This window comes from Acipenser ruthenus, chromosome 31, assembly GCF_902713425.1.
Source record: "Acipenser ruthenus chromosome 31, fAciRut3.2 maternal haplotype, whole genome shotgun sequence".
NCBI classification, from domain to species: Eukaryota; Metazoa; Chordata; class Actinopteri; order Acipenseriformes; family Acipenseridae; genus Acipenser; species Acipenser ruthenus.
The window spans coordinates 11,273,089-11,393,347 of NC_081219.1; the positions used below are offsets into that span (position 1 = coordinate 11,273,089).

The following is a 120,259-nucleotide window of genomic DNA, read 5'->3' on the forward strand; positions in this document are numbered from 1 at the left end:
AGTGGTTCACATTGGATAACAGGACAAAATGTTGGGGTGTGTAGGAATAAGTATAACACTGTTAGGATACAGAAAAATATTTTTAAAAAGTCACTTAACACCTTCAATCATTTTCCATGGTTGGTAGTGATGACGCCTGCTTTTTACATACAAGGGTTACACAGATTTTCGTGAACATATGCCAAGCTCATTAGTAACCCCTTGTTTGATTTTATGGGGAGTGAGAACAATGGGTTTGCTACACAAGTTGACAATATTGCATTACAGAATGATTTATGTAAGAACGTGTTTATTAACAAGAGAACCATTATGTGGAAGAAGAATGTAGTTTTGAACACAATAGTAGCGAGTAATATTTCAAAATAAACAACACTTCTAAAAAAATAAGACATTTCTAACAAGCCAATAAACTTCAATGTTAAGTTTACCCTGCCAAAACAGTACCAGAACTTCTTTCTTGAGACTGGGATCTGAACTTAGCCCAGTTTGATTAGATTTGTGAAGTTCCTGGATCGTTAGTAGGAATTTAATTGAAGCTTGAACATGGTCACTTGAGAGCAACATTGTGAAGATTATCTGCCATCCATACAGCTGTACTCTGTAGGCTGGGCCTCAGTTCCACAGCACTGGGCATGGTAAAACAAAGCTGTGGCCACGTAGTCATTGCAAAAACACTATACAATAAGAGTAGTATAATTTCAGCATATTACATACAGTACGTGTAGCAAATCACAGGTATTAGTATTTATTCCAAAACAGAAAAGGATGGACGGACTCTCTTTTTTCCCAGTGCATTTGCATTTCCGCTGCCCATCTAGTTTACCCAATACATTTTCCCTTTTACACCCTAGCTTTTAGCAGTAGCGCACACACGGCAGCTTTTTACAGGTTTCTGTTGAATGTAAAACAAACAAAATGGAAAAAAATAAAAGTATAGGGGAAGGGAAAAAAAAAAAAAAAAAAGAGGAATACAGGAACAGAGCAAGAACCACAGCTACATATGAAAACGCAGTGTCAAAAAAAAAAAAAAAAAAAAAATCCAAAACAAACAATATATACATGCATGGAGAATACAATCTTCAATAATACAAAAAGTACAGGTGACAATTACTCTTGCTTACATACAACCCTTGACACATAATACTTAAATGTGTTTTATGGAGAGGAAAAGGGAGCTCTCGGGTTTTTAATCCAATTTGATCAAATTACTGTATATTTGTTATCAACAAATTACTTGTCATCCCACGTAGTTCCATCTTACTTTGTTTTTTTAGTCGTCAATGCCGCCTAAATCAGGATTGCTGCTTAAATTGGATACAACTTTGGGTGACGTTTCTTCCAAATTCTATTCATGTTGTTTAATTGGGATATAGTATTTTCAAATGATGAACTGATTGCTTTTCAGAGCAACACAGGTCGCGTAGCACAGTGCAGCAAGTACGTGATTACGCTCCGACTTGTGTAAACCACGTTGAACTTTTGAAGGAGGAGCCTCCTGTGGTTTCTCAGGCTGCTGTTGCAAAGAAAGTTTGTGTGTCAACATCGCAGGTGCGATTAATTTTATTTAGGAATAAAAAAAAAAAAAAAAAAAACACATGGACTCTTTTTAAATGATGTACTTAACATTGAATCATGATCTGATGTGAATTCACTCTTTGCATTACGAATTAAAAAAAGGACGTGTGACTACAGGTCGGCTCAACTGCTTCATTTAATTGGGACATCTGGTTATTTTCAGGATATTTTCCCTTCTCCCGAGGCGTGCCGAGAAAGCAGCACCCACTGTACATCTTTATCTAAATGGCCAGAAAACACATGTAAAATATTAGTTAGGCTCCAGTTTATTAAAAGTTAGTCAAGTCGAGCAATGGGGTGTGACAAAGCTATGTACAAGAAAAGTCGACACAGGATGTGCTCAATACAAAGTTAGCTTTCAGAAATGCTGTCAGTGCACGGAAGAGGTAGTACCATTTTAAAAAAAGTGCTTATTTTTTAAAAACAAAAGAAATTCAGTAGCAGCCTCTTCCAGGCCCAATTATAGTTAAAGTTCTATTTAAATAATAATAAAAAAAAAAAGTAACAGCATGTGCAGGAAGCCGTCAAGGTACAGATATCTACAGGATACGATAAGGAATTAGAATGGCACGTCCAAGTCTATTTTTTATTACTAAAATCAAGACTTCCAAAGTGTTTGTTAATCCTTGCCCCCCCACTGAAATTGGCAGATCAACACACAACACGGACTTGAAAAAAAATAAAAATAAAAAAATAAATTGTCACCGACTTTTGCGCTTTGCCAACGGATGTGTACAACTTGCATTTGATGGTCTTTTCTGAGGGAGTCGGTTATGTTGGCCACTGCTACTCTGTGTGTCTTTCCGATGGTCATCGGGTCCTGACCTGCTTCCCTCTCCATTCCTGGAGGGGTGTCTGTAGTCCTGGTCATTTTTATAAGCAGAGGGAGGAGGGGGCCTTGCAGAGGGAGTGTTTCCAGCTGTGTAGCTGATGGTACTGTTATTAGCACCACTAACTCTGGAGTTGGGGTGACTAGTTGTTGACACAGAGGGCTGGGGGCCTTTGGCAGTTGCCTTGTTATTTGAAGGCTGGTTTTTCTCCTTCGAGGCTTCTTCCTTTGCCCGGCTGGACAATCGAGGGTCTCTGGGCCTTTCTGAAGTAGAAGGCTTTGCTGGAACAGGGGGTTGGGCCAGCAAAGAGCCCTGAGTGTCTGAAGCTCGCCGCCTTGTTACTTGTGTAGGATTGTTTGCAGCTGGCAAGGTTGGTGCCAGGACCCTAGAAACAGGCTTGTCATTACTGGCAGTAGCCATTGTCTGCACTACTACAGGTTTAGAAGGCAATCTGGATTCCACTGGTGGATAGGAGAAGCTTCGTAGCAGCCCAGGCTCGGGTTTGAAAATCTGCACTGCGTCAGTTTTATAGTCTTTCTCCCGAGTCTTTATAATAGTACCTCTTTTGTGAGCATCCTGGATCAGAGCACCCCAGTCCCTGTGATCCTAGAAACAGGTCAAAAAACATTAGAGCAGTCAGGTATTGCAGCAGGTTCTGAAGAATTAATCATTTACATGCTAAAAAAAAAAATATATTATTCATACCATCAGCGTCTTCAAATGCCCCAGAATGAACAAACTACACTTTGCTCGCGTAATTGTGACATTTAATCGCTGACGATTACCTAGAAACCTAAAATAAAAAATAAACAGGGTGGTTGTAAAGGGTGGAACACTCAGGAACAGCAGCTGGTTAATAAGTTGTTCTTTATTTGGCACAGAAGAGAAAACAGCAGAACAGGGATACAATCTCCCTGAATTTAGCGAGACAGACATTCTAAGCAAATAGCTTGTGTGAGACAGCAGGGAGGGGGTTAATTCCTCCCTCTAGGAAAACATGTGCAGAAGGCACATTTTTGGTTTGTTAACTGTTTTGTTTAATTGTTTTTGTTTAATTGTGTTATTGATTGATCATTACCTGCACCTGGCTATTATTGAAAATTAGAGCCAGGTGCAGGGTTTTAAAAGGAGAGCAGTCAGTCTGCTCTAGGTGGCTGCTGAAGAGGGCAGAAGCCCGACTGTGCTAGTGTGTGGGTACAGCCGTAAAATTAAAAAAAAGGTAGAGTGAAGCCTTTGTTTTGTGTGTGCTGTTTTGTTTCTTTTGTTTTGTACAGGTAAACAGCTTAGCTGTCCTGTTTTAGTTCAGGTTCCTGTTCTGTTTTAGTTAGTGCTCAAAGAGAGCTAGGTGTTTGTTTTGTTTATTTTGTTTTTGTGTTTTCATTAAAAATTGCGCAACTGCGCTTTAAAAAATCCATTTCCGTGTGTTGGGTCAGTGTTTTTAAAGGGGCAACGAACCGCGGTGAGGGCGATTCTTTCACACTTGCTATTTATATAGTATCACTCCCTCTCTACAAAGCTGATAAAACTTCCTTGCCAATATTAGGAGTTTCTTTGTTCAAGCTCTGTTCGGCTGCGTCCCCTTCTGCACCCCATTATTAATAACCAACTCAGCAACTTCCTCTGGTCACCTTCAAGACCCACTGCTCCTGGCAATCGGCTCAGAGCACCTGCAGTCTTATCTTGTTGCTTTGACTACACAAATTCACTCTGTAGTTTTCCACAAAGCAGACAAAATGCTAATAATGAAGTTATTAACTCAGTTCCTAACACTGAGCGTGAATACGCAACTTGTAAAAAGATACATTTTATATAACATTTTTTGAGAAACACTTTCAGTACTCACCCAATTGAACCCTGAGTATTGCTGGCTCTGACACAAGACACAATAATGCAATCTTTTTCACGACCCTGAAAACCATCCACAGTGTCCACTTCCACAAATCTTAAGAAAAAAAAACCAAAACACCCCACCACCGTTAAAATGCTGTATGTAAATGTTTTTAAAATCAATTTAAAAGTTACAAACGTCTGGAATTAAAAGCATTAGATTGGACATTTTAAAAACATCGGTGCTTAGCAAACAAATTCTAAACAGTTTGTGTTCCCTCTGAGGTTTTTAGGAGCACTGTTTAGCAGCAAAATGCACTGAAGCTCTGATTCTTACAGTGGTATTAATATGTGTTCTTACTGGAACAGTTTACTGCCTTCTCTGTTGATACAGTCCTTGATCCTTTGCTTCTGCGCACTGTAGTGGGTGATGACTCCAACACGGCCCTTCTGCTTTTCTACAATGAGTTTAATCAGCTGCATCACAAGCTTCACCTCCTGATCATTGTGAAAGGATCTGCAAAGTGATAAAAGAGTGCTTATCCTTTAAGAAATGTATATAGCAATGTGACAAAGAGCGAATGAATCTGAATTTGGAGCGACAGTTAAGTGTTGTTTGTTTGTTTTGCAACCGTGTGTCTTTTCTCATTGCCAGAATAATTAAGCACGGATCTGGGAGCTGCAGCCTGGGGCCAGCGATTCACCCAGACTTCACCGCACCTGCACTTAACCAAACATCACTGTTTCCAGCACCGCACCTGCACCAAGAGCACACACTGTCCAGAGACGTGTCTGTGTGTTAGGTTTGTGGTTTTTGGGATTATTAGTTTGGGACTGCAACCCCTTGTTTTGACGCTGGCAATACCCATTGCTGGGTAGAGCCAGCTGTATTATTTGAGCCCGGTTTTGTGCTGGCAATACCCATTGCTGGGTAGAGCCAGATGTATTATTTGAGCCCGGTTTTGTGCTGGCAATACCCATTGCTGGGTAAAGCCAGCTTTATTATTTAATCATTGGTCAAGAAATAAAAGGAACTTGAACCGTGAACTTTGTTTGTCCTTGTCTGGAGCACCTGCATCACCCTTTCACTACGCACTGCAACCCACACGTTCACAAGCAAATGCTATTCTTGACACCCTATAACTAATACCAGACATACTGTAGCAAAATACTATAATATTAAAGATACACCAATGTATGAAAAGCTGAGCAAGTTAACAGGCATACAGACAGCATAGCATGGGTGTTATAACACAGTATTTTTTTTATTTTTTTTAAATCATACTCCAAACTATTTTAATGTACAGGGCGATTAGAAAGTATGTTTACCACATCAATGATATGGTGTGTTGATGTGGTAAGCTTTTCTTTCTAATCGCCCTGTATATTACTCATTAGAAGCCATACATACTAAAAAGAACTCTATCCCACTTACTCTCCTGCTTTGGTCTCATAGCCATCCGTAACATCGAAGAGCCTGTATGGCTGGAAAGGCCAGCTTGTCCCACATCTTTTTTCTGCAGTATCGCTGCAACAGCACAGAAGTAGTGAAAGACATGTTACTGTAAAAGTTCAACATTTTACCCTCTCTGTTGAAGGAAGCACTACAGAATCTCAGAACATCATTGTTGCACATTTTATTAAAAGAAAAAACAAAAAGGTAAAAACCTGAAAATGTAAAGTTCCAGGGGACATCCTTACCCATCGGTTTTCAGTGCCCTCTTGTAGATGTATTTGGATGGGAACTCACAGATATCAGGGTGCATCCTGTACTGCGTGCTGAGGAAATTGATGGGAGTCTGAATCCCTGGGTTCTGTTTGGTTTCTCTGTGCAGGCACTTCCACAGACGAGCCATCAGCGACTGGTCATACCTTTTCTCTCTGGCTTTCTAAACAGAGTACATCTGTTTTATTGAAACAACTACATTGCGTCCTACAGCGCTTCCTTTTAAAAAAGGAAAGTTTGGCTAAAGAATAGCACTGCAAACATTTAAACTGTTAAGCTAAAAATGTGCTGTTTTTCAAGATAGTATAGGATTGTTACATTTAAAAGTGTTATGATTTACAGTATATTGGACACTTTGGTTGCAGATTTTCAGCCTTACAAAAAGCAGCAGCAGCTAATAAAATAGACCCTATCATAGTCTGTACATCACACCCAGGTCTAGCATACACTATGCAGTTTGAGACTACTTACCTGCGAGATGACGGTGGGCGGCAGCTGTTCTGGGTCCCCGACCAGGACCAACGCCGGACAACGATAGGTCAGTGGAATCAGAGTCTCCATCTCTGTGGCCTGCCCTGCCTTTACACACAAAAACAAAAGCACGATTTAAATTATGTGGAGCCCACTGACAGCAGTATATTAAATACAATTTATTTAAAAAAGCAGCTATAAAAACAAATAAATGCTTACCTCATCCACTATGACACAACTGAATGGATCATGCCCCAGTCTCCTGAAGGCAGACTCCAACAGAATGCTTCCACTGGTACTCAGCGTGCAGCAGATAACATGGGCATCCTGCAAGACTCTGGCTTGGACTTCTTGTTTTCTGCTTCGAGTCTGTCAAGGCAGAAGTGTGGTTAGGCACTTTGCAAATATGACGGCTCAAGACCCCTTAAGATCTAGGTTTTATTAATATGCAAGGGTTTAGCATCTAGTTTTCAGATTTTCAATCACACAATATATAAAAAGAAATTAATTAAATTAAAAAAACTGCCTGGTTGTGACAACTGCTTGAAGATACAGGGTTGGAAACTGCTAGCGAGTTGAATTGGTTGTTTGTCCCATTATATTAAATGGTCAGAGTTAACTGCCACAAAATCTCTACTGCAATCTTCTGTGCCAAAGTAGATTTACTAGCATTTAATTACAACGTAGGATGCAAGTTTGATGCTCCATAGAATCGATCTTAAATTTTTTATTGCTCCCAACAGTTCAACAGAAACCCACATGTGAAAATCAACAGGAGGCAGGCAGTTTACCCAAGCAGTACCAAATACTTCATGCCTTACATTAAGACTGAAACGGAACAAAAAAAAAAAAAAAAAAAAAAAAAAAAAAATTAATGAATTTCTATGGTGGAGATATTTAGCGGTTGAAGATGGTTTTCAACATGGTACATTGCAGCCAAAACTTGGCTTTACTTGTTTTATTCACCTTGAACAACGGAAACGTTGTTAAGGAATGCCACCATCAACTCTTTCAGAAACCAAATACAGAATGATAACCCATTGGTAACTAATGACATCATTTGGAGAGAAGTTATACAGATTGGTTGACTTGCATACAGTTTAGAGAACAGTTATCTTTCCTAGACCTGTATGCAGGTATATGTTACCTCTTTCAGCTGTCGTCCAAGTTGCTCTCTCTCTCTAAGCAATCTGCACTTTTCATCTGTCAGTTGTTGAAACTGCACAACAAAACAAAACAGACTAATTTACTACAGAGAACATCTGTGCTTTGTTTTTACACAGAAAAAATAAATAAATAGGGGATTTAAGAGTGCAATGTGAATTTGAACAATTTACCTTTTCTCTGACTTTCTGATGCATGGCACACTGGCGTGACAGATTGTCAATCTGCTGATCCAGATCTTCCTTGCGTCTGTAAATATTTGTGTCTTGTACAGTTTGCCCCCTCTCTGTACAATCAAGACAGACATGTTAAAAGATAGAAACCGCATATTTAGTTTTCGTCACGTAATGGAACGATGCATCAGGCTGCTCAGTCATGCATGTTCTACTTTGAAAATGATGGTAAGCTCAGCACAACACACAGGTCTAAAGCTGTATTTTACTCTGCTAGCTGACAGTTAACTTACGTGTTCGGATTTTAGTCTGGTTATCCAGGCTGAACCCCAGCAGGTCTTTTGAAATGGCCTTTTCCATTCCGAGGCGTACCAAATTAATATCCCCACAGTTACCTGAAATTGTATTCATTGACATATTTTAGATCTCACATGGTCCTTAAGTAATTACTCTTTGGTGGGAAAAAAAAATACATGAAAACAGGACTGAGAGAAAATAGGATGATATTTAAAAAAAATATCAAAATAAAAAGATGGCCCGGTTATTCTTGAGAGTTTATAAAACACTTCCCAGGCTTCCAACAAGAACTATGCCTAGAGTATGTCGTCTCATACACCAGGCACAGAGGAAAAGGAGATCGATAAAAATGCAACCTTGCACAGAAAACAAACTTGCCTACGTATACCATGTGTACAGTGTAGTTTATATCACAAAATACAAAGAGTTACCTAATGGGTTCTTATGGTCCCTGCTTTTCTCCTTAAAATCCAAAATAATCTTCTTCATAAGATGGTCAACTGCAGCGTTGGATGGTGCACAAAGAAGAACCCTGGGCTTCCTGCCCTTTAAACGCCTGTTCTCCACCGGGATTGAATTCTCCTGATCCTAGAGAAATAGAACGCATAGCTTTAACGAGAAACTGCAGTTAAAATGCATCCAATACACAACTGTGCCATTCCACGATATGCGTTTGCCTGCGAGAAATGTACTGCTGTAGTATCTCTCAGAACATAGCACACAGTAAAAAGGACAGCTAGACTGTTCAAGCTTCTACTACACTTTCAATTCAACTGAGTCAGTAGTACACTGTTAAGGTTAGGCCGTACATTTTGCGGGATGACGCGATTATACATTTCACATTCTTAAAGTTAAAATACTGACATTTTAAAATGCATACGGATCTACAAAAACAATTGCCACTTTACCTCGGAGAAGATGCTTTCAAGAAGTCCTACAATTGTCTTTGTTTTGCCCGTTCCCGGTGGTCCGTGGATTAGGCATATTTTGGGAGTCCTTTGAGGCTGCTTGACCATGGCTATTGCAGAGTTTATGGCCTTTTGTTGTTCATCATTGTATTCCTTTAACAAAAGAGTTTAAAATAACATTAAGTATAACTGGTTATTCAAATTAATATAAAAAGTGGTTTGTTGCATGCCATACAAGTAAAATATTATTAAATATGGAGCAGGTTTGATAAATTCATAGAATAAAACAAAACTTGCAAAACAAATTTCAAGTTACGAAAAAAAAAAAAAACCACACCACACCACACACACAAATAATCTTACCAGAATGCTCAAATTAACAACTTTATTTTCCTGTCCTGGCCTGAAAAAAGAGACATGGGGTCCAAGGATTGCTCTGGCCATCATATTGTTTCTCAGGGAGTAGAGGGCTTTAAACGCTCGCAAGGTGCTGATCAGAGATCCAATCACCACGCACTTCACTGGCTGGTCGTGCACAGCAGAAACATTCCCACGAGTTTTAATGGTGATGTAGAGAATTGCTTTGGAGTCATTTTGGCCTGCTGTATTGCAAGGAAAAAAATAAAAAAACAAAACAGAAACAATCATTTACTCTTTCTGCAATTAATAACTTTACAGAAAAATTAACATAGGAAAACAAATTAAAATAGTACCAATGCCTTACCTGCAGAAACATTACTTCTAGAGACACAGCCAAAGTGTGCGACTGGTTCCATCACTTCTCTCTCCTCGGACGTGTAGGCATGGACATGCTGCGGTAGCCACAGAAAGACCAAGTCGTCCTCCTTGGGGTACTGCTGCCTGTCCACCTCAGATTTATGTAGGGGGACTAAAAAAAAATAAAAGGAGAGTCCAAAGAAGTGCAATGGAGATGAAGCTCAGCCGATCTGGATGTGTGCAGTGCCTCAGCTCTCACCTGAAAAACTTGCACAGCTGACTCTATTCTGATATTCAATGCCATTCAGGTTCAACATCTTCTCAATCCCCTTTCGAGATTTCATATTCTTCTGCCACTCCTGTACCAACTTGTGCATGAAATATACAAAAAAAAAAAAAAAATTGTTTTAAAAGGCTTCTCGGAATGTGCAGATAATCTGTGTTCCCCCAAACCAGAATTAGCAATAAAACACATTACACAAGTCAACTTAAAATGTTTTTAGCTGTTGTGGCATTACATAGGAGTAAGGCTACGATTTTGGCACAGTAATTTAGTACATTTCACAGATGAATTGCGGCAAAAAAAAAAAAAAATTCATTCATGGAAAGTTCACCAAATAATGTAGTTTTAGCTACATCGACACACAAGAGCTTTTAAATAGTACACCAAAACCAATAATATAAAAGACTATCGTTTTTGACTACTGACCAGTTTAAATGCTACTTGAGCACAAAACTTACAGTACATACTTCAGACTCCGACAATTTCTGGTGTGAAACGAGGGTCTTTGACCCTGTGCGAAAAATCAGAATGAAGTAATCTTTTTTTTAAAAGGCGTACAGCTTTAACCCTTTGCAGTCCATTTATTAAGTGCGTGTCAGGCACGTCAGGTCCAATTTATTTTCACACGCGCAGTTAATTTTAGACGTGCTGTTTAAAAGTATTTTTTTCCCCCCAGTCAAACGGGTTTAAAAGGCCCTGCATATCAACAAAGCACTCACTAGGCATCTCCAGCCCCGCCCCACACTTTCGTTCGCTATCGCATATGCCAAGTAATAAATAATAATAATAGTCGTACATACCAATCAATCATCTCCTGATCACTTGTTTTATCACCAAACTCCTCAATAATGCGATCCAAGTCATTATTTTATTACTGTAACATCTCAAAAAAGCTCTGCAAATGTCCGCGATATTCTCTGTGCGCTGATTCAGTAACAGCCAGCTTGTTTCCTTATGACCGCCCCTATGTGATGCCAGGGGCAAGTATGACTAATCATGAGATGCGCCCCTTTTTATTTATTTTTTTTTTTTTTCGGCTTGTCTCGGTTCCTGTCACTCCCACTCCGCCATTGAATGGTTTTCTCGGCTTTTCTGGAGAAAAAACGACTAGAAACCCGTTTTTTGCGTTTTTTTGATGACGTCGGGTCCGACATTGGACCGGATAGGAATAATTGCAGTGTCGGACCAGGTCCGACATAGGACCGCAAAGGGTTAACAGATCGTCAAACCTTTCATCTGTCATTCCAAAATACCTCATACCTCACTGTCACATACCCACATCTCTGAATAATGTTTGAAATTCTAACTTTTAGGTTCTCTGTTGGTTGAGAGGACGGATAGATCAAAGATGTTGGTTTTGATTTTTTTTTAATTCTTGTGTAGGAGTGTGACAGAAAAATGAGTTCTGGTTGTAAATCTCCCTCTCGACCTGTGAGGGCACCAAGTAGCGAAAGGGAAAGGCTTTGGACCGGTTGGCCTGACAGTTCATTCCCTGGGTCGGGAGGTCAGTCAGCCTGGAAAAAGACAAGACTCGGTTGCAGGAACGTATTCCTTCTCTTTTGGTTTCGAAACAGACCCGGAAGGACCCGTGCACTGTGTATTACAAGTGTCGTGAGTGTTTGTTTTGTTTGTCTTGTCTATAATTGTTACTTGTGTGTTTATAGACGGCTAACACGTTCTGGAGCTGTCACCAAGAGCCAGCACTGAACCCGGAACACCACTGCACTATTTGTCACTCTTTAAACTGTATCACCCACCACGAGCACTACAGCACGCACTCAGGACTGGTGACCGTGGTTGTATATTGTGGGAGAGATACTGTGTTTATTGTTTAGGGCTGCAATCCCTGTTACTGTTCTCCGTGTTTTACACATCGCTGTGTATAACCAGAGTATTATTTGGTCATCAGACCTGGATTATAACGAAACTAAAAAGTCTATTTCATACCGGATTACAAATCAAGTCTGTTTATTCCTGCACTGCATCACCTCTGCACCTGTACATAATCAGCAACCACTTTGCCACAAGGAGGCACAAACTCAGCACATCTACTTTAAAGTATCCAATTTCATCTGTATTTAAAAGTATGAACAGCTGCGACCACTTTATACAGTCAAAAGGGCTGCGACACAATGTGTCCCGTACAGCAAATAGTGAAGCTGCACAACTTTTAACTGGTCTGCGCCCGACATATCGCATTCCTCTACAACAGAAGTACTGTATGAACCAGGCTTAGAGTTTTCCACGATTCTAACACAAACAAAACAAAACTTCTGTTCTCCGATGCATTTGTTCTTCTGTCTTTAGAAAACAGCTCACAATTTTTTTGTATTTTAGCTGTCACTTACCTCCTCAAAAGTATTCACCATCAGCAACGGATAAAACGTGGCAAAGTACTCGTCAAAGGAACTGAATTTCTCTGGGACCTCTTTCAAGGGAAATGTACACAGATTATCTGGGGTTCCAAACTGGGAGAAGTTTTCAAACATTTCATGGTTCCATTCCAGAATTTGCTGGATCAAGAAAGACAGGTCATACTGTTGGCTTGAAGAAATGTTCTTGGGAGGTTGCTGAACTACAGAAGACATTGGCCTAACATCTACAGGCGCCCGCTTCACCTGACTAACATCCCTGCTCGGATGTTTATATGAACTGATGGGGGCAGGCTGCTTTGGAAGAGCAGGCTGTCTACATTCAGGTGGGGGTACACTTGGCTTTCTTGGAGGCAACATTGGGCAAAGCTTATTTCTTAAACCAGCTTTTGGAGTTTTTGTTGGGTTATCCAGCTCTTGTGCCAAGGTAGCACTTCTTGAGCTGGGTGTATATATTTTAGTTGTGGAAGGTTTTGCGATTTTTATTAAAGACAGGGGCATTCCTGGCTTAAGGAATAGGTGATCATCTTTGGGTTTAGATGATGTGGATTTCAGAATTTCTGCTGCCGCAGAACAAACTGCTGCAATGTTATCTACTTGTCCAGTCTTGAAGCTTTCCACACTTGGAGAGTCAATTGCATGCATTTCATTTCCTGGCTCATCAATTTCCATGTCCACGGGATCTCTTTGGGTCCCTGCAAAATAGTCGTTTGCATATTCCAACTGTGAGCATAGATCCATGTCAATCGGATCCATCTGTGTCAAACACATCTGATCATCATCATCATCATCATGTTTGCTATCTTCATTCACATCATTTGGTTTAATTTCTTCCTTACTTTCCATTACCACTATCTTTTGGCACTCCATCTGTGGAAAGCCATGACCCCTTTGGTGGAAGGTTTTTGATAGATAGACTGTATGACTTCCTGCAGCAGCACCTGGTTTTTCAGATGACTGCACCTCTGGATCATTGATTTCTGCACTAGCTGGGTCAGGCCGAGTCAAATGGAAAAAATCATCGCCATCTCTGTCGGCCCCTTCTCTTTCAGGTGGCCGAGTCACCTCAGATGCATTGCTTTTTGAAGGCTCTCTGACCTGTTCTGATTTTTTAGGTCTACTCTGTCTGAAGAACTGAAGGTCCTGAGAAGCAAGTAACTTTTTATTCCCTTTAACCACCAGCTTCTGAGGGGAAATCAGCATTGTGTTCTGACATTTTTTGCTCTTCCTTCTCCTCTTCTGCTTCTCAACCTGCAAATGTTGACCGTAGTTCCGCAGCTCAGCCACGCAGTCTAATGATCTCTGCGACAGATCAAATGCTTTGCGCTCTTTCTTCTTCAGACCAAGCTTCTCAGCAGTAGACTTGGGCTCTTCTCGCTGACGTACTTTTTTGGGGGGAACTATAGCAGGAGAAGTAGTCTTGCAGGACACAGCAGTTGACCTTGATGATGCGGCAGTTGTTGCTTTTCTTTCATTTTGTGCGGCTTTCGGAGATGTAACAAAATTACTTATTTTTGATGTTACTTTGTTTCCACAAGATTCCCTTTTATTGGCCAGTTTTTGAGCTAATGTTAAGCAGGGAGTGGATGAGGTGGATGGCATGGCATTTTTATCAGGTTGCCTCCCACTCTTACTGCCCATGTCTGGTGAAATATCCGTTGAAGACTTGCGTTTAACCCCATAGAACACCGGCGTGCTAACCTCACTTGTGTTCTCCACATGGACAGCTTCCTGCTCCCTCATTAGCTGTTTTTCAGCTTGCTCTGCTGCTTTTTCTATCACGTCATCTGGGACATAATCTGTGTCATACCCCCAATCGTTGTACATACCATTCAGATCTGGACTCTTCTCAAGGGATGAATTCCTTTTTTTAGAGCTTTCAAGACTTTCTTGCTCAGTTTCTGGAGATGCCAGTGCATTGTCCATTTGAGAGTCATCCCAGGCAGAAAACACTTCGTCTTCAGTTTCAAACTCAAACAACTGGGAATCGTACTCATTGTAAAGAGGTGGAGAACTTCCTCTGTCCAAATCTTTCTCTGCAATTTTGACATCAGAAGGCTCAGGCTTTGCACTTTGCTGTACTTTATTTTTGCCAACATGTAGGTCATTTTCTTCCTTTGCAGAGTCTGAATCAGAAATTATAATTACTGGATTTTCCAATATAATTAGATCATCCTCTTCCTGTGCTTTCTGGATATTTCTCACATTACTCCTCACTTTCCTTTCTATCCTGTCTGGCAGCTGCCGCACTGAAGACTCCTGACTTGAATCAAGAGGGAAACTGAAACTTTTTGAAAGGGCAGTTAAAGAAAGCAAACCCAGATCTCTATCAACCTGCGAATCGGTCAAGGGGTTTTGGTTGACCTCCTTGGAGAACATTCTCTTTTTCTCCAGATTGGACTTTATAACCATGAGCGGGACATCATCTTCGTTATCACTACCACTTTCTGTGTCAAAACATTGAACAATGGACAGCTGCTTGTTAGTTTCTGTATTTTCTTGCTTTATTTTCACAGGAAAGCTTTTTAAGCATTCTGGAGCATCCATTTCTTTTTTTTCTGTTGGCTCTAGTGAAAAGCCCATTCGCTTTTCTTTGGAGATATTGTGACCGAGCATTTGTTTTTTGGACCCAGGAGACCCATCGTTTTTTTCCTTCTTAATAAGGGACGGATCTATAAACACCTTTGCGAGTCTGGATTTCAGATCCTGCATCCGACCCAGGTCAGGTTTAAGCTTACTTGAAATATTTTGTTCCATCTTTGATTCTAAACCCTTTATGTCCGAGGCCCTTTTCACAGAGCAGGTATCCGAATTACTATCCATTCCACACACATCAGTACACAAGTCCTTTTCTTTTTTTATTTGCAGCATTTGTGCTATTTTAGGTTCTCTGTTGGAATCTTCAACTCGATCCTGAACTTCAATGGTACCAGAAGGCTTCGCAAAATATGCATCATCCCAAGGCCTTTCCTCCTTCACATTAAGGTTACTCTGAAAGCACAAAGGCCCACCATCTTTCTCCCCTGTAGACAATGCTGGACGAGATAGTCCGCTCTTGCATTCAAAAGGACTTCTGCTCTCTTTTCCTTCTTCTATTCCCACTAGTCTACTAGTTTCTTCACCCATTACAACCTTTTCTCCTCTGATGCCTGTACCGGTCTCCAAAGCCGGTTTCTTATCTTTCATGAATTTAACAAGCTGTCTCAGACAAACTTGTAGATCTTGTATCGCCAGGTGACTGAGATCCCATCCTGGCATGACACCCTTGCGTAACTGCAAGTTCAGCTTGTCCAAAAACTGCTTGCAGGTGCTCTGTGGATTCAGCTGGCATCCTTCCCTAAGGAGGCTACGTATCAACTGAATACAGGCTTGAGGAACCACATTGGTAACTTGAGGATGCATGGACGAGGAAGTTGTTGAAGACACTCTTGTTGAACAGCTATGACTAGAAGTCCAACTAGAAAGTGTGGCACATTTCACCAACACCTCAACCCATTTCTGTGAACTGAACCACAAGAGATTCATGCAGTTTTTATTACGGTGGAGTTCAATGACAAAAACCAGAATGAGGATGAAAAATTCTGTTACTTTATCACACTGTTGCACCCGTCCGTTTATAAGATCCTTGATTTCAGCACACAGGTGGTGAATGATTTCTCCAGTATAGACAATGCTAAGGTCTTTGAGGTCCATCACAGACTGTACAAATGGGATAAACCATAAGAAAGTGCTGTTGTGCACGCGCATTTCCTGCCCCATATCAGACTGAAGTACATTCACTAGAGATTGCATTTCTTCATACATGATTGAGCAATGTTCAGTACTTAAGGCACTTCTGCTACCAGTGTCCTACAAGAAATAAATCCAAATATTAAAATTACAAGAATTCATCTTGGCATAAAGACAACAAAAAGGGAATTTGACAAGAGCTTTTTTTTAAATTTATTTTTATATTTACTACAAGCAGTAGCCTGTGTTTTATTTTTGAATTGTATACCAAATATTTCAATGCTGGAACTACATGAAGCCCAGCACATATGTTATCATGATAAATCACTGTACCTTGTTTTGTTTCTTGGTGTTACAGTCATAGACAATTTGACTACATGTCACCATGTTTTCATCTTGGTCTGGTTCAACCTTGATTTTGGGTCTTGAGTGAGGAAAAAAAATATATATTACACACACACACACAAACAAACAAAAACAAAGTTAAGAAAAAGATCTCATACCAAAAAATCTTTATAACCCTAAGCCAAACCAAATGGATCCTAACACATACAGAAGAATCCCTTCAATCCAAACTGGAATAAGTTGGTATAAAACAGGTGGTTTGATAATGGGGCGTTTACATCCATTAGAGAGGACACAGTTGGAAAATATCAGAACAAAGTCTGTAGGAGGGCAGTTCGGATAAGGGGTTCAAGCATACATGAAGAAACGTAGTCTGGAAGAATACATGTGGATTGGTTATTTTTGTCCTTAAAACAAGTTTGGGTTATTGGTCAAAATATGACAGCAAACAGGGAACAGAAATTCAAATCACTGGAAAATTAATGAAAAAAAGGTTTGTACCCAGTTGTGTTTCTGCGCATATTTTCAATCTCTTGGTTGTAACTGCGGCTTCCAATAATTGTCTGAAATGCCTGAGTTGGGTCAATCAGTTGGCCCCAAACTTTAGAGCCGAGCCGATCCAAAATCACCATAAAACACTGCAATGCCGGCCAAAAAGGATCTAAACCCTCATCTGAAAACAAAGGAAACAGGGACTAAAGCACCAATTATGGCAATGGTAGAAAAAGCCAACATTTTGTAAAAAAAAAAAAAACACAATTACAAACGCAGTGGGTCCATAGAGTCTGCTTCTTTACAATTAGAATGTATCTGAATATGTAATGTGATAATAAAGAGTATACAAATACACAGTGGATTTAAATAAAGTTATACCTGGAGCACTCTTCTCCATGGTGTTGAGAATTGAATGCATGAGATCATTCTGTTTGTCAGGACCAAGCAGCAAAGAGTCCATAGCCTGAGAATCCAATACTGTTAAAAGCATGCAGATACCTGAAAGAATATAGAAATCAGCACAAATATAAATAGAAATCCACAAACCACAACCGTTTCCAAAACATCTTGAATAAAACCTCACAAATCCAGCAATCAAATACTGTACAAACGGCCTCTTCTCATTGTATTTATATATGTTTAATTTACAAATACATTGTTCACTAGTAACCTCAGTTGTTTTAACAGAGTCATGATATCAAAAGGTCTAGAATTATATTAGTAATATCTTAGTCATACCCACACCCTCGAGTTCCAAAATGAGCACATTTTGTAATACCGTATAAATATAAAAGACATTCAGGACAGAACTAGTATACAGAAAAACTTCACCTAGCCAGTAATCCTTGTAGTTAGTGGAGTCATAGAGGTGAGGTGGAAGCAGGATCAGCTTGCCTTCTTCCATGACGCTGGAGCTGTATATATCGGAGTTGAGAAAAAGGTCCAGCTCAATAACCTTAAACATGCAGGAAAACACGTCCTGAAGGTCGTAAAAATCATCCCGGTCCACCTTACCCAGGGACCTGGCAGTGCGGATCGCCCATTTGCGCACCTAGAACGCATAACAAGTCATAAAAGTCAGAAATTGGCGACGCAAACAAATAACTAACTTTATATGCTGCATGGTCACGCATGTGCGTTAAATCATTTAACAAGTTACACTTACAGTTTCATCAGGGTGTACTAGAAGGAGGTAAATCCCAGAATGTTTATCAAAGACCTGGAAGGAACTGGACTTTTCCATCCTACAAAGAGCCTCTACACATAACTCACCTAAAAAGGAGAAAAAGAAGAAAAAAAAAAAAGTCATTTTACCAAACAAATTACACAGCAAGAAAAGTTTATCTTCCCAGAAAATGAATAGTGTGTCATATTTCCACATTAATAGCCATTGCAGAACATTAATGTACTTTTACAAAGAAGACTAGCATATTCTGAAAGGACTAGATAGGTTATGGAATGTTTGTGTTCATGCCTCTATCTGAACAGTATTACTTACTGATTTTGGGGTGTACCAACAAATAGGGGTACTTCAATATCTCCAGCAGTGGAACCCGTAGATTATTCTCGAATTCAGGCCCTGTGATTCCATGGATTTGGATCTCTTGGTCATCTTCCACTATAAACAAATCATCCTCCTCCCCCACCTCTTCTTTCAATGACTTTTCAAAGTGATCAAGCAGTCGGGAAGTCTCCAACTTCCACAGGCACTGAAGGAGAAAGAGAGAGAGAGGAGAGAGAGAGAGAGCGAGAGAGAGAGATGTGTTTTAAATAGTTTTGGAATCAAATGTAACTTTATAGTCTTCAAAATAACTGTTACCTTGTGCAGGGATGGTAGCTCCTCTCTGGCTCTGTGATACTCCACCACACACTCCAGGCAGAAGCAGAGGTCTTCATTGGCAGCTTTTTCCTCCTTTGACAAAAGGGACCCAGAAGCGTACTGTCGCAGAAAGTCAGTGGCATCAGAGCCACCAGGGGTGCACCAGCGACATGTGCTCATCTTTCACCTCCTTTAATAAAAAAAAAATGAAAATACCCAACAGAAGTACAAATTAAAAAAAAAAAAAAAAAAACACTCCTGCTTTTCTTTCCAGTTTTCTAGGATTAGCATTTTGAAATATCCTGAGAGTTTTGCATAACAGTTTCAGATCCAGTGCCTCTGTTGTGGCTTGTGCCAAGTCTAGTGCACTTACTGATTTCTAGTTTCACTTTCTATTTCTCAAAGCACACATCACAAAAGCAAATGTCAGTTTCCAGTTCTGACTTGGGGGGGGGCAGAATTTACGGTAGGTAGGGGCACAATTAAAACATCAACATAAAAGTATATATAGCAGTGCTTTAAAGTAGTAGCATATATATATATTTTTTTTTTTTTACTTATTAAACAAACCAATATGCTTTTTAAAACCTCCGATAGTCAAGTCTCAGGTTATTATGGCATGTCATGAATGCACCTCTCTTTTGGAACGCTTCAAACCATTTTGATACAAAAAAAAAATAAAATAATGTAGATTACACACACATACCGAGCATCAAAAGAAACTAATCACTTATATCTGGATAAAATTCTCTAGATGCGATAAAAAAAAAAAAAAATAATTGACAAACTGTTTTAGAGCAGGTGCGGTGACTTTTTATTGTGCTGATTAACAATTGACATCTCTAAGATGCTGCAGAATGATCTGTTTATCTCGGGCAGGTGTTGCGACTCTTGGTCTCCCAGTTCGTGGCCTGTCATTGACAGAGTGTGTTTGGTTATACCGTCCCGCCAGGTTTGAAATTGTTGGCTGTGAGCACCCAAGATGGCGAGCCCTAGTCCAGCCTCCAACATGCCGATTGCACGAAGGCGCTGCTCTCTTGACAGACGTGGCATATTGGTTTTTATTCTGCGATTTTCTTTATTGCTTTTATTCAAGCTTGCAATTCAACAGCTGAAATCACTCCATATCCAGTGCCCAATCAATTGTCTCACTAATTAGGTGATGAAGTGCATATGCTTCAGTCATAATCACTCAAGCGTGTCATGGTCAAGGAAGAATGATCGAGTGATTAAAAAGAAACCAAAAACATTTCGTCAATGTCCATCATTTATATACCTTATTTTTTTAAATAAATGTTATAGCGAAACGTTTCTTTTGATGTTTCTTATATATATATATATATATATATATATATATATATATATATGGCTCAATTTTCCCTGGGTTTTCATTCAGGTTACCTACAGAAGAAATCAACTCCGTCGACCACCGTGCGTTTAACTGAGATCAAAGCTGATAAATACGCCGAAACCGATGACGACCCAAGTGTGTAATCGGAGTCAGGTTTTGGTTAATTGTGCAAGGAATGTGGATTACTTTAGGGATTTTAGATCCTATGTAAAAGTACAGGAGCAAGGCGTGTAAGCAGGGCTTCCATTGTTAGCAGAACAGCATTCGTCGTCTTCATGGCACCTCTTGTTTGTAGTTTTGTGTTCAGTGTTTTATTTAGCTTTTGTACATTTGTTGTAGCGTCACATGGGATTTTGTGCATTTGCTGTAAATAAATCCTGTACGCCCCAGCGCCGCTGTCAACTGCAACCACGCGTGTCTCCCACCTGTCAGCAGATAAACCACACGCCCTATGACCACATGGTGGTAGCGGTGGGATCCGAGTCAAGGCAGGATTTCCTAGGAGACCGGGAAAGGCTCAGGAGCCACTACACATGATGCGGGAGCGTAGCAGAAGCCAGTCATGCCCCCTGCAGCAGCACCATGGCCGGACTGTGCAGCACTGCTGCCAGGGTAATCACTCTCTGTCTCCCTCTCCTGCACACGCACCCCTCCTCCTCTCTCTATCCTGCACAAGCGCTCCCCCCTCCTCCTTCACATGCACCCAATCTTGTCTCTATCCAGCACAAGTGCTCCTCCTCCACCACCACCACCACCCTCCCTCCCTCCCTCATCTCCCCCTCTTCCTCATATGCACACTCCTCTATGCTGCACAAGCACTCCCCCTCCTCTCCTTCACACTCACCCTTGTCTCTATCCTGCACATGTGCTTACTCCTCCTCCTCCTCTTCACATGCACCCACCCTCTATCCTGCACAAGCGTTCCCCCTTCTCTTCACACTCACCCTTGTCTATCCTGCACAACAGCTTACTCCCCCTCCTCTCTATCCTACAGAAGCACTCCCCCTCCTCCATACGCACCCCCTTCTCTCTCTATCATGCACAAGAGATCCCCCTCATACACACACACGCTCTCTATCCTGCACAAGCCCTCCTCCCCCTCCTGGACAAGTAACCCCCCCCCCTCCATGTACCCCTCCTACCTCTCCTCCTTCACACACCCACCCTCCTCTCTATCCATCTCCCTGTTCCCCTCCTGCACAAGCACTCCCCCTCCTCTACACCTGCTCCTCCTTCACACACCCACCCTCCTCTCTATCCATCTCCTTGTTCCCCTCCTGCACAAGCACTCCCCCTCCTCTACACCTGCTCCTCCTTCACACACCCACCCTCCTCTCTATCCATCTCCCTGTTCCCCTCCTGCACAAGCACTCCCCCTCCTCTACACCTGCTCCTCCTTCACACACCCACCCTCCTCTCTATCCATCTCCTCCTCTACACCTGCCCCTCCTTCATACACCCACCCTCCTCTCTATCCATCTCCGTTCTCCTCCTGCACAAGCACTCCCCCTCCTCTACACCTGCTCCTCCTTCATACACCCACCCTCCTCTCTATCCATCTCCCTGTTCCCCTCCTGCACAAGCACGCCCCCTCCTCTACACCTGCTCCTCCTTCACACACCCACCCTCCTCTCTATCCATCTCCCTGTTCCCCTCCTGCACAAGCACTCCCCCTCCTCTACACCTGCTCCTCCTTCACACACCCACCCTCCTCTCTATCCATCTCCCTGTTCCCCTCCTGCACAAGCACTCCCCCTCCTCTACACCTGCTCCTCCTTCACACACCCACCCTCCTCTCTATCCATCTCCCTGTTCCCCTCCTGCACAAGCACTCCCCCTCCTCTACACCTGCTCCTCCTTCACACACCCACCCTCCTCTCTATCCATTTCCCCTCCTGCACAAGCACTCCCCCTCCTCTACACCTGCTCCTCCTGCATACACCCACCCTCCTCTCTATCCATCTCCCTGTTCCCCTCCTGCACAAGCACTCCCCTACACCTGCTCCTCCTTCACACACCCACCCTCCTCTCTCTCTGAGGAGGAGGCTGTGTGGTCCAGTGGTTAAAGAAAAGGGCTTGTAACCAGAAGGTCCCCAGTTCAAATCCTGACTCAGCCACTGACTCATTGTGTGACCCTGAGCAAGTCACTTAATAATAATAATAATAATAATAATAATAATAATAATTATTATTATTATTATTATTATTATTTATTTCTTAGCTGACGCCCTTATCCAGGGCGACTTACAATTGTTACAAGATATCACATTATTTACATACAATTACCCATTTGTACAGTTGGGTTTTTACTGGAGCAATCTAGGTAAAGTACCTTGCTCAAGGGTACAGCAGCAGTGTCCCCACCGGGGATTGAACCCACGACCTTCCGGTCAAGAGTCCAGCGCCCTAACCACTACTCCACACTCCTGCCCCACACTTAACCTCCTTGTGCTCCGTCTTTCGGGCGAGACGTAATTGTAAGTGACTCTGCAGCTGATGCATAGTTCACATACCCGAGTCTTTGTAAGTCGCCTTGGATAAAGGCGTCTGCTAAATAAACAAATAATAATAATAATAATAATAATAATAATAATAATAATAATAATAATAATGATCTGCTCCTCCCCACAACCCCTCCCTCTCCTAAACACACCCTCCCTCTCCTGCACACTTCATCCTCTCACACACATTTCTATCCTCACACAGACACCCCTCTCTTACACTAGCCTCTTTTAATCCTGCAGATGCTCCCCTCTTCCCTCCCGTTAAGTCTTCTTCCTCACCTTATCTTTCTTGCACACACTCCTCCAGTCTCTTGCACACATTCACACTCTCCCCTAGACTTTCCCTCTCTTGCACACATCTCTTTTTTGTGTTATTAATGAGGCCTCTAAACTGAAAGCATACTGATCAGAAATCTATATTTTGAAAACGCCAAGCAGGTTATGTTTAACAAGGAAGGCCTAACATCCTTCCCAAGCCAATAAAATCAGTAAAGAAAACATGTCACGTGAAGAATTTCCGGCGGCGGGTAGGAGCTTGGAAACAACTGAGCCGTTTGTGTGTACTGTCTACGTATTTTTAAATAAACACATGTCTGTCACTACAGACAAGATTCCAAACTTTTTTTTTTAAACCGCTCACATTGTTGTTGTTTTCTTTTTTTTTTTTTTTTTTTTTACCTAACTAGTATAACTGCTCTCCACACTTCAACTCAGTTTACAAAACTGCCGCCCCCCCCCAAACTTACTGCAATACAACTCAAATTAGGCCATGACATGCTAATTTATTTTGCTGCTGAACTATCACACTTATTCTAATTAGTGAGCGTACACAATATTTTCGCCTATTTCAAACGTCTCTTGGGTACAACGGTCATTTAGCTTACCTCAAGTATCTGTCCTGTTCCCGTTAAATCCGATTGAATTGACTACATGCTTTAATAAACAAAAGCCGACCTATAGTTTAGATACAAGTAGAGCAACGCTACTCCTGCAGTCCTCTCATCCGCTCAAATTGCAGTACTCGTCTCTGTCCCAGGAAGTGACGTTGGAGATCGAGTAGCTTACTTTTGCAGTACTTACACTAGGTAACTTAAAATACAGTTTCTGGTTGCATTGCTGTGAGGCTGGTGTCCGAAACACCACACAATCATTTCTGTGTCCTGTAGCCTTTCTCTTGCAGAATGTGTTTGTGTTGAAGCCGTGTGTTGGTCAAAATTTCCAGAGAGTCGTATTTCAGTCCCCACGGAAACGCGTTGTTTACATCCTCCCCCGAGAATTCAATTGGAGTGTCTGGCACACGGTTATCAAGAAAACACCCCCAGCTGCTTCTCAAGGACAAAAAACAATAATAGATGATAAACTGGATATAGAGCAGCGGTGTGTGTGTTTTTTTTTGTTTGGTTTTTTTTTTCAAATTGTTGATTGAACCAGATGACCCCCACCCAGACCCTGAAGTAGTTATAAAGTTTACCTGTTAAACCTGGAGTGGAAAGCCCTCCAGGATCGTGATTCAACACCACTGCTGTGCAGTAATAAAGCGTAGTCACACAGAACTTCAATGTGAAAACCAGAAAACACCCATTGAATTTCCTAAGCCTGTTTCTTAAATTAGTCTGATACACAAGATCAGTAAATACCTTAACATTTCGTTTCGTTTCGTTGTTCCCACACCGCCTTTTTAAATGATTCATTAACTTCAAAGCACAGTGCTGGTTGTATTTTCTTATTTAAAGTAAATTCATACCTGATGTTTTCTAAGCCTTCTGCTCCGGGTATCCATGATGCATACAAACACTCTTTTATAGCAGTACGCCTAGTACTGTTCCAGACAGCAACCTGGTCCCAGCCAGGCCCCTAATTATTCAATTAGAGGTCATTTAGCAACGAGCGCCTGAAAATCTGTTTGATAATGGTTTGTTTAATATTTTTTAAATTCTACATTTCTTTTAAAGTTTCACAACCAGAATGACATTAAACGAAACGCCCGTCCTCTCTCGTTTAATCTAGAAATTTGCAATACACCAAACATTTGGGCAATTATAGATTTTCAGGCATCTTCAAAGTGTGAAATTAATATGCATTGCAAAGCAAGTCACACTCATATAGTGCTTCCACACTTGATGTCAAACACCCAGAAACAATCTGGTATAATTTGTCAAGAATTTTTCCAAACTTACTCTTTTTATTTATGCTCTGAGCCCACTTAAACTCAGGGGAGACGTTCAGGAGGACATTAAGATGTTTTGGACTCCTGTAAGTGGATTGTTCGTGCACTGGGCTTGCAACGTATCCAGATGACTTTTTAATAATAAAGAAAATCACACAGACTCATTTAATTTGAAGTTTTAACGAATCAGAGCAGTAGTAGTGCTCTTTTCAGTTTATTAAATGCTTATGTTAAAAATTGGAGTGCTTTACAGGTTCAACAGCATTAATACTTCAATATAGTAATACAGATATGGTTAATTATATGCTTAGTCCATACATGCATAAAGCTAAATTCTAGAACATTCAATTATATATATATATATATATATATATATATATATATATATATATATATATATATATATATATATATATATATCACTCTCTTAAGACTAAAACATAATTTCTATACCTTATAGCAATGCATCAATATAAGAGATATTCAATTCAAATATATGCTTACCTTCCAGTATATGGAAGTGTAGTGTAGGATATATTGAAAAATAAGAACTGTCTTCAAAAGGCAGAGACTTGTGAATCTGACTAAACAGCAATCAGTTTTTCAGAGATCTTCAGAGCATGGATCACACACTTGTAGTTAGCAAGTCCTGCGATCCTTGACTGAGGTTTTACCTAGGTTTTTATAGGATTTTCCCTCCATTGAATACATCAGGTCCCAAGTAAATCTAATCATCACTCGGCCTTGACCTTTCTTAGCTTTTTGGCAAATAGTAATCTCTAAAAAATCCGGCTAACTTTTCAGACTTAATTGGAGTCATATGCCAACAATTCAAAGGTATAACACCTGTCCAAAACACTGGGCCATGATCTCATCCACTCATTTCTCGACCCCCTCCTTCATCTGAAAAGTTAGGTGAAGCAGAGTTCACAAGATCCTTGCTACCTTGTCTCACTACTTTTTATATGTACATTACAAAGAAATGAGTGTTGTTTGAATATATACAAACCCAACGGTTCTGATTATATGAACCTGGCTTCTAAAAATATATTCCCTCATATCATATCATCTTTTCAAATTAGTTTCCTTTTTCCTTTTACAGGTGTGTGTTTAACAGGTATTACAGGGAGTTCCCATCCTATGGTTTGTATAGGGTTACTACCAGTGGAAAGTCTGACTGTTTTCATTTGAGTTAAAAGGCTATACTATTTCTTTCACATTAGACCGTAACAGCCTTACCTCAATTTGAACTGAACTTGCCCTCTTATTTTTTAATTGTACACAATCCAGCTGAAACCAGCTCGCTTGAGACACCTCTTCCTTTGTCAATTTCAGTGTTGATTAATGTTTTTAGTAACATTCCCTATCTCTACACCTTTACTTTGCATGCTTCTTTCTGCCAGGCAACTAATCATTTTTTAATATATATTGGAAAAGGTCCATTTCTATCCTAACCTCCCTTCTTCTAAGACGAGAAGGTATTTCTCCTCATTAATTCTGGCCTTGACGCCATAAGTTTATTGATAAGAGGATCCCCGCTTTTCGTGCCAAGAATACCTCTCTGTACCAAGCAATGATCTTTCCAAAGACAGGTTTATAAAAAGTTCAGGAAGACAGGTTACATAGAGTTTACCTTTCTAAAACCTCTTTTTTTCTAAAACCTCTAAAAAATCTTTTGCTTTCAAAGTTACTTTTCATTATTATTTCAAATATAACATCTTATTTTCTGCATTATTTTCAGCTCAGGGCTAGATTAAGTATTCTTTTTTCTTTATCAACTAAGACTTCCTAACCATATTCTTTTCATCATTTAAAAGGCAGTGCACTGAGTCTTTCAGGTCCTTATAGTTTCAAATGTCGTTCTGTCTAAAAAGGGTTACCCTTTTGTTTGTACTAAATTGTAATATCTAGCCTTCTTTCAGGGTTAGACTTCCACGAGTGTATGTGCACTAATAACAAAGACACATAGACAATATGTTTTTCTAACATTACCACTTGTTCAGTTTCCTTAGTTGAAATCATTGTAATCTGTTCATAATTTGCTGCAATATTATTTATGCTGGTTTTATATTCTTTAAAACACAGTATAATTATTACAATATTCTGACAGTGTCAGTTAGTACTGAACTTCTTTCATTTTTAACTGTAATATGTTCTTTCAACAATAATACTGTTATTTGTATAACAGTATAACTTTAAATGATTTTATAACATACTTCTAATTAAGTTATTTCAGTGTAACAGTTACTCCTAGAAATTGTAATATTATTTTACTCTATTGATAAATCTTTCAAGATTTTAAGGGAAGGTCGTTATTTATATCTAAATACAGGCTAGAATTAACATATTAAAATGTAATAGTGTTATAGTGACTGAACTGTGTCTGACCTTCTTCACTGTTCATACAAAATCCAGTCAAAACGGGTTTTAAGACAACCTTTGCTTTTTCTTACTATAATCAAACCTAGTTCGATTGCTTCTAGCATATTTTAACTGTGTTCGATAGATTCTACCATTCTGCTCTCGCTGGATCAGAATGTTTTGAGACTCCGAGTCTAATTAAAAAAGATGCTTTTTCAGCCTGACCTTCAATGTAATTAACTCCTTCTCACAGGCCTTACACAGATCTGCTAATAATATTTTCTAATGTTTTTATATTCTTTAAAATACATTACAGTCATTACAATATTTGTTGCAGTTTCACAAATGTTCAATTTGTATCCCAAAGATCAGCCTGCTTCCAGTAGCTGTGACAGTCTTGGGTCAGCTCACAGGTGTGGGTGACAGTCTTTAAAAGCCTGATACCTGCAAAACTTAAATCTTGTTAGCTGGGCTCCCATCTCTACATTCTCCTTTATATCGTCAGTGGGCAAACACATTTTAACTGAATCTGGGTCCATCAAAGAACCGCACAGCCTTGCAACCAAGGCCTTCCATGCAAAAGGATCTAATAACTTATAGCACAAAAGGGACATGCTAGAACCATCTGTGACAAATTCCAATTATGGCTGCTGTAGCAGACCATGGTTAGCACTGATTTTTGACTATGTACAGTAACAGCACATTAGAAAAAGGAAGTCCAAGGTTAATGCTAAACAGGGTCTATGAACTGAAACGTTATTGGCTGGTTTCACAGACCCTGATTAGCACTAATCTTGGACTACTGTGAAACCAGACATATACTTCTGTGTGTACAGACTGTGAATGCAACCACTATTTAGGAAGAATAAAACACTCACAGCATGTGATAAGTGTGGCAATGCAATCTCCCTTCTGTTACTGCAAGTATGATTTTACCATTACGTTTATATATAAATATATATATATATGTTTTTTTTCAAAGTTTTGGCAGGACAGCGTCTCCTATTTGGTAAAGTTCGCATAAACCAAACAATTTAACATTTAAATATTGAAACTGAATGGGGATATGATGAAGCTGCGATGTTGTTTTATACCCAAGCCCTGGTTTTTGGAGTCTTGTTGGTAAAAGAAAGCAGTAAAGGGTCCACCCTTTAAATGTTAAAAGCAGGATTTGCTGACATGTCATCAAAACCAGTTTGATAATGCTTGAAGAAACATTCTGTGTATGCCTTGCAAACATACCTGTATTAGCATTGGAGCGCTTTGTAGGATTAACCTTTGAAGAGTAACTTTTAATGAACCATGCTAAGTAACTGAAAGTTAGGTTTCCTCGTGTTATTTACATGAAGAGCCTTCAAGTAAACTTGCTATCTGTAGGCAAGTATATTTAGAAAAAGCTAGATTGAAGGTTTGATGCTATTTATGATCTTTGATGGATATATATTTATTTTCTAACTTTTGTGATTTCTTTCATATTTCTGTATTCAATAAACTGCTGCTACTAATTGAACTTTCCTTGCATATAGTGCGGGTGTTCACAGTAAGTCATTGATCTTTCCGAACTTAAATAATATTTCAGATTGGAAATTACTAAATTATTCCTACCGCCCTAATTAACAGGAGCCCCTTATCTGCTAATGACTGGTCTGGTGCTTAACCTGGGAAAAAAAAGAAAAAAAAAAATCCACTTCACAACTCTCAATTTCACAACCATGCAAACACTTAACAGGTTTCTATTTATTTAAAAACACGTTCAACATAATAAAAAATGATAGGTCAAGCCATAATCTTTCTAACATAACTTTTTGATCAAACTCACCACCAACTGTACTATAAAGTGCCCTATTTTCTAGGAGCGATTTTCAATGGAAATACAATTGAGAATTTAGGGAAGGGAAAGCTTAAGATGAGATTGACCGATGAAGGGCTCCTGGTGTGGTATACAAAATATAACCAGCATGCAAAACCTGGGACCAGTTATAGGCATCATTTCAGGACTCATTATTTATATAATTATTTCATTATTTTATTTTAAAAGATGATTTCCCTTGCCTGTTTGGTAAAGCTACCAGATGTCACACTTTCAGGTTCACTTGAAAGTTGTCAAAAAGTCATTTTTATTAATTAGTTGCTGCCTGATAATATCAAAAGCTGAAAATAGGATTAAAAGGTGGTAGGAAAATAGTCTAATGTCCTATTTTAAAAGCTTTAAATTCAACCTCATTAGCAATAGCATTACTGGTCTCCTTTTTCAACTGTCTTCGCTTTCACGTTTTACTTCAGTTTAGGAATATGCACATATTTCCAAGACAACACTATGGATGAAATCCTGCTGCTGCTTTCAGTGAATTTAGTTCAAAGTCATTTGCTGTAATTAGAACATTTGACCAACAGCATAGGTACCACGATGCAGCAGTTTATCTACCACTGTATATTTGAAATGTTTTCGCTATTTGCACCAGGACTACTGTAGAAAATATTTAGCAACTGTTGCTCTTCATAGTTGCTTAGTTTGCTCTGGTCTTAATGCCAACACTTGAAAGGATGCATAACAATTACTTAAACAAAAAAAACAGTTGCACTTAGACGCACAGGTAAAGTAGCAGGGATAACATTTTAGTTCCTCCCTGCCCACACACACACACACACACACACACACACACACACGCCACTAGTGTTAATAAAAGTAAATTCTTTTTTTTCCCTTTTTTTTAATCTTTACAAAGTGCAAATTTAATTTATATTAAACTTTCGACTGGTTGTTTTTTTCCTTTTTGTTTGTGTAAAAAAAAAAAAAAAGCTGAAACACTTTTTTCTGAAATGCATGATCAAAAAGGAAAATCAAAACAAAGTTCCACCCCACTAAAAAAAGAAGAAAAAAATTTGCAACTCTGCTTTATATTTAAAAAAAAAAAAAAAAAACTAATTTCATGCCAATGATAGTAATGAAATCAACCCCACAGTTCCATTTTTCTTTTGCTCCCAATTCTGATACACACTGCAAAGTACTTTTCTTTTACTATGTTTTACTGCCAACGTGCGTTTGTGATTAAAATAGATTTAATAAAAAAAAAAAAAAAATTAAAAAAAATTGTCAGACTCCTGCACGGTCACACATGCATCAGGGAGCAATTAGCAAGCTGCGCAAGCACCAGATGCAAGCCCATTGGCTCCTTCAGGCTGCAGGTCAGTCCCAGCATTTCCTTTGGTCCGTCTGTGAAATGGTACCCCCTCTCTCATTGGTCAGTCCAGGTTTTCCAGTGTGTGTGGTCCTTTCCAAGTTAAAACAATGAACTTCGGGAAAAATCACTGCAGTTTTGTTCCCAGCTTTCGTTGTCTGTTTCTGAGGGGAAATAAATACAATTGTAATGATTAGGAGTTATACAGAATGTGTTTACATTTATGAAAAAATAAACTTGCATGCAAAACAAACAAATTGGTTTTGTACTACATGGAAACACAGTAGCAAAATGCATGTAGGAAAACTACTACATTAAAATAAAAACTGGTGAAAATATAATTTGTACTTTCTCTATAATATCAAACTCTCAATCTAAAAAATAACACAGTAATACTAAAAGAAACTCCAGTCCAGTTAAACAAACAAGAGTGTGTTAAATGACAAAAGCAATGTATTTTTTTTCTTTTACCTAGCTTCTGCTCGTGTTACTGTGTACTCAAACCACAGAATGTTCGGAATGAGGCTTGTGTCCCGGATTAGGAAAAACTCAGAAATTGGCCTGTTGGGAGATAAGGGGGGGGAGCAGCAGATAGAATGCATATTAATCCACTGTCACAGCAAAAAAAAATTAAATGACCTGCAACTGCAGCTCACAGCACATAACTCTTTTGTAGACTTTGCCATTAAAGGAATACCCTGCAGGCTAGATGGACATGTTGGATTGCTGCACTAATGTCACAATATGATGCCCCTTATTCTTCATTCAAGAACCGCTTGGTGAACTACAGTACAATGAGCTAGGTTGTGCTTTTGGTCTTGTATCACAATACAAAATGATAGATCTATTACAGTAAAATACATCATGCAAAGAAAGCAGCACGATTCATCGATACACGATGAATCATTATGCCCCAAATAGTGACTGCATTGAGGGACGAGCTGCTTGCACAGACACCCTTTGTGAAGCTTCAGCTCCTTCTGCTTTCTCGTCATTGTTGCTGAATAGTTGCACACAACTCTTAAGAGTAGTTTTAGCTAGACGTATCTTCCAAGTGATAGCTAAGTGTGCCTTTTCAAAAATGTCCTTTTAATCTGCTGATTGTAGAGAGTGCTTTAGGCACTGCAACTTACAGTTGACCAATATCAAAACAGGTCCATCCCTTGAAAATGCACAAGATGCAACTCTTCTTTAAATCAATGTATTTCTCTGTGTGGCTTTATAGAACACTGGTACTTACCACGCTGCTATCTTGGGAAAGAGTGGAGTAAGCAACTCCTGTGTGAAGATAAACCAGGCTACTGCCATGACACTCCCTGCTACCCCTCCATGTATAACTTGACTCCAGGAGTGGTACAGCAAATACACTCTTAAAAAACAAAAACCATGATATTAAAAGAGGAACCGATGCACTGGAAAAAAGAACACAATGTTCTATTCAGGGTCATAGTTAAGTATACTATCTTATTCCTGGGTGTTGTGTTTCTATGCAAAAAAGATGGGATGTTAATCTTTTGCTGAAAACTGTTAGTAGCTTATACTTAGATGATAGCAATTGCATATACTGAATGTGGCTTACTCTAGTGCCGAGAGTCCCAATAGGGGTTGCTGTGGAGCACAGTATTCATGTGCAGGGGTCATGGCTTTAAACTCGCACTACCACCCAGTCCTGGATTTCAGAACTACCTTAGAAGGATATTATTTAAAATCATCAGGAGCCAGGAGTTTGATGTTAAATAAAACATTTAACTTTATAGCTGCATGAACAGCAACTATTCGTAAACCTACAGTCTCAGGTACAATTTATTCATGCTGTGATAAATGCAATCAGCTCAGAGCAGATTTACCAAGGGCCAGATCGTTTCAATAATAAACTTAAACATGGGAAGTGCTGAAACCCAAAAGTTCACAGCCCTTCTGCTACAAGAAAATACAGCAATCATGAAGTACGAAATAATGCAAATGTTTGTACCTGCTGTATGAAACGAAGGCTGACACACTTAGCAAACAGGTAGACAGAATGTGTCTCCACAGCAGCTCAAGACACCTGGCATTGTTAGTTTGATGCATTCTGAAAAGGAAAGAAAAAACGGGTTTGCACTGGCTGTTCGTAACATGTACTTACTCTGATGGCTTCAATTACTAGATTGTAAGGACATAAATCACGATTCATTCAAAACACCTTATTTCATTAAGCCAGTCACATCACACAGTATCTTAAAACACTCACATTCTAGAACAATCATATAGTACTTCTGTACCATCCACAACTTCAAAACACTAAATCAGAATTCTAGTGCCTTCTTCAGTATACTTTCAAACCAGAATGTTACCGTGAACAAGTGTTTGTATTATCTTGACTTATATTGGCTGGTTTATAAGTGCAGGAGACAACCTGCTCTTGTCACAGGTCATGCCTACAAAAACTCGCTCTAAAAACCACAAGAGGTTTTCCTACCAGGTTTTCCTTATGTATAAACATAAGACAGCTGGCTTACGTAGGTCATTCAGAATAATGCAAAGGTCCTATGGGGTGGAGTTTGTATCATGTTTATTTCTGAGCTTTGTGGAGAAGGAAAAATCTTTAATGATATGCAGTGCATTATGCAATCTTACGTATTAAATATTCAAGAGCCACTTAACAAAACACAAGTAGTTGCATAATGCCTCAATTTCCACTTCAATTGAGGTGATCGATTTGGTACGAGCAAAAAGAATATATGACGAGTCCTTTTGCATGCAATTCTTCCTCTGTAACTTTACTCAAGACAAACAGGGAGGCACGTTAAACTGTTAAAACAATTCAATACTTTAAGATAAATATGTGTTCTGGCATTACAGAAGTCATTTCTTACCATTGTTAAATGCTGCTTTGTCCCCCATTTCCCTTTCTAGGCATTTGTAACCCCCAACTAAATAGAACTAATGAAAAGCCGTGTCACAACACTCAGCTTGTCACTTTGCAGGGCAAATTTTGTAAAAACCACTATTCTGGGAATCTTTGCTTTTATTATGGCGATTCCAAAGGCTGATTTTGACTCCAACTTAACCGAGAATACAGGTGGCTTGTGAAGCCAAACTGCAAGGCAACAGAGCTGCTATAGAAAAACAAACTGATGTGCAAATATCCAGACCTGATTAAAACACTGCCACAGCAAACGTGTGCCCAGATTCAGTGCCAAAAAAAAATAGAAAATTCAAATTTAGCAGTTCTTACCTAAAATAAAGAAAGAGGAAAGAGTACATAAAGAAAAACCAGATGAACTGGGAGTGACTGGAGGGCATCCCGTACTCTGTAGTGAGTGTGGCATGAGCACCTGGAAGGAGAAGCACAAGGAGTTTAATTCAGAGTTCACTTTTAAAAAAAAAAAATTCCAATTCCAATTCCAATTCCCATGCTCTTTGAATTCTAACATATCTTTTAAAGTGCCATTTGCGGTATTCTGTTAAAATGAGCTTCTCACAGTGGCAACCCATTATTTAAATTAAAGTCACCGACAGTCAATTAAATTGGCTTCAAATGAAAGCAGCTGAACAATCACAACAATTTTGTCTCTAAACGATAAATTCCGAATTGCTTCAAAAGGAACTGATTTTAAAAAGGAAATGGAATTGGAATAGGCTGAGATTTTAATGTACATTTTAATGTAGTTTGCATTACAGAAGCCATAAACTGCTCCATACCTCGACATGGTCTGGGCTCCCGAAATATGTTCTTCAACAACCAGTTTACTCCCTCATTGAGCACCAGCCCTCCAAAGAATGATATCTGAAGAAATAATACACACAATATCAGAATGTTGCGGTCAGTCACAGTAACTGATAACTCCATTAATACAGTATGCCAAAAACACACATGCAGGATCCTTGTTTATAAACCAGGTCATCATGCCATTTGTTTGGGCATTTATTACAATGTTTGCAATGGAATTCTTGAACTACCCTGAAAAACAACAGCTTTACACGTGACTGCAATTATCCACCTGTAATAAGTATATAGATTTTCATTTTAGGTTTCAAGTATAAAAAGGAACTTCTGTAAATGTTTTTTCATTCTTGTTTAGCAACCTCAAAATATTGACTATTTTACATGGCAGCTGGGTCAGTTAGTTGTTCCCAGGAGGGTAAAGCTCAGGTGACTTACAGTGTGCAATTCTCTCTTAAAAACAATGAGTGTTACAAAGCCCACGAGAATGAAGACTGGCAAGAGACTTGAATATGCGAGGAGCTGGCCTGTGAAGTCACCTTAAAAAAAGAAAGACAAAGGTTAATTACTCTCGACAGAAAGACAGACCTCAACACAACCAGGCTTGGGGTTCATTTCCATTTATTTCACAGTTTCAATTCCCTTTTAACCAATTCCAGTGCATCGTTGATCAAAATTGCAATTAGCAGTATTCTGTCAAAATGAGCTTCTCACAGTGGAAACAAATTACTTAAATTGATGTCATTGTTAAGTCAGTTAAATTAGCTTCAAATGAAAGCAGCTGAATAATCTAAGGAATTGGAATTGATTTTAATTGGAATTGAAAAACAGGAATTGACCGCGACTCTAAAAACAACTGACAAACAATAAATTAATCTCATCCAACCATTTGGTTGATTTTTTTTTTTTAACCAGAGTGAATATGTTTAGCCTATATCCACCATATTTATTTGGAATCTGTCTTGCATTCATTCAAATCCAGCGACAGAACGACCGAGCAAATTGCACTGTTCCAAAAGATGCCACATTGCTAATCGGATACAGGGCTTCATCTTCAGCTCCAAATTCAGCCGTTTAATTTCCATATATTTCCCTGCATTGCAATGGTTATACAAACAGAATACTCCATTGTATGTTACTGCAGTGCTGTGGTTATTTCGCTCATGAGGATCACTGGAAAACACCCACTTGCTCTCTCTGGGGGCACGTCTGTTATTCAGCCAGCCTGCTCTGTGTAATAATTACAGTACAGGGATGGAATAAGACTCCCATTGCATAGCAGTGTAGGAACTACACCCTGTATAGGGTTCATTAAAACAACGGTTTAAAATAGACATTTAAAACTTAAGACACCAGTGACAGGCTGCACGGACTGGCAACAGGACCAAGCGTGGCAGAGACCAACTGGTTAAACCTTGTTCAGCCAAACAAGTTCCAATCTATCGGAGCACAAACTGTGTTAGATCCCATTGGGATTGAAGATTATACGGACCAAGCACATCAACTGTGTTATTGGATTCCTTCGGGAATCAAAGATTTAATCGTGGAAGAATAGAACGAGAGGAAACTTAAAAAGGGACCATTCTCAACAAGCAGCCTGTTTGCCCAGGCATTAAGGATGGTTAAATATAGCCATTGATCTGCACTTTTACACATGCAACCTAATTGCTTTCAATTTAACTATGTTCAAACTAACTATTTAACATGGTTTCTGACTTTAGATGATCAGGTTGAATACTTTTATTTCTGTATTCAATAAACTGCTGCTATTCATTAGACCAGCTTGTTGTTTGAGTGTATTGTCATTATAATTCCTCGATCTAAACAAACAATTTTGGAACTGACCACATGCAAAGTTGCACATAAGTATAATTAAGTTAATGCTCCTACAGCAGTCTGCTCCAATCCTGGTTTTACTGCAAGTTCAATAAGACACACCTGAGCTTGTTACCTATACACTGGGCCTAATTAAGTGCATACTAAAACCTGAAACGGGTCTTATTCCTCTATATATCTCTGCACATGGGCTGTTTTGTCACAAAAAACCCGCTAACAGCTTAGGTGTGATTATACATGAGATTTGCATACATCTTGTGTTAAGCAAAAGTCGGTCTAAAAATAAATAAATAAATAAATAAATAAATCTCGTTTCAAACGAAAACGACAATTTGCGTATGAATTGAGCATGCAAACTCACACAGACGCAATTTTCCTTTTTTAAAAAAAAAAAAAAAAAAACCCTTATCTGTTTGGATGTAACGCTTGTCCGGGTGTTTGCAATTCATCAAGTTATCAGAGTAGCCAAAATGTAAAATATACATTTTAACTGTATCCACTATCGTCACAAAATGAACCAGAAATCATTATTTGAATTGCAAATAAAGTAGAGTTTCACAAGTTGAAGTATATATGTGGTGAAATCGCAATGATGCCGTTATTGTGCATAGGTTATATTAACACGGTCGGGGCGAGTTGAGTGAAAAGATAGTCTCCATAGATCTAAATTTATACAATGTAAAATCCTCAAGCCATTTAGTGTAGGTAGTGGTCAAAAGCGCATGCGCACCACTGCTCACTATTTGGCATCTTTTATTTGGCTCTATTGCGCATGCGAACTGGATCTCCCAATCTTTAAAAAACATAGCTCACTATATGGCAGCTGCCGCTCGGCTGAGTCCATTCAGCAGCCGGAATTCCAAAACCGAAACAACCCGACTCCAATTCAGAACACTGCGATAACTGAACTGTCTGAAAACAAATCCAAGTTTCAAATCTACAATTACCTGTGGGATACTCGACGTGTGTTAGGGAAACCGACCGCCATGGAGCACTGGCCGTACACTCATCTACCGTCGCCATCTTACCCGGATACCGGGAGCAAGCAACTGACCAATCAGAATGCAACGCCCAAGTAGACTAATCCAATCAGAAAACGCTGTTTCAAACCGGCAAGCGGACCATTCACGGTAAAGCACACTAAACCTGTCTCGGATATAATCAACCAAGTACAGTTTTTAAAGGCGAAAGAGTTTGTCCAATTAAAATAAACCCCTCACGCCGCATAAAGACATTACCCAACCAGAAAAGAAAACCAAACGAGAGAGTAACAGCCAGGAACCAAACAAAAACAAGTTTGTGTAGGTGTGTGTAAAAAACCAAACCGTTAAAAACCCACATGTACAATACACAACAATATGAAACACCTGATAATATTAAAAAAGCGAATCCCAATGTATTAAATCATAAAGAGGTCTACTGTCTGAAAGGCGACGCCAGAAGATAGGCAAGAACAAGGCTGTTAAATACGGTATTTTGAATTTGAAGTACTACCATGCAATTGTTCTTTAATTAATACTAGTTTTACAAATTGGTTGAAAGCCTTCTTAAAAAAAAAAAAAACATGACACATGACACAACTCATGCAGTAATACCGCATTGTTTTTAAAAAATGTGCTGGTCTAAAATACTACATTGTAGTGCTGTTTGCTGCAGTAACAGGCTGCTGACATAAGTATACAGATATGTATCAACACAGAGATTCCATTCTGGTAGTATTTCAAATCCAATAGAGAAATGTAAATTGGAGTTTTTACCACAAGATTTCCAGATTGGGATCTTTATTGCCAGGGTAAATCAGTCATATCTATTGAAATCCCAATTAGAACTTCATGGATGGTTATTATAAATACTTGTAGTTTTACAATGAAACGTTACATGTTCGTTGTAATAATAGGTTATCAAATTGCGATCATACTGGCAGAATTTCACACCATTGAAAATGATCAGTTTCTCAAGCCAGGCAGGCCTATGTTTGTATAAAAGCTCTGATTATGTAATACAATCTGCCTGTATTGGACATTGTTATTATCTTAGCTGTTACATGTCCTAGTTTGTGTGTTGTGTATTATTTTCTATAGTTTCTGGTTAGATCATTATCCCTTTTCAAACACTTGGAGCCTGCCTCTTCAGTTTACACTGCTGGTACAGTATGATTAGCCGGTCCCAAAGCAATCACTCCGTGATTTGATTTTGTATTGGTATAAGTCCCATTGGAGACTCCAATTGGTTAGGCACCCAGGTTAATTTTTACCCTCTACTGTAGTTCTTAATCCACACAGGTAACACAAAACTCCTTGACACCATTTGATGGTTCCTACATTTTATTGGAATTTGTATGCATTCATTGAAGATACTCCAACAAAAACCGAGACCGTATCAAATTAGGGCACCACAACGAAAAGAAGAAAATGCACAATATTTGCAGAACAAAAATGTAAAACGTAAAAAAAGGAAAGCAGGCACACAATTACATTCAGGGAAGGAATTTTGTGTTATGATTTATGAAGCTGAATTAGACTAAAAATGGTTCTAAGAATCATGGTCAAAGCAAGCTGCCTAGGGTGTAAGAGGGGAGTCAGAATTCACTTGGAACAGAAGGAACTGTTTTCTTGTAAATATGGATCGGAACAGTTAAAATGCACTGAAACGGGCTCTAGTACAAATTGAAATATACAAAACTGAATATAAACCTGGTTTAAAACCCCACATCAAGTTTTGTAACATTAAAAATAGGAGCAAGATTTTTCACATTTTCAACTTTAAATACCACTGTATCCTTGCACAGCATCTGAAGTCAGTTGACGGGTCCACACATATATACTGGCTTAAATAAATAACAGGGGAAGGGGGATGTAAATGTGTTTTTTCCCCCAGAGAAAGTATACAGAGTTTTTAAGTAGGAAAGTGCCATGTTTAGATCCCCCCTGGCCTGGTGTCAGAACGCTTTGCATAGGCTTTTACAAGATAAGATTAAAAAATGCCAGCACTCCAGGATTATATTTAGCCTGTACAGCATTGCCAGTGTAAAACTGAACTGTTATGACGTTCCTGTTCTTGTCCTGTGCACTTACACAGAAGAAAATACATCAAATGTCCTGCTGTTCCAAAAGCCATCCATCACAGCAATGCCATCAACTACAGATATACATTTTCCTCTGTTTTGGAGCATTAACCTGCCATAGGAATACTTCATTAGATAGTAGGAGGTAATATATTGTAATAGGAACTTTCCTGTCTATATTAATGTACACAATGCCAGCAATCAAGCTGAGGCCTTTCTGCGAGAAAGACAAATGGACCAGATTGTAAAATTTGAAAGCTGCTTAAGTTTTCAAAACATGTTCTGTGTTAAATGAGCCTTTTAGATTCAACAGCACCAAAAGGGATTTTAACAAAATGGAGTCGAATCAAGACTTCTGTGCAAGGAACATTTGAATTTATGAGCACACGTGCAGCTCCTGGGTATTGTCAGAAAGACAAATAGCATTTTTACAATATACAATCGTTTTTCATGTTACATTCGGGAAATAAAACATGCAGTTGTGATAAACAGTAGTATTTCAAAACTTTTTCCATTGCCCAGCAGTGTGTTAATCATGATTAGCTGCAGGAAACACGAGAGCTTCCACATGCTTTTCAGTTCTGGGTCAAGCACAGGAAATCGTTCCAGTAGTGCTGAAACTCGTTTCATTACTGAAAGAGAAGTGGATTATCCTTGCCATTTGGAATACAGGACATATTACTTTATATTTTGCTTGTTCCGCAGGGCACCTTGAGGATCGGTAACTATTTGGCTTATTATTACTGTCTGCTGCACCTTATTTTACAGATCACTGCAGAACTATCCCTTTAGTTCCCAGAGTACTCCAGACCCTGTCCACAGGATAAAAAACAAGGGCCTATCAGACAAAACCCTGATTTACTGTTTGACAAGCGTTCTGATTAGTTTGTCATACGGGATCACATCCTTTTTTTTGTAAAACACTAAAAAAAAAAAAAAAAGGAACATAGAATTCCATCTGTCATTCCCTGGCAGCAGACTAGAAACATAGAAAGACTTAGTCAGCTTTACAGATTATTTAGACTGACATGGAAAAGTAGGATACATTTATTATTAAATTAAATAATTCGTTAATTTTTAAAACATACATTCAAAGGCTTATTAAAACAGTGAATCAGTTTTGAAACATAATACCTGACACCACTCATTTTCTTAACATGGATGTTTGGCTTTAGGTCATCAAAAATTATATACAATATCTACTAGGAGAAGCAGTGATTTTCTTTCGCTATCAAGACTATAAAATAACATTTGATGTGTTCAAATACAATGAGAGTCTGTGCAGAAAAACAATTTGACAATGTAAATGTTTATTTTAACCCGTTAGTGCCTTCCATACACAATTGTGTATTTATATTGTCATAAAGGGTTAAGATAAAACAGACTAATAATAGGAGGCATCGTTGCCTTCTGGTTATAATGCCAGTCACAATCTCTTGGCTGCCAGTCTCAGTTCAGTCTATGGCAAAATGGTGTGCTGGTAAATTAAATCAAATACACTCTTCCCTATTGTAAACTATCATAACTCTTACACATACATCAGAAACAAAAATAAGAAGAAGCATGGTTGTCTTTTAGTTTTTACCGTTATATGAAGCCAAGTCAAATACCCAGGGCTATAACAACCATTTGTACTGCAGCTAGGAGCTACTACCAACATAAGGGGAGTCAAGAATGAAGATGGGAATAAAGATTGATATAAAGATTCCTAGATTGTCCTCTAACATATACACTATGTAGAGTAAAGTACATACAGTACGGGCACAAATTATGGGAACAACAAATGATTTCAAGCAATACTAGGGGTGGGAATGACCTTTTCAGGGACAACAAGATATTTAGTGAGCAAGTAGACTGAGTGAAGTTATCAGGCAACAAACTCCCCATCCCCAGTTGTACTGCTTTCCTAGAAAAATTTTAACATTTCGGGTTCCATTCTACTGTGCGATGCCTTGCTCATTAAAACATTTAGCATATTTTTTTTAAGAGGAGACAATTATCTATTCAGGGATACCAAGATATTCAGTAAGTAAAGGGTCTGAGTCAGAAAAAATGGGCAATACAATCCCAACCTCTAGTCTTGCTGTAATCATTTGTTGTTTCCGTAATTTGTACTGGTACTGTATCCGAGAGGAGGGAGGGGTGCATAGACAATATAATCCAACTCTTATCAACACTTTTGGTGATGACCTCTCTTGTAGCCCTAAAGGACCGCGAGTCTCCATTTACTGCGAAAGATCTTTCCAGATCTCTTCACCTCAAATTGCCTGGGCTTATGGAAATCATTAACTTTACTGTAACGTCTGGCAAAGCCAAACTGTAGTGCTCATCAATGCTGCACTTAAACAAAAGTATTTAAAACATCTAATGATGGTAAAGACCAGGGATGGCCAGATGTGGTCCTGGACAGCCACAGGATCTTATAGTTTTTGTTCCACCAGCGTTTTCAATTACTTAATTGAACCAATTAATTTCTTAATTGGTCAACACTAACCGTTTTTCCAGGTCTTTAACCATTGATGATTTAAAGATACCCAGAAAACCTGCAGGATTGTGGCTCTCCAGGACCAGGGATGGCCTTGTGCAACAACCACAGATTTCACATTTCAAAGAATCTCAAATTGAACGGACCATCTGATGCAATGACGCAAACCCAGGTGTAAGCAATGCTTGGGACTTCACATGTGGGAGTTATTACAATGAAAAAAACCCCATCTATCAGTGCTTTCAAACTTAGTGGCTTGAGACTGCATACTGGCCATTCAACTGAGAAGAAACTCAGCAAGTGGTGTTGTTATTTTTGATGAAAGCTAGGAACAAACAGAGAATTCTCTGGGTTTAGTATGCATCGGTCTGTATGGCTCCAATAGGATCCTCAGTCAGGTTTCCTCCATTGATTTTGTATTTGAAGAACCGCTGGGAATCTTCTTAGACTCCTCAGACACAATATCATGTCCACAGGTACATACCTGCATGGTTCAAGCAAACAGATCCTGGTTTAAACCCCAGCTTTTATTACTCAATGCAGAATTCCTCATAAGAAAAATATGCTGTGAGCATCTGTCTTGTTAGGATGAGAGAAGCTGGATCTTCTATTGGAAACCAGATGTGGCATCTCAGTTAAATCTTCCTAAATAAACATTCTCAGCTGGGCCAGTGAAAAAGGGTACATCCCTACAATTCCCTCTAACCCTCTAAGAAGCTCAAAACCTTTTGGCTGATGTCTTCGTCAGTAATGAAGGCTCTGGCCGAGACATTTAGCTGCTTGACATGAGTATCTTCCAGTTTAAATCAAGAGTACTGAAAGACTGAAACAATAGCATTAATAATATTAATAAAAAGAATAATAATTTAAAAAGTAATGTCTCAATTGGTTACCCTAGCACCGTAGAGTACATTTGACTTCATTGTTCAGCATCAGTGCAATGTAACACCACAACTCTGTGTCATAATTCAGTTGACCAACAAATGTTACAACAGCAAATAGTTATTAATCTCTCCCTGGTTTCTCAAATAAATGCTTGATTTTCACGGTGGACATGCAGACGAAGCAAAATTGCTGAATCTTCAACGGATAGCTGTTAAATCATTGGAACGTTCATGGCTAGTTCCCAGAGTACTCCAGACCCTGTCCACTGGATAAAAATACAGTCAGATTAGAAACAAGCCTTCTAGTTGTGCGGTGAAGGCCCGTTGCCAAGGGGCAAGGTTCCGTTGGGCTCTGATAGGCTGTCAATGCCCAGGTAACCGAGGAGAATTTCACTGCGTCGCCGTGACAACCGCAAGATATCGTCAGCCAGAGACTGACATGATGTGTAGCGGACTTTATCGTGGTCAAACATGTCCTTCAGGTAATGAACGATCTGTTGCTGTGAACGGAACACAGAAAAATACATTTATTTCACATACTTTTATTCTTGAGGCATTCGTTTTAGCAACCTCTATTTATGATCTAAATTGATTATTGTATATAAAAGGCTGCAGGGGTTATGGTCTTTTTTAAGGATATTACTTTATTATTTACAACATTTGTAAAAACCGGCACCAATACCAACCAAGACTATAATACATGTATGGCTTCATAAAACAAATTCATTGAATTGCCAGCAGGACCCAATGGGTAAAGGTACAGTCTTTATGGGTTGTTAATGGTCATGTTTGAAGCACGGCAATCTGCTTGCTCCTGGACAGACTAAGAAACTGTTAACCCCCTTTACACAACAGGGTTTTCACAGCATCAAAAAGTGGGACTTATCAAGTTATCAAGCAGCTTTGTGTTTTGGGCATTTTTCATCATTTTTAACATAGCATGATTGCATTGATCTTTATCACAGCTTTAGTTGTTTGGAAGCCACGATAAGGACTGTGTTGTTATTACAATACACCATCTCACCGAGTCTTACCTTAAAGATATTGCAGACCTCACAGAGCTGCTGCTTGGGGCCCAGGAATCCGAAGGCTAGAACAGGGCTTACATGTTCCGAAATTGAGTAGAAATGGGAGATAAAGCCGTCTGGTACCTAAAAATAAGGGTTAAAAAAAATGAAAACATAAAATCAATAAACTTCCTGAATATTCAAGTCATTATTCACACTTCTTTTTTCACTCTGAAACAACTAAAGAAATTGTTAAGAAATGCTTGTTCTGTTTTACTGAAGATGATCTCTATGTTTGAGTGTTTCGCATTATGGTGTCATTTAAATGAACATGCCATAAATTAATCAGAACTACGCAAGACGTAAGTTTAAACCATCAAGTAGCTGAGCTTTCATTTTGCGCTTAGTGAATGTAATGATGCAATAATACAACCATAGAAAAAAATACCAGCACATGTATGAAGAGAAAGTCGCTCAGCTTTTAGAGCCCAGGAAGCTGCTGATGCAAGATTTGATAGCAGCCATGCACGGACATTAGAAACACGAGTAATCTGGTATCTGATTCGAAGAATATTTTTTATAGATAACAAGATCTACCATGTTATAGTAAGGCAGGTAGAGCTTTTCTGGGCGGACTTACCATGAGGAGACGTCTTTTTGCCTTTAATACTGACCAGCAGGCTGTCACCAGTGCCTGAAAAACAAGCAACACACAACTTCACGCATGCTCATGTCATATTTGACCAGGTAAAGGTATAACGTGGGACGTAACTTACCGTCTCCTTGAAGCTGTCAGAGAGCCAGCGGTTACGCAGGACAGCCACGACGGAAGAGGGAGGGCTCTCCAAGTCCTCAAAGGCGTCCATCAGGATGAAATCCAGCACAATGTCGAAGAAGTTCATGCACACAACCTGGGGAGAAGGGACAGGAATTCAATGTCATTCAATTCAATTGCTTTCAATCACAGGGACTGCTGAGTTTACATATGCTGTGGTAATTACTCAACAGGGTGCATTAAATAAAGCACAAAATTGAAAACCTGTCAACAGGTTCTTTGCTGTGATGAGGTAACTGCTCCTAGGACAAGTTTGATGCAATCTGAAATGTCCTCTTAAAAGTCACACTAATCTCATTTGCACAGATACCCTACATATTTATATATAGTCCTGGAACAAGTGTTTGATCAAACTTAGTAGAGTCACTTAGACCACATGTTTACTAAATATTTGTCTGCTATTGTAATTTATGCAAATGTTTTCAATGAGCTGGCTGCCTTAATAAACACATCTCATCCTCGCTTGTCCTGGTATCTAATGACAAGCTGAGAGCAAAGTCAGCTCATCAATAATAAGTGTAAGAACCCTCACATGCATTTTTAATTTGCTGACGTTCCATTCTTGCTGGTTAAGTGAAAGCAGGAGGTGGGAGTGCACAGCTCAGTCTTATACAGGACTGCTCCTTCTACATTAACCCACCGATTAATGCCTCTAGGATTACAGTGCCATCTACTGCAATTAAACCAATTAATAAGGATGGTGTATCTTTTAGAACTGTAATAATGATAGCAGAACTGCACTTGAAAAATCTGTACACATCGAATTTGTAATAAATCTAAAACTACAGTTTTCATCCCAGGACTCCCTTTCTCTCCCTGAAGTGTCCCGGGTCTTACCCCTCGCCCCTCCAGCTCCATCTGGGTGGTTGCCCAGGTTTCCCCTCTCTGGGTATAGCGCAGCATCTCTTCATAGCTTTCCAGGAACCCCTTTGGGCTCTGCGGGACAAACACATTGTAGCACATTAACCACTACTATACATTCATTTTCCTTGTGCTTTTTGCCCGTATGTTTCCTGGTTACTAAAGTCATGGTAGAATCACTGGGTCGCATGATTATGTAATTGGTAGGGGATTCCATTGAGCTTTAGTTATTGTGAAGACTGCTGTCCGCATGTCTCTTACTGCATGTGATTGTCCTACGGTGAACATTGCCTTTAAAATGAATGTATTTTCTATTGTTGTACTGAATTGATGTTTCGGTGTTGGGTTGGATGTGCTGCACTGTCCTGTGCTTCTGCTCACCTTGCCTGCCTTGATCATGAGTCCAGAGATCATCTGCTTTCCAATCTCCGTGAAAAACAGCCGATGACTCTCGTCCTGCAGCAATAACTGCAAAAGCCAGCAGAGAGACACTGCTTACAGAGCTGTCCCCTAATACAATCTCCCTTAGATACCACTGGCTTGGAGATCGACAAAAACACATGCGGCACATACTTTGTTCCGTTTTCTTTTTTTTATTTCCAAGAATGTCTCACTTGTGGAATACCTTCCCTTTCATCGATAGATGCCAACAAGGGTCTGTGATAGCGACCATGACTGGACCAATGCCAATGCAGAATGACTGGGCAAGCTATGTGTTCTTCCTTTCATCCCTCCAGAAATAGGTTTCTGCAATAGCCAATGTGATGCTGGCAATTCCCTGTTATACCTTATCCCTGCCTATTAGATCTAACCACAGTCCTGTCCTTCATTCCCACGAGGGTTCATTCAGGAGAGCAGCGTACCTGGAATGCCTGCCGCACACACTGCAGCTTTGACAGGAAGTCCTGGTCACTGTAACATTCCAGCAGCTCTGTCCTACAAGTCACAAAGTACAGTGGTCACATGTTGTTTACATATAGACCTCCCCCTAGCATTGCAGTGCATCTACCTCAACAATATCTCAACTATATCTCCCTCAGCCACACCAGACACATCATTCATAAACTACCTAAAAGTTCCAGTCACACTCCGCTGCATTCGTTTAGTACATGGTATTGAGCAGAAAGTGAAGTTAGCATTGCTAGTAATGTTGTAGGTGCTTCTATTTTACTTTTACTCATTGTAGGTTTCAAGCAGAACTATAGAGGTCCTGTACAAATTGACTGTAAACTAGTGTACAGATATATCAACTCAGTGATTACTGATTGACAAGTGGGCAAGCTGAAAATGATTTTATTTTTTTTATTACATTTTTACTTGATTACTCTTTACAGTGACTCTCAGAGTTGCTTACTGGTGTCTGTTGCACACCCCCTGTGTTTTGTTGATATTTTTAAAGATATGTACATATAAAAAAACAATCCCTTCATTGTAAATCTAAAGAAACGTCAAGACACAATCCCAGTTGAAATCTGACACTCAAAAGTACAAGCAATCAAGGCAGTGGTGCTCATTCATACCTGAGGGTCCTGCAGCAGACCTGCCCCTCCCTCACCTGCATCAGGGCTTCTTCATACAGACCCGCTGGCTTCGAGGGAGGGAATGCTTCACCATCAAACGAAAGAGCATCAAAAAGCTGAATAAAGGAGGGGTAGGGGTTGCAGAGTTAATGCACATCTGTGGGGGCCATAGGAAACACAAGCAAGATCTCAAGCTCCAGTCCATCCAGCTCTGCTTAGGACTGGGAGAGACTTCACGTAACACAGACCATAAACATCAGATAGAAACTGAATAAGAGTTGGACAGAATACTAAGGTATAATCATAGTACACCAAAATTAGCAACAAAAAAAGCACTGAAGCAGCGTCTTAGAATAATGTGGTCAAATCATCAAGTACTGTACTTGTCCGAGACGTTAACACTATTTGTGTTATTATGGCTGTTTAAAAGCTCACTGGTTGTCAGTACGGCTCTGCTTTAATATGCTGGTTAACATAGATTTAACGTGACATGGACCACGCAAGCTTTACAGCCAGTGCCAGTGTGTGCGTCATCGATCAGGCAAGACCATATTATACGTTTGAAAAAAAGGATCAGATGTTAAGATGCTTACTTAGGAACCATAAGAATCTATGGTAAAGCCCTGCCGAGGGACACACACTCACCTCAGCTGCAGAGAAGAAGGAATCTTCAGAGGTGCCACTGGCCCCATCCATCTGCATCCGATCGGAGCCCTCCGCATTGGGCAGGATTAATGTCCCCTCACTCTCTGCAAACCGGAGAAAGTGCGCATCTTAGGAAGGCCACATAAAGATGCATACATTAAAAAAACATTCAAGCTTGAGGCCACGCAGATCTAGATTTCAGAATGCATAAACTCTTGTTTGTTAATTTATCGTGCAACGATCAAAAATACTTTATGATGCTGCTTAAAACTCAAACTCTCAAGGCACGACGTTGACCAGGAAATCTATAATAATGAAGAAAAAAGAAATGTCCCATAATGCCTCCTCTTGGTGTTTACCAAAGTCTGGCAGCAGGCTGTCTGGCGGGATGGTGCTCCCAAACTCTTCCTGGAGGTTGTACGCCCGATGGAGGAGAGTCTCCAGCTTCTCTGCAAACCCCTTGTTCCGAGCCTGAAAACCAACCGCACAGTGACTCAGGGAGAAAGCAGGATGAACACGGACGAAAGACTCATCATTTAAAAGGGCTATTTTGTCACAGTGTTCCACTGCTGTCTAATTTTAATTTCACTAGAAACAAAACCAGTCACAGTAAAAACAGTAAAGTGTGGCACAGTGTAACTGGGATTGCTCAAGGACAGAGAGAGAGGACGGAGGGGTTCTGGTACCTCGGGTTGCTCCTCCACAGCTGGTTTCTGGGGGACCAGGCTGTTCCTGCTGGTCATGTTGGATCCACTTTGCTGGCGGATGTTCAGAGCTTGCTCCCACTTCTGCAGGGCTTCCTCAAACAGCTCCATTCCTGCATGGATCAGGATCAAAAGGGTTAGCATGGTTTCCGCCCGGTTTCATTGAACTGATGGCCGTAGTTGGCAGAACATTAAGCTCCAGCCCAGCTCAGGTCACAAGTGAAATAAGATGGGGGAGGACTGTAAAGGAAAGTTCTTCACTGTAGCCGGTGCCCTTTTAATGAGCTCGAAAACAAAACAGAAAGCAAATTATATCATTACTAAAGGATCTCCTCCCAGCTGCAGTGGGTTACAAAGTCTGCACCCTACCCAGGACATAGAGATTATCTGCGTTGTCCTCCGCATTCCCAGGCTCCTCCTCTTCCACCACCTCGGCCTCCCAGGGTGCTCCGGGACTGGCTGCCTGGCTTGATGAGAGCGGCACTCGCATCTTAATGAGAAGATTCAGAAGAGAGACAAATGGCATCAGGAACTGGATTGACTGAAAGGTTAGTACTAAATATGAACATCTACTTCCAGAATAACAAAGTGCTCCTTTGATGGCGGCTCTGGATCCTGACTCACTGATGCCAGGCTGTGGGAGGAGCTGGAGTGCTTGCTGGGGGCGATGGAGGAGATCCCACTCAGGGTGTCATTGCTGTGGCTGCTGGGGCTCGTCACCCTCCGGCCCGGGTACGGAGCTGCAACGGACAAGCAACCCACACGTATCATTACACTACTTGTCCTGAACTTTTATATTCTTAATCCTATTGCTTTTAAATAATACAGTTTTCTCATGCATCTATTTTTTTTTTCTCAATACATTTTTGATTATTAAGTGTCCGATACTCTCTGGGGGCTCTTTACCTCTCTTCAGAGATGAGGGTCTCCCTGTCCTCAGTAGGGACCCCGGGACAGGCTGCTGTTTCTGGGCCTCCTTGCCTGGGGTGATCTGCTTCCTCTTGTGCCGTCGTCTCTTTAGCTGGTGTGCGGTGAGGGCCAGGGCGACACTGCCCAGCGCCGTGGCAAAGAGCACCTTCTTCAGGTTCGGGGACAGCCTCAGCTGGGAGAAAACAGACTACAGAGGGGTCAAAGGTAAGGACCGCACTTTCTCTCTGTTTAATAGATGATCACCGTCGGAATTAACATCTAAAGTATTTACCGTTTCCGCTATGTCCGCTGTCAAATTTGTTTTTGTTGTACGTGATGTAAAACAAGCAACATTTAAAACGCTTTGCTAAATTAAATGGACAGCCGGTACTGTATCCCTGGTCTTATAGTCTATATGGGCTCTTGTAAAGTCAGCTTGTAAATGTCGAAAGAGACTGGACAAACTGGAAAGCATCCATCAGTCTGCTCAAATGACCCTGGCTGTTCTGTTGTTAGCCTTGATTACATACAGTATACAGCGATTGCTGCAACACTTCTTACAAAGTAAAAACACTTTCTTTAAATGCAACATTTTCAGTCATTGCTTTCATTGCAATGGTTATTGTCCAGTACTAAACAATCAGACAGAATTCAAAATTAAGATGATGACCACTGGCATGTACACTACATTTTAAGTACTCCGGGGTTACTGGGGGGGGGGTACGGTTCAGGTAAAGGGGGGTGTCTGGAGAAGACGTGAACAGAAAATAACCTTAATACAGCAGCTGTTACAGAATGCAAATTTTGTTTGGTACTGAACGTTAACTAGTTTTTGTCACTGGAAAATAATGCAATTTACATCTTCTGATAAAGACAGCAATTGTATTGAAAACACACTGCATCCGAATTTTCTTTGTTTCAACGAGCTATTGAGTCTCACCTGCCCGAAGGTGGAGTAGAGAAACATGGGGATCTCAGCCACGGTCATGGCCAGAGCCTGAACGATGGAGACGCCGTCGTTCCTCCTTCGAGACATTTCAACACCCGAATCCTCAGCGGTGCAGAAGGGTTTAACTCCAAGCCAGAGGCCACTTCTGACAGCTGCCTTCCTTTATCTGCCTTTCCCTTCCATTCCCTTCCAAGTCCTGAACTGAGAGTGACGGAAACATGTGAAGAGCTGGAACACAAATCTGCTTAACATTTTTGTAGGGCAGATAATCTCCAGGTGCTTAATGAGGATTAGTCAAAGCAATTCCTTTTTTGTGTGTGTTTTCTTTACTTTTTCTTCTTCCTCTGTATGTTTTGATAATTCAGTTTAGTTGGTCTGCGTAGAATTCATATACCCTCTGTTCAATTGAAAGCCTAACAGAAAGCTTCCACGTCATGGGTGAGCTCGCAAATTGCTCCCCCCGCTACTGCAATAACCTGTGCTACTTGGTTCTGTTTGTCCCTGCACTTTCTATGATGCCACATTAATGTTTGTAACAGTGGGGAAGCATTTTTCAGCAGCACCATACCTGTGAAACTTTACATTTCAGAGAGAGAGAAAGAGGATATTTGAACAGTTTGATATATTTTTTAAAACTGTATAATCACAAATAATGACAAGAAGCTCTTCTTTTTCAACAGATGTACAGTAGTTAGGAACTAAAAAATTAATACAGTAATTTCAATGGTAATATCCAGATTATGCAGAAGATTACAGCGCGTTATTCCAATATTTTACCACCAGGTGGCACCAAATGCTAATTAAAACACCGAAAAAGCAGCGAACTACAACGGAGTTAGAATTTACTTAAATAAAAAGCTGATGGGTGACGAGTAGTTTTTACAATGAGATCATTTAGAAAAAGGGGCAGCATTGTTTCGGTTTGCATTGAAGTACCTTGTGCAAAGATCTGGAAGACTTTTATCCCTGTAAATAGTTAAGCCATTTAGCCTAGCGTCTGAGAACATTTGCCCAGATTGTGTGACCATATGTGATAACCTTTGGCCTAGACAATTAACATTGTTTTCACAGGCTTTCAACAAAAAATGCTACCCTTTAACTTTTGAACTGAATGACCCCTAGCAAAGTGTAGAGAAGCCAGGTAAAGGAAAAGTCTATGAAATCAGGGTATATCCCAGACATGCAAAGTACAGTACATTACAGATATAATGCACTGTTAAACCCTGGCTAACCATGTCAAAGCGTGGTGAATGTGTGCTATAAGCATCGTCAAAGCACAGTAAACGGAAAATTACTATGTCAGTTTTCCTTTAGTACAGAGGTGGAGAGGTGCTTGGTTTACTGTATTTAGTTTCTCACTTTTATGTAAAACTGAACAAAAATAGAAACTAAACATTAATTCCATCAAATATAAAGTGGTATGGTAATATGGTATTATGGTAAATCAATCCAATTAAATAAAAAAAAAAGATGCGAACTGCACACTACACTAGCACAAGAGACCCGAAACAAAGTCACAAAGCCGCTCTCCCGAGTGTACGGGAACCTACTCGCTACACAAGATATACCGCACACAATAACGGGATAAATACACGCAAGCACGTTGATACAGACTAAAGCTATAAATTGCATTTATTTGAAGACATTTTCCCCCAAAGTAAACTGATGTGTTGTAAAATCACTTTTCTGACTGCCCTTGCTTCCTAAGTCTTGTCTTGTCCTGCAATGCAGCCTATAGAATTGTTTTCCAAGTCTGGACCCTTGCAGCGTTTAGAAACAGGAATATTGGAAGCGAGAGGGAATTGTCCTTGTGTCGTTATTATTTTTGTACACTATAATTTCTCTTTTTGATTCACTCACTCTGCGGCTGATGGTCAGTCATCCGGTACAGAAGGGCATTTTCTCCTCTGGCGTTCGTACTAACATGTCGCCGGAGTGGGAGGGCTGGCGATAATAGGCTGTGCTGTGAACCAATGTGTGTCCAAATTTCCAGACGAGGGCTGTGAATCATCACAGAAACCACAATGAAAACGGCGGAGGTAAGCGCCCAAGCCAGGCCAGTTGAAGCAAAGTGATATTTACTTCCTGCTTCGAAAGCATCTGAATTTTGACGCTGTTTATTTGACGCAGACCGGATGAAAATGTCATTAACTCTTTGGCACACTTGGAGTTATTATTAACAAAACGCCTCCTTTTATATTCACAGATAAACTGAATCTTGAAATCCTGTTTATTTAAACCAACCTGAATAAATAAAACAACATTTGATGATTATTATTATTATTATTATTATTATTATTATTATTATTATTATTATTATTATTATTATTTATTTCTTAGCAGACGCCCTTATCCAGGGCGACTTACAATCGCAAGCAAATACAAATACATTCAAGTGTTACAATATAAGTCATACAATAAGAACAAGAAATACAATAATTCTCAAGTGTGACAAATCACAATTCAATAATACAGCAGATAATACAGTGAAAGTTACATCAGGATATGATTAAATAGTGATAGTTACATCAGGATATGATTAAGTACAAAATACTACAGATTAAACACTTGGCAGATTACAATATTCTGAGGTACAGGAATAAATGCAGTAAAATAGGGGGCAGATAAGAGCAAAATAAAGCATATTTAAATGAAGGGTGATAGTGTCCCAGGATACAACAAAATAAAGAGCAAAATAAAGCATATTTAAATGAAGGGTGATAGTGTCCCAGGATACAACAGAGGAGTGATTAAAATATGTTTCTGAATTCAGCTTAAATAAAATTGTATTTAAATAATAAGGACATAACGAACGTTTCCCACCTTTCACCTGATTAATTGCCTCACATATACAACATGTAATTTGAGGTTGTCTAATTTAACAACTGTGCACTATTTAAAATACCTTCGTTAGGTTTTAAATGAATTTAGTTGTGTTTGTGTCCTCTTAAGTGGAACCATTATTTTTTTGTCATAGAGGGCCGTTATTTCTGATACACAGATGGGGGCTTAAAAAGACATGGATGTAGCTAACTTCAGGAATGAAAAACGTGCTTAATTTATAACCAAAGCTGTAAGTATTTGTTTGTATTTTGATGTTTTGATGACCTCGCCATACCTTGCGTTACTGCGGGGTCTCTCATTTGGTCGATAATACCGTAGTTCTATCTAAAAGTCTGTGCAGTAATAGTTTATGGGGGATTTTCTCTGTTTGGACTTTTGTAACTATTAACAGTACTATTGTTCATTATGTTCTTTAGTTTTGAAAATGTTTGTTTTCTTATAAGCTTATATATATATATAAAATAGTGCTGTGTTTAGAACAGTCTCGTGACAGTACCATTATTTATTTTGACGTCAGAACGTTAACAAGACTGTAAACTCGCAGTTTTCTAAAACTTCGGCTGACGTGTTCGTTATTCCATATATAAATACTGTTTTGAGTAGGTACCACAAGATCTCGGTCCGACAAAGAAGAAAAAAAAATTAGATTTATGAAACTTCTGCAAGATCTCAAGAATTGGGACTTTTTGATGTGCCTCAGTCTGCTTTTGGGTGCAGGTCACGATGTACAGTAAAACGGCTTTGAAAGTGTTTAGCAGACATGATTATAGATGTGCGTGAGCTGCGTTGCCAAAGGGTTGGTGCAATATATAGTCACGTGCATATAGACTCCCTGCACCCCTTCGTATGAAGTCGGGTTTTAAAAGCACTGGTTTGCTTTTCCTTTGTAGGAAGAATGCAGCTGCCTGTTAATAATACTGCAATAAACCAGCAAGTGGGTTTATAACACCCCTGTTAAGAAATGAGAACTCTGGTAAGTTTTTTATGTTTGTGTTTCGGCACAGTTTAATCCATGTAAACTATAGTAAGTAATAAATGAAAGCCTACAATGGTAGCTGCTGCTACAACACGCCAGTGGTATTTCTGCCTTTTGATGAAGTTTATTTTGAATCCCATGTTTTAGTTCAGTTGTAATCATTTTTAACACTCCAGAACATTAGATGCCCTTTACAGATGCAGCAGAATAAATCTGTCTGTCATGATGTATCTTGTTTAATGATGTTCCTAAAGCAATACTAATATAAAGTGTGTATCTGGCCCGTCGTGACTTGCTACTCTATTCACAGAAGCTGTTGTGGATTGCACTGGGGATCGTTACCACTCTGGCAGTATTTTTTTCTTACAAGGCTGTGAAACCGCACAGTGAGAGCGGGCTGCAGGGATATGTCTGCCTCTCTACTGGTCAGGTGAGTTCATCAAAAAGATGCTGCTATGCAGAGCAATTTGTTTTCTTTTTAGTTGCATTCTGAAAGCAAAAAAGTCTGCTAATTACAAACCCAATAAGAAAAAACTAAAATAAATTCATGGATGTTTGTAAAAACAGATTTGTTAACTTACAGGACAGGCGCTGGGATAAAGTGCTTAAAAACCCAGCCCAATAAGGTTTGCATTGCAGTGGTCTTTCCAAGAGGTCTGCCTAGTTTTAGGATGACACCAAGTATGTGTGCTGAACTATAGTTTCAGACTATTCAAGTTTCAGATTAGGTACTAGGAGTCATTTTTGCGGGGAGAATACATAACTTTTACAGCAACTTGGCAACACCAACTTCAAGCTAAGGAAAAGAACAACTAATAAAAATGATTCTCTTTCTCCCTCCCCCACCACCTCAGCCACTGGATTTCCACTGCAAACAATGTGCCCTTGTGTCCAATTCGGGTCAGATGCTGGGGGCACGGAAAGGGAAAGAGATCGACCAATCGGATTGCGTGGTGCGCATGAACAACGCCCCCACCCTGGGGTACGAGGATGACGTGGGCAGCAAGACCAGCCTCCGGGTCATCTCTCACACCAGCGTGCCGCTGCTGCTCCGGAACGAGACTCGCTTCTTCAGACAGGAGGCTGACACTGTGTATGTGGTCTGGGGGCCTGAGAGGAACATGAGGCAGGATGGGAAGGGCAGAGTCTACAACGCTCTGGTGAAAGTGACGGAAAAGTACCCTGATGCTCACATCTACATGCTGACCAGGGAGAAGATGCTTGAGTGTGACGGCATCTTTCAGAATGAAACTGGAAAAGACAGGTACCATATGCCTCTTTAAATAAAGAAAACTAGCAGTAATTTATTCTTATTTCAAACCCTTTCATGCATGAAATATTGACATGTCATTCTGCATTTGTGTCTTCTGTATGTCCTTGGATTAACTCTAGAAGAGTTTTTATATTTAATTCATCCTCATATGAGGTCACCACATGAAAGGGTTAAAACTATTTGAAGAGTAGTAGGGGCTGCAGCGTTGAAAAGTCACATTGCCACGTTGTTTGAATGAAATGAGGAAGCCCCTTATTTTGCTTATGACTTGTTTGCAGGATTAAATCTGGGTCCTTCCTCAGCACTGGGTTCTTCACAATGATTCTGGCTTTAGGCATGTGTGACAGTATTCAAGTCTATGGCATGATCAATGACAACTATTGCAGGTAACTATACTGGATCTAAGTTTTAAACAAACATTTAACGCGATGCAATGGGTTTATAAAGACCCCGTTGTATTGTGCAGTGATTACATTGCTGGTGTGAAAAATACAGAAGGGAATGGATTTTTAAAGGTTAGCACTTGTTTAAAAACTAACAGTATCTCCTGATTTCATTGATGTGTGCTTCCTCCCTAGCCGAGCCGATCACAACACAGTGCCTTACCATTACTATGAGAAAGGGAGGCTGGATGAGTGCCAGATGTACAGAGCCCACGAGAAAGCAGCCAGGGGGGGGCACCGCTTCATCACAGAGAAAGCCATCTTTGCAAAGTGGGCCACACGCAAAAACCTGACCTTCTCGAACCCCTCCTGGGCAGAGAGCAACACTGTTTAAGAGCACTGACCATTTCTCTTTGATAGTATTATAAGGGGTATTGCTGTATTATCTAACAGACTGACCGCTAGCCAAAGCTTATTTGGGGCTATTGAATGATGCCTCTTTACTGACGTACTGTAGGGACAACAGACAGTAGGATTGATAATGCATGTATTTTATACATATAGCAGTCAATGTATTAGATACTGGTTCCAGTTTATCAGATAATGCAGCTTGTTACATGCCTACACAGTGTTTTTGTATTTATTGCTGTATAGTATTGATGAAACCACGGTTTAGAAATTGTCTTATTTATATGCAATCCTCTCAAATTGAGCTGATAATTGTAATATGAATAGGTGCCAGCAGGGGGCACTACCACGCCTTACTTTATGAATCATGTCGTGTACTTTTGTTTCTGCATGAGTTCCTATTGAAAACGTTGTGTCTTGCAAGCAAGATGTGATTTTAGTGGACAGGTTAGAACTGAACTCGGTGTTGGTGGGCAGTGTTTACAGTATCTAGTCAAAGTGAGATGCTGTTGACTCATTTTTTTAATGCACTTTTCAATTTCAAATGCACTTTTCTGTTTCAAGTAAGTGGGACTTATCTATTCCACTGCAAATATGAATAAAATATATTTGTGTCTAGAAAATAAGAATCCTACAAAGGTGGAGAGAGGTTGAAATCATGTGGAATTCTGTGTTGAGGCAATGTGTGTGTTACATTAATATATTACAGTATTTTAAGCCTTATTTCAAGGTATGTGCCTACTTCTCAGTGTGACTTAGTTTATTATAGCAAGCACTTCGCAGGTGAGCTGTAAAGGCTAATCATGGATATTGTACCAATTTACACCTTCCTTTTCCAAAATGTATTTTTTATAATGCACAGTATTTGTATAGTGATCACTGAACTAATGAGAAGATTATGCACGCTTTATTGATCTTCTTTAAATACCACACCCAGTCGTGTTTTTTTTTTTTTACGCCTGGGGATAATTTATTATTTAAAAGCCAAAGCAGACCCAGAGAATGTAGCCTTGCTATAGTACTGTAAGGAAGCTAAAATTTAAAGGTTAATCACATCTGTTATACCAGAGCTTTTACTGTTTTTGCTACATAAGAGCATGCAATCTATACTCAAATGTATTCATCTTGTTGTACAGTAAATGTTTTGCATAGATCCATTATGACTTGTATGCTGTGGTAAACAAAAACTTAAAATCATAAACAGGTCCTCTAAATTCCTGGGTGACGTTCCTGATAGCCTGTAAAAGTAAGTCATGATGCCGAACTGCAGAAGGCAAGTCTTAAATGGCAGCATTAGAGTGCCTGCCTTTGTGTCACCTTACTTTGTATTATATACAGTGGTGTAAAATATTAATTTCCCTGCTAGACTGAACTCTGGACATTTCTCGACCAAAGAACAGGAAGGAATAGACATCAAAATGTTATACCCAAAGATAAAACCTATTAGCGATTGTATTTCTGTTCAACGCACTTGTATTTATTTAATTTAGTGTGCTAGTAGTATTAATTATTATTTATATAACTGCAAGCTGAAATCCTATTTATCAGTATATAGGGGCATGCCAAAGACCTATTAATGGTCAGCTGTCTTGAGTGGTTTTGTTCCTAGAGTTCTGTTTTCAGGTAGAAACGTGTGTTTTATCCGAAAGCTTAAACAGATACAACTTGCTATCTGCACTGTATGTTGCATGGTTTGATTGCTGCCAGATCTTTTGGAGTGATTCTAATTTAAATGACAGAAAAGTTATTTCTAACCGGGAGCCACTGAAACTTTTGCAAGGAGAATCACACAGAGCTTTAGAGTAATGTATTTTATATACAACAATGAAAGTGGATCTACTCCCTTGTTTAAGGTACTGATACCCAATATTTGTTGATGCTGATTTATCAAGCATGTTTACTGTGGCCAGAATACTGTATTAAGTTCAGCCTCACTGTGTGACCATCTGCACTTTTGAATGTTATGTGCATTTAAATGATCCTGTGCCTTCTGTTTTAAGATGTATTTATTTGGAGCTCACACTAGACCTCCTCAGTGCTATTAAACTGCAAATTCCTAGTGAAAACTTTGTAAGTGGTATTAGGTGTGTTATTCAAGATGATGTTTTTTTTAAAGATGTACATTTCTTATACTTTAATCACACAAGAGGCTACCTATTCACATTAAACTAGCTTTAAAATCGATTATCCTGCTTCTTACTTGAGCTACTTCACTACAGGTCCCTCTTCATTGTGCTGAAAACCTTTTTTAATTTTTTTTTTTGTATATAAACTTTACAGAAAGTACTGATTTATCGGAGCAAAAATCAGAGGGACTACCAACATTAGCACATTTTTGCAACTGATTGCAGCTAAACCATTGGAGTGAAATTGACCCACACACTACAGGAAGTGGTTAGGATCCAGGAAGCAGCAGCAGCGTTGTGTGATATTTACACCCTATTAAAACGGGGACCAGCATTATTTTTGCTTGCTCTTACAAGAAGTAAAAGCCTGTTTTTGTAGTTGGCGAATTGCACATTTATTTAAAAAAAAAAAAAAAAAAAAGTATTTATATTTGTTTAATATTTATCCATAATTTATTTCTTCATAACTTCAAAAGCACTCAATCTTAGGTAGAATTTTCAAGAAACTAAAGGTTGATATGACAAAGCGCCAAGATAAACCACAGTGGGGCGGTATTAGAACATTTTGTAACGCTGGAGAATCCCTATGGATTGTATCAAATACCAATCTGGGGCTTACCCTAAAATCGGCGTCTAATAAAATGAGGGTTGCCACCTGTCCCTGTTTTTCCTGGATCGTTCCAGTTTTTGAGGAAGATGTCCTAGGAATTGAATATGCCTGCCCAAGACACCGTTTTTAATTGTGTGCTTCCACATCCATGTAGATTACTACAGTGACAACTCAATCATGCCAGGGCAATAAATTGAGAAGTTCGATCAATGAGGATACATGCAATATTACTGCAATAGACGAACACTTTTAATTCTGTCAATACTATAGTAATAACATTATAAATGTTTCTTATTGGATGAATATAGGATTTCTAAGAGAGTTTACATTTTTAACAATACATCTTCAGTCCCGGGGGGGGGGGGGGGGGGGGGGGGGTTGTGTTCTTGGGTCCAATGCGAAGATAATAGTTAAACTCTGGAGTAGTAATGGCAGGATATTAATTGCACCACGCCCAAGGAATGTATTTTATCTTGTTAAAAGTACCTGGTTAGTGCCTGGGTCTCAACCGAGATAAAAATGTGAATGCACGCTCTACCAAACAAACATATATCCACAAAGAATGTTTGTATCAGCCGAAGACATCTGGGTATAGAGATATGTAAATCATGGGGCAGTAGCCGAATTGCACACAAACGCTGTAGATCCGAAATAGATGTTTACATCCTGTAAATCAATAGACAGCAGCTTAGAAAAGCACCGTTAATATCCCCCTCTAAATCCGAGCGTACTCGTAACTGTAGCAATTCCAGTACAGCGTGCGGTTTGCGTATGTTAGTCTTGTCCGCACTGCGTTGCGTTCTGACCCGGCGTGTTTTGGGACCCAGCAGAATCTGGGTTGCTCCATGCTCGGGGCAGCAGGACTGAATGGAGAGAGCAGTTGGCAGATGAAAATAGGACGTGTCAAATCCGGCGGGCCGGCAGTAAAATGGTAAGTCATAGAATGTTGTTATGATCTGAACAATTCTGTATTAAAATGGAAGCATATGTAAAATAATAATAATAATTCGAGAACAATTCTCTCTCTCCGTATGTATATATAGCGTTGATGTTGTCTGGAACAAGTGTAGAACGTTATCATTTTGAGATATGGGGATTTTATTATTGAAACACATCAGTAGAACCTTTCAGCTGTCTATATTCTAATAATATACTCTGTATTGTATATGCAAATAATTCTTAAACACTTATTGCACTTTTTTCTACGTGTCTGTATTATTATTATTATTATTATTATTATTATTATTATTATTATTATTATTATTACTATTATTATTATTATTATTATTTTATTATTCCCTGTGTGTGATTTAGAGTGTCCAGAATGAATATAATAAAATGACAGAATCAATGCCACGCCGCTTGTAACAGGCATTATGATGATCTTCTTTACTGGTCTGTGGGAGTGGCAGCAGCTGTTGTTTTGGATGGAAATTTACTCTGTTTCCTTTCCCAGTCCACAGAGGATGTAGGAATTCATAAACACAGAACGAAGGAGAAATGAAGGCACAGGGTGTGACAGTAAACAGAATAGGATGTGCTAAATTAATTGCAGCACCCTTTTATAAATCTCCAGCCGGCCACATCCTGTCCTTAAACAAAAAATGCTTAGTTTCTGCCTTTAACTACAAGAACACATTCAGTGTGCAATGCCCGGCAAATGACAAATTAACACCACATATAATCACATTGTCGATTACCTGGAAGAAAACCCTATTCTTCTGAACAGCTGCACGTATAATAAATGTGAGGTGAAACGGTTGCATTATGGATACAATGGAAATTAAAGACAATTCTGTCAGTAAATCAATAGACGAAAATGTATTGTGGAACAGATTTTCAGATGCACTAGGTTGTGCATTAATAATGCTGCAATCCCATCGAGGGGATCTGACAGACACAAAAATCTGACAGTTGATATCTATTCCCAGTTTCTTTGAAGAATCCCGGGCAGAACCAGCATCTAAGAGTCCTGACGCTCCAGCACAATGTTCCTCATTTGGTAGCATGCTACTGCAATGGATTACCAGCATTTTGTCTTGGTTAATTCTATGGCGATACCGGTGGTATACCAAAACATGAAACTGGTACCATTCCACCAATCAGCCAAACAATCCATGTTTTGACTCTTATATTTTAACAGCAGTCATTTGATGTTCTTATTGAGGAGGAATGCCCTTTCCTTTTATTAAATGTCCCCATCTAAAACCCAATATCTGATTATACAGTATGTAGGTACTGAATTGCAGCATACTACAGTATACCACATTGTCAATAGGGTTTTATTTAACTTTTGATCTGGTTTGTCTTTTTGGTTTTAGATCTTTTTTATCCCCATCTGGATAGTCTCTGTTTCTGAACACTAGAGGAAAGGCTGAATCTCAAGGATTACACTTGCCAGCAAGCTGCAAGCTGCCACTGTAGAACAGACCCCCGAAGCTGGGCATTTTATAAATGCATTCAATTTTCCTACTAAATTATTGAGTGCGGCTAATAAACATGCACTACTGCCATCGACGATTTGTATTTCCTTAACAGTTCATTTGGAACAAGGAGTAGAATGAAACATTGAAGCTGCTGGTTATCTGAAATGTTGCATACAAAATATCTTTGTCGAATTGCGGTTTGGATACTGATTTGAGGTCCCAGTCGTCAAGGACTGGAGAAAATAATGAGGACTCGAAGGCCAGAATTGTAGCAGCAGGATCTATTTTTAAATGTTTCAAAGGAATAATTCATCAGACTGTAGCAGCCCAGAGGAGGAATCCGGTTGCACAGAATCAAACAGTGTTTGCCTGCACATATGCCGTTGGGTTACATGTTATTCCAAGTTGAACCAGCTCTTCTTATTGAAACCATACAGGGATCTCTCTGTACAGAGCCTTGAAGAACTTCCAGAATAGACCGAAATAAACAACGAAAGAATCTCACGGGACTTTCTAGTGCTGTATTATATCGTAATCCGAAGAGGAAGCTGCACACTGTTGCGCATATATGATTCAACATACAGTACCTTTCTAGACTTTTAAAAATATATATTTTCAACGTTTAAATCGCCCAAATCTTTCTGAAGACAATTCTTTCATTTGTCAAAACTTTAAATACAGATACAGACTGGTGTTCATAGTGAACTTGCTGGAAACTGAATCAAGTGGGTAAACATGCCTAACAAAAGGGCTGGGAGTGCTCACTGGTAGACAGTTCCTGCCTTGTTGAAGAAGGGGTTTGTATTGGCACAAGCTGAACTGCCTGACGTCTCAACCAACCAGCCAATCAGCAGCAGAGAAGCTGAAAACAGAAGAGCAAAAGGTAGCGATTCATTTCTATTCTTTGAGCCTTGTAAAAAATGTGTGTTTTTTAAACTGTTTGTTGTTTTTTTTAATACCAATCAAACAATACATCGCCTGAATTGTTGAAAGCAAACTTAAAGCTCTAGAAAGAAAGAAAGAAAGAAAGAAAGAAAGAAAGAAAGAAAGAAAGAAAGTGTGGCTTAGTAATTCATTAATAAGGTTTATGAGGTGTATGGAAGTGATGAAGATTGGCTGACATGTGCCAGGCCTTATAAAGCTTTTCAGTGGGTCCCCAAAGCATAAATGTAATCTTCTCCAGTGAACATGTGAAGGTGGGACAGCATGCTTCCAACCAAGCAAAATCAGCCACCTGACCAATAGAGCTGCAAAGGGCACAGAGTCGGACTGTAATTTAGAGATACAGCACTAGGTACTACACTGAAAAGCCCAATAAACGGGGAGGGGTCAATGGGCATCTGCACAATCAGGGAGAGAGTCTCAAAGACAGAGGTCCAAAATGGAGCCAACTGGGGACAAAACCAGTCCATAGGAGCGAGTTTCCATCTGTCGCAGGCTGGGTCTAGGTCTGGATAGATGCAAAATTCTTACTTATACACATGTTTATTCCCCCTTGGAAGGATTCTAGATTGAACTGCTGTCAGCTGTACTGGTAGAGACAGACTGGCATGGAGATAAGGAAAAATAACCAACCAGGCAAAGATAATGTCAGCATTAAATTGCATCATGTTCCAGAGCAGTCCTTACCAGTGAGTTTATGACCAGCAGTTCTGCATAATGATTGGCTAATGCAATGTTCAGTGTACAGTGTTCCATTAGGGTTATTAGCTCAGCCTTTTGTTATGTGCAGTATACTGTATTCTACTATAATTATTTTAAAATGGGTGTTGAAAAAAGGCCAGTACTGTGAACTGTTCTATTTTGTAGAAAATGCAGCGGGGTTGAGAATTAAAGTTCATCCGTTGTTTTGGGATGGGTTTTTTCTCTCTTTTTTAAAACAAGTTGCCAGTTCAGGCTTAATCCCAGACACTGACTCTTGCGTTTCACATTCGTTACATCATGTGATTCATTAGTGTGTGCTTTACTGCTGTGTGTATGAGTCATTTAGACAAGCTAAATCAAGAACTCCCTCCCACACACTTTAAATGAAAGCAGGAAGGGAGACTGGTTTAAAAGCAGACTAGGTGGGAACGCAGTGTTTGTGTCCTCTGAGATAACACACTGTCCCCTTTAACAGCATGTGCCCATGAGCCTTGACAACAGCCTGGTAAAGATTTTCAATATAAATTCCAGCTGTGTCCCCAGGACAGTTTAATCAGACCATTGCCTGCCTACACATAGGATGATTAAATTGCCCAATATGTTTTATTGGTTTTGTACTAGTGCTGGGTGGATGACGTGTTAGGGTAACCATGGAGACGGTACAAATTGGGTGGGTAATAACTCACTTCAGCAGTGATTTAATTATAGCATGAGAAATATGCTGTTAGCTTGTTTGCAAGAGAGGGGCCTGCCTGTATGAAGACATGGCGATTCTCCTCAGTGGGGCTTCCATGCACTAGCAATCCACTTAGCAAGTTCCTGAAAGCCATACAGTCTGATCGAAGTGATTTTGCACCATAATCAGCTTTGTTATTTTCTGTTAGTAGTGTTGAGAGCCAAGTTTAAAAAAGACGAGGATTATGGAGAGGTGGCAGTATAGGGTTTTAATGTGGTATCCAGTTTAGGCCTAAATTAATATATGTACATATGTTAAAATAAAACAAAAAAAATAATCAGATTGGACAGCCCTGTTTCTGTGTATTTTCAAAGATGTCTTTCGAGAATGGCTTTTTTCCTAACTACAATATCAATATTGTGACTGTCGCAATGATTTATTACAAGACAGTTTATAAACAGAGGACCGTTGCCCTGGTGGAACTTCCTGTCAGTGATGGGTTTGCTCTCGGCTGAGTGCTCTGAGTTGTCAGTCTAGCAGGCTCAGCTGCTCTGCTGTGCTAGGCCACAGTGTCTGCTTGGGGGGCACATGCAGCTCCAGGGCTGCCATTCACACACGCTGCTCTATGTTACTGGTTCTGGGGATGCAAAGCAGCTTTGAGATGCATCAGCAATGTTATATCATATAATCTTGAAGAGAAACTTGGTACAGGACTCATTAAGAAAGAGGTCCTGGAAAACAATAAAAAAGACAATTACAAATACAAGCAGTGCAATAAAAACATGTGTGGTTCAGACTTAATCAACAGCATACAGAGATCAGAGGACAGAAGATGTATGACATATATATGTATTACTGTTGACTGGAGGAGAAGCAGTTCTTGTTTAGAAATGCTTTGTGTATCATTTTCTGTATTAATCTTTATTTCATATAGCGCCTTTCATAGTGGCCCACCACCACAAAGCGCTTTAAAAGATACAGTAAAAAACAATGCATACTACATTAAATACAGTGAGAACAAGTGGGTCTTGAGAGCTGATTTAAAGCAAGTGACGGTGGGAGCATCATGCACCAAAACTGGGAGAGAGTTCCAGAGAGTCGGAGCCATGAATCTAAACCTCAGCTTGCGGGCAGGGACATAGCGGGTCAGCAGGTTGAAGATGTGTGATGAAGGGCATTGTATTTGAGTAGGAGAATTTTGAAAGTAATCTTGAACTTTACAGGTAGCCAGTGCAGCTGGGCAAGAGGGGTGGTGATGTGTTCAAGTTTTTTTACATCTGGTAAGGATCCTGGCGGAGGCATTCTGAACTAGCTGCAGTCGGTTGATGGTGCGTGCCGGGAGACCACCATAGAGAGAGTTGCAGTAGTCGAGTCGAGACAAATGCATGACAGAGTATCTCCACATCCTATTGACGCGAGGTTCTCTCAGAGTGCAACCGTTAACCTGTCCCCCTGCAACAATCTGCCAACAGTGGGCGTAAGAAACATCACATTTGTTCTATGTGGTATTTCTTACATTAACTGGGTGGCGTTGCATGGGGACAGGTTAATGGTTGCACTCTTGTGTACCGGCTGAACTTACAACACATGTTTGAGACCTCGAGGTGCTTTAAACTTCACCAGGATATGGTGACTGAGTCAGAATATGATACACAGTGAAGAATACATTTGTCTGGTATTTCAGAATTGTTCATTTGATTTTCACCTTGGCAGCTACAAATCTTTCTAGGTATTCTTGGTAAGATTGGTGAAACCTGTTAACTTGGGCTTATCTGCTGTTAACAGGCATGTGTGCTGCAGTGCAGGAGAGGTAAACCTCCAGCCCTCGTGCAGCAGGCAAAACGGTCAATCGAATGGCAACATGGTAAGCTGCTGCAGTTATCTTCTAAGTATTTATAAACTGAAAAAAGATTGTACTATTGTAAACTCCACAACCCTGCAATCTCAAATAATACAAATATTTGCAATGCCCTTTGCAAGCGGGTGCATGATCTTAGTCCCTATAAAGAATCTAAACTGGAACAAACCATGAATATATCCCCTGTAAATGACCCCAGATCAGCCCCTGTGGGAACAATATAGATCCCTTTTTAAAGATAAGCACAAATGATGGGGAGGTTTAGGTTGTGCAGAATGGGTTTCACATAAAGGATTAACTCTCTCACAGCTTGAAGGTGTTCCCACACTGAAAGGCTGGCTCCTCTAATCTGAAGCATGAGTCCCTGAACTGCTGTCTTGTTGCTTTGGGTGCAGGACGGGCAGAGGATGGTGATTTTTGGGGCTGTGTTCCTGGTGATGACCCTTCTCATCCTGTATGGCTCCAACAGCAGCAACGACTACCACTACACCCCTCTGAGGACCAGCCTGCATTCTCACAACTTGCCCAGCCTGAAGAAGTGGGAGGTCAAGGACGGCTACCTCCCTGTCTACGGGAACAAGGCAAGTGTGACGCAGGAATGTAGATTCAATATACCCTCAAGAAATGAGTTTCTACAATGGTGGCTACCAAAAATGGCACGCCATGTATCTTCATTTGGTGTCACTCACTGTAGATGGGAATTATTGCCAGTGCAAAGTAGGAGGATGATTGACAATAAAAAGAATGTAGGGTTATGAGTGGTTATCCTATCCCATGTAAAATGTCTATTTTGAATATATTGATGCCTTGAAGTACAAGTCCAGTGTTTTTTTTACTTAATTTAATGAATGTATACAAGAATACAAAGTAAATAGCAGAAAGGAGCTTGTGCTGTGAATTACAGAACTAAGTTTTCATGCACTAGATTCATGTTCCATTCTTGGAATGATATATGATTAGGGCCCTACCCATTTCACGGCCATGAAAAACGTGACACAGACTGTGAAATTCATTCTGCACTGTGAAACCTGATCTGTTTTGTGTACTTTTACCCTGCACTAAAGTCCAATGAAGTTATATGTACCGTTACAGGTTCCCGATGCGATTGTTAGCTTGTTTCAGTTTAAAAAAGAAAGCTCATCATTAACTGGACAGGATTTATTGATTGACACTTGACAACAGCCAGTAACTGGGCTCTACTCACTGATTGGTAGACACAGGCATCTGGGGCGGATTTAGTATGACCTATTGATCTCAACTGGTAGTACCTCCAGGCGATTAGACCTACATTTTAAAATGAGTGGTCAGAATAATTCAAAAAGTGCTACAATCATTACTGCAGCGAATCATGTAAAATACTTTGGAAGCCAAATATATACTAAGTAGTAGTATGAGCAGAAAAGCACCACAGGACAAAAATATAAATAAAATAAATGTAAGTAATTTCAGAGATTTCACATTTATATTTTTTAACTTCTGGATATATTGTCCAGCTACAGACTCGTCCCTAGCTTGGTGCTGTCTGTCAATTCCAACAAACTCTGTGGATGCAGAGAAAGCTGTGTCTATTTGGTAGGGCCCTATATATGACATTTAGCCAGCTGTTGATGGAGCAGTACGCTGAGCAGTCACATGACTTCTGTGACCCTTTTTATGTATTTATTTTCTGTTTATTTTTTAAAGACTATGAACCTCCACTGTAACCAGTGCGCCCTGGTGACCAGTTCAAGTCACATCCTGGGCAGCAACATGGGAGCCAAGATTGACCAATCAGAGTGTGTTATACGCATGAATGACGCGCCCACGGCGGGTTACGAGAAAGACGCAGGGAACCGGACCACGGTCCGTGTGGTGGCGCACTCTAGCGTGTACCGGGTGGTCCGCCGGCCACAGGAGTTCCTCAATAAGACCCCCGACCCTGTGATCATCTTCTGGGGGCCCCCCACTAAGATTAGCAAGGACTCCAAGAGCACGCTCTTCAGGCTCATCCAGCGAGTCAGCATGACCTTCATCAACCTCTCCACCTTCACCATCGCCCCCAAGTGGATGCGTCAATTTGACGATCTCTTCCACAAGGAGACCGGCCGGGACAGGTGAGGAATTTTCAACACCCCGTCAGAAGATATTCACTATAAAGTAACTACAATGCCAGCCGCTTCCTAAATGTCCCCTGTCTGTTTCTCTTCCAGAGCGAAGTCTCACTCTTGGTTGAGCACAGGCTGGTTTACCATGGTGATCGCTATTGAGATGTGCGACAGCATTCATGTGTACGGAATGGTGCCACCTTACCACTGCGGGTAAAGGCTTAAAGGCAGCTGCTCCAGATTAATATAAAATGAGTTCATCCATCCATAATACATAACAAAAAGATTTTGGCTGATGACTTCATAAGTGTTCCCATTAGCCCAAATTATTATTTTCTTTTTAATTGAAATGTGTGCTCTCTAGATTATGCCTATTGATATGTCATTAGCAATCTCATTTCACATCTCATTAGCTTTATCTCACTGGGAGCAAACCTCAATGCTTGACCTGAACTACCCACTGCCATTCAGTCCTGGGTCTCTCTCAAGCAGAGCCTGGATTATGTGGTGGTTTTGTGATATAGAGGAAAGTCAATGGATGTCCAGCAGCAAACACTTGCGTTTTTTTTTTGTCTTTTTCAGCACGAGATCCCAGCCCAGGAAAATGCCTTACCACTATTATGAACCCAAGGGACCTGACGAATGCGCTACCTTCATCCAGAACGAGAGAGGACGGAGGGGCAATCACCACCGCTTCATCACTGAGAAGCAGGTGTTTGCACGCTGGGCCAAGCTCTACAACATCACCTTCTCCAACCCACAGTGGTGACAAGCTGTGCAGATGTGTCCCATATCACACAGTGGGGTGAACTAAGTGTACTTTACATGGACTTAACATGGAAGTGTATGGGGGGTGGGACTGTCCGTGTTTGAGAATGAATGCTCTGGTAGATGTACACTACCTTCCTGAAAGGCACCTTATCCAACAACCAGCCCTGCTTAGACTTTATCAGTGGTGTCACCTGTGCTCTTAATTCAGTGGATGAGCGATAGGAATTAAACGGCAGGGAGAGAAATGCTTGGTAGAAGTAACAGTTGTTCTTTGATACCTTGAGAAACTCTTCATTGATACTTCCCAGCTGTTAACTGAAGAATACAGTTAAATTAGTGCCTAGTCCCCAGGCTTTTACTAGACCAGGGCTTCCCAAATCGGGAACCCCCTTTTATGGAAAATACCTGCGCAGTCAATCAGAAATCACAAGCATGTCTGCGGAATCAAATGGCCTAATGAAATGATTTCTTCTTGCTTATTGATGGCTACAATGCTTTAGAGGTCAGACTCCAAGTTGGTATGGCTTCAAGCCTGGTGTTAATGAGTATTAGAGTGTGAAAGGAAGATTTGAAAGGTTTCAGCTAGGGGGGGCGGTCACCTTTTTTAAGATACATAGCAGTGTGCATAACTTACAGCACACTGTTCTACTTTTAGACTTGCTGGTTGCAGATGTGCGTTGGGTGTGGTATCATCTACACTGGATTACATTCTGAGCAAATCTTTAATGGTAACTATATAATGGTATAATTACTGTTGAACTTTACAAACAATAAGAGTGTTCAGTAGAGAACGAGCAGACTTCAGATAATCCGTTAAGAGTGTGTGTTTACATGTATTGTTTTGTTCAAGGGTCAAGAAGCTTCTACTAAAATCAAAATCAATTCAAGAAACAGGGGTTCATTAAAGACTGGAGTAAACACTTTTGAAAAGTTTGAACTAAATGGTCATGTCCTCTCTGCCATTTAAAACCAGTAATGGGTGTCTGTGCACTGTAGTCTGTACCTTTTGTAAAACAAAATTACATAGATTTGTCAGGGAAAATCTTCCGTGTTTGTCACGGAGACCAGAACCTTTTGAACTTTTCAGTGCCCGCATTGAGCCCTTTTGTTCTTTAACTCATCAGGATTTTCAAGATTATTGCTCAGTATGTTTGTTCTTTTTTTAACTGGACAGTATTTATTTATTTGTTTTGTGCTTTTGGGTTTTGTGATGCAATTTGTCTTCATGTTTTTGAAGGTAATGCACAGTACAATGTAACAAGCTTCTGGGTGGAAAGTGTTCACATTAGTACTACATTTGTAAAACTAGAATCAAATAAACTGGATGAACCTGTTTTTCCTGGTCTTTGGTTGATACCAGACATCAAACCGCACCTCTCACTATTCTTTGACTATTAATTAACTGTTTCAATGCCAAATTACTTTGCAGTCATTGTATATTTTCTTATAGATATTTTATAAAACAGAATGAAAAACAATATACATAAATAAAAGCACAAAGAGTAAACAAAGACGTCCTCCCTTAGCTTATCCATTTGTTTAGCAGAAGGTAGTACAGTAATAAAGCCTCAGAGCTACAAACACCTTGGGAATGGAGGCAGTTTGTGCGTGTGAAATATCCGTAACTCTGAAAATTAGTTTTCGACGAATTTCATAAATATGTACACCTGCTATCGACATCTTGAATCTGTTAAATAATATACACCACAGTAATGCAATACTCATATTGTTACGTTGTTCTGTAAATGTAAAAAAGCTACATTTAAGTTACCATTGACATTTTCCCTACAGTTTTAAACGTCCAGCAAAACAGGGGTTAATGTAGTGTTTGTTTTTATTTTATTTTAAACAAAATTCATTCATGCAGCTTTGCTCAGTCATCCCGCCTCCTTTGGCTTGAAAAAAAAAACAAAAACAATGCATGCTTTATTTAAAACTAAAATGTTCTTGCCCTCACCTTTGTCTTCAAGGAGTTTTTTTTTTCTTCAATAATTTATTTGTATCAATGCAAAAATTACAGTACAAATAAGGGACATATTGGAAAGGAACATGACAGCAAAGAACATGAACTACAATTGGCATTACATTTTGAATGACATCTTAAGGATATGAATAATGTGTAGAAATAGTAAACTGTATTAACCGTATTAATGGGGTTTGTTATGCCATATAAATGATTATAGAATTCATACGCTTAATATTTTGGGGGGGAAACATACAACGACTGAGATGAGTCTATCAATCTGGCTAACCCTTCTGTTTTTGATAAGAGAATACTTCCAGAGATAGATAAATCTCTCTGTAACCAAAAGCTGAGCGTTAGTTTAGTTTTCTTCCAGTGTAATGTTGACAGTCAACAACTCTTATTATTTTTTTAGTTGTTAGCAATAGTAATTCCTAGGTACTTCATTTCATTTTTGATTGGAATAGAGTAAATGTCTATCTATAATACAATAGGTATAAGTTCATTTTTTTAAGTTAAGACACAAGCCCGAAAAGCCTTAGAGAACACAACAATTTTATCAACCACCGCTTGGTTACAAACCCTTTTTTTTTTAACCACCGGACCACACAGCCTCCTAACTTGGGATCACAAGACAGGCAGAAAATGTGATTTAACAGTTTATTAAGAGAAAAAGAAAAGAAATGCTGGATCTAAAACTTTTTTGGGAGTGATCAAGAAAACAGAAAATACTATTCGGAACATTTAATGTATATGTGTTAGGACCCCGACCCGAAATACGACGCAATCGGGACCGAGTCGAACATTGCTTGGTTTCTCTGTCAATCTTACCATGCATCGATCAACGAGGTAAGAAGCTGGAGCCCCGTGGTATTTTGATTAATAATGTATCGTTTTATTTTGGGGATGGATTATTTTGTTTTATCGTTCAGAATTTTGTTTTATTTCCAGACATCTATAAACCTGGCTTTCTTGACTCAGCAGGAAGGCAGAATATAAATATTGTACAATTATTTCTCCAATTAAAAAAAGAAAAATCCTGTACAATTATTTGGGCAACAGAACTGAGCTAGTTTAAATTATTTGACAGAGGCCGGGATGCAAAAAATAAGTAGGCGGGACAAAAGAGTGAGGTGGTGATTACTGAAACAGGTATTGCCCATTGTGACTACACAGAGCTGTTGCGCATGCTCATATGACCAAGGGAAACATTTTTATGAAATACATTTTCTGACCTTCGACTGGCAAGGTGTGTCTCTATTTACACATGAGTTTGCTCGAAGTCGCATACCACAACGCCTTTATCCACTAAAAATGTGGCTCAAAAGTAAGTTTTTTTTTCTTCTTGTGCTAATCAATAATTTATTTAAGTGTTTAGGCAGCGCATATTGAAATATTTCCTTTATTAAAATAATGTTTTCACTGCTGGTGAATAGCCGTGTGTGTTTTGTTCTTGTTTGGCAGCATGGATGGGGTTAAAAGCTCCATTATAAAAACGTCGTGCAGAAGGAGACCATCTCCCGAGTTAATTCATGGATTAATTGCTGCTAATCGGGAGACGGTCACCTGTATAAAAAGCCCGCAGTTTCCTGCGTTCTGGGTGGAGAGTAGTGGAGAGAGCGAGAGCAGGAGTCTGAAACAAAGTAAAGATATAGGATCAGGGAAGGCAATTGCTCGGGATGGGGTAAAAGCCACAACTAGACGGAACGCCACTTTAATTAATTCAATTGCTTTAAAAAAAACAGCATAAAAAGTTTGACACATGAGGAGAATACTTTAGCAATCAGAACCGATTAGGGGAAACCGGGGTTGGTTGTCACACTTTTTTACTCTTTATTCTGTGAGGTTCTGTTCCTCGTTATATTGAAGAATAACTCTTCACGTACAAATTGCGTACAAAAACAACATAACACTATTGAAAAAACCCACCGAACCGACCTTTCATTTCCCATTCCGCGCAATAAACAGCTGTATAAATAAAACCGGCCGGAACACGGGGTTCCGAAGCTGCACAGAGTATGAAAATGATACCCAAAATACAACCAAGTGAGGACATCGTAACACTATTGAAAAAAAAAAACACCGAACCGACCTTTACTGCCCATTCTGTGCAATACACAGCTTTATTTATAAAGCTGCCCGAAAGCTGCACAGGGGACGAACAAAAGATACAGCCGACACATAATACAGGAAGTAACATACTTATAAAAACTGTCCGAAGTGTTATGTTAACCGACCTTTTATTCCCTGCATTCAATGGGTTAATATGAATTGATCTATTTCAAATTCAAGAATGGGTATTCAGCCGAGGGGATGTTCGTTCATTTTTACTGTCTAGTAGACTTTACACACTACACTGTTGATAGAAACACCTGCAAAGAGGCTCTGATCACTACTTTAATACTGTACTGGATCGGAACACTGCATGTGTCTACAAATTCAGTGACGACAGAGAATACCATGTTATTATTATTTATTTCTTAGCAGAAGCCCTTATCCAGGACGACTTACAATTCTTAGGCTACAAGATATCACATTATTTTTACGTACAATTACATTATTTTTTTACACATTATTTTTACATACAATTACCCATTTATACAGTTGGGTTTTTACTGGAGCAATCTAGGTAAAGTACCTTGCTCAAGGGTACAGGAGCAGTGTCCCCCAACTAGGACTGAACCCACGACCCTAGACCCCAGAGCCCTAACCACTACTCCACACTGCTGCCCTAGCCAGATCTTGGTTTTTACTGATTAAGCACTAGAACACATTTCAACTATCTGTTGTACTCACAGGAAAACAAAATTGAGCAAAAACGGTTCTATGTCAGATGTAGAAGCTTTTATCTGGTGCTGAAACCACGCGTAAGATTCTGTAATTTTACTTTATAAGAATCAGTTTAATAGTTCATGTGGTATGCTGAGAACTCTCTGTACTCATTTCTAAAAAATGTCATGAATTCTGTAAACTGCTGAATGTGCTTAGCGTTGACAACCATTCAAGGCTGTGTACATCTAGTAATTCGTCCGTACTAGATGTGCATATTTTAAGAGTCATAATATAAGAAATGTGTGTGCACTTTTAAGGTGTTGACTGAGTAACCACATAGAAATTGTTGATTGTTCACTTTAACAAGCTAGTGTTGTTGATGAGACTGTTTTTAGAGTGAGATGCGACAGTAGTAAATGTGTGATATTGAGATTGCAATGTAAAACGAGTGAGATGTTGGTAGGATTGTTAAACTGTATCGCATTTTTAACATGGTATCTGTTGGGCGTGATGAGATTGGGGTTTCATTAGCCTGTAATTTAATATAAAACCCCTGCGGGTACAAATAAGACGGAGCATGTCGGATTTTGTTTTACAACACGTCTCAAGCCAGTGTTTATTAAATTAATAAGCAAGGGAACGGGAACTGGGAGCAAATAAAAAACGAAGGCAGCTAATGAACAAAGTTATTTGTAAACCCCGGCGGCCACTACAAAGCCCAATAATAAACACCCCAGATAACCCCACAATCACACTCCACATCCGTGCTCACAACATCCAGCCATTCAGTAATTGCTCCTTCCCTCTCTCCCACGCCCCAACACACCCCAGGCCAAAACACCACCTCTGTCTCCTCCTGTTACATTAGTAAATGTGCTCCCTCTGTGTAATTATTAGACGAACTGTCATGGACTTGCAATTGGTTTTTTTCAATAGTGTTATGGTGTCCTCACTTAGTTGTATTTTGGGTATCATTTTCATACTCTTTGCAGCTTCGGAACCCCGTGTTCCGGCCGGTTTTGTATACAGCTGTTTATTGAACCGAATGGGCAGTTAACGGTCAGTTCGGTGGGTTTTTTTCAATAGTGTTATGTTGTTCTCACTTAATTGTATTATGTGTACAATTTTCGTCATCTTTGCATCTTCGGAACCCAGTGTTCTGGGAGCTTTTTGGTGATAAACAGAAGGTTCTGGCCCGGAACGGGTTATGACAGTGCGTTATTAATCGGTTCTGATTGCTAAAATATTCTCCTCATATGTCTCTAACTTTTTATGCTGTTTTTAAAAGCAATTGAATTAATTAAAATGCCGTTCAAGGCCGTTGCGTCTCGTTCCGGCTTTTACCCCATCCTCAATTGCTCAGCCTGACCTTAGTGAACTTTTGTGTTTGTGATTTTTTTTTTTGACTGTATAATTTGCTCTGTGTGTTTATTTTTGTTTAAATAATTTTTACATAATATGTAAATAGGAGCGCAGCTTACGTTACCACTGTAGCCCTCATTGCCACACAGACACAAAACAAAGCACTTACCTAAGGATATATATCAGGGCTCTGGATTTAGAGGTTTAAAGGCTGGCAGAAGCAAGTCAAAGTGCAAAATCATATTCTCTGTGTGTGTTTAATGAGCGCACCGAATACTGGACTAATCGGGTCAATTGCAACGAACTGAAAGCAGCGTACTAACTGGGGATGATCCAGTGGTTAGTACGCAGCTCCGTACTAAACTAGTAAGTTAAATACCAATTACAACGAACTTGGCGGCTGAAGTTAGTCCCCAGCTGCGTACTAAAGAAGGTCTCAATTGCAACGAACCCAAAAATAACTGCTGCTGCCCTCTAGTGGATACTAAGTATGGGACTAACTTAGTCTAACTCTTGCTACGGACTAAGAATTTTAGTATCGTACTAAGTGGAATAGTGGAAGACATGTGAAAGTCCCAGAATGTACTGGCAGTTTATTTTTGCTGAAATAATAATGCGTGCATGTAATATACACATATATATGTCGTCACTATATTTGAATGAAGGAAGGTGTCGGCAGCATTACAGTCATGCATGTAGAGCTTGTAGTATGCAATAGTATGTTTCACATTTGAGAGACGTATTTATTTATTTATTTGTTGTTTTTTTTTTTTGGGGGGGGGCAGCAAGTCTTTTCATTCCCTTTAATTTGAGGGGACTCGGCACTGGTGGTTCTTAGGGGCGAGCACGGATATTGAGGAGTAGGGACACAGTGGGTAGAATGTGAGTTAAGTGTTATTTTACGTAGTAAGACCTGGGGGCACATTGAAAAATAAAATAAACAGTGCTCTTCTCAGGGTGTTTTTAGAAGTAATACGCTGCTTCTTCAGAATACCACCCCTTCCCTGTTTTGTATTTGTTGTGGTCCAATGAGAACGGTGTCGAAACAGCCCGGGTGTGTTATCCTTTACTCCCTTTAAAATAGCAAGGGCCCCGCCGCACGAGCTGCAACTGTCTGTATCATGTATAAAGCTAATGTTGTAATCAAAACCAGAAATCAAAATTAAACAAGCTTTGCTAGTTTATTTCATGGCAGTGCACTTGGTTGAGTATTTTATAGGCAGTCCGTGCACACATATAAATATATGTTAGAGACTAATTTGTAACATTGTAAAAAGGATTATCAGCTCATAATATCGTAACATACATACATTACTGTTACAAATATTTCAAATGTTCTGATTCAGAGACATCCCGCCTTGCGCCGTGTCTGGCTCACTAAGGATAAAGCGGTTCTGAATGAATGAATGAAAGAATGATTCAGAGCCTCCTTCAGTTCCTGTTTGGTAACAACAACAATGTTTGATCCTTAGTACCGTACTAAAGATGGGGATCAGCTAGTCTCTAACTTTGTTCCGCTTGTTTTTTCGTTGCAATTGGTACTAACAGCTGGGGATGATCCCGAGATAGTACCGTACTAGCTAGTACGCAACTTAGTACGCAGCTCCGTACTAACTCTGCAAGTTCGATGCAATTGACCCATCCAGTTTAACATTGTTTTATTTTGCTTATTATAGTCTTTAATAACTCTCTGGTCATTGATATAACTAGGTTGGCAGGTCTGGACTGTACAACTACAGCACTGTCTTTGTAATCCAATGTATTGATTTACATTCTTCTTCTGAGGGCACAGCGTGTTGCAGTTTTGCAGGTGGTCTTGAGAGCATATGTTCAGCTTCTGTGCTGGTCCAATTAAACATTAACTTTTATATTTAAGTATATCTTATTAACCATTGCTGTTTTTCTTGGTTTAGGACGGTCCTGCCTGGTCTTTGGTTTCACTGTCACCGTTGGGATGTTTACAGTGGTCTATGTGTTCCAGTAAGTGAGAATGCACCTGTAGGAGTTGAACAAACAATTAGAAACTGCCTTAACACTGCCACCAGAGCGAGGACAGCAGGAAGCTGGTTGTTCTGTAAGGATATGGGGCTGTTCCTCTGTGATTACTGGCTCTGGTTATTCCTGTGAAAGTTGCCTGACATTAGGGTTATCACATTCCCAGAGTGAAAAACTAGGACATTATTTTTCTTCAGTGACTGATGCCGATAGCCGTATATAATAAAACCAATCATAATTTAAAAGTTAAACATCAGGAGTATTTAATGCACACCTGATGTTGGTGGGGGTTGAAGTAGGAGTCTGTTTGTTGGGTACTGTACTGTACTGTGTATGTGTTTGAACAACTGTAAACCGCTTAGCGGTCCCGTGCTAGTTTAGGTAAAAGTTTAGCTAGTGCTCCAAGTTGGAGCTAGACTTTTGTTTTTGATTTAATAAAAGTGTGCAAAAAGCATTTAACTACAGTTCTCTGTCTGGGTCGAGTACTTTAAGGGTGCAAACCAGACTGGGCTGGGACGCTTTGCCACATTTGGTTAAGGAGGTTGTGTGGTCCAGTGGTTAAAGAAAAGGGGCTTGTAACCCAGAAGGTCCCCGGTTCAAATCTCAGCTCAGCCACTGACTCGCTGTGTGACCCTGAGGAAGTCACTTAACCTCCTTGTGCTCCGTCCTTCGGGAGAGACGTTATTGTAAGTGACTCTGCAGCTGATGCATAGTTCACACACCTTAGTCTCTGTAAGTCTCCTTGGATAAAGACGTCTGCTAAATAAACTAATAATAATAAATATTGAGGACACCTTGCTTTTGTTGTTTAGATCAGAACTGGACATGTAGGTTTCAGTGTAGTTAATTTGCGTATTCATGAGAGATGACCGTACGTTTTACCAATACAACAAGTTACCGTTTTGAGTGAATATTATAAAAATAAGACATTATCTGATGGTGCTAAAATGAAGTAGGCATGTTCAAAATAAATGACCTGTATTTTTTCTTGAACAGTTCCAACAGCACTCTGCTTTCAGTCCCCAAATACACACGCCTAAACCCTGATCAGCCTGTGTAAGTATAGCCTGATGAACATCTTTCTGTTCTTCATTTTAGTTCAATTCAGAAATGCTGTTCACGTTAGTACGTATTAAGATACAGTTACTAAGCACAGCCTGCATCGTTGAATTAAGTAAGTCGCTTCAGAAGAGCGGTACTTCTAGACTTTTGAAGCCATGGTAACTACACTCACTTGGGGGATGGGGTGGGGGGGGGGGGGGGGGTACCTATAGGGGTTGTATTGCTTCAGTGAAATATGTACTCTATACCTAGTGTACAAGACCACAAGAGAAGTGCTGTGGTAGTGTAAGTATGAAATACTAATCATTTGAATTTCGAAAACTGAGCACCGTCACCCCAGCTCGTGTTATCCAGAGGCAGAACTTTATTTCTTCATTCGCCATCTTGACAGCAAAGCGTTGTATAGCGTAAATGTCTCAAACCCTCTGCTGTTTGGGATTTTTTTTTTGATAAATATCCATACTACCCCAAAAAGTTGAATGCAAACTGTGCCAGCGACTCGTATCATGGAGATTCAAACAATCTTCAGGATCGCTTGACAATAAGTTCTTCTTATTATTATTGCGACCAGCCCTGTCACTCTCTTTAATTCAATGTAACGTTTGTTCTTTTGGGCACATATTCACAATATGTGGGAAGTGCTGCCAGCCTTGCTATAATATAATGGCATTTATCCATAATGGAAGGTATAACGAGCGTCGACTGTATCAACATGCATCTTAACCAGGTGTTTCTAAACGCATCTCTCTCTCTCTCTCTCTCTCTCTCTCTCTCTCTCTCTCTCTCTCTCTCTCTCTCTCTCTCTCTCTCTCTCTCTCTCTCTCTCTCTCTCTCTCTCTCTCTCTCTCTCTCTCTCTCTCTCTCTCTCTCTCTCTCTCTCTCTGCTGATTCCCGGACAGCAATAAAGTCGAGTTGCGAACAAAGACCCCCTGGAATGCCCCTATTCTGTGGGAGGGGACTTTTAACAGGACCTATTTGGAGCAGTTTTACAGGAACAATCCCGTGACCATCGGGCTGACTGTGTTTGCACTTGGGAAGTAGGTGTTTCTGTTGCTTACAAACACTTTTCTTAGATTTGTTTGGAATGGGGGGGGGGGGGGGACGCACGGTGGCGGTGCTAGCTGATTGGGGGCCCTAAGCAGGAAATATTTTTTTGGCCACTCCTTTATGTTGTAATTAATTGCTATTAATCCAACTCTGATTCTTAATTAAAACGTTGATAACCCGTAAATTGCTAAATGAATTTAGCTAATACAGCTTTTTCCTCCAGAGTAAAATATGCTACTGATTTTCTGAAAGTAATTATAAAAGTTTTTTTAAAGGTGCAAATCTAGCAAGAGCCAAAAAGTAGGCATGGATAAAAGAAATACATTTTTTTTCACTTAAACAGTTTATTAGCTGGAGTTTATTTGCATTAGAAAAAGTGGAGCAAATTTTGCACTGGAGCAAAAAGCATAAAAAAAATAACATTATGATATTGTGGCAATGTGCCCCGCCTCTGTGTGTATGTTTGTGTTTTATGTTGTATGTAGTGTGTAAATGTTGGTGCACAGGATATAAAAGGGTCTGTGTATTACGAGTGATTTAAAATATATAGTTGTATTTAGGCACAGGGATTGCATGAATCATGTCACGTGCAAATTAAAAGTGTATTGATAAGTGAGCACGAGAGTCGACAGATTAGTTCACGTGCTGGGATTGAAGTGAATAATTAATTGGTAATTGAATCCCAGCACAATTGCATATATAGGGTTGTGTGTTCAGGGTGAAAGAACGGGAGAGAGTGAGGAGAGTAAAGTAAATTAAAAAATAAATAACCAATTGCTACGTCGTGCTGGAGTACTTGTTTGTTTAGTGTTCATCCCTGTGTGTTAGTGTCTGTTCGTTTTGGTTGTCTGTCTGTTTATTTTGGCGTCAAGTGCCGTGTTCTGTTTTGTTCAACCTTTTATTTTCTGTGTGTTATTAAAACACTGAGCGCTGCAGCTTCTCAGTTTCACCTTCCACTACTGTCTGTCTGTGTACTCCTTTCTGGTCTGACATCACCACTAAAGCCAGCTTGTCACACCACTAAACCCATACCAATAATATATATAGTCTCGTTCCTCATCTGAACAACCCAGCCCCAGATCAGCCAAAGATGCAGGATTTTATACATGTGACCATCTCCAGATTAGCAATAAGTTAATCAATCTGGAGATGGTAAAATTCTGTTTTTACTGTGCGCGGCTGACAGTCAATTTGTCAATAATCATTAGCTGCCACCCATGCATTCTCACAAGCCGTTTGGCAATGACAAGCTGCTAATCCCGCCTCTGCTAGACCAGATTTAAACCCAACCATATTACATTTTAAATCACCCGTGCTGCATAACCCAAACAATACAAAATAACACAAAATACACACAGGGGCGGGGTATACCCCGTCACACCTACTTGGACACTAAATTACTTGATACCAGTATCCCTGATAAGACAGTAGTCCCCTCTTTAAATAAATGCAGCACAAGCAGTCTCATAAGTACAGTGTTTCTTCAACAGCATATATTTTGTAGGAGTGTGAAACTTACCTGTAAAAAATTATTTTTTGCAATGGTGACTGCAATAAATGCTTTTCTAGGGTGCTGCAAATTGATACTAGAACCAAATTGTTCTGCTTATTATTCACGGGACTGTAAATGTATATGTTAACCAGGGAACAAGATGTCGCATGTTATCTTCATGCTTGACTGGCTCAGGCAGGCGTAGATTACAGGTGTTTTCTTTCACTTTGCAAAACAGGTGGGCAGCACCAAGCGATTCTTCATCAGAGTACACATTTCTCACTCAGTCATTAATTAAATATTTCAGCTGGCTGGCACTCATTTGGCTTTATATAGCCACGTTTAATTACTCAACAAAATGTTGTCTATATATAAGAAACATGCCATGCCTTATTTTATAAACTTTGCTATCAAGTAAAAATACATTTAAAAAAAAAAATCATGGCGTAACAAATATCAAAAAGTGGAATTAAGAATGGAGATCAGGAAACAAAACTAGTGTGTGCATCTGCTTATAGCTACGAGTTGTCGTTTTGTTGTGTTAAGACTAACCAGATATCTCTTACTGTCACACAGATACCTGGATAAGTATTTGGAGAAGTTTCTGGCCTCTGCAGATAAATATTTCATGCCTGGCCACAAAGTTATCTACTACGTGATGGTGGATGATCACTCCAAACTCCCGTACATTGAATATGGAACCAGACGCTTCTTAAAATCCCGGGTTGTTGCAAAAGAAGCCAGGTGGCAGGACATCAGCATGATGCGCATGAAGACTCTGGCAGACATGCTGCAGGACTTCATCAAGGACGAGGTAGACTATGTGTTTTGCATGGACGTGGACATGGACTTCCGAGCCCCCTACGGGGTGGAGACACTGGGGGAACTCGTGGCCCAGGCCCAAGCCTGGTTCATGAATTCACCCAATACTGAGTTTACCTACGAGAGACGACCCGAATCCAAAGCATACATTGAAATGGGGCAGGGCGACTTCTACTACCACGCGGCTGTGTTTGGGGGAACCCCGTCACGGGTTTTGGATCTAGTGAGAAGTTGCTATGCTGGTATAATGGAAGACAAGAAAAATAACATTGAGGCTGTATGGCATGATGAAAGCCATCTCAATAAGTATTTTTTGGAACACAAGCCCACCTTGATTTTATCGCCAGAGTACTGCTGGGATTTTACGATATATACAGAAATGGAACATGTCAAGTTGGCTTGGGCTATGAAGGACTATGCAGAAGTAAGGGACAATGTTTAGCCAGCAAGGAACCAGAACTGGGAACTGTTCATATCATTGACCTTTAAAATCAGTTATACCAAAGACACTTGCTGATGAGCTGTTTGGATTTCTCATTGTAACAGGGTTTTGACATTTCTCTGTGGAATACCTTTTTCATTTCTCTGTGGAACATTTTATGTTGCTGTTAGTATCATAACTGTCCCCTGAAACTCTGTCCCTTTCTATAAAACCCATTTTTCAAAAGTTATTATTGTATAGTGTTTCCTCTAAATGTATTGTAGCGTGCACGGGGGAAGGCAGCAGCAGGGCTGGTAGGTGACGTAATCACACACAAAGACATAAGCCCGATATACGCTCCTTGCAAAGGAACTGGCTCTTTTATACAGCGGTATCGGCGCTATGCTTCAGTGTGAGAGGTCCGGGGTTCACGCCCGCCCTCCGCCTGTGTGTGGATTGCCTCGCCCAGTGTGATGCGCCTGCCTGCGTCAACCACAGTGTCACAGGGCACTTTTTTTTCTTCATATGTTGTATGTTTTATAAGAACGCGCCTGAGCAGTGCTGAAGAGTGGTCTGCTTTGTATAAAACTATTAACTACATTTGTAATATGAAACCGTACATTTTGAAATGCATTTTAACCCATTAAGTACCAAATACATTTATTTTTAAAAAAATCAGCACACAAGCTGTATTTGTGTCATTTGATATACATTACTGTGGCAGTCTGGCTCGCAGTGGTGTGGTGGATGACGTCACGGACCAGGAAGTAACTGACTCCAAAACAGTGGATGGGCGGGTGAAACCGAGTGCAAAAGCACTCAGCGTATTTAATAATAAACAAACAAAATATTTAAACAAAATACAAACAAAAGGGCACGAGGGCCAAACGAATAAATAAACAAACAAGTAAGTGCCGTGCTGGATAATCCAGCACGTATTAGCAATTGTTTTTTAAATGTTATTCCTTCTCTCCGCTCCCCGTACTCTCTACTCCAACACCCCCAACATCAAGTGCAGAGAGCTGCAGGTTTATATACTCTGGCCGAGGGATTAACTAGTTGGTAATTATCTTATTATCCCCCGGCCAGAGTCTGCACGCGTTTGGTAAGGATGCATGACTGTCAGCTATTTAAGTAATCAGTAGCTGATCAGCCATGCATCCTCACGGGGTTTTTAAATAATAATAAAAGACGCGGCGCTTTTACCCGCGCCGCAAACAAAAATACAAATAATAATAAATAGGGGCGGGACACTCCGCCACACATGCCCCCCCTTGTGCGCAGCACACATGGCCCCAACGGCCACCTCCCCCCTCAGTCTTAAAGTCCCGGAAGAGGGGGAAGCAAGTTACTTCTGGGGGGTGGCCATGGTGGAATCTCTGGCACCCCCCCATTCTTCGTGGCCGGCAGCTCCCTCTTCCGGGGCTCCCGCCACACTCTATCCTGCCGCGAAAGTGCGGCTGGGGGAGCTGGTCTCCTGACCTCTCCCCCCTTCTTCATGGCCGGCAGTTCCCCTCCGTGGGGCTCCGACCACATGATCTCCAGCCGCGAAAGTGCGGCTGGGGGAGCTGGTCTCCTGACCTCCCCCCCTTTCTTCATTTCTGGCAGCTCCCTTTCATGGAGCTCCGGCCATCGTGTAGCGACCCCAGGCGAAGCAGGATCCCTGGCGACCCCAGGTGAAGCCGGACCCTCGACGACCCCAGGCGAAGCAGGATCCCTGGCGACCCCAGGCAAAGCCGGACCCTCGACGACCCCAGGCGAAGCAGGATCCCTGGCGACCCCAGGCGACGGCAGCAGCAGCGGACCCTCGGAAGGCGACGGCAGCAGCAGCGGACCCTCGGAAGGCGACGGCAGCAGCAGCGGACCCTCGGAAGGCGACGGCAGCAGCAGCGGACCCTCGGAAGGCGACGGCAGCCGCAGCGGACCCTCGGAAGGCGAACTCGGGAGGGGAGCCCCTGGCCATGGAGGCGGCAGCAGGAGCTCCACTTCTCCCTCGTACCCTGTGTCCTGTGGAGAACAAAAGGCAGCCCCAGGCGATGCAGAACAGCCATCCCCAGGCAATGGCAATGGTGGGAGGGGAAAGCAGTCCTCCCACAGCGGCTGAGACGGAACCAGCAGGTATTCACCCTCTGCTGGTGGAGCTGGGAGTGGCAAGCAGTCCTCCCACGGCGGCTGAGGCGGAACCAGCAGGTATTCACCCTCTGCTGGCGGAGGTGGGAGGGGCAAGCAGTCCTCCCACGACGGTTGAGGCAGAACCAGCAGGCATTCACCCTCTGCTGGTGGAGGTGGGAGGGGCAAGCAGTCCTCCCACGACGGTGGAGGCGGAACCAGCAGGCATTCACCCTCTGCTGGTGGAGGTGGGAGGGGCAAGCAGTCCTCCCATGACGGTGGATGTGGAACCAGCAGGCATTCACCCTCTGCTGGTGGAGGTGGCGGAGGCAGAGGCAGCTCTTGCTGCTCTGCTCCTGGTGATGGTGGAGGCAGAGGCGATGGGGCGGATGCTGGCCACTCAGAGGGAGGCTGTGGCGGTGCTGGCTCCCTCTGCTGTGGCGGCTGGGCTGGTGTGTGCCGTGCTCCCTTCAGCAGCATAAATAGAGGCTGCTGGGGAACACCAGCATCCTGCCCTTCTCCCCCCCAGAAAAATTCAGGGGGTTGAGCCTGTAACTCCTCCCCTTCTGGCTCTTGGGACTGCAGCTTGGGTCCTAAGGCTGTGGAAGCGCAGACTTCCACCTCTTGGGCTATGGACGCACCGACTCCCCCCTCTTTGGGCTGTGGACGCACCGACTCCTCCCTCTTGGGCTGTGGACGCACCGACTCCTCCCTCTTGGGCGTAGGACGTTCGGGCTCCTCCCACTCGGGCGTAGGACGGTCGGGCTCCTCCCACTCGGGCGTAGGACGGTCGGGCTCCTCCCACTCGGGCGTAGGACGGTCGGGCTCCTCCCACTCGGGCGTAGGACGGTCGGGCTCCTCCCACTCGGGCGTAGGACGTTCGGGCTCCTCCCACTCTGGCGTAGGACGTTCGGGCTCCTCCCACTCGGGCGTAGGACGTTCGGGCTCCTCCCACTCGGGCGTAGGACGTTCGGGCTCCTCCCCAGGCTGTGGAGGCGAAACCAGCAGGCATTCTCCCTCTGCTGGTGGAGACGGTAGCGATGGCTCCTCTCCCTCTGATGCTGGAGACGGCAGCGATGGCTCCTCTCCCTCTGACGCTGGAGACGGCAGCGATGGCTCCTCTCCCTCTGACGCTGGAGACGGCAGCGATGGCTCCTCTCCCTCTGACGCTGGAGACGGCAGCGATGGCTCCTCTCCCTCTGGCGCTGGAGACGGCAGCGATGGCTCCTCTCCCTCTGGCGCTGGAGACGGCAGCGATGGCTCCTCTCCCTCTGGCGCTGGAGACGGCAGCGATGGCTCCTCTCCCTCTGGCGCTGGAGACGGCAGCGATGGCTCCTCTCCCTCTGGCGCTGGAGACGGCAGCGATGGCTCCTCTCCCTCTGGCGCTGGAGACGGCAGCGATGGCTCCTCTCCCTCTGGCGCTGGAGACGGCAGCGATGGCTCCTCTCCCTCTGGCGCTGGAGACGGCAGCAATGGCTCCTCTCCCTTTTGTGCTGGAGATGGCAGCAGCAGGGTCTCTCCCATATCCGCAGCCAGGTAGTTGAACACCATGGCTGCGATGTCTGGGAGGGAAGCTGGGTGGTGTTGCTGTTCCCAGGCCTCCCAGCGCTCCCCATCTCTTGCCCACAGGAGGTTGATCACTGCAGGGAGGGCTTCCTCATAATCCCTCCCCGGCTCCACCAGCCAGTCCCAGACTCCCTCAGAGGAGAGTGCATTCGTCCTCTTTGGAGGATGCAGGTCCTCCCTCACTGGACGCTCTGGCTCCTCTTTCTCCTGCCATGGAGGGGGTTGGTCGGGTGCTACGTGACCCACCTCCCCAACAGCGAAGCACCACTCCTCACCTTTCAAGCAGGTGGGGCAGACGTCCAGCATGGTTGAGCTACAGTGGGACCTGCGACCGGCCCCACGCTGCTGTAGCTGCTGCTTCCTCCGTCCGCTTCTTCCCATATTTTTTTTTCCCCCCAAAAACACACAAAAAACACTTTGAGAAAAAAAAAACGAACAAAAAAAACGAGCTTTTCTTTCCTGGTCCGGCTATTGGAGGCGTTTGTTTTGTCCCACGCAGGACACCATATGTGGCAGTCTGGCTCGCAGTGGTGTGGTGGATGACGTCACGGACCAGGAAGTAACTGACTCCAAAACAGTGGATGGGCGGGTGAAACCGAGTGCAAAAGCACTCAGCGTATTTAATAATAAACAAACAAAATATTTAAACAAAATACAAACAAAAGGGCACGAGGGCCAAACGAATAAATAAACAAACAAGTAAGTGCCGTGCTGGATAATCCAGCACGTATTAGCAATTGTTTTTTAAATGTTATTCCTTCTCTCCGCTCCCCGTACTCTCTACTCCAACACCCCCAACATCAAGTGCAGAGAGCTGCAGGTTTATATACTCTGGCCGAGGGATTAACTAGTTGGTAATTATCTTATTATCCCCCGGCCAGAGTCTGCACGCGTTTGGTAAGGATGCATGACTGTCAGCTATTTAAGTAATCAGTAGCTGATCAGCCATGCATCCTCACGGGGTTTTTAAATAATAATAAAAGACGCGGCGCTTTTACCCGCGCCGCAAACAAAAATACAAATAATAATAAATAGGGGCGGGACACTCCGCCACAATTACATTTAGACTTAACTTTTGCGGTTTACAAAATTCAAGTAATTTATCATAACAATATAGTTAAAGAGAAAATTCAAATAACAGGAAGAAGTCAGTTAAAAATGCTTGAAAAAAATCATTCAAAAGTAGCCTGTCTTCAAATGAGGACAGTGGCACTTAATGGTTAATGTAACCTCTACTGTACATTAAGATAGGCTGGGCTAGATTTTCACAGTGGAAAATCTTCCGTCTTTGTCACTAGGACCAGAAACTTTTGAACTTTTTGGTGTCGCAGTGAGCCCTTTTGTTCTTTAACTCGTCAGGTTTTTCAAGATTATTGCTCAGTATGTTTTTTTTTCTTTTTTTAACTGGACAGGGTTTTTTTTTTGTCCTTTTGGGTTTTGTGATGCAATTTGTCTTCATGTTTTTGAATGTAATGCTCAGTACAATGTAACAAGCTTCTGGGTGGAAAGTGTTCAAACTAGCATGCATGCCAACAGTCCCTATATGGTCGGGACAGTCCCGATTTCCTAGAAAATGTCCCGCGTCCCGATGCATATGAAGGAGGTCGCGATATTTACCCATAGGAAAAAAGAAATCTGCACAGTAGAGTTAGTGAAAACCACGCGCTGTGCTCTTCATGCGGCTGACGCATCTGCTGATCACTAACGTATACAAAAGTAAGAACGCTTCAGAACGTCTATTTTTACTGTCATGATGGTTGTGTCGTGTCGGGGTGGTGGATACGTCTATTATATGATAGAGTGTTTTTTGCGACTACAATACTGTTAACTACTAATAATGAAGGAAGGACGTCTTTTCATTCCCTTTAATTTGAGGGGACTCGGCACTGGTGGTTCTTAGGGGCGAGCACGGATATTGAGGAGTGGGGGCACACTGAAAAATAAAATAAACAGTGCTCTTCTCAGGGTGTTTTTAGAACCTATTCGGAATACCGTCCACCCCTTCCCTGTTTTGTACTTGTTGTGGTCCAATGAGAACGGTGTCGAGCTCCCTTTACTCCCTTAAACCTCAGAGCTACAAACATCTTGGGAATGGAGGTTGTTTGTGCGTGTGAAATATCCGTAACTCTGACAAACATAGTTTTCGACGATCTTAGTAACATCACAGTAATGCAATACTCATAGTTAGTGTATTTTTTTTAACGGTACTATAAATGGAAAAAAGCTACATTTAACTTACTATTGACAATTTTCACTGCAGCAAAAACACAGTTTTAAACGTCCAGGCTTGAAAAAAGCAAAACAAACCGTGCTTTATTTAAAACTAAAATGTTCTCAGTAAAATTGCATGCACTTGTTTTGAAATCTGACGCACCTTATATAGGGGCGTCTACCTGTTGGAGTGATTTCATCATACTTCCGGTATATGAGCCTTCAATAGTTAATCCGTTGTTCGTTTTCTGCGTCTGAGAGGTTGTTATTCATGTTTTCTTGGAGTCCCATGGCACAACAACTTTCACCCGGAACAAAGTTGATAAAAGGTACTTTTTTCTTCTTGTGCTAATTAAATAATTGAGTTTAGTAGGCAGCGCATATTGAAATGTTGTCTTTTTTAAAAAAAATAATCTCTTCCTTGCTGGCAGAGAGGTAGGCATTTTAGATCAGCAACACCTGATATACAGTACATATTCTCTCATGATTATAATATTAAATTTCACACTTAACTGACGTCAGATATTTTCTAAACCTTGACTATTTGTATTATTGTATTGTGTGTTGAGCTCCGTGCTGTTCTAAAGAAAGGGTCTAAGCATATACAATAGGGATGGGGTAAAAGCCTAAAAAATTAGACGCACTGCATGCAACGGGTTAATATGAATTGATCTATTTCAAATTCAAGAATGGGTATTCAGCCGAGGGGATGTTCGTTGATTTTTACTGTCTAGTAGACTTTACACACTACGCTGTTCAGCCTTGATAGAAACACCTGCAAAGAGGCTCTGATCACTACTTTAATACTGTACCGGATCGGATCACTACATGTGCCTACAAATTCAGTGACGACAGAGAATACCATGTTCTTGACCAGATATTGTTTTTACTGATTTAAGCACTAGAACAAATTTTATGTGTTGTACTCACAGGAAAACAAAATTGAGCAAAAACGGTTCTATGTCTTAGATGAAGAAGCTTTTTACATAATATTTAAATAGGAGCGCAGCAGCGCTGTTTGCCCCTACCTTTGTATTTTGGTTTCATTTCCTGGGCTGACGTTACCACTGTAGCCCTCACTGCCACAAATACACAAAACAAAGCACTTACCTGAGGATATTGGGTTACATCAGGGCTCTGGATTTAGAGGTTTAAAGGCTGGCAGAAGCAAGTCAAAGTGTAAAATCATATGCGGTGTGTGTGTGTTTAATGAGCGCACCGAATACTGCATTAATCGGGTCAATTGCAACAAACTGAAAGAAGTGTACTAACTGGGGACGATCCCGTGGTTAGTACGCAGCTCCGTACTAAACTAGTACGCAAGTTAAATACCAATTGCAACGAACTTGGCGACTGAAGTTAGTCCCCATCTGCGTACTAAAGAAGGTCTCAATTGCAACAAACCCAAAAATAACTGCTGCTGCCCTCTAGAGGATACTAAGTACGGAACTAACTTAGTCTAACTCTTGCTATGGACTAAATATAGGCTGCTGATTAGGTGTAGTATTGTTAGCATTCTGTGAACAGAGTAGCAACAAATAAAATATATTTAGGGCTTCTGATTTTCTGTATTTTACCCCGACTTTTCTATTCGACTTTAAAAATGTAATTGATGCCTGTTAAGCCATTCGTTTATCTCAATCACAACTGTGTTGGTCCAATTAAACATTAACTTTTATATTTAAGTAACCATTGCTGTTTTTCTTGGTTTAGGACGGTCCTGCCTGGTCTTTGGTTTCACTGTCACCGTTGGGATGTTTACAGCGGTCTATGTGTTCCAATAAGTGTGAATGCACCTGTAGGAGTTGAACAAACAATTAAACTGCCTTAACACTGCCACTAGAGCGAGGACAGCAGGAAGCTGATTGTTCTGTAAGGATATGGGACTGTTCCTCTGTGATTACTGGCTCTGGTTGTTCCCGTGAAAGTTGCCTGACACTAGGGTTATCACATTCCCAGAGTGAAAAACTAGGACATTATTTTTCTTCAATTATTTGATGCCAATAGCTGTAATAAATGTATATACAGTAATAGCACAATCATAATTTAAACGTCAGGTGTATTCATTGCAGATCGTAGCAATTCATTGTTTTCTTTCTATTGTCATCTGTCCAATGTACAAAAAGCCAAGTTAGAACAATTAAATCAGCTATCATATACAGTGCCGTGTAGAAGTATTTGGCCCGTCTGATTTTCTGCATTTTTGCATATTTTCGACACTGAATGTTATCAGATCCTCAACCAAAACCTAATATTAGATAAAATGGACCCTGAGTGAATAAATAACACAAAAATGTGATACATATTTCATTTATTTATTAAAGAAAGTTATGCAACACGCAATGCCCCCGTGTGAAAAAGTAATCGCCCCCTTAGACTCAATAACTGGTTACGCCACCTTTACAACAATTACAACAAAAACATTGCACTCTTGCTATCACTTGGTTGCTTTCCAGTCATGATTTGAATGAAATAATAGGGTGAAATAACAGAAATACAGTATCACTGAAATAACACGATGCCGCAAGTATCCGATCGGAAACAAGAAGAACACGCGACTGAGAGGCTGTGAGAGCGCAAAGCCTTCCCTTGTAGGAGATGTTACTGCTGTATTCCTCCGCACACCGCACTACTTTGTATTTCCATACGCTAAGCAATATTTTCCGCAACTCGAAAATTTTATTTATGCCTTATGGAATTTTTTGCGTAAGGTCGAATTTGCGTAAGTCGGGTCTTGCGTAACCCGGGGAGCGTCTGTAATAAGAATGTTTATTTTATTTTTGAAAATAAACACAACCTAATACATGATAACTAGCTGAGCACACTGCTACAATTTTGTGCTTAACCCTTTCCAGCCGACGCGCTCTAATTTCATTGAAAAAATCATGATGACGGCTAGGATGGATGTGGCATATATTATTTTGAACTTGAAGAAGAGTCTCACTGCCAGCGCAATTAAGACAGCGGACTCGAAGTTCTTTATCTACAATTTCAGGACTGATAATCAGCGCATAATCTAAACGGTAAATACTTAACATAATTAGTCGTATTGTTTTATATATATATATATATATATATATATATATATATATATATATATATATATATATATATATTGTTTTTAAAACTTTTATATTTGTTGGGTTTAAAAAAAAAAAAATCGGTGCGTCATGTCTGTTTGTGTGCTTGCATGCAGAGCTAACTTTGTAAGATCCAAACTGTACTAGCATAGAACAAAAATAAAATTAAAATATTTAAGTTAGTTTCACTTCTGTTTGTGTTCATTTTAGTTTCTTTTCCCTCCTTTTTTAAGTTGTTTTTCCTCAGGAGAAAATAGACATACTGTGTGCGATGCGAAACTACTTCAGCAGTACATGTTGAATATTATTATTATTTGTTTATTTAGCAGACGCCTTTATCATCAATGCAAGATCATTCTGAAATAAATGTGTAATTTTCTTGGTTAATCCAAAGTAAATATTTAAATGAATTTAACGGGGTTTTTTTGTAATTTTATAAAATTCAGTTTTGTGCTTTTTAAAGAAAAGGCTGCAAGTTACCTGTGATGATGATGTCATCACATGGATTGCATAATTGTCATTAATGCACCTCTATCAAGGTTTGTATGGGTCCTTGGAATCCTGGAAAGTCCCAGAAAATGGCTTTGCCCTTTCTCTAAAACAGATAAAACTGCTCCAAATTGTAGCCCAAGATAACATTGTGTAATATTAAAAGGTTCATGGAACACAATGTGTAACCGTTTTTGCAGTTGTGCCCTGCCCACTGAGGTCAAGCGACATCATCAACTATTCCAAATTAGAGAGTTATTATTATCATTGCAGACATTTAGCAGAAGCCTTTATCCAAGGTGACTTACAAGGTTTATTAAGCAATAAAATACAATCTAATATAAAATCAACAATAACATGTAGCAACTGCAACATCACTATAATATATTTAGCCACAGACAAGAGTGAACACTAAAAAGCAGAGTAAATAAAAACATGGCAGCAGATTAAATAGGACAGTCCAGAAATATGATAGAAAAAAGCAGGAGAGAAGTTTTGCAGGATTTACAAGTGGAGTCTAAACAGATGAGTTTTGAGGAGGTGTCGGAACGTGGTGTTGCACAGTGTAGTTCTGATGCTCACAGGCAGCTGGTTCCTCCACTGGGGAGCAAGAGAGGAAAAGGAACGAGCAGGGGCAGTAGAACAGTTGAGGGAAGGCGAGACCAGTCGGCATGCAGAGGAGGAACAGAGCGGGAGAGAGATTGAAGGTACAATCTGATTTACATGGCTTGAGTTCTTAAGCATCAAAGTAATTTTTTACTGGTTTGATGCCACTCCCTGTGTAAAAAGGTGAACACAAATCAAAAGTGGCTGAGCTTACCAGCAATACAAATGCCCCACAACTGCTGCCGTCTTGTTGCCTGGCTGACACAAGCTGACCAGATGTCCATTCCCTTTGCAACTCTTTGGTTGCCTTAGCACGTAAGGTCATATACTTCCTGGAAAATTATGAACAAATAAAAGACAGAGATGTTAATTCTATGCCTTCTCAATCTTATGTGATATGAATGATTTAAGGACAGCTGCTGTTTTTTTTTTCTTCTTAAAGGAACAGATAAGGACATCAGATATTCGTTAAAACTTGTAGGACTGCAAACATTAAGCAACAGCTGACAGCCACTATAAAATTCAAGGTTTGTACGTGTGAGAATTTTTTTGGATCAGTCTTTTATGACAACCATTACACACCTCCACATTTCCACGGACTGGATGTTGTTGTTTCTAGGCAAGGAATCCAATATTGAAACTTCCATTTGTGGAATGTTTGCTGCTAGAAGTACCCAAAGATTTGCATTGACGTTGATGGGAACAAATATCCACGTAAACTTGGACAGCTGAACCTGTATTAGATGGATAAATGTGTCTTGATCAAGGTGTACAACTACTTATGATGGCCAAAACTTATTGAACTTAACTGACAGAAATATAAATTTAAAATGATAAGACTACAACTACACAAACAAATGGGACATGGATCGTGGTCATCTAACCAGTTAAAATGTTGAACTTAGTACCACCCCTCTATACCTTGTCATTCAGCCGGTTAGGATGCTGCAGAGTATCAAAGTCCCTGTACTTCCCCATACACATGGTATCTGACCTGTCTGTCCCTTTGAACAACTACATGCTGGTGATCGTTCAGCATGTCCACTGCCTCGACGTGGACATGCTCTTCCACAACCACTGGGGGGCGGAGGTGCTGAGCACCCTTGTGGCTGCAATTCACCCAGGCTACTACAAGAATCCCAGGGAGGTGTTTCCATACGAGCGCCGGCCTGCTTCCCAGGCCTACGTGCCGCTGGACCAGGGAGATTTCTACTATGCCGGAGCCATGATTGGGGGGCTTATCGAAAACGTGCGTGCGCTAACCAGGACCTGCCACCAGGCTATACTGATAGACAAGCTGAATGACATTGAAGCGGTCTGGCAGGAAGAGAGCCACCTAAATAAGTACTTCTTGCAGCACAAGCCCACCAAGCTGCTGTCACCAGAGTACCTGTGGGACGACACGAAGCCCAAGCCGCCTGAGGATCCACTTCATTCGCTTCTCAACCGTGTTCAAAAACTACGCAGAGGTCTGGGAGAATGTTTAGATAAGGGGCACGTTTCAGATGACGTGGGACTCTCCATTATTGTAGAGCACCTTGGTACGGATCTGAAGTATCACAGTGCTCTTAAGTGATATATTGTTCTTGTTTAGAATCACTCTGTATGTCATGTCTTGTTTCAGTCAGCATGTCCTGCTGATAAAATCATCCCTTTGGCATCTCTAGAGCTCTCAAACATGTCTGCTCTCAAAATCACAGCAGGCAATACCATTGAGGTTACCAGACATCCCAAGAAAGCTGGAATTTTCCAAATTTTTAGCCTTCATTTTTTGTCCCGGTCAGCTCAAACTGTATCTTGTTCTGCTGTAAATGCCTGGAAGCCTTAAAGTTGCCTGCAACTTCTAGTTTTAGTTTAGTTGTTGCACCTTTAATTTTCCCTTTATTTAGTTGTATTTCTAATAAAACTGTTCCTTTATATTCACTAGAAACGTTGTCCAGCCTCATTATTTCAGTAGTGGTGGGTTCAACATGATTTGAATTCAAATAAACTATTATCTGAGCAGCAGTGTGGAGTAGTGGTTAGGGCTGTGGACTCCTGACCGGAGGGTTGTGGGTTCAATCCTAGGCGAGGGACACTGCTGCTGTACCCTTGAGCAAGGTTCTTTACCTAGATTGCTCCAGTAAAAACCCAACTGTATAAAAGGGTAATTGTATGTAAAAATAATGTGATATCTTGTAACAATTGTAAGTTGCCCTGGATAAGGGCGTCTGCTAAGAAATAAATAATAATAATATTAAGTACCTTTACTGGGCCATCATTTCTGTGAAGTGTGTCATCCAAATTGGCTCCATGGATGTGTTCACTTGCCATCAGAATACATGTCTGTTTTTGCTGCAGCCATAAGTCTCACAATATTTGGCTGACACAGCCATCTATTAGGTTAAAAACATAATAGTTACAATACAAAGTTTGAAACTTCAGTACTAATAAAATACATATTAAAAGTAATACAATGCAATATATCTTCCAAAGCATATATTAATGATAATAGCAACCAAAATGTACTAATCCATTAAAAAAATAATTACTCACTAGCATATTAGAATTTCAGGCATTATTTCACTGTGGTTTGCTTCATGAAGAGGAATTTGAATTTCATGCATTATTTCACTGTGGTTTGCTTCATGAAGAGGAATTTGAATTTCATGCATTATTTCACTGTGGTTTGCTTCATGAAGAGGAATTTGAATTTCAGGCATTATTTCACTGTGGTTTGCTTCATGAAGAGGAATTTGCTTTATTGCTGCTGGTGTTCCCTGATATGATCCTAAGAAGACAGTCTCAGATGAACCAATACCAATAACACAGTCTTCACTGGATTGAATCTGGGATTGGTCAACATATGACAACCGTGGCATGCTATGCATGTGAAAAATTGATAATGTGGGGAATGACTAAAAAAAAGATTGAGAACCCATGACTTAAAATATACTGATATTTCTGTTAAATGCTACTACCTTATGGGAAATATCAGAAAAACAGATCTACAAAAAAGGAAGACAAATGGTTTATCAATTTCAAAAGTATAAACTGCAATATGTGCAAGTTGTGTGATTATCATTTCTGTCTCACTTTTCTGTAACATAAGTCATTGCAGAAAAAGAGAGGAAAAATGAAACCTACCCAAATCGTCCACAAAGTTCGTTCTCTGAAGGGAAAAGTACATTAATTAATTCAGTACTACAAAAAATATATATTATACAAATCATTTAAAGAACCCGAGTATGCTAACGAATGTCAACATGATCTAGAAGTGAAAAAAAAGGTTAAGGTATTTAAAAAAAAGAATCTTCAGATGAATATAAAGAGAGAGAGATTTGGTTACCTTTATTGATCAGAACTACTATGTTTGCTGAACCATGAAAGAATATGTATTTTTCAGTTTTCAAACCAATTATTATTATTATTATTATTATTATTATTATTATTATTATTATTATTATTATTATTATTATTCCAGATGAGGTTCACCCTGTTAAAATACACACAATGTATCACTGCATAAATACACGCTATTAGGCCAAGCTTTGAAAGAAGATATATTTATAATATATACAATTATTGTTTATAGCAGAGAATTGCAGAATTCGAGAAAATACTAAATACTGATATCTACAGAAGCGTCCTAGTGACACGATAGACAACACAGTGGAACGTCGCATATCCGACCGTCACATAACCGCCCTGCAGTTAACCGCCTCGCTAAATAAAGAAAGAAATAATAAAAGCAGGGTGCGACAGTAATGGCATCGGCAGCAAATGCAGCTTCAGCCTTTTGGTGAGTTTCCCTTTAAGAGAGGCGGGCTGGGTGTGTGTGTCAGTGACGTTTTAATACACCAGTCGAGTAAACTTTTTCTGTGCTATGTGTTTATATGTTTGTTTTACAGCCGAATCAATATTCAAACCGAGCTTCTTATCGGCTGTGTAGGCAATATCAAGAAAGAGTGCAAAGTTCAGTGACAGAGAGATTAAGAAAGCAGAAACCAGGGAGGCAGGGACTTCTAGAGTTAAGAAAGAAGTCATCATTTACAGTTTACTGTACATTTACCGTTTGTTTTGTATTTTTAATTTTTTTTTTTTAAGTTTTGCGTGGAGATGGCTTATAGCAAGCTGCATAGCAACACTGTAATTAATCTCGTTTACCTTTGCTTACTTTTAAATAAAAAATGCCCCCATGTCCCCATGTTTAAAGCGTGTTGTTATTGTTCAGTAACCTATTTATGGATGTGTAAATGCTTTTTCTATAGTTCAGCCTATACCCCAGTCCACAGGGGGTCGGATATGCGACGTTCTTCTGTATTCAATTAATTGTATCTGTATTAAGCCTAATGAAGAACACATATATCGCAAGTAAATCAATTCACACCACAAAACAATAAACAACAAAACGAATCATACTCCTTTGGTGGCAGTGACTATTTTTGTTTCTGACTGTATAAAGTCTTTAAAAAATGTTTTTTTTTTTTTTTTTTTTGGTATGCATGTATGTAGCCTTGTCGAAACCTATTTGTCGAAACCTTTTTTTAAAACGCGGTGTGCCACTGCGCATTGAAAAAAAACACAACAATGCATTCAAATTTCAATTCGATACACGAAATGGTGACCGTTATTAAACTATTTCTACTTGAGTTAATGGAAAGATGACCACAGAAGGGTATTGGCAAGGGCGTAGGTTTGGTTTGAACATTGGTGGGGCGGAGTCACGTTCGCTAGGGGGGTTCGGGGGCATGCCCCCCCCGGGAAGACATTTTTTAGGAGACAGCTGTTAAATGGTAACTTCTGGTGGCTTGAAATGAATGCTGGACATGAATCGAGGACAATCTGATTGACATGAAGTTGGCTGGTATACACTTAAAACACTAGGATAAAGTGGCCGTCCTGGAAGCTGGTTTGACATCCCTGCTATAGAATTACTAATAACCTGAATTATAACCTTACTGTAAGCTACCAATACCCCTGCCGCTACAAGCATGCGCACATGCACGCTCACCTGCTCTGTCTGTCTCTCCTGTGTCTGTGCTGCTGCTCCTACCTGGGTGCACTGCTTCATTCACCTGATAAAATAATAAATTAATGCATGCCATATAGAGAGAAAATATATGGCTATGCTAACTTTATTTGCTGAGTATTACTATACAGCATTAGCCTACTATCATATCACAATGTGCCTCAAACAATAATATATCTCAAAACTGAGTCTAACACTTTCCCTGTTATAATCACTAAGCCATTACAGACCTCACCTGCGACCCTGTTGCTCCACCTGCCTCTGTACTGCTTTTACCAGGTTGCACTGCTTCACTCACCTGATAAAATGATAAATTGATGCATGCTGTTTAGAGAGAAAGTATGACTGCTAACTTCATTAATAAATTATTTTTTCATTTGCTATGAGAATCATTATCAATTGTGTTTATTACTTTAATAACATCTTCCTACTTACACTTTGACTTTTTGTAAAAAAAAACTTTCTTATGTCCATCTTTCTTTTTTTGGCTGCTATTATGCTTTAGTCACCTAAAGCCAAATTGAAGTGATTAGCTAACGTTAGTTGGTTGACGATATCAAAACATGCTCACGCACACTCACACTCTCTCTCTCTGTCACACACACACACACATAATGATTAGCTGTGAAACAAGCTAGCTAGCCACCAAGGACGTTGGGTTAGCAGCTAGCAATGGGTTGCTAACGTAATAAACCTACTTACCTACCCATTAGGTAGGTAGGTAGGTTTATTCACTCAAACTATGTTGCTGACGAGCTGACAATACCTTCAGCCCCGGCACCTGGCTTTCATTCAATCAGTGGCTCACACTTATATCAGACTGACCGGCAAGTGGCAACTTCAGATGAGCGTCTTTCCAGAGTCCAGCCCAAGCCAGCGGGTATCAACCTTTTTTTACTCACGCCCCACTGAAATTTATTTCCCCCCCCCCCCCCCCGTTTAATTTGACTTTTTTATATATATTTTTATTACTGCATACATAATATAGTGCATTTACTTAGCCGCCTGGATAGTCACACTGTCCGTTCAATCAAATATATAGTTCGTGTTCGCTTTATACACACACGATACAAAAATATCAAGCAAGGAGTAAGTTAGTTACAAAGGGAGGAAGGAGGAGGATAGAAATAATGTGACAACGCATTAACCAACAAACACAAACTAAATATCGAATTACACTGATTATATTTATTCTTATTTTTTAAAATAAATGTGAAAATTGTGGCACAATATACACCATTTAAGAATGACTAGAATTTTTTTTATTTTAAACCCGGATATTTACCTTTCAAATTAGCGGGTTTTTTTTTTGTTTGTTTTTTGGAGGAGGGAGGAGTAACAAGGGGAGCTTGAGAGAGTTAACACTTTGTGGAGCGGATAAAATGACTTGACAAAAGACGTTTCAGATTTATCAAAATTATTGGTAGGGACAATTCAACGGTCCCTTGACATTGGTAGGGACATGTCCCTACCGTCCCTAGCTAAATCTACGCCGGTGGGTATTGGACATCCAATGTCATTTACAAGAGGGCTTCTAGTTATAAATACCGCTCTGCGAAATATTATGAATCTAAATAAAACTTGAAAATGAAACTAAGAAGAAAACAAAACAATGTATAATAGCGATCGCTTGCATTCTTTTAATTAGTGTAATCGTATATATAAACGGAAGGGTTCCATCATGGTTTCTTCCTCTTGTTTTCTGTCGCCAAAAAGAAAGAAGTCACATGATGTAAAGCGGTCCACACCCTCTCAGATGATATTTCTTGAGCTAGAGCCGGACCAGTCTTAAATGATCTGGTTTGGAATAGAAACAGTAACAAGCCTCAGATCTGTACAACATTTTGAGGGAAGGAGGTTGCAAACTTAGGGTAAGTTTAAATTAAATTCAGATGGAGCAGGATTTGTTATTACAGCATAATTTCTCCAAGCACTGAATTTGAATAAAACGTCTAAACAACGTTTTTTTTTTTAGACAAACCTATCTAGAGCCTCGTTTTTTTAGTTTATGTTTCATACTGTAGGCTATATTTCATGTTCGCATGTACGGTGTTTTCGTAGGCTAGTATTGTGTGTTATTTGTGTAATTAAACGTACATGTTGTGTTTTTTCCCTCCAGACTATGTGTATATATGGTTAATAGTTTACTATTTATGATGTGTGCCACGAAAAACGCCCGAGCTAAAAAAAAAAAGAAAAAATGCTGTGGTTTCATTTAGCACCGTCGCTAATATATCTGATGCAGCCTACATTACCCTTTCTTGTCGGTGCACCTTATTCTTTTGTATTGCTAAATAAATAACGCTACTACAAAAAATAAGTACAGTACTGTTTGTTTGCGGCTGCTGGGAAGCCCCTTACACTTTACTGTAAACACACATCACCTAAAATATTATTAGGCTGGGCACATTTATACTGAGAGTTTAACTTGTACTGTGCAGTTCTTTTTAAAGCTTAGTTTACACCTCGGTTAATACATAACTGTAACTGTTATACCCCGCTATATATTGTTTGTTAATAGCAGATTAAGTAGATACATTTTTCACACAGAAACAAACCCTTTACTGTCGTGACGTTATGTCATTAAACGGAACATAATAATAATAATAATAATAATAATAATAATAATAATAATAATAATAATAATAATACAACTATCAGCTTTGACCTAATTAGAGACGAACATCTCACAAATAACAAAGAGGAAGTAACACCTGTTGCTTTTTGAGATTTAACGACAACACGTCTTTTAAACAGATGTCACAACACATCGAGGTGTTGGTAAAAGGTTTGTATGCATCCTATTTATACTTAGTATATATTTAATAATTCATCAATATTATTTATTCATTATTTGGCAGGCGCCTATACTGTATATTTAAATACAGTATAGTTTAAGTGCAAATTATACTACTAAAATACAGCATAAGATGCAACCGGTTAGGATTAAGACCATGTATATATGTACAATTATACAATAGTGAAGGATAGAGCGTCAGCTGAGAATCCAGTAACATGGTGCTTAGATCAGTTCATAGTAAAAACAAGTAGATCAAGAGATTTACAAGTAGTCTAAACAAACTTGATTTTTATTATTTATTATTTTTCATATGTTTTACCTGAGAATTCTGATCAAGGGTTTTGAAGTTATGAACAAATATTGCATAAACCACTTGAGATACTGACTTCATATTTTCATTGTTACTTTAACTCCTGAAATAGACCTGGGTCCTAATGTGTTTGTCACATTGTGGTCTTGGAAATTATAATGTAGAATTAAATTATCTATGTTAAGTTCAATTTTGGGTTTCAAACAAAATGAACCATTTTGTGGCAGTAATTTTACAAAGCTGATGTTATGTAAAAGGGTGAGGTTTTTTGAACATCGTTGTTTTCTTTCTAAAGCAGAAGCACTGTATGTATTTAGGTAATCAATCTAAGCAAACTACATTTTCAATTGTTTCACTGTTTGATTTTCTCCAAGCAGCATTAGCATGAGTTCTCATTATCTCTCTCAAATGCTTAGACGCATTGAGAACTGCACAGGGAAGAATGGGACGAGAGCAAAAGTTATTGTATTTCTTGCTCTTATTGTATTACTTGTATTGTAACGCTTGAAATGTTTTTGCCTACGATTGTAAGTCGCCCTGGATAAGGGCGTCTGCTAAGAAATAAATAATGATAATAATAATAATAATAATAATAATAATAATAATAATAATAATGAGGAAATACATACATGAGGGGCTTCGGAATAAAACTAATATAACTGTAAAAAAAATTAAATAAAATACTCTTCATGTGTTCTTCATCTTCTGCTTGTTAATTTTTTGTGTGTTTTTTTTTTGTTTTTTTTTAGATAAATCATGAACCCTAAAACAAGAGTTGTTGTCATCATCACATCCTCATTCATACTGTCCTTTTGTGCTTATAAATAGTAAGTATAATGTGCTTTATTGAACGGGTCTTTTAGCTAATTAAATACTTTCTGAAACCCTACCTGTCGTGCACTGTTTTTCATTAAAAATAAAAAGATATCCAATATCTTCAAGAAACCTAGTATGATTCCAGCTTGCACACCTTACTTTGTAGGTAGTCTGTAACATCTGCAGGTCCTCAGGTCGGTTCCCTTGCATCATCCGCCGGTTTGATTAATGCAAGAAATCATAGTCATGTATCGCAGCATTTTGATTTGGTTTTTGTGCTCAGTCTCAGTTCTGTTTCTACTTGTTTGAATTTCCGGCCTCTTGCAATAAAGTACTGAATCAGCTTCCCTCTGCTGTGTTAATGCATCTCCTGATTATTATGAATTTATTCTTGTGTTCTTCTATAAGCAATACAGAGTAAGTATAACATGCTGTACTTAAAGGGCCCTTTAATTATTAAATACTTCCTGAAATCCTACTTAAAAGGACGCCCAACACTTTACCGTTGCTCTATCACAGCAATATATTTTTATTCCCAGATTCGTGGGTCGTACCTCTCTCAATGTTCACCCGCGCGTTTCTTATAAACACTGCAGCAATGATTTGTATGTTAAAAAACAGAAACTTTTCAAAATGTTGTATTGGTTTCTTGAAGGGGGGCCCTACTCAGTATATATAATTAGGGTGTTACTCCCATATAATAATTTTTTTCACCCTGGGCAAAATTCTCAGAAGGTCACTGTGCAACAAATATCATGAAGAGCCCTTGAATTGAATTCCTGAAATGTTTGTTTTGTGACTTCAGAAAACCGTTGCCAATTAAACCTTTGGAGTGAATGGCTTGTCCTTTTCCCTTGTCCTGTTAAAACTGTTCCTGTTTACATCATTACTAATCCCAGCATGTCTCTCCACTGTGATTGCATTTGCAAACTAATACTAACCTCATTAAGCTGCAGCATCAGCCCAATATTCATTTATTTTGCAGCACAAACAAGTGGTCGGACTTCAAACCTTACCTACCCAATATTTGCAAGACCTTTAACTCTAGGTAGGTTGCCCCAGAACTTGTGTGACATTAGTGTTTTGGGTGATGATATCTGTGTGTTCATGTGTTAGTGATCTGTTTGATCTACAGGCAAATTCAGGTCTCGGTGAGATGAGAGAAATAAGTTGACTTATGTAAAGATGGTTTTCACAAATAAAATACACTTTGGTATTCGACAAATGTTTTTTTTTTTTTTTAGCACTGTAGCCTTTTGCTGGAAAAAAGTTTTTAATAAATACAGCGAATGTGCATCGTAGTTTTAAAATGAATTCATGTGCCTTCCTGCCTTTGCTTAGTACTTTTTGTATGTTAAAAAAAGTGTAGGGATTGTATGGTATTATTTTTATTTTTTTAATTTTTTTTAATTTTTAGGTTGGTTGAAAACTCAACCTCAAATCCAGATCCTCAGAACCAGTAAGTTTCCACATGTTGTATATGGTATAAACTCCTCTGATATTATGAGTGCAGCCCATGTATTTCATTTTTATTTTTATTTTTATTTAAATGGAAATGTTTCTAAATACATATAGACATTTTAGATGTATATATGTGTGTAAAAGCATTCCTAAATTAAAGTGGTGTACCTAATTTCCAATAAAGACTTTTGTTTTGAAATTACAAATGATCACAAAATGTATAATCTAGTTCTATGATCCTCACCCTTGGTCCTGAAGAGCCGCAGCCCTGCAGGTTTTATAGGCAACTTTAAATCCTCAATGGCTGAAGACCTGGAGGTCAATAATCGATTCAATTAAAGCAACTAAGAGCTCAGGTGGAATTAAAACCAGAAGACTCTGTGGCTCTCAGACCAGGGGTTTGTCTATAAATCTAGGTGTTTGTCTATAAACATAAAAAATACACATGACTATTTTTGGCCAGTCTGGCCAACTAAGTTAAATGTTGAATATTACACATGACCTTTTTACATTCTGAGTCCCTGTGACGGGGTGCCCGCTTCCCCCTATTTATTTGTATTATAATTTACTGTTATTGATTGTATTTTGTATACTCTTCTGTTTTGAAAAACGACTGTGTATTGGTTCAAATGCAGTTGTAATAGTGTTTGGCTAGGATGGGGTTAATTCCCATCCAGGGATGATTGTTCAGGTGCAGGTGGTCAGGAGTTTATTGATTGTTAATTGTGCAATTAACTCCTAACCACCTGCTATATAAGCCCAGCTCCAGGCTCATTGTTTGGTTGGAGTTAGGAGAAGGAACAGATAGAGAGTTTGGAGGAGATAGACAGCAGTGAGAGAAAACGACTGCTACCTTTGTTTGGTTAAGGTATTCGTTCTGTTTATTTCTGGCATTCTAGCTTTCTTGTGTTTGGCCCTTGTGCCCTTTTATTTGTGTTTTGAAAAGTTTATTTGGTTTAATAAAAGAAACTGCGCCACCACACAGTTTTTTGCCCCGCATTCTGCCTTTTGGTGTACTGTTTTCCTGGAACCTGACGTCACACACATCACCACATCAGCCATCCTGCCACACGTGGTGTCATCGTGGGATCAAACAGCGCCTCGGAGGACTCAGGCCAGGAGCAGTACTGTGGGTGCCTTATTTTTTGTTTTTTTTTCTTTGAGAAGAAGTATTATTATTTTTTAATATGGGAAGGAACAGCCGCAAGAAGCAACAGCGGCAGCAACAGCAACAGCAGCAGCAGCCACCCCGACAAGAAGAGCCATGGGTGGAACCGTGGGAAGTTTGGCCCGGGTGCACCTGGTGCGGCCACTTGGAACACTGCTGGTTGGACTGCCCGGAGGTGCCTCCAGACTGGTGCGGTCGCTGTGAGGGTTCTGGACACAGCTGGAGGAAGTGCCCTTTTGTGGGACCGGCAGTGCAACAGCCATTGCAGCCTGCACTGGAGGAAGAGTCCAGCGTGGCTTCACTGCCGTCTGCTGTCTGTCAGGTCTACCTGGTGGATGAAGAGTGTTCTGGTTGCAGCAAATTCGGGCACACAGTGGCCATTTGCCCCTCCCAATATCAGGGAGAGGTGTTGGCTGCTCGAATGAGCCAAAACAAGGCACCCCAAAGAACCCAGAAAGAACCGTCTGGAGAAGAGCCGCCAGCTCTGGTGCTACCAGAGCAGATTACTTCGCGGGAGATTTGGTATTGGCTGGTGGACCTCGATGGGGACATGAAGAGGGACCTCCCAGTGGCGATTAATGTCCTGTGGGCTCGAGACAGGAAACGGTGGGAAGCTTGGGAGAAGCAGCACCACCCAGAGTCCTTCCAGGACATTGCAGCTATGGTGCTTGATTACCTGGCTGCAGACATGGGAGGGGCTCCACCATTACCAGTTTCAGCGGGCAGTGCCTTGCTTACTCCAGAGCCCATGAGGGAGGAGCCCAAGTGCCCTGTGTCCAAGAAGAGGAAGCCCAAGTCGCCAAACCCGGAGAAGCCAGTGCGTACAGTGCCGAGAGGGAAAGTGTCTGTGTGTCCAGTACCCAGAGGGAAGGTGCCTGAGTGTCCAGTGCCCAGAGTGGAGGAGGAGCTGCCGTCCCGAGAGCCAGAGAGGGAGGAGCTGCTGTCCCGAGAGCCAGAGAGGGAGGAGCTGCTGTCCCGAGAGCCAGAGAGGGAGGAGCTGCTGTCCCGAGAGCCAGAAGGGGAGGAGCCGTCGTCCCGAGAGCCAGAAGGGGAGCCGCTGCCGTCGCCCAGAGAGGGGGAGCCCGAACGTCCACAGCCCGAGAGGGAGGAGCCCGAACGTCCACAGCCCGAGAGGGAGGAGCCCGAACGTCCACAGCCCGAGAGGGAGGAGCCCGAACGTCCACAGCCCGAGCGGGAGGAGTCGGTGCGTCCACGGCCCGAGCGGGAGGAGTCGGTGCGTCCACGGCCCGAGCGGGAGGAGTCGGTGCGTCCACGGCCCGAGAAGGGGAAGCCCACAGGCCCAGTGCTGAAGGGACCCGCAGGGGAAGAATATGAGCTGTCTCTCCCTCCACCGCCAGCAGAGGGGGAACAGCCGGAGCTGTCTCTCCCTCCACCGCCAGCAGAGGGGGAACAGCTGGAGCTGTCTCTCCCTCCATCGCCTGGGGTTGCCTGCCTGTCCGCATCGCCAGGGGGTCCAGAGGGTCCAGCGCCGCCGGAAGGACCAGCGTTGCTGTTCCCGCCACCCCCACCAGAGGGAGTAGTGCAGGAGCTGCTGCTTCCTCCACCCCCACCAGAGGGAGTAGCGCAGGAGCTGCCGCTCCCTCCACCCCCACCAGAGGGAGTAGCGCAGGAGCTGCTGCTCCCTCCACATCCACCAGAGGGAGCAGAGCTGGAGCTACTACTCCCTCCACCTCTAGTAGAAGGAGATGTTTGGCAATCCCCACCTGTGAAGGAAGACAACGGGCTAGTCAATGTCTCAGCTGAGGAAGATAGCCCGCTGGATGAAGTTGCACCGCCCGGGGATGCCTGCTTTGCACCGCCCGGGAATGCCTGCTCCGCATCACCTGGAGTTGGTGTGTCTTTTGCTTCTCCTAGGGCCGCCGAGGGTCCTGCTCTGCCTGGGGCCGCCGAGGGTCCTGCTCTGCCTGGGGCCGCCGAGGGTCCTGCTCTGCCTGGGGTCGCCGAGGGTCCTGCTTCGCCTGGAGTCGCCGAGGGTCCTGCTTCACCTGGGGTTGCCTGGTGCTCCGCATCGCCTAGGGAGCTACCAGTTACAAAGTACGAGGGAGAAGTGGAGCTCCCGCTGCCGCCTTCATGGCCAGGGGCTCCCCTCCCGAGTGCACCTCCCGAGGGTCCGCTGTCGCCGTTGCCTCCTGAGGGTCCGCTGCCGTCGTCTCCTGAGAGCTCTGCATCGACTGGGGTCGCTGAGAGCTCTGCATCGCCTGGAGATGCTGCCTGTGCGCCACCGCCACCTGGGGATGCCGTCTGCGAGCCACCACTTTGGGGAGCTGCCTGCTCCGCACCATCTCCTGGAGTTGCTGTCTGCCTTGCATCAATGTCCAGGGATGTTGCTGGCCTGCCACTGCCCGGGATTGCCAGGTTGTCATTGCCCGAGGCAGCTGAACTATCTTTGCTTGGGACCACCGGACTGCTTGTGGGCCCAAGGCAGCCTCCGTCCCCACCTCAGGAGTTTGACAAAGACATTTGGGACTTTAGGGGGGGAGGTGGCCGTAGGGCCATGTGTGCTGTGCACAAGGGGGGGCAAATGTGACGGGGTGCCCGCTTCCCCCTATATATTTGTATTATAATTTACTGTTATTGATTGTATTTTGTATACTCTTCTGTTTTGAAAAACGACTGTGTATTGGTTCAAATGCAGTTGTAATAGTGTTTGGCTAGGATGGGGTTAATTCCCATCCAGGGATGATTGTTCAGGTGCAGGTGGTCAGGAGTTTATTGATTGTTAATTGTGCAATTAACTCCTAACCACCTGCTATATAAGCCCAGCTCCAGGCTCATTGTTTGGTTGGAGTTAGGAGAAGGAACAGATAGAGAGTTTGGAGGAGATAGACAGCAGTGAGAGAAAACGACTGCTACCTTTGTTTGGTTAAGGTATTCGTTCTGTTTATTTCTGGCATTCTAGCTTTCTTGTGTTTGGCCCTTGTGCCCTTTTATTTGTGTTTTGAAAAGTTTATTTGGTTTAATAAAAGAAACTGCGCCACCACACAGTTTTTTGCCCCGCATTCTGCCTTTTGGTGTACTGTTTTCCTGGAACCTGACGTCACACACATCACCACATCAGCCATCCTGCCACAGTCCCGCTTGTGTGTTTTGACATATTGGCAGCAATGAATGACACTATTGTTCACAGCAAGCGGCACATTGTCTGAAAAATCCTCCACTTGCCAAATGAGTCGCTGCGTCCCTTTTTCTTTCTTCTTTTTTTGTCATCAGACCCAAAATGAAGATGAAGCAAGTTCATTTACATAACCCGTACGAAAGGGTATACCACACGTCTTTTATAAAACATTCAACAGTGGGCATAACGAGTTGGTGTTTCTGTACTATGTGAAAGGTATAAAACACCATTATGGAATTGACAGTATGCTTGCTGTATGAACTGTACCTAACTACTCTTACCAGACAGTGAAAGATATCAAAGTGGCCCTCGTGTGACACTAGCACATTGTTTAGTTCATCTCTTGTATAGACAAACCCAGAAACATGGGTGTTAGTAATGCTTATAACTCTAAAACTGGTCTGTTAGAGGTGACTCTGAAAGAAAGAAAAAAATGGATAAAACTACATTCCAATTTTCACCTTAAAGTATACACTGGTTGAAGTGAAATAAAGTAGATTATGCTTATTAGCAACCCTGATAAAGACAACTGTCAATTATTAACTACATTTTTACAGGAACCAGTCCTATACCATACATATATAGCTTTTCGCTTATTAACAACTTTCAGATAATGACAACTTGCAAATATAAATGCATGTACTGTATTTATCAAATCAGGGAATCTCAGGTCACACACCATAGCCAAGAAGAGCATTTGAAGGAGGTGATCTGATCCCTTGCCTTGACTTTCTTTATGATTTCCATTACACGAGAGTAGATGTTAAAACTTCATGCTGATTTGAACTCGGCTCTCGCCAAGATAAGCACCAACTAAGACGTAGCTTTACAGTAAACTAATGTGATCCATCTGTGTCTCCCTCCATTTACGTTTCCTTCCATATGATGATGTAGATATCCTTCTGTCTGGTGTTAATGGCTGAAGTGTAATGCTGGCTCCAGGGATCAGCTTATTTTACCTCCCTGGCGCATCAGCACACACAACGGCTGCGATGCTGGCTCCGGGGATCAACCAAAGTGCGGCCTCCCCAGCGCATCAGCATGACAACCGTCTGGATTGAGCTAAGTAGGGTACATTTCTGGGGTTTTCAAGTGGGCACCTTCCATCCTCAGTGTTTCGTCGACTAGCCCACGACACCTCAAGAGGGCTCGACGGTGATTCTGGCGTCCCAGCATCACCCCCCTCCGTCCCCCACTCAACTCAGCCCAGCTTACTTACCTGTCCCCAGCCAGAATCTTTCCGTCTCAACCACAGCCAGTTGCTGCTCCTCTCTGCTGCTTCAGATAAGTTCTTCACTGTGCGACGCAACTCTTGGCCACTGAATCCGACGTCTCTGAGAAACCGGGTTGTAGAGTGTGCCACAAATCCTCGACAACCCACTTCCACTGGGTAAACCCGAACTCTCCATCCTCGCTGTTCCGCTTCAGTGGCTAGTTGAGCATACCGCAGTTTCTTCCTCTCATACGCCTCATCTACAGCATCCTCCCATGGCACTGTTAACTCTACCAGGTGAACAAGGCGTGCTGATCCAGACCACAAGACAATATCTGGTCGAAGGTTAGTGGTGGCAATCTCAGGTGGAAAAATAAGCCGTTGACCAACATCTGCCAGCATATTCCAGTCTCTAGCAGCTTCCAGTTGTCCTGGGCGAGGATTGGTTTTAACACCTTTTCTTGGTGGTTGCTCTCCTGGGCGGAGGAATGTTGTCTTTTGTGTGTAATGTTTTGATGGAACAGGTGGCAACTTATTGGTCATGTTACGCTTGTCTTCCAATGCTAAGGCCAAACATCGCAGCACCTGGTCATGGCGCCAAGTAAACCGTCCTTGGCTAAGAGCCACCTTACATCCTGTCAAAATGTGCCTTAATGTTGCAGGTGATGAACACAAAGGACATGAGGGATCCTCTCCTACCCAGAGGTTTAGGTTCTGTGGTGATGGGAGAACATCATATGTTGACCTGATGAGGAAACTGATCCTGCTCTGTTCCATTGACCATAGGTCTTGCCAGCCAATCTTGCGTTATTCCACACTCTCCCATCTCATCCATTCTCCCTGTTTGGCCTGGGAAATGGCCTTTATACACCTCATCCTCTCCTCCTGCTTTTGCACCTCGTTGACTACCAGCTTCCTCCTTTGAGCTGGGGCCGCCTTGTGCCATGTAGGAGGAGTTGAACTGAAACCAAGACCCCCTCTTCCATGCTGAACTTGCCCCATGATATCACCAATTCGAAGGGCAGCCTTTGCATCTTCCACAGCTTTCTTTGCCGCCCACTTTCTTCCAGTTTTCAACACAGGTGCTGCCTCCCTTACGCTTTTATCGCGTGACTCTACTAATGTCATTTCCAGTCTGACCTTGGCGCACTTAAACTCCTCGGTTAGAGCAGAGACTGGTAGCTGCAGTATTCCTTTACCATAAAGTCCCACTCTGCTGAGGCAGCGTGGAACTCCCAACCATTTCCTGATGTATGAACTGATTAAAGCTTCCAGCTTCTCTACTGTTGTCAAAGAAACCTCGTACACAGTCAGTGGCCACAGCAACCTCGGCAGTAGACCAAACTGAAAGCACCAGAGTTTTAGTTTACCTGGTAGAGCGCAGCTGTCTATGCTCTTCAACCCTTCCACTGCTTGTTGTCTAACTTCTCCCACACGAACTGTGTCCTTTAGATCCCCGTCGTACCATCTCCCAAGACTCTTCACTGGCTTCTCAGACACTGTTGGTATTGCCTCACCATTAATGAAGAATGTTTTATCTACTACTTTGCCTTTAATTATAGAGATGCTCCTTGATTTAGTGGGCTTGAATTGCATTCGTGCCCATTCAATGTTATTGGTTAATTTGCCCAATAATCGATTAGTGCAGGCTACTGTTGTAGTCATGGTTGTCATGTCATCCATGTATGCTCGAATTGGTGGTAGTCGCATTCCAGAAGCCAAGCGCTCTCCTCCTACTACCCATTTTGATGCCCTAATGATTACTTCCATTGCCATGGTAAAAGCCAGTGGAGAAATGGTGCATCCTGCCATTATTCCAACCTCTAGGCATTGCCATGTAGTGCTGAATTCTGAAGTTGAAAAACTGAATTGCAAATCTCCAAAATAGGCTTTCACTAAATTTGTTATTGTCATCGGTACACTGAAAAAATCAAATGCTGCCCAAAGTAGTTCATGTGGCACTGAACCATATGCATTAGCCAAATCCAGGAATGTCACATGGAGCTCCTTCCTCTCCTTTTTAGCTGATTGAATTTGTTGCCAGATCACATTGATGTGTTCTAAGCAACCTGGGAAACCTGGAATGCCCGCTTTTTGTATTGAAGTGTCAATGAAACAGTTCTTTAATAGGTAAGCTGACAATCTCTGAGCAATAATGCTGAAGAAAATCTTGCCTTCTACGTTTAATAGGGAAATGGGACGAAACTGACTGATGCTTGTAGAATCTTTTTCTTTAGGTATAAGACTCCACCTGCTCGGCGCCATGCTCTTGGTACAACCTGTTTTTCCCATGCCACTTTCATCAATTTCCACAGAATTCGTAGAACTCCTGAAGCACTCTTGTACACTCTGTACGGAACTCCATTAGGCCCTGCAGATGATGAAGCCCTTGCTTTTTTCACAGCTTGCTCTATTTCTTTCCACTTAGGTGCACAGTCCTCCATTTGGTATTCTGGTGGATTGATAGGTGGGATGTCTGACGGAACTGACATAGGCTCCTGCCTTTTTGAATCTGTATGTGTTTCCTCCAAATATCTCTCCAGCTCAACCTTAGATGCTTTTAGTGTGCCATTCTTCTCACTGGTGAATGACTTCTTTACAAATTTGAATGGGTCTTTATAAAAGTTCGCTCTCGCACGCTCCTTCTTTTTGTAGCGTTTCTGTAGGCGCTCAGCTCTGCGCAATGTTGCAAGCTTATCTTTTGTGACCCTTTGTAAGAGATTGACTTTGTTCTGCTCTTCTCCATTGGTTCCTCAGCTGTCTCCTTTCTCTAACTAAGCGTTCAATCTCCTGCTGCCGTCTAGACTTTCCAGGAATAGTTTGTACTTTTTCCTTCCTTTTTTCAACTCCAAACCTCTCACTTCCATATGCGTAGATGATGTCCCCAAATTTATCCAGCTTCTTTTCAACTGTTCCACTTAATCTTTCCAATGCAACGCAGAGATCTGTGTTTACTGTGTCCCATGCAATTTTCTCACAAGCTCTTGGCCATTTAACTCCAGGCTTGTGCCCGTTGAGGTTCTTTTCTCTCTTATGCTGGTTTGTCTGACCGGGTTCACAAGGATCATTAGGTTCATCACTAACTGTGTCCATGCAAGTCCTCCTCACATCTATGACAGGGGTGCTGATATCCTGCGAACTGTGGTTTGCTTCCTGTCGCTGGATTTCATTCAACTGACTTGACTGACTTCGTAAGAAGTACTGATCAATGCGAGGCCCTTGTCCCTTCTCCCTCAAGCATTTCATTCTCCCTTGATGAATCTTCAAACCCCTGACCGTTGTCGCCTTGCTCCAGCCGCAGACACAAACCTGGAGTTCCATGTCTTTGTTAACTGCAGATCTTGAACTAGTCTTTTGTGAAGTACTCTCCATACGCATATCCGTTTCCGTTCCTAAGTCGTTAACCGTATTGTCCAACGTTGAGTCATCTTCCGCCCCCGCTCTCGCAGACTCTAGGGGTATTTTTCTCTTTAATTTCTTAGAAGCCCTGGGCGGGTGTCTCCAGCATCCTGTAAACACAGAGCTGGATACTGCCGACAAGGGTAGCTAACCCTTACCAGCCCCAATGGGGTCTCTTCCCTCCTGTCAGCTGTCTCTCCAGGCTGTCACAAGGTCTTTCCCTTGTTGCCAGCTGCACTATTCACAGCAGTCACTGGACGTATCCAGATCTTCATGATTTCCATTACACGAGAGTAGATGTTAAAACTTCATGCTGATTTGAACTCGGCTCTCGCCAAGATAAGCACCAACTAAGACGTAGCTTTACAGTAAACTAATGTGATCCATATGTGTCTCCCTCCATTTACGTTTCCTTCCATATGATGATGTAGATATCCTTCTGTCTGGTGTTAATGGCTGAAGTGTAATGCTGGCTCCAGGGATCAGCTTATTTTGCCTCCCTGGCGCATCAGCACACACAACGGCTGCGATGCTGGCTCCGGGGATCAACCACAGTGCGGCCTCCCCAGCGCATCAGCATGACAACCGTCTGGATTGAGCTAAGTAGGGTACATCTCTGGGGTTTTCAAGTGGGCACCTTCCATCCTCAGTGTTTCGTCGACTAGCCCACGACACCTCAAGAGGGCTCGACGGTGATTCTGGCGTCCCAGCATCACCCCCCTCCATCCCCCACTCAACTCAGCCCAGCTTACTTACCTGTCCCCAGCCAGAATCTTTCCGTCTCAACCACAGCCAGTTGCTGCTCCTCTCTGCTGCTTCAGATAAGTTCTTCACTGTGCGACACAACTCTTGGCCACTGAATCCGATGTCTCTGAGAAACCGGGTTGTAGAGTCTGCCACAAATCCTCGACAACCCACCTCCACTGGATAAACCCAGACTCTCCATCCTCGCTGTTCTGCTTCAGTGGCTAGTTGAGCATACCGCAGTTTCTTCCTCTCATACGCCTCATCTACAGCATCCTCCCATGGCACTGTTAACTCTACCAGGTGAACAAGGCGTGCTGATCCAATTTAAATATTATTACCGCTATAAACACTTGAACTGTTGGGAAGTATATACTGTATGTACAAGTAGCAAATACATTCAAGGGACTTTGTAATAGCATGCAATAGTTTAGGCACAGGAAATAAATGAATATTAGTACAGTATCATAATTTTAAACTCATCCATCAGAATCCATGTCTATATCGGGTTCACCTCAAGAACATTATGGCCTGAAACAGATCTAATGAGTTACACATCTCCACTCACCTGTAGAAATATCTTTTGACTGCATAGTCATGCAACTAGTCACAATGATGAACTGAAAATAGAAAAACACAATGCTGACACATAAACTCAGTAATCAAATGCTTTTACAACTTATTAGTCCTTTATAACATGAAATACCTGGCATTTAAGCCCGGTGTTTGGGTCCAGGGTACAGCTACACAAGCATTGTCCTTTATAACATGAAATACCTGGCATTTAAGCCCGGTGTTTGGGTCCAGGGTACAGCTACACAAGCATTGTCCTTTTATAACATGAAATACCAGGCATCTAAGCTTGGTGTTTGGGTCCAGGGTACAGCTACACAAGCATTGTCCTTTATAACATGAAATACCAGGCATCTAAGCTTGGTGTTTGGGTCCAGGGTACAGCTATACAAGCATAGTCCTTTATAACATGAAATATCTGGCATTTAAGTGGTGCTAAAATGAGGTAGGCATGTTCAAAATAAAGGACCTGTATTTTTTCTTGAACAGTTCCAACAGGACTCTGCTTTCAGTCCCCAAATACACAAGCCCGAACCCTGAGTCTGCATAAGTATAGCCTGACAAACATCTTTCTGTTCTTCATTTTACTTCAATTCAGAAATGCTTTATATTCTGTTACCTGTGTTACAAAAAAACTGAAAAATGTGACATTTTGAAATCTAACATGAAATACTGTACTACTGTTGTGGCTTCTGGTAGACTTTTGCGATATCATTTTGTAGTTTCTTTGATTACAGGATGTTAAATAAAAAAATCATATATAAAAATCATATATATATATATATATATATATATATATATATATATATATATATATATATATATATTGTGAGACAGCAGGGAGGGGGTTAATTCCTCCCTCTAAAAAAACATGTGCGGAAGGCACACTTTTGTCTTTTGTTAATTGTTTTATTGATTGATCATTACCTGCACCTGGCTATTATTGAAAATTAGAGCCAGGTGCAGGGTTTAAAAAGAGAGCAGTCAGTCTGCTCTGGGCGGCTGCTGAAGAGGGCAGAGGCCCGACTGTGCTGGTGTGGGTACAGCTGTAATTTGTAAAAGGTAGAGTGAAGCCTTTTTGTGTGTGTGCTTTTTTGTTTGTTTATTTTTGTACAGGTAAACAGCTTAGCTGTCCTGTTTAATTTAGGTTCCTGTTTTGTTTTAGTTAGTGCTCAAAGAGAGCTAGGTGTTTGTTTTGTTTATTTTTGGTTTTTGTGTTTCATTAAAAATTGCGCAACCACGCTTCAAAAATCCATTTCTGTGTTGGGTCAGTGTTTTTAAAGGGGCAACGAACCGCGAAGAGGTTCGATTCTTTCACATATGGTGGCAGCGAGTGTGGGCGCCCCTGGAGACCCAAGAATGGATTTTAGAGATTTAATAGAGATGTTTAATAAAAACACCGCTGCTCAAGAGGAGCAGACAAAGGAGATGGAGGGCAGATACAAGAGCTGGGCGTGGCCCTGTTGATAATACAAGAGCGGGAGCCAACGGAACTGGAACGGCTTCTACAAAAGTGGGAGCTGTCGTCCCGAGAGCCAGAGGGGGTGGAGCTGCCGTCCCGAGAGCCAGAGGGGGTGGAGCTACTGTCCCGAGAGCCAGAGGGGGTGGAGCTACTGTCCCGAGAGCCAGAGGGGGTGGAGCTGCTGTTACCAGAGCCCAGAGAGGAGGAGTCGTCTCTCCCAGAACCATCATCCATGCAAGTGAGTCCGGCATTGCCGAGGGAGGTCCCCAGTCCCGTCATCGTGGACACCTGGCCGGAATGCCCAGATCTCCCTGCGCTGGACCTTGCTCCCAGGTCGCAGCACTGCCAGGCACAGTCGCTTGCCTGGTCCCTTACTCCACTCCCCCTGGAATCCCAGACGTCGCTGCGCAAGAGGCAGACGTCGCTACGCAAGGGGCAGAGGTCACTAGTGTTCCCCCTGCTGATTGCTCCGCTCCCCTTGCATCGTGCTGCGCTCCACCTGGGATTCCATAGGTCGTTGCGCAGGTCCACAGGCGCACACCTCTGCCTGTCAGTCCTGGCTCCCGGTCACCGGTCCGCGCTATGGTCGCCCTGGACAAGCCGTCTGGGTCCCTCCTCGCCGGTCCTGGGTCCCTCCCTGGAAACGCCGGAGGGACCAACCCACCCTCAAGCCCGCCCGTGGAAGAGGGCGAAAATTGACATTTGTGGACTTGAGGGTGGGTGGTCTTTTAAGGGTGGAGGGAGGTGGCCGTTGTATGGCCAGTGTCTTGAAAAGACATGGGGGGGGGGGGTGTGAGACAGCAGGGAGGGGGTTAATTCCTCCCTCTAAAAAAACATGTGCGGAAGGCACACTTTTGTCTTTTGTTAATTGTTTTATTGATTGATCATTACCTGCACCTGGCTATTATTGAAAATTAGAGCCAGGTGCAGGGTTTAAAAAGAGAGCAGTCAGTCTGCTCTGGGCGGCTGCTGAAGAGGGCAGAGGCCCGACTGTGCTGGTGTGGGTACAGCTGTAATTTGTAAAAGGTAGAGTGAAGCCTTTGTTTTGTGTGTGCTGTTTTGTTTGTTTATTTTTGTACAGGTAAACAGCTTAGCTGTCCTGTTTAATTTAGGTTCCTGTTTTGTTTTAGTTAGTGCTCAAAGAGAGCTAGGTGTTTGTTTTGTTTATTTTTGGTTTTTGTGTTTCATTAAAAATTGCGCAACCACGCTTCAAAAATCCATTTCTGTGTTGGGTCAGTGTTTTTAAAGGGGCAACGAACCGCGAAGAGGTTCGATTCTTTCACAATATATATATATATATATATACACACACACAATTAATTATTAGTTTATTTAGCAGAGGCCTTTATCCAAGGCGACTGACAGAGACTAGGGTGTGTGAACTATGCATCAGCTGCACAGTCACAGTCAACAACATCTCACCCAAAAGACGGAGCACAAGGAGGTTAAGCGACTTTTTCAGGGTCACACAGTGAGTCAGTGATTTGAACCTGGGACCTTTTTTTTTTTTTCATTGTCTTAATCCTAAAATTCTAGGTGATTCAAAACTTTTGGCCATAGCTGTAGGTGTTTGCTAAGCAGACAGCACCAGATAATGTAAATAAAAAGGTGGGAAATCATTTGAAATAATAATGAAAGATCGACCCAAAAATGAAATCCTAAACTTGTGTTTGCAGCACATACAAAATATAACAGCTCTGACTTTGTTGCCATAATATTTCAGGAGCTTGTCAAACACAGTCTGGCAGACTCTACATCCCCTAACATGTGGGGACTGGACCTTGGGGGGATTAGTGATAGTAAAAAAATACAAGATCTAGAAAAATGAGCCTTCTGTGGAATTACAAAACTGTCACATTGCCCAAGCTTCTTATGACTTCATATTTGCATACAAAGAACATGTGTGACACAATGTTATCTCTCTCCTTCCCACATGCAGTCCCATTCAAAGAGAAAAGGTACCGGTGAGGATCGATAGCTATTCGACGAGGTAAGGGGTTGTTAAAGATGAACCGTTCGAAAACACTAAAGCCGAAGCCCTTATTATAGTCTAGACTGAAGTATCAACATAAGAACAAGGACTGGTCCGTTTGGAATAACTTGCTATACTAGTCCAATACACACATAGATATCCAGTGTAACGGTAATGCTTTTTTTTTCAGTTTACGTTATCCACAGCCGCAATCCTTGAAGTCACCGTAAGTATTTGACTCCTGTTCCCTTCCTTGTTATACTGTATGTGTAACTATCTGTCAAGAGGCTGTAATGCAAGCTTATCTTAAAAGACTTTCTGTTGCCAGAATTAAAATGTAGTCCTAGGGTTGGGAGCATAAATGGAACATTTTCACAATTTGTTATTTATTTGTAATACAAAAGGAGGGTACAGTAAATATTCTGTTTGTTTTAAGTCATTCTTATACAAATGCACACAATTAAAAGTCGGAAGTCCAGTGCCTAATTTGATAGCTCTCAGCTCTCATGCCTTTTTTAGTTAAGTTTCGTTCCAGTTAATGATACAGAACGTATTTATCCTGTAGTAAACTATATGCATTTGTTTAAATGTAAAGAACGACTAAATGAACAGTATTAAAACACTGCTGCACTGTTTTTTTTTAATTTTTTCTTCGTACCCGTAATCTGCTGTCATAAGCAAACGTGAAACCGGGTCAAACGTTAAATGCGAAAGGGGTGAAGTCCATGTGAATTGAGTAACCATTTCCAGTGTTTGCATCAGAAGCCCTGATCTTAAATGTGTCAGTATTTTTTGTGATCACGCGACCCTTCTTGAATAGCCTTGCGACCCCCTATTAGATCGGGACCCCCAGTTTGAGAAACGCTGATTTATACAATTAAGTTACACTAACTTTTGAAATAATTTACTTTTATTTGGTACCACCAGTGATTTCAGATTTTCCCATACACTGCAGTAATCTATTGTTTTGTAAACTGTAACACAATGATTCTTTCAAGCTTGTCATTTTGGATATGGGTGTTAATATATTCCCCACACATTACAGTATCACGCCTGCCTGATATGATAACGGACAGTGAAGTGTGTCTTCTTCTCCAGGAGATTGGATGTGATGACGGTCACCCCTTGGTTAGCACCTGTAATCTGGGATGGAACCTTCGACTCTTCCATAATCGACAGCCTGTACCAGCCACAGAACCTCACGATAGGAACCACTGTGTTCGCTATTGGAAAGTAAAGAAGACATTCTTTTAGTACAATTAACATTTTCAATAAGATGTGTGTGTGTGCTTGCAAGACAATGTTACTTTGTGTCTTCTGTAATCCGGGGTAGGGGTCTTAAAAAATAAACAGTTGCCTATTTATCCCTGTACCACTGTCAGTTCTGACCGGAAACTTTAACATTCTGCAAGCATAAAGCTGAGGGAACACAAAGCCACTTTTTCAGGAACAGTGTCTTGAAACCTGGTTCCAGGAGACCTAGTTTGAGGCAACTTTGCTGTATCGAATCTAGTCTCCCCTGGTGTGCTATGCAATGACTTGAAACCAAGTCTCCTGAAACCAAGTTCCAAGCCACAAAGTGGCTTTGTGTTCCCTCAACTTAACCCTGCCAGGTGATTGTGTGGAGTGCAGTTTGTGGGTTGAGATCATTCAGAATGTGGAAAACTATGTTCCACATTCTGAATGACATGGTCTGGAGAATGAAGGGCAGCCTAGGGTTCAGTGCTGGCCTCCCTGAGCCTCGCTCTCCTGTGTTCCAGGTACACCCGGTTTATCAAAGGATTCCTGGAGACAGCGGAGAAGCACTTCCTGGTGGGCTACAAGGTGAACTACTACATCTTCACTGACAAGCCCGATGAAGTGCCAAGTGTGGCCCTGGGTATGCAGAGAAACCTCAGCGTCATCACTGTGTCCAAATTCTTCCGCTGGCAGGAGATCTCCATGAGGAGGATGGAGAGGATCCTGAACACCATCGAGGAGCGCCTCCTGAAGGAGGTGGACTACCTTTACTGCCTCGACGTGGACATGCTCTTCCACAACCACTGGGGGGCGGAGGTGCTGAGCACCCTTGTGGCTGCAGTTCACCCAGGCTACTACAAGAATCCCAGGGAGGTGTTTCCATACGAGCGCCGGCCTGCTTCCCAGGCCTACGTGCCGCTGGACCAGGGAGATTTCTACTATGCCGGAGCCATGATTGGGGGGCTTATCGAAAACGTGCGTGCGCTAACCAGGACCTGCCACCAGGCTATACTGATAGACAAGCAGAATGACATTGAAGCGGCCTGGCAGGAAGAGAGCCACCTAAATAAGTACTTCTTGCAGCACAAGCCCACCAAGCTGCTGTCACCAGAGTACCTGTGGGACGACACGAAGCCCAAGCCGCCTGAGATCCACTTCATTCGCTTCTCAACCGTGTTGAAAAACTACGCAGAGGTCCGGGAGAATGTTTAGATAAGGGGCACGTTTTAGATGACGTGGGACTCTCCATTATTGTAGAGCACCTTGGTACGGATCTGAAGTATCACAGTGCTCTTAAGTGATATATTGTTCTTGTTTACAATCACTCTGTATGTCCATGTCTTGTTTCAGTCAGCATGTCCTGCTGATAAAATCATCCCTTTGGCATCTCTAGAGCTCTCAAACATGTCTGCTCTCAAAATCACAGCAGGCAATACCATTGAGGTTACCAGACATCCCAGGAAAGCTGGAATTTTCCAAATTTTTAGCCTTCATTTTTTGTCCCGGTCAGCTCAAACTGTATCTTGTTCTGCTGTAAATGCCTGGAAGCCTTAAAGTTGCCTGCAACTTCTAGTTTTAGTTTAGTTGTTGCACCTTTAATTTTCCCTTTATTTAGTTGTATTTCTAATAAAACTGTTCCTTTATATTCACTAGAAACGTTGTCCAGCCTCATTATTTCAGTAGTGGTGGGTTCAACATGATTTGAATTCAAATAAACTATTATCTGAGCAGCAGTGTGGAGTAGTGGTTAGGGCTGTGGACTCCTGACCGGAGGGTTGTGGGTTCAATCCCAGGCAAGGGACACTGCTGCTGTACCCTTGAGCAAGGTTCTTTACCTAGATTGCTCCAGTAAAAACCCAACTGTATAAAAGGGTAATTGTATGTAAAAATAATGTGATATCTTGTAACAATTGTAAGTTGCCCTGGATAAGGGCGTCTGCTAAGAAATAAATAATAATAATATTAAGTACCTTTACTTGGCCATCATTTCTGTGAAGTGTGTCATCCAAATTGGCTCCATGGATGTATTCACTTGCCATCAGAATACATGTCTGTTTTTGCTGCAGCCATAAGTCTCACAATATTTGGCTGACACAGCCATCTATTAGGTTAAAAACATAATAGTTACAATACAAAGTTTGAAACTTCAGTACTAATAAAATGCATATTAAAAGTAATACAATGCGATATATCTTCCAAAGCATATATTAATGATAATAGCAACCAAAATGTACTAATCCATTAAAAAAATAATTACTAACTAGCGTATTATTTCACTCTGGTTTGCTTCATGAAGAGGAATTTGAATTTCATGCATTATTTCACTGTGGTTTGCTTCATGAAGAGGAATTTGAATTTCAGGCATTATTTCACTGAGGTTTGCTTCATGAAGAGGAATTTGAATTGCATGTATTATTTCACTGTGGTTTGCTTCATGAAGAGGAATTTGAATTGCATGTATTATTTCACTGTGGTTTGCTTCATGAAGAGGAATTTGAATTTCATGCATTATTTCACTGTGGTTTGCTTCATGAAGAGGAATTTGAATTGCATGTATTATTTCACTGTGGTTTGCTTCATGAAGAGGAATTTGAATTGCATGTATTATTTCACTGTGGTTTGCTTCATGAAGAGGAATTTGAATTGCATGTATTATTTCACTGTGGTTTGCTTCATGAAGAGGAATTTGAATTGCATGTATTATTTCACTGTGGTTTGCTTCATGAAGAGGAATTTGAATTGCATGTATTATTTCACTGTGGTTTGCTTCATGAAGAGGAATTTGAATTTCATGCATTATTTCACTGTGGTTTGCTTCATGAAGAGGAATTTGAATTGCATGTATTATTTCACTGTGGTTTGCTTCATGAAGAGGAATTTGAATTGCATGTATTATTTCACTGTGGTTTGCTTCATGAAGAGGAATTTGAATTGCATGTATTATTTCACTGTGGTTTGCTTCATGAAGAGGAATTTGAATTGCATGTATTATTTCACTGTGGTTTGCTTCATGAAGAGGAATTTGAATTGCATGTATTATTTCACTGTGGTTTGCTTCATGAAGAGGAATTTGAATTGCATGTATTATTTCACTGTGGTTTGCTTCATGAAGAGGAATTTGAATTGCATGTATTATTTCACTGTGGTTTGCTTCATGAAGAGGAATTTGAATTTCATGCATTATTTCACTGTGGTTTGCTTCATGAAGAGGAATTTGAATTGCATGTATTATTTCACTGGTTTGCTTCATGAAGAGGAATTTGAATTGCATGTATTATTTCACTGTGGTTTGCTTCATGAAGAGGAATTTGAATTGCATGTATTATTTCACTGTGGTTTGCTTCATGAAGAGGAATTTGAATTGCATGTATTATTTCACTGTGGTTTGCTTCATGAAGAGGAATTTGAATTGCATGTATTATTTCACTCTGGTTTGCTTCATGAAGAGGAATTTGAATTTCATGCATTATTTCACTGTGGTTTGCTTCATGAAGAGGAATTTGCTTTATTGCTGCTGGTGTTCCCTGATATGATCCTAAGAAGATAGTCTCAGATGAACCAATACCAATAACACAGTCTTCACTGGATTGAATCTGGGATTGGTCAACATATGACAACCGTGGCATGCGATTCATGTGAAAAATTGATAATGTGGGGAATGAACCCATGACTTAAAATATACTGATATTTCTGTTAAATGCTACTACCTTACGGGAAATATCAGAAAAACAGATCTACAAAAAAGGAAGACGACTGGTTTATCAATTTCAAAAGTATAAACTGCAATATGTGCAAGTTGTGTGATTATCATTTCTGTCTCACTTTTCTGTAACATAAGTCATTGCAGAAAAAGAGAGGAAAAATGAAACCTACCCAAATCGTCCACAAAGTTCGTTCTCTGAAGGGAAAAGTACATTAATTAATTCAGTACTACAAAAAATATATATTATACAAATCATTTAAAGAACCCGAGTATGCTAACGAATGTCAACATGATCTAGAAGTGAAAAAAAAGGTTAAGGTATTTAAAAAAAAGAATCTTCAGATGAATATAAAGAGAGAGAGATTTGGTTACCTTTATTGATCAGAACTACTATGTTTGCTGAACCATGAAAGAATATGTATTTTTCAGTTTTCAAACCAATTATTATTATTATTATTATTATTATTATTATTATTAT

At 40.9% G+C, this 120,259-nt stretch overlaps 7 protein-coding genes across 15 annotated transcripts; 4 read left to right on the forward strand and 3 right to left on the reverse strand.

The window, feature by feature from the left end:
- Positions 1 to 269: 269 nt before the first annotated feature.
- On the reverse strand, positions 270 to 24,420 carry LOC131702916 (probable helicase senataxin). Of its 4 annotated transcripts, none has more exons than XM_059005528.1 (25): positions 24,331 to 24,420; positions 18,732 to 18,921; positions 18,411 to 18,621; positions 18,078 to 18,184; positions 17,744 to 17,963; positions 17,291 to 17,410; positions 16,919 to 17,090; positions 16,406 to 16,496; positions 12,320 to 16,192; positions 9,948 to 10,056; positions 9,696 to 9,860; positions 9,335 to 9,573; positions 8,972 to 9,124; positions 8,495 to 8,651; positions 8,060 to 8,161; positions 7,767 to 7,879; positions 7,577 to 7,648; positions 6,649 to 6,798; positions 6,430 to 6,537; positions 5,934 to 6,121; positions 5,668 to 5,760; positions 4,594 to 4,749; positions 4,249 to 4,347; positions 3,111 to 3,198; positions 270 to 3,011 (listed from the first exon to the last, which is right to left on the reverse strand). In XM_059005528.1, the coding sequence occupies exons 2-25, from the start codon at positions 18,909 to 18,911 to the stop codon at positions 2,277 to 2,279; spliced, it is 7,701 nt and encodes a 2,566-aa protein (XP_058861511.1). In that variant the 5' UTR covers positions 18,912 to 18,921; positions 24,331 to 24,420; the 3' UTR covers positions 270 to 2,276. The 4 variants fall into 4 exon arrangements, with proteins under 4 accessions (XP_058861511.1, XP_058861513.1, XP_058861514.1 ...); XM_059005530.1 differs by lacking the exon at positions 24,331 to 24,420 and adding an exon at positions 24,224 to 24,310; XM_059005531.1 differs by lacking the exon at positions 24,331 to 24,420 and adding an exon at positions 24,058 to 24,076.
- A 4,392-nt stretch (positions 24,421 to 28,812) lies between these two features.
- Positions 28,813 to 36,981, reverse strand: LOC131702914 (dolichyldiphosphatase 1-like). The gene is made up of 8 exons (XM_059005516.1): positions 36,783 to 36,981; positions 34,438 to 34,538; positions 33,978 to 34,062; positions 33,511 to 33,610; positions 32,266 to 32,364; positions 31,534 to 31,662; positions 30,765 to 30,854; positions 28,813 to 30,457 (listed from the first exon to the last, which is right to left on the reverse strand). Exons 1-8 carry the CDS (start codon positions 36,856 to 36,858, stop codon positions 30,421 to 30,423), a joined length of 717 nt encoding a protein of 238 aa, XP_058861499.1. The 5' UTR covers positions 36,859 to 36,981; the 3' UTR covers positions 28,813 to 30,420.
- Positions 36,982 to 38,802: 1,821 nt separating this feature from the next.
- LOC131696777 (mitoguardin 2-like) lies at positions 38,803 to 51,744 on the reverse strand. Of its 3 annotated transcripts, none has more exons than XM_059005252.1 (16): positions 51,559 to 51,744; positions 49,690 to 49,894; positions 48,747 to 48,957; positions 48,465 to 48,580; positions 48,210 to 48,330; positions 47,823 to 47,953; positions 47,496 to 47,607; positions 47,137 to 47,264; positions 46,492 to 46,607; positions 45,835 to 45,907; positions 45,353 to 45,439; positions 44,948 to 45,046; positions 44,052 to 44,186; positions 43,916 to 43,969; positions 43,303 to 43,419; positions 38,803 to 42,768 (listed from the first exon to the last, which is right to left on the reverse strand). In XM_059005252.1, exons 2-16 carry the CDS (start codon positions 49,783 to 49,785, stop codon positions 42,571 to 42,573), a joined length of 1,794 nt encoding a protein of 597 aa, XP_058861235.1. In that variant the 5' UTR covers positions 49,786 to 49,894; positions 51,559 to 51,744; the 3' UTR covers positions 38,803 to 42,570. The 3 variants fall into 3 exon arrangements, with proteins under 3 accessions (XP_058861235.1, XP_058861234.1, XP_058861236.1); XM_059005251.1 differs by having other exon boundaries at positions 49,690 to 49,899; XM_059005253.1 differs by having other exon boundaries at positions 47,137 to 47,240; positions 49,690 to 49,899; positions 51,559 to 51,743.
- Positions 51,745 to 52,618: 874 nt separating this feature from the next.
- On the forward strand, positions 52,619 to 57,766 carry LOC117396755 (alpha-N-acetylgalactosaminide alpha-2,6-sialyltransferase 3-like). Its single transcript, XM_059005254.1, has 6 exons — positions 52,619 to 52,771; positions 53,433 to 53,515; positions 53,829 to 53,948; positions 54,373 to 54,782; positions 55,070 to 55,177; positions 55,370 to 57,766. Exons 2-6 carry the CDS (start codon positions 53,504 to 53,506, stop codon positions 55,566 to 55,568), a joined length of 849 nt encoding a protein of 282 aa, XP_058861237.1. The 5' UTR covers positions 52,619 to 52,771; positions 53,433 to 53,503; the 3' UTR covers positions 55,569 to 57,766.
- A 1,153-nt stretch (positions 57,767 to 58,919) lies between these two features.
- Positions 58,920 to 69,111, forward strand: LOC117396759 (alpha-N-acetylgalactosaminide alpha-2,6-sialyltransferase 6-like). The gene is made up of 7 exons (XM_033994937.3): positions 58,920 to 59,249; positions 60,640 to 61,627; positions 64,850 to 64,928; positions 65,318 to 65,503; positions 66,606 to 67,015; positions 67,112 to 67,219; positions 67,589 to 69,111. The coding sequence occupies exons 3-7, from the start codon at positions 64,926 to 64,928 to the stop codon at positions 67,773 to 67,775; spliced, it is 894 nt and encodes a 297-aa protein (XP_033850828.2). The 5' UTR covers positions 58,920 to 59,249; positions 60,640 to 61,627; positions 64,850 to 64,925; the 3' UTR covers positions 67,776 to 69,111.
- A 1,825-nt stretch (positions 69,112 to 70,936) lies between these two features.
- LOC117396907 (N-acetyllactosaminide alpha-1,3-galactosyltransferase-like) lies at positions 70,937 to 92,704 on the forward strand. 2 transcript variants are annotated; one of them, XM_033995223.3, is made up of 6 exons: positions 70,937 to 71,067; positions 75,788 to 75,854; positions 76,866 to 76,925; positions 77,831 to 77,968; positions 80,047 to 80,359; positions 91,865 to 92,704. In XM_033995223.3, exons 1-6 carry the CDS (start codon positions 71,055 to 71,057, stop codon positions 92,348 to 92,350), a joined length of 1,077 nt encoding a protein of 358 aa, XP_033851114.3. In that variant the 5' UTR covers positions 70,937 to 71,054; the 3' UTR covers positions 92,351 to 92,704. The 2 variants fall into 2 exon arrangements, with proteins under 2 accessions (XP_033851114.3, XP_033851113.3); XM_033995222.3 differs by lacking the exons at positions 76,866 to 76,925; positions 91,865 to 92,704 and having other exon boundaries at positions 70,939 to 71,067; positions 80,047 to 81,385.
- LOC117396906 (globoside alpha-1,3-N-acetylgalactosaminyltransferase 1-like) lies at positions 84,355 to 117,734 on the forward strand. 3 transcript variants are annotated; one of them, XM_059005346.1, is made up of 8 exons: positions 84,355 to 86,928; positions 99,645 to 99,722; positions 100,697 to 100,759; positions 101,129 to 101,170; positions 114,807 to 114,857; positions 115,030 to 115,065; positions 115,938 to 116,072; positions 116,600 to 117,734. In XM_059005346.1, exons 2-8 carry the CDS (start codon positions 99,652 to 99,654, stop codon positions 117,288 to 117,290), a joined length of 1,089 nt encoding a protein of 362 aa, XP_058861329.1. In that variant the 5' UTR covers positions 84,355 to 86,928; positions 99,645 to 99,651; the 3' UTR covers positions 117,291 to 117,734. The 3 variants fall into 3 exon arrangements, with proteins under 3 accessions (XP_058861329.1, XP_033851112.2, XP_058861330.1); XM_033995221.3 differs by lacking the exon at positions 84,355 to 86,928 and adding an exon at positions 97,514 to 97,656; XM_059005347.1 differs by lacking the exons at positions 84,355 to 86,928; positions 99,645 to 99,722; positions 100,697 to 100,759; positions 101,129 to 101,170 and having other exon boundaries at positions 114,801 to 114,857; positions 115,885 to 116,072.
- The last annotated feature ends 2,525 nt before the right edge of the window (positions 117,735 to 120,259 follow it).

Bases quoted from the DNA above. Each gene is read 5' to 3' on its own strand.
- LOC131702916 (XM_059005528.1), bottom strand. From the start codon at position 18,911: ATGAGCACATGTCGCTGGTGCACCCCTGGTGGCTCTGATGCCACTGAC. The intron at 18,622-18,731 runs GTAACAGTTATT...TTTCTCCTTCAG, and splicing joins AGCTACCATCCCTGCACAAG to TGCCTGTGGAAGTTGGAGAC. The intron at 9,861-9,947 runs GTGAGAGCTGAG...ATTTTTTTTTAG, and splicing joins CAGCTGTGCAAGTTTTTCAG to TCCCCCTACATAAATCTGAG.
- LOC131702914 (XM_059005516.1), bottom strand. From the start codon at position 36,858: ATGGCGACGGTAGATGAGTGTACGGCCAGTGCTCCATGGCGGTCGGTT. The intron at 34,063-34,437 runs GTAAGTCACCTG...TTATTTCTTCAG, and splicing joins TTAAGAGAGAATTGCACACT to ATATCATTCTTTGGAGGGCT. The intron at 32,365-33,510 runs GTAAGAACTGCT...TTTCCTTTTCAG, and splicing joins TTCCTCTTTCTTTATTTTAG to AATGCATCAAACTAACAATG.
- LOC131696777 (XM_059005252.1), bottom strand. From the start codon at position 49,785: ATGTCTCGAAGGAGGAACGACGGCGTCTCCATCGTTCAGGCTCTGGCC. The intron at 48,581-48,746 runs GTAAAGAGCCCC...TGTCCGTTGCAG, and splicing joins ACCCTCATCTCTGAAGAGAG to CTCCGTACCCGGGCCGGAGG. The intron at 47,608-47,822 runs GTACCAGAACCC...GTTGGTTTTCAG, and splicing joins CTGTGGAGGAGCAACCCGAG to GCTCGGAACAAGGGGTTTGC.
- LOC117396755 (XM_059005254.1), top strand. The intron at 54,783-55,069 runs GTACCATATGCC...ACTTGTTTGCAG, and splicing joins AATGAAACTGGAAAAGACAG to GATTAAATCTGGGTCCTTCC. The intron at 55,178-55,369 runs GTAACTATACTG...CTTCCTCCCTAG, and splicing joins ATCAATGACAACTATTGCAG to CCGAGCCGATCACAACACAG.
- LOC117396759 (XM_033994937.3), top strand. The intron at 65,504-66,605 runs GCAAGTGTGACG...TATTTTTTAAAG, and splicing joins TCCCTGTCTACGGGAACAAG to ACTATGAACCTCCACTGTAA. The intron at 67,016-67,111 runs GTGAGGAATTTT...TTTCTCTTCCAG, and splicing joins AAGGAGACCGGCCGGGACAG to AGCGAAGTCTCACTCTTGGT.
- LOC117396907 (XM_033995223.3), top strand. The intron at 76,926-77,830 runs GTAAGTATAGCC...ATTCCCGGACAG, and splicing joins CTAAACCCTGATCAGCCTGT to CAATAAAGTCGAGTTGCGAA. The intron at 77,969-80,046 runs GTAGGTGTTTCT...ACTGTCACACAG, and splicing joins ACTGTGTTTGCACTTGGGAA to ATACCTGGATAAGTATTTGG.
- LOC117396906 (XM_059005346.1), top strand. From the start codon at position 99,652: ATGAACCCTAAAACAAGAGTTGTTGTCATCATCACATCCTCATTCATA. The intron at 99,723-100,696 runs GTAAGTATAATG...TTTATTTTGCAG, and splicing joins TCCTTTTGTGCTTATAAATA to CACAAACAAGTGGTCGGACT. The intron at 100,760-101,128 runs GTAGGTTGCCCC...TTTAATTTTTAG, and splicing joins TGCAAGACCTTTAACTCTAG to GTTGGTTGAAAACTCAACCT.